This window comes from Papio anubis, chromosome 13, assembly GCF_008728515.1.
Source record: "Papio anubis isolate 15944 chromosome 13, Panubis1.0, whole genome shotgun sequence".
Taxonomy (NCBI): domain Eukaryota; kingdom Metazoa; phylum Chordata; class Mammalia; order Primates; family Cercopithecidae; genus Papio; species Papio anubis.
In genome coordinates this window covers 18190985-18335163 of record NC_044988.1, presented here as the reverse complement: position 1 = coordinate 18335163, position 144179 = coordinate 18190985, and positions in this window count along the sequence as shown.

Sequence of the window (144179 nt, the reverse complement as noted above, 5' to 3'; positions counted from 1 at the left end):
TGTTTTAGAAATTTGAAAAAAAATATGTGTGGTATTATTATATCGTGTGAGTGGGAAGAAAATGGCCTTACTTAAGTCCATGGTGCTGAGAAGCGATAGTGGAAGATGAGGTCACAGAATTAACTATTGAGGATGTTGCCTGCCATGCTGGGAAGTTTGCACCTTGTGCTATAGCCATTAGGGGAACAACAGAAAACTTATAGGGATCAGGCATGGTGGCTTATTCCTGTAATCCCAGTGCTTTGGAAGGCTGAGGCAAGATAATCATCTGAGGCCAGGAGTTTGAGACTAGTCTGGGCAACATAGTAAGATGCTCATCTCTACAAAAAATAAGCCAGGTATGATGGTGCACACCTGAAGTCCTGGCTCTCCAGGAGGCTGACACAGGAAGAACCCTTGAGCCCAGGAGTTTGAGGCTACATTGAGCTATGGTGGCACCACTACAATCCAGCCTGGGTGACAGTGATGACCCTGTCTCACACACACAAAAAAAGAAAAGAAAAGAAAAGGAAAGAAGGAAGGAAGGAAGGAAGGAAGGAAGGAAGGAAGGAAGGAAGGAAGGAAGGAAGGAAAAAGAGAAAGAGAGGAGAGAAGGAGGAGGAGGAGGAGAAAGGAGGGAAGGAAGGAAGGGAAAAAGGAGAAAGAAGAAAGAAAGAAAAGAAAGAAAGAGAAAGAAAGAAAAAGAAGAAAGAGAAAACAAAGAAAAAGAAAGAAAGAAAGAGAAAGCAAAAAAGGAGGAGGAGGGGAAGGAGGAAAAGGAAGGAAGGAGGGAGGAAGGGAAGGAAGGAAGGAAGGAAGGAAAGGAAGGAAGGAAGGTTGGTTAACAGCATGGTCATGATATAACCAGTTTTGCTAGATTCCTTGCTTTTTAAAAAATTTGTGCTTTTTGGTTTGTGAATTTGTTTTTTGTTGCTTTTGGTTTTTTCTGTTTTGGCCTCATGTTGTTTTGGGATGTTTGTTTGATTTTGACTGAAATGTGGAGCATGGACTTGATTGAGGAAGATTTTGTTGGAGAAAGATCAATTATCAGCTTTTGCAAATAAAAGTGAGAGATGGCAAAGGGCTAAACCAAGACATTAAAATTAGAAAGATGAAAAGGTGAAAACTTTGAAAACCTTTCAAAAGGTAGAACTGACATAACTTGTATCTCTTCGGAATTTGTGCATTGGAGAAAGGCAGTAGCTGTGGATAACTGAATTTTCCACTTCGTTATAAAAATTTGTAGAGTGCAGAGAAAAACTCTGAAGGCTGGCAAATACAGACAAGTTGCCAAAATTTAATAAAGAGAGAAAGAATTATTTTCGGTAATTCCCAACTTTATATCTTACTGCAAGAACTAGAAAGGTACTTGAAGAAATAATCAAACTATCAAATTGCAACCTTCTGTGAGAAAACAAGATTCTGTGTCACAACCACAAGAGCTTTGTGAAGATCAGATTCTCCAGACCAGTCTCACTTCCTTTTATACTGGAGTGATGGGCCAGGGTGATAAGGGAAAGCAGTATTTGTAAACCATCTGGACTTCAGCTGGAGTATTGATTCTGATCCCATTTTACATGACATTCTTATTTATTTATTTATTTATTTATTTATTTATTTATTTATTTATTGGAGACCAAGTCTTGCTCTGTCAGTCACCCAGGCTGGAGTGCAGTGACTTGATCTTGGCTCACTGCAACCTCTGCCTCCCAGGTTCAAGCAATTCTACTGCCTCAGCCTCCCGAGTAGCTGGGACTACAGGCACCCACCACCACACCTGTCTAATTTTTTTGTATTTTAGTAGATATGGAGTTTCACCATGTTGCCCAGGCTGGTCTCAAACTCCTGAGCTTAGGCAATCCATCTGCCTCGGCCTCCCAAACTGCTAGGATTACAGTTGTGAGCCAGCACACCTGGCTGACATTCTTATTAACAAGTCAAGGAACATAAACTAATTCTAACATTGTACTCAAAAGGGTGTTACAAAAAACAAAATGGAAAGAAAAATACAAAAGGGACCCCACTGTGGTCACTCTAGTCAAGATCTTTCCTAGTGGCCACCAAAGAGGGCAACTAACCTTCATTTCCTTATTTGGAAGGAGTTGCTAATACAAATTCAAGTTAATGTTATGAGTAAGGGAAATGTCCTTCCTCCTTAAACATATTTGAAATAGAAAAGGGCAGGGGTCTTCAATGTAGGATACAGATCCAAGATGGAGAGAAGTAGCTGAGGTCATGCAAATGAGCAAATAGTAGAGGTTACTATCCACATGAGTATGGAATCCACAGTAAAATTATAAAGCTGTCCTACCACTATTCCCATGGGGTTTCATGTTTACATTTAAAAGAGGCTTAAGATAGTTGAGATAACTCAGTGTGCGTTACTTAATAGTACTTGAGAATGGGGGAGAAATTGGTTGTTTAAGGAGCAGTTTTTTCTTGTTCACTTTGCATACAAGAAGAATAAAGGCAGGACCCTGGACAGGGAATACAAGTTGGATAGTAGATTTAGGCTTAGCTCAATATGTAAATATGTTAATAACTTGCTTAGGATGATTCTAAGAATCATTATGTTAAGTAACTTCCTTGAAGTGATTCTAAGGGGGCTAAGCAAGCCTGTTATCCCAGAAACTAACCCTATCTGCTGAATGATACCCGAATTTCCATTAGAAAAGAAAACTAAAATGGACTGAGTCATTTCTACGAGCCAAACACTGTGCATGGCCTGCACAAATACCTACTTAAAAGAACTATGAGCAGAGGCTCTATCATCTTCCTCCTACAGTGAAGGAACGTACTCAGAGTCACACAGTTAATCAGGAGCAGAGCCAGTATTTGAAGCTAGGTTGGTCAGCTTCAGAACCTTTGCTCTTTCCATTATACCACATTAAAAGGCCAGCTCTTTGGGTTAACGTTTTCTTATGCCCTTGGGAAAGTTGCACTTCTAATACGAGCTAATCATTTACACTTTAGTGTCAATAATTTTCAAACTGTCTGTCTTCAGAGAGCCTGGTAGGGAAAGAGGTTATAAAGAAAGTGAGAGCTGAAGAATTGAAAAGAATGGAAAAATGCATCTCCAAACGCTAGGCTAAGATGCAATTCAGGAAACTGAACAGCAAAGACAAACTCCTTAAAAATTGTTAGCTGAGAATCTACAACCCATCATAGAGAATAGAATAATAGAAATTGGTTTAAATTTCAGTAATAGGAAAAAATTCAAGAGGCCTCCCTCCTCAATACACACACACACGTACTCACACATAACACATACATCACACAGAGACACACACATTTACATGTATGGATTAAATTAAGATCAATCTTAGAACTGAATAAACCCTTAGAAATCCTGTATTGTCACTTGCTCACTCTCAAGATACAGAGACTCTGGTCAGAGTGATGAACTTTTATACACAGAGTCCTTCCACTATTTATGACCAATGGTTCACTCAATCCTAGATCTTCTGACTTCAATAAACAAGTCTCCACTCCTGGGGATGATACTTTATTTTGTAGTTTAGGTTCATAACTCTCTGAAGCAATGGGTTTGGTCAAAGTACTTTTTTTTTGGAAGCTTCTAGCTCTGTTACTGCATGAGTTGTTGGCTAGCTTAAAATATAAAATTAGAAACTAGAAGCTATTGTAGCGAATATATGCTAGTCTTGATTCTCCAAAATCCATTAATTTTCCCCTGACCCCCGCCTTTTTTTCCCCATGGTAACAACATGCTGATTAAATGCGAGCATTGCTTCCTCCCAGTTCATGGAAGAATAGAGGAGTTTGACTTCAAAATTTCCCTTGGCCCTAGTCAATATTTTCACTTTTAGGATGTGACCCAATTTGGACAAATGAGATGTAAAGAAGCATTTGCTAGGAGTTCTGAGAGAGAAGTTTCTGCATACCTTAGAGGGAGCTACAAGAAGAGACTGCCACTCTTATTCTGGATAGTCTAGAGTCGAGGAGTGAGTTCTAGAGCTGGCATGGCCATTTCTTTTACTACAATGAGAGTCTAGCCTGAGGAAAAATTGAATACACAAAGAAGGGCAAAATACATAACAGTGAAGCACAGGGAAAGAGAAGCTTGATGGCGCCAGGAATCTTGGCATTGAAATGTACTAGAAAACACACAAACTTGAACCATAAAGTCTCATTAAAAATTTTAATTTGCTCAAAGTAAGTTTTCTGACACTTGCAACGTAAACATCTCCATAAGATTTAACTATGCGTTGTATCAGTGAAAACTGACCCATACTACAATTGACTGGGTGAACTTAACTGTGAGTTCACAAGACCACATAATCAACAAGGACATCCTAAAGCCTTCCATGCACGAGGCATCCTGGAGAATTGTAGTCTTAGTACAGGAACGAATTATCCATCAGGAACACACTCTGGTCAGGGGAAGAGGAATACCCTACAGGAAATGAAGATGAGCAAGGCAATACTCTAGATTCCCAAGGGCTCGATAGAGAAATGAAGAGTTTTAGAGGATTTAAGAGATGGGAAAGGTCCCTGTGCATGAAATTGTAAGGAAAGCTGTGAGGAAGAGGTGAGACTTGAGCTGGCCTTTGAAATTGTGTGTGTAATGTGACAATAATGGTAATGATATCCAGCTGGATTCTGTCTACTAGGCCTAAATCCAGGTGAGAAATCCCTGAGATGCCAGGGATTTGTTCCGGAAAGAACACATGCACCATGCTAAGTGCTTCTACGTGGAGGGCTTTCGTCTAGAACGGTGTTCTCCAAGTGGAGTTCCTAGACCAGCGGCACCACCATCATCTGAGACTTGTAAGAAATATTCATGTTCTGGCTCCAACCCAGACCTACAGATTCAGGTGCTCTGGAAACGGGGCCCAGCAATATGTGGTCTTAAGCCCTCTACGTGATTCTGACGCAAGCTCAAATTTGAGAACCACTGATTTCAAGTGGTTCTTAAGCATACTTTACCTGGATGCTATAGACTGAATACTTGTGTCTCCCCAAAATTCGTATATTGAAATCCTAATTCCCAATGTGGTAGTCTAAGGAGGTGGGGCCTTTGGGAGATGATTATGTCATGAGGGTGAAGACCTTATGAATGGGCTCAGTATCATTATAAAAGAGGCCCCCTGTAATCCCAGCACTTTGGGAGGCCGAGGTGGGTGGATCACAACATCAGGAGTTTGAGACCAGCCTGGCCAATATGGTGAAACCCCGTCTCTACTAAAAATACAAAAATTAGCTGGGCATGGTGGCGGATGCCTGTAGTCCCAGCTACTTGGGAGGCTGAGGCAGGAGAATGGCTTGAACCCAGGAGGCGAAGGTTGCAGTGAGCCGAGATCGTGCCACTGCACTCCAGCCTGGGTGACAGAGTGAGACTCTGTCTCAAAAGAAAAAAAAAAAAAAGGAGACCCCAGAGAGATCCCTTGCTCCTTCCACCACATGAAGACAGAGCAAGAAGATGGCCATGGAAGAGCGAGGAAGCAGACCCACACCAGACACTAAATTTGCTTGCAATTTGATCTTAGATGTCACAAGCTCTGGAACTTGGAGAAATAAATTTCTGTTGTTTATAAGTCACCCAGTCTATCATATTTTGTTATAGCAGCCCAAGCTGACTAAGACACTAAATGTTCATAAGCTTGAATGAGAAAAAAAATCCATTTTTATTTTCACTAACCTCTAACCAAAACTTAACATTTTCTTCCATTATGAAGGTAGGCCGCAAACCAGAGTGGCATGTAGCAGTTTCTGTTGCCAACAGAAATCAGAGATATTTTTCTATCACATCTTAGGGGTTGCGTATATCTCAAAATATCACTAACGCTCATTGCTACTTTGAAATTATAATCATTATTAGGCCTGCTGCCAGACATTATTATTAAGGTGTTAAAGAAAGACAGGTATTACTGTATCTCAAATTTTTAAAAATATTTTGATAACTGTATTTTGTTATAATTGATTTCCTTTGCAAGTCTATATATTTTATTTTCTGTATTTAAACATGAATCCTTGGAAGAAGACCAGAGGCTTCACTGGACTTGGAAGGAGGGCATAGCACATAAAAATGTAAACCCCTGATCTAGGGGTAACACAGGTGTCTCTTGCTGCACCCCTCACTCACTGATACCAGCAGGAGGAAGAGTGATGATCTGAGTGATGAGGGTTCTAAAACCAGCAGGAAAAGCCTGACTCCAGCCCTTCCCTTTCCCTCTTCCTGCACCTGCCTGGGTGCAGAGCTTTAGTGCTGGTCTGCCCTCAGACATGGAGTCAGGGGTTGGAGGTGGATGGTTTAGCTCTGTCCCTGGTTGGTATGTCTATCTTTTTCTGAGCTGAAGTACCAGAGAGCCCACATGGGCATAGATCTAATGCCATATTGCCAATTCAGCTCTGACCTCTCACAAAGCTATTATTTTGATCTCCATCTGTCTGTTCCACATCTGTTTCTTAATTGGTTTAAAACTCCGGCCACACAGAAAAGTACCATTTGTTGGCCCTCTAAAACTTGGCCAGGCTGAAAGGCTCTCTCCATCTCTTATTTTTTCTTCTGGGAATACACTACAGTGAAGGAGGCAATGCAGGAAAATGGGCAGCTCCACTTCCTCCCAGGAGGTTTCTTAATTGTTCCTTAAGTCGCATTGGTACCAGATGCCAGACAAAAGCTTGAAGCAATGTACTTCCTTCTTGGTTGTCCCAGAATCAGAGCTATAAATTAGTTGGGTCATTGCCTTTTAAAAGAGGAGGAAAATATGAGGTGATAATAGTCAAGGTCATTGTTGTGCATCCAATGAATTCTGTAAACCAGCTGTAAAGATTCTTCCTTAGCCACTGGGCACAGAGTCTAACACAGCTCTACAGACACTGGCAGATTTTCTGGATCTTCTGATCAGACTTTTTCCCTAAGCAGCTCATTTCTCTTTGCCACTATTAACCTGTTAGATGAAATATAGTTAATCTTATTATGAATTAAAAAGAGAAATAATGATTAGAACATTTAGCTATGCTATGCAAGGACATAAAGGCAACCAAAATGTTGTCGCTGAAATTTCAACAAGGGTCCCCAAACCAGCTTCCTTCCATACTAATATCTCCTACTTGTTGACACACTGCGTGTGAATAAGGCCCTAGGGTGATGGCTTTTCTTGTGTTGTTCGCAATAATGCTATGAGCCGGAATCACCATTAACCCTCTTTTACAGATGAGAGCCCTGAGTTTCCTTTGGAACTGGCCTGAAGATACCTGCTAAGGTGCTGAGAAATGCCAAAACTGTTCTGTTCCAAGTCTGTTCTTAGAACATTCCCAAGGTCATCAAAAATGGTGGAGCTGGTATTTAAATCCAGGCCTGGGCACCAGAAAGCCCAGGATCTCAGCTACTGTCAGAGAGATGAGTCTGCTCTTTGTTTCCCTCTGTTCCAGCATCCCTCTCCTAGTCATCTTGTTGAATCTACCATTCAGAATCCATGAAAATTTAGGGTGCCCATCTCCACATGTGTTCACAAGGTATCTATTATAATTGAAACCTCATAACAACCATGTTAGATGAGTCATGTTATCACTTCGACGTTACAGACGAGCAAACTGAGACTTAGGCAGTGGAAGTAAGTTTCTCCAGATGAAATCACAGAGCTAATACAGCACCAGAGCCGACATATGAACCCCAGCTTTCACCTAAGTCAAAATTTTATAAATTCCAGTACTAGGCTCTGGTGGCATGGATTTTTTATCTACAGCATCTCAGCCTGGCCAATCTTGTTGGAGCTAGCTCGCAGGACACACAGAAGGACACGGGTCATGTAGCTTCAATGCACTGGGCTGCCATTGCTTTTTGGGCTTTCAGTCTACCTGCATTTCCAATGAGAATATTCATTCGTTTTCTCCATATCCTAGTAAATTCTTCAGATTCTTATTTTAAGCAACAACTTTCTATAACATAATGATAGCATTTCTGCACACCGCACATAGTCCTTTCGGAATTTTGAATAAAAAGACTGATATAATTGTCAAATCTCCCCATCCTGATGAAAAGAGAAGGCTAGGAGGACAGGCTTGGAACAGAACAGCTTTGACATTTGTCAGCTCATTAGCAGGAAACTTCAGGACACATTTCCACTCTTGGTGGTCAGTCACACTCAGTGTTAACACAAAGGGACTGGCCCTCTAGGCATAGAAGAAACTTTATTCTCCCATTAAAATATAATTGCATAAAGAGATTGGGAATTAAAGCCAAAATTGGGCTTGCCAGACATAAAACATATCATGCTTAGTTTGACTATTTCAGGGTAACAACTGCTGTTTTGAGCAACAGTTGTTTGGGGCCATTCTTTGCATAGAAATATTCAACATAATCTTTAATTGTGCTAAGTGGTGTGAAGGGGAAACCTGCTTCAAGGCTAATATGATAATGAGTATTATCTGAGAGACTAGAAGAAAGGCGGTTAGGAATATAATCTTTCATGCTTTTTGTTGTTGTTCAGCTAAAAATAAAAGCTTCGTTAAAGAGAGTTTTAAATGAATTATACTTCTCCATTTCTCTCACAATTAATTTTTGTGCAGCCCAATTGCAATTTGCAATACTGATGCTTTTACCCTAAGCAGAGCAGCGTGAATTGGTTGGAGAACGGCAGAGGGCAGTGCTGAGCTGAAGCTGGCTCTGGAAACTTGCTTCTGGCTATAAAATTGTGCCTGTTATTAGGTGAAATCTTAAGACTAACTTAGCCACAGAGGAAATTAAACTGCTAATTATGTGTGTCTAAACCACTAAAAATGGGTCCAGTTGTTGCTCAAGATTTCAGAAACACCCACCTCTTCTCTTTCTATTTAAAATATATAATTATGCCTGGATATAGTACCTATTAACAATTTTATACAAATTTTAAAAATCTTTTAGAGTTATCTGATTATGTAGCTTGTCTATTGCTTAGTAAATAAACAAAAGATTGGTGGTTATAGTTTCATGGGGTTTTTAATTGTTCATGTCCATGTCTTTATCGGGGTACTCCATGTTCGGGTCACATAGAGCAGAGTTCCAATGGATTGAGACAAAAGAACCACATTATTTTTATAGCACTTTATCAAAAATAGATTTCTATAGAGCCAAACATTTCAAAGATTTGGAGAGAAACTGATTCTAATTTGGGGGCAAAAAGCAACAATGGTGGCATAAATGCATGTATGCATTTAGGAAACTGAGGTCATCGTAAATTTATCCTCATGACCAGGAACAACAACACAAACAACAACAAAAGCAGACATCTCAGAGTAAATGTGGAGTCCATGACCAGCCAAGACCATTTTAGGTTCCTTGTGCTGTATCAGACAGCCTGGTGGCTGTCCATAGATGATCAGATAAGCAAAAGGGCAAGAAATTTGATACAAGGTCTTAACAAAATATGACTGGAAACTGACAGTGAATATATATGCTATGTTGAATAATTTGAATAATTTGCATGGTTCAGGGCCTTTAGTTTGCAAATAGTTTTTCATGTATTATGTATCTCTTTTAGGGCCTTACTACTCACAGTATGTTCCCTAGACCAGTTTCATCACTTGGAAGTTTGTTAGAGATGCAGAATCGTCATCTACTAAGTCAGAGTCTGTATTTTAATAGGTCTACAATGATTTGATTGCACCCTCATGTTTGAGAAACACTATTTTAGGGTTCTATTTCCAATAATTTGCTTTCCCTGAAAGGGGCATCCCTTCTACTTTTAGTATAGAAATGGTTCATAAAGCCTAGGACAGCAAACTCTCATTTACAGTCAATTATAAGAAGTCCAATTTGTGGTTGTAGTTGCTTTCCTCTTTGCAACAAATAAAGACTTTTATCATCTCTAAAGAGTGCTTTTTTCCAGCTGGTTTTAACTGGACCTAAAACATCAGCTGGTCATTACTTGAAGAGAACCCGGGAAGAATGAATGTACTCAGAGGACATGATATTTGCATATTTCTTTTCAGGGTTTCTTGTCATGCTGAGAATGCTGCGATGTCATAGTTCGCCACCCCTCCAATGGGTTTAGCCCTCCAAGCTCATTCTGTGCCATTTATGGGTTTCACAAAAGGCTGATAATGACCTATGTTACTTATCCATCAAGAGCTATGAACCAGAAGCTTCCTGCCCCCATTCACCCCTTTCTGGAGCAAGAAGGGGCAGCGTGGTTAGGTCAGCCAATCAGAGTAATGAGGCTCTCCTGCTTGGCAAAGTGAGACTAATCTAAATCAAATACTTTTCACCTTGGCAATTTTAACTAATTCCCTCAGGAAAGTACAAGAGCTACTGAAGCCCCGACAGTCTTTGCAAACCTCCTGGTAAGGCAAGGCAGGTAATACCTTTTAAGCTTGTTAATGTCTTATCCTGCTGGGTTCTACAACTGACTCAGAGAATAGCTGTGACTCCTCAAACCAGAATCACAAGGAAATGTAGCTTTCAGGGAGGAAGACCAAAAGTCCAGAGCTACACAGCGGATGGCTTTATTCTGTGGTGATAGCTCCTCGACTGCCTTGATTAAACTGCTTCCCACATTGTCTTTCTGCCTCTGTCCCACTAATCATCAGAGAATCTAAGCTGCCAGGATTCGAGGGCTGCTCTCAGATAGTCAGGCTGCAGATTAGAGAGGCTCAAAACACATGCTTTCCCACGTGCAATCTGCAGGGACAGCGCCAAGAGGTGGTCTTCGTAGAGAGCAGCTCAGGTGCGTCAGAGATCCTGGGAGCTTGGGGAGCCTCCCTCCTCTAGGGCAGTAACTGTGAACACCTGAGGCTCACTCAACATGAAGGGTTCCCTGGATAACACTGCAGGACTTCTCAGATGACCTCTCCCTGCCACCTTCAGCAAAAGAAAAGGTCTTGCTTAATGCAGGCACAGCTTACTTGGTTTATCAAACAGAAGCTGCGGTGGAGACAGACTATAAAGTTTTTATTTGACTTTGTGGGCACTGACCTAGGACTTTTCCCTGAAATTTTCCTCTAACTTTTTAGTGGGAATAAATTGTCAACGGTGGAAAAGAGAAAAGTGCCTTTGCACGCGGAACAAGGTATTTATCCACAAGTCTTTTAAGATTTTTGTTTGTTGGGTTTTCTTTTTTCCATTTTTGTTTTTAAAGTCAGGTTTATTGAGGGATAATTTATGTATGGTAAAATCCATCCTTTTAAATGTACAGTTCTATGAGTTTTGACAAATGAATGCCAGCACAATCAAGACATAGAACATTTTCATGAACACCAAAAATCTCTCACAATCGTTTGTAGTCAAACTTCACCATCCCCAACCCCAATCCTGGGCAACCATTGATCTTACTTCTGTCCCTACAGTGTTATCTTTAGTCCTGAAAGGTTTAATTTTTTTTGACAACAATAAAGCCCTCCTTTTTCACAGTAAGGAGGTCCAATTAGTGTAATAAGATGTAGTCAAGAGGTCCACTCTGGAGTCAGATAAATGCAGGTTTCAATCCTGGCTCTGCCCCTTGCTCACACTGATTTGAGATATATTACTTCATTTAGTCAAGCCTCAGTTTTCTCATCTATTAAATGGCATAACAATAATCAGCAACAGGTATTGAATACTACATTATTTGCTAGACTTGTTTAAATCTCTGCGAGATGCTACCTTACTGATACAATGACTAATTTTTATCTTTCATGTTACTTTCCACTTTCTAATGTGGACAATAGCCAGCCCAGAGTTATGGCAGTCATCTTCCTATCCATATCCACATTAGAGGGTGGACTAGGGATCCCCAGTCACACAAGTTTGATCCCTCCCAATACCTATCAGGGTACATAACAGCTATGTAGAGCACATACATCAAATAAGGGAATATTTAACATGGCACTGAAAAATAAACACATCCACATTTGTTGCTACATATGTAGGTATTCATAAATGGTTTACATTAATGTCATGTGTTTTAAAATTTTACATAAGTGATATACTTTTTGCATCCTTTCATTTTTCCATTTAGTGATCTTTTTTAGGTTTATCTATATTTGACTACTAAATTGTATTCCTTTTCATGGATAAATCAGTCTGTGTATCCATTCTGCTATCCAGAATGCCCATGTTTTTGCTGTAGACACGCATAAGAATTTCCTTGAATAGGAATAATATTCACCAAGGTAGGGACTGGTTTCTTCTGGAAAGCAAAGGAGAGACGAGAAAAAGAGACAGGTAGAGGACTTTAGTTGTAGCCATAAATATTGTTTCTTTTTTTTTTTTTTTTTTTAAGGGAATGCAGCTATGGAGCAATCCATCTAGCAAATTGTTAGTATCTGTCTGTTAATTTTGGGTGAAGAATTCATGAGTGTTGATTATTTGTCTATTTTATTTTAAATTATAATTAAATATTTAAAAATTAACACATAAAAAATCAATGGATATGGTTCTATTCTGGAATTCATAATCTTTACTAATGACACTAAACTTGTGTTATTGACTTTTTCATAAATAACAAAAGATTCCCACAATAAAGGTGAGGTACTTATGACATATACCTAGCTAGTTTGGTCATAAGAAGTCAAGAGTCAAGCTTTTCGCAGTAAGTGCCACTCCATCAATCATGGTAGCTAGGCTCTGCCAGTTTTTCCTGTAAGAATCCAGTTTCGTTTTTTCCTGTTGGTTTTGCTGTAGTTAGAAGTAGTGAGTTTTGTGTGCTAAGAAACATGCACAGGACTCCTCTAAAAATAACTAGATAAGTTTTGTATATTTAAGAGAAGGGGGTTATGAGACACCTAGTAATTCATCTGATCAAACTCTTCACTGTTAGCAGGATTTGGCCAATACAGGGCACCTAGGGAACAAGCATGCTTTTTCCTTCATTTCACTCATCTTTTACAAAATAAAGGGAACTTGCCTTTGGACAGGAAATAGCTAAGCTTTGGAAATAGTTGTGAGGCTTATCCTACTCTTTCATTTTAATGACTCTCCCTGGTATTTAATCCCATCTTCGCCTTCTTCTGTGACAACACTTATTAGTATGCTCTTCAGATAGCTGAGGAAACAAACAAGGCTATCAAAATACAGCTCACACCAAGTTCTCCGGGCTGAGGTGGCAAGTGGGCGTATTTTCCTGCCCTCTTGTGGCTTGATTACAGAATTCCTGCTGTGCTCACCCCCTACAGCTTATTATCTTGCCTCTGACATAACACGGGGAGAATGAGAGGTTTAAGATTCTGCTCTGCCACTTACTGAAGAATAGATGGTCACTCTATTAGTGACCGAACTTTATCATACTTGATAGCATTTGCTTCTTTAGGGACTGATGTCTCCAAAACACTTCTGATCAAGATGACCTGAGAATGTCTGAGGTTGTACTTTGCATGTGGAAAGACCAAGTGTGCAAAATAGGTCATGGGCTGGACCAGTAGTCACCTGAGAATAGCCATGACTTTGGAAGGCCACCCTTCCACTGGAGTTTGTGACATGATCTCCAAGATAAATCCTGCTTGTCAGAACCAACCAGTAATTATTTTGCAACAATTGAGGTTGAATATTGTGAGCATGCCTATTAAGTGGGATTTTGAGCTGAGTGGGATGTGTAATACCATATAGAGTGAAATACAACTTGCTATCATTAAGAAGTAAAGGGAAAATTTTAATGTTAAGCAAAGACCAAAGAAGATTTCATGGATCAGCTGTCATGCAAGATCTTTAATACAGGGCAGAGAAAAGCAAATCAGGGCAATAAATAGTTCTCAAACTATGACAGTACTGAAAGTCAATCAAGTGTGATTATCACTGAAGTTAGTTCCTTGAAGTGTACTTCCAAATTTCTCTTTGGCAAGAATGGGTTGCAAATGCAATCACTGCCCTAGGATTAAAAAAAAAAAAATCATGTGTGTTGGGTCATTTCCATTTTACAGAGAGAAATCTAAGTTACAAATGAATTGAAATTATTTGTTACAGATCTCATAGTAAATCAGTAGCAGAACAGCAAATACAATCGAGAGTATCTTGTGCCTTAGATAAGAATTCTTGTCTCCAGAGCAGACTTTCTCTCTGTAGCAGTAATGAACTGCTTCACTGCTTCCTAATGCACCATATGCCTTAGTCAACTTGTCCTTCTAGGCTCCTGGAGGCACCAGGTCACTGTGTCACAATGCAGTGTCAAAATGTCACAATGATATCAGCTGGGTGATGACAACAGGGATGCAAGCCAAGGGGTACAGAAACACATCAACACTTTTGTTGTGCAGCATATAGATGGCATCATTTTCTATATCAGTATACAAAAAAGCTACTTGGGGATAACATAGAAACTAAAATTAAAAATGAATCTCTGCCTCCCCTGGTAAAATGGTTTATCATCTATTTGCTAGCCTCAGCTTTCCATCAGGCACTCATACTTGACTTATAGTTTGAAAACTGTAAAACAAAAGTAAAACTGCACTATTGCTAATATTCTAATTGTGCAGATACGGTGCACAATAATCATGGCTCTTGACTTCTGCTTTCTAGAAGTGTAGTCAAATATATATGATATGCATAATCAGCACCACTTTCTTTATATTTAAAATAAAGCTAAGACGGCCTAAGAAGCCAAAGTCAAATGTATATATGCATATGTGTAAATGGATAATATATGTATATATTTCATGAGGATAGTCCTTAGGAAAATAAAATGCTAAGATTATGAAAATAATAACTATTTTTTGTATGGTTCCCTTTCCATTCACCAAACTGAAATATATGTTTCTGATGAAGTTGGTAATAGGATATATAGATAAATTGAAAGATATAGATATATAGATGATATCTATTTCTTCATTGTTTCGGTTTCTCCATTCCCTTCTGCCTTACCATCTTGCTTCTTCCCCACCTAGTGATGCCCTCACTCTGGCCCCTGGGCTTCCCCCATTCTGCTGCATTGCTCCATTGGGTCTAGATGACTATTGGCTTCTTACAGATTAGGGATAGTCAACAGTGGCTCTGATGTAATGTTTTTGCAAATGTTTCTGTGGCCTACCTGGATACATGGAATCATTTAGAATGCTTCCTTAAAAAATGCTTACTAGTAGTAAGTACCGCAGACCTGCTGAAAGAGAGCTGTATTTAACAAGCCTCTTCGCTCTTCTTTTTATGCATAATGAAGTTTGAAAACCACTTCCATAGAACAGTGATCCTCAGTAGTGCAGTGTGCTATCCAGGGAGGGAATAGGCAACTCATACATTAGGTTTGGTGGTGATGGTGATGGATGGTAGACTTCAAATTACCCCACGTATCCCAATTTGGAAATACCACTATAATATTCAAGTAGTATTCTTGCTGCAGTGACTGAGGCTTGCTGCCAGAGAAGTCACTATTAGTGATGGGAAGGCTTTCTTTCCTATAGATGTGTTGAAGTAAAAATATGATCAGAACAATTGTATTTGGGTTTTATGATGCTCCTAAAAGCAAATAGGAAAAAACGATATTGCATATTTAACTTATTTTTATGTTATAAAAATATTTAATTCTGTATGAGAATATAGAAACACAACAAATTTCTTATGTGACTGGTATGATTAATAAATACCACAAACCTGTTTCTAGTTAGATTCAACATAATTTTGAGAGGCAAATATGTATACAAAATGCTGATTTCTGAAAATTGCTACTTTTGGTAGCCATGAAAATATACCACTCAAATCACAGAGCATGACTGACTGAGAGCCCCTCTGGATCCACTATCATATTTGCACCATGCTTCTCACAGGCTACTCCTAGCTAATACCTGGACACAGAGTGAGTACCAGGGCAGGTCCATTCCAGGAAGATGCAGAGCTCATAGCAACTTGGACTCAGGGACTTCTCATTGACCTGGCTGAATTACTCTTGGAACTAACTCCATTGCAGCCCGTGACTCTTCCTACTCTATATTCCTTCCTTCCCTCTCTCCTTTCATAGGTGTCAGACCTGCACCATGGTCTCACTAATGGCTCTCTCTACCTCCTTTCCCTCCCTCTCACCATCTTCTGTTATTCTCTCCCTCAACAAATATCTTGCCCACTTAACCCTGTCTTCATATCTGCTTCTTGGCAGAGCCAAACTAACACACTACTAAGCTTCACAGAAAGCACTTATCAGTTTACATTCTGTCCACTCCATCAAACATACACACACACTGATAACCGCTCCCCCTGCACACACCTTGATAGATTGTTCACACTTTCCTCAGGCTACCTTAATTTATTTACTTACTCTCTTACTTACTAAATTTGAAATGAAACTTCACCACTCACTTTGAATAATTGGTAACTATAGCAATTGGAAAGATAATGAAGGGTAAATATGGAAGTGGCATATCTGCTAAACAAGTCATTTTAAGAACTAGAGTTGCAAATTAATTATGCTAGCTAGAGGTGGGCTGTATCAGCGGTGTGATTGCATACTCTTTCTTATGGTATTTAATTCACCCATCTTATCCTGTTTTTTGCACATGAATTTTTAACTCAGAAAGAATGCCTTTGGGATAGCAGTAAGGAAAAAATCATATAATAGCTTCCCAATGCTAAGAAAAACAACCCCAGAATTTTTAGTTTTTTGAATCCTATTAAAATCTGAATCCAATCTGCCTTTTGGATATTATATTCCTGCTACCTTCCCACATATATTTTACCTACCAGCCAAACCAGACAAATCACTCTTCCTGGAGCACTAGGTGGCATATTGGCCACTAAGCCTTTGTTCATACTATTCCACCTGTTGAGAAATCGTTGCGGTAGCCCATATCTTAACCAGCAATTCATACCTAACTTTTCCATCATGCCTTCCTTGATTAGTCAAGCAGGAAATGACCCCTATATTCTTAAAACAAATACAGCACAGCACAGTTTACAAGCACAGATTCTGGAACTGGACTCTAGATTAAAATTTCAGCTTCAACCCTGTGTGGTCTGGAGCAAGTCATCTCACCTTTCTGAGTCTCAATGTCCTTATCTGTTAAATGGAGAAGATAACAGTTTCAATAAATGTTCATTTTGAAAATTAAATGTTATTAATTATTATACTTATGATTTCGGTATAGGTTTAGCCCATGTAGCCTTCTAGTATAGTATAATTATTTGTTTATGGTATTTATCTCTCTGAATAGTGTGTAAACTCCTTGAGGTTAGGCATTGTGTTTTTTCATCTCTCTTTCCACCACAGTTACATGTGAATGGTGGATGCTCAATGATTGTTATGTTTTGGTTAGGGGTAAGTGGATGAAACACAGGGTGAATGAATTTTGAATTCCATCTTTCATATTTACTCTCGCAACAGCTAATCCTATTTGGGGGCAAAAGTAACAAGAACAGAAACTATGTTATGAGGATAAATGAGAAATTAACCTTCAGGGGCAAAAGGTGCAGCATACCTGGTCATAACTTACTGGAGTAGACTTTTGGGGCGCTTCCATTTTTCCTATTTTTAAGTGTCTGCTTATTACACTTTTCTATTATAGTAAAACATTTTAGGTAGGTCTTAAAACCAACAAATTCCAACGCATACTCTGGTAGAGAAAGGACAGCTAAGGAGGTTGCCAACCAAGAAGATTCACAGGGAACCCTAATGTTTGGGAAAGTATGTAAAACCCAGACAGCATCTCCAGTCAGAGGCTGAGTTGATTCATGCTAACACTGCTGGTTGCTTTTCAGACTTCAGTTTATTACACGTAACTAATATCTGCCTCGCTTCTTTGAATTTACATCGAAAAACTAATTTTGGATGTCATCCTCATTGTTAGCTAAGACATACTGATATATTTAAAATGTGAATCTCACATGAAAATAATAATTTATGACTGGTAATAAAATGTCTGCAAGATTTCGTATGATTGTTTTTAATAGGTACACCTGATTTTTGTCCCAGAAGAACATACCTCTAATTTGACCACGAAAATTTATGGTAAATGTGTTTTGAGACAGAATTTTGCTTAGCTTCTTTGTAGATACACTCTATTTCTATAGAGTGACTATCTGTAGGGTAGAAAAGTGCTACTATGTTCCTAGAGTCTTTGTTTTCTCTACCTCATTTATGCTTACTCTCGTGGAAGGCAGGGGTAAACAGGCCTACCTAGTTCCCATAATCCCTCAACTAGCTATTAGGACACTGCCAGAGAATAGTGCCCAAACTGGGGAAAGTCAGAAGAAAAACATGTTGTGTTTTAATTGTTATTTGAAATAATAACTCCTTTAAAATGCATATTGAACTCCATTCATATTGAGTTGCATCATTAATTTATCACATGAAATAAAACTTGCTTAGGACATCCATGGATTCTCTAAATTTTTCCTATGTAAGGCATGCCATATCTGTGGTACTCAGGTAGTAATAGGGAATATTTGTTTTCAGACCATTCTTTCATAAACATTCTTATGATGTATAGAATGTGATGGTTAAACTATTAGGAGGGTACATTTTCCTTGTTATAGTTCATTTCAGTAGTCATTAGGATGTCTTAAACTGGGGTCCCTATATTTATCTATTGGTATTTCAGTATAAAGCTCACATGATGCAAATCTTTAGTTATAAACATTCCTTGTACACACATACAAGAGAGAGCAGGTGTTAGATAACCTATATCCCAACTTTCTAGCTTCCTAAAACACTTAATATATTGTAACAGTCTCTTTGGCAACTGTGTGTTCCCTCAGGGTGGGGGTCATGTATCGCTCACCTTTGCATTCATAGAGTGATGTATGGTAGGTACATGATAAGTAATCAAGAAATATTTGTTGAAAGGAAGTTCTTGAATGAATATATTTTGTTGCTTTAAGGAAAAAAATTATGTGTAATGAATGAAATGCATGACCTCCTTTAGGAATACTGGCTGTGTGAGTATCTGGTGTAATTTCTTCATATGGCAATATGGCAATATGAAGAATGCAGTTCCTAAAACATGTAGCAAAATGAATCTAAGGCTTTCACATGTAAATGACTACTGGCTGTTCACTACATACCAGACACTACATTAAGTGCTTCCATGGATTATTTTGTTTACTCCACATACTCACCCACCCTACTGGTGCTATTGTTAACCTCAGTTTACAAATGGGGAAGTTCAAGTAAAATTGAGTAATATTTTAAGTATTGTTTACTACTTGTCCAACATCACACAGCTAATAAGTGATAGATTTTGATCTCAAAACAGGAAAGTCTGGTTTTATGGCCTGAGGTCTTAACCATTATGCCCTACTGAATTTTTAATGGACTCAGAAAATGCATATTCTACACAAGACAACCAGACAGGAATCATGTACTTCCAAACCCACTCAATTCATTCAGTCAATAAAAATTTATCATGCACCTTCTTTGTTCAGTTTTTCAACAGTCCCTTGCTGGGCTTTCAAAGATGATGAGGAAAACAGCTTCCATCCTTAGTGTGTTCACAGCCTTTTATGGAGGTGATTCAATATGGTGAGATTTGAACAAGGGACACTGAGGCCACCTTCAAGTGGTCACTAGCTTACCCAGGTTGGCCTGGGGCTGCTTGGCAGAGGAATTAAGGGCTCATCTTGGAGGATGAGCAGGAATTTTGCCAGGGGCACAAGACTGGGAGTGTTCTAGAAGGACAACCAGTGGAAAGATGAGGAGATGAGAAATATCAAAACTGACATGTTTCTGGGATTGAAAAGGATATAGCAAAAACATTGAAGGTGCGCTGAAAAGGCTCATAAGTTTTCCAAAAACATTATGTTCAGGCTCACACATTCTGTTTGTGGAGCTCAGGTGAAAAAGCTGCGGTCTTCTAGTCAAATATCATGTCAGCCAAACCTCCTGGCTTGAGCTGGGAGCAACCCAAGGTAAAAACATGCTCATTAATCTATCAGAATGATAGAGTTGCTGGGTATGGTGGCTCACGCCTGTAACCCCAACACTTTGGGAGGCCGAGGCAGGCAGATCACTTGAGGTCAGGAGTTTAAGACCAGCCTGGCCAACATGGTGAAACACCATCTCTACTAAAAAATACAAAAATTAGCTGGGCATGGTGATGCACGCCTGTAATCCCAGCCACTTGGGGAGGCTGAAGCATGAGAATCACTTGAAGCCAGGAGGTGGAGGTTGCAGTGAGCCAAGATTGTGCCACTGCACTCCAGACTGGGTGACAAAGTGAGACTCCATCTCAAAAAAAAAAAAAAAAAAAAAAAAAAAGGATAGAGTTTGCCTCTGCTTATGCAATCGTCCCTCAGTATGTGCAGGGGATTGGTTCCAGGAACCCCACACATAACAGAATCTGTGGATACTCAAGTTCCTTCTATACAATGGCAGAGTATTTGCATATAACCTATATGTGCAAATAAATATGCACATCCTCCTGTATACTCTATCAGCTCTAGATTACTTAGAACACTTAATACAGTATGAATGCTATATAAATAGTTATTATTGGGTTTTTAAATTTTATATTTTGTTATTGTATTGTTATTGTTTATTATTTTTTTCAAATATTTTCCATCTGAGGTTAGTTGAACCTGAGGATGTGGAATCCATTAATACAAGGTGGGAGGAATTGTACCTATTGTCCTCCCACAGAAATTTTACTTTCAGTTTTTACATTAGTTATGTAATGACATTTTAATTAATTGTGCCAGTAATTCCTGGTTGACCAACTAAAAGAAAAAAAAATCAGGCTTTATGTTGACAGTTAAGGTGATGGATGCTCCCCTTCTTTTTGAATAGTTTTGCCAGGCATGATTGATTTAATAATAGGTAGGTTTCATTTTAATACTAGTGACAATTGGGGGAAGAGTTGGCAAGGAGAATAAGAGAGTGGTACTCTCTAGCAGGTATTTAACAAAGACAGCCTGAAAATCAATATTAATCCTTTGCTGGCAGCTGAAAATTTTAGACAACTTAAGCCGACGAATGGGTCATAACGTCAGTCAGTAGTGTTAGTCTATTCATTGGCTGGCTCTTGCACTAAATGAGAACTCTTGTTGATTAAAAATCCATTCCAGGAATGCCACTGCGCATGTTAAAGAGGTCTTATTTTCCCCTGGGACCAAAAATGTTCCTTCCTTTGCCTTTTCAGGCCTTCCTTTAATTTCATCCATTTCTGAACAGCCCTGTGACTTCACTGTAGGTAAAATTCTTACAGTTATTTTCAAGCTCCAGGGGCTACCTATCTCCCACCAGCAGAACAGGTAGGTGGCTGCATGGAGCCCTCCTCACCCATGGAGTACATCTCCTGCACACACCAGACACAGTCAACCCAAAGCTGTGAAAGCTGCAGAGAGCAGTCTTACAGAACCAATCAACCCTTAAACACGGCCCTACGGCTGGATTTCTTGTCTTTATGTATACATGTTGGTGGAAGAGGTGTCACAAGAAAACTGTGAAGAAAATCAGGAAAGAAGAAACTGTGAACCTTCTGTATTTCATACGTAGTAAATGCAAGTCGAGGTCATTGTCGTAATTCAGTCTCTACTTTGGGGATCTGCAGGAGAAGATCTTAGGTTAGAACTGAGGTGGGCTAGTGTGGCAGAATGCTTGAAAAAGTGAACTTTGGCCTAGCCAATCTCTCAGAAAACAGGAATTTCTTATAGTTTTTACCTCTTACTTGCAACTGGTTAGTAAGAAGACTCATGCCTGAAGTATTCAAGACAATTAGGAAAGTGTAGAAGAGATTAAGACCACCTAGGTGAACGGTAAACAGGAGCTGCTTGAAGAACACGTCAATCTTTATAGCAATCCAGGGTAAGTAGGCATCTCTATGGGAACTTCGTGGTTGAGGAAGCATCCTCTTTTCTTAGAAGTGCTATGGTGTCTTCTGCTCAGTGTAGAATATTTGTTCAGGTATATTCTCATAGCCTTGACCTACATTAATGGAACATATATCTTTTTCCTTTTTTTTAAAAATCTCTTTCTACCAACTTTATAAATTATGACCGTGCCCAAGAACCTCAATTTACAAAATTGTCTTTTTCACACTACTGGTTGGAAAAGAGTTAGATAAATGGAAAGGTTTCCCGAAAGCCCCTTTGTTAAGAAAGTGAGGAAATTCTCCACGACATAATCCCCTGTGGGGCTCTCTAATATTAGGGAAATAATGAAATGAGATAATTCAAATTTCTACCAATATGTCACTCTAGGAGTCAGACTGTGACTTCTACCTCACATCCTGCGAGCAGTAAATTCTTGGTCTCTCCCTCTTTCTATTCTACTGAACACGGGAAATTGAAAATGTCAATTGGAAAAGCTTATGAAACTGGAAATCTGAAAACTGGATGGAAGACTGATTTAAATACAGAACACCTCTTAAATGGGCCCATTGTTATCAGGTTTAGAAAATAGTGAAAAGTCAAAGGAATTGAACTCCTGTTCACTTTTTACGGTAATGCATTCATGAAGCCAGATGCATTATATAGTTTTCTTGTTTGGCACGCATGACCCTTGAGATATTGGTGTTCTTATATCATGTCAGATAAGGTTATTGAAGTTATTGGGACTCAGGTAACGTAACTGGTGAGTGAGATAACATGAATGCATTCAGACATTCCTGATTCCACAGCTCATATGCTTTTCAAAGCACTATGTTTTAAAAAAAGTTTAGCATATGATAAAGACAAAATAGATTGGGAAGTCCTCCTTGATGTTTCCGTTTCTTTCACACCTCACATTCAAACCTTTTGGCTGTGTCTACACACTTATATATAAAATCCAATCACCTTTTTTTTTTTTTTTTTTTTGAGAAGGAGTCTCGCTCTGTTACCCAGGCTGGAGTGCAGTGGCACGATCTCGGCTCACTACAAGTTCCGCCTCCTGGGTTCACGCCATTCTCCTACCTCAGCCTCCCAAGTAGCTGGAACTATAGGCACCCTCCACCATGCCCGGCTAATTTTTTTGTATTTTTAGTAGAGACGGAGTTTCACCTTGTTAGCCAGGATGGTCTCGATCTCCTGACCTCGTGATCCGCCCGCCTTGGCCTCCCAAACTGCTGGGATTACAGGTGTGAGCCACTGTGCCCAGCCACCTCTCTTCTTCATTGTTGTTATCATACTACTGCAAGCCATCAGCATTTCTTTCTTGAATTACACAATGTCTTCCTAACCGTTCTCTCTGTGTCTACCCTTGGCAATAGAAACTTGCATGAAGCTTTTGCAAGTGTTTCCTCCAAGTCTAAGGCTTGTCTTCTCATTCTCTTGACATTTTTTTTTCATAGAGCAGAAGTTTTAAATTTTAATAAATTCTAACTTATCAATTATGTCTCTTGTATTGTGCCTTTAGTGTTGTATGTATCTAAAACGTCATCACTAATCCCAACATCATCTAGGTTTTTTCTGATGTTATCTTCTAGGAGTTTTATAGCTCTCATTTTACATTTAGGTCTATGGTCCATTTTTGAGCTAACTTTTGTGACAGATGGGGGTAAAATCTGTGTATAGATGCGCTTTTGCCATGTGGATGTCCAAATGTTCTAGGATTATGTCTTGTAAAAGCTATTTTTCTCTATTGTATTACTTTTTCTTCCTTGCCAAAGATCAGATGACTACATTTTTGTGTATTTCTGGGCTCTCAGTTTTGTTTTACTGATCTATTTTTCTATTATTTTACCAATCACATTGTCTTGATTACCATAGCTTTATAGTAAGTCTTAAGTCGTGTTTGTTCTTCAACTTTGTCAGGTACACCCCTTCCTCTGCCCTGCTTGTTCCCTCTCCCTGTATCACTCTTCCTACAGATGTCCACTTGCCTGATTCTTTTCCTTGTTTTCTTTTCCTTCTTTGAGCCCCACCACTCGCCCCAGCCTTAGCCCCTTACTCTCCTTTTTTTAAAACTACAGTAATCATTTTCAGCATGCCACGAGTCTACTGTTTATTGCCTGTCTCTTCTCACTAGAATAGGCACTCTACAAGAGCAGGGGCTTTTGTCTATTTTGTTCACCAATATACCCCAACCAAGCACCTAGAACAGAGCCTGCCCATAATATCTCTCACTGAATACTGAATGAAGGGTTAAAAATACTTGCAAGTATCCATATGGTTCTGCTGATGGTAAAATAGAAAGTAATACATTACATTTTCTTTGACCCCTCCAACCATATGTTGTAAAAGCGTAGTTTCCTTTGCATGTGGTCTCTCATTTTTGAGATCTGTCCAGGTTACTTGATTCATCCGTTGCTTCAGGAATCAGTTAAGAGGATGTTATCATTTAAATGTAATCAATGTAGCAAGGGGTAGCTATAGGAAGTTTGGACAGAAAAAGAGGGCTGACTTATTACCCAGGAGATGAGGGTCTCATCCCTGTACAATGACTTTAGAATTTGCTCTGACAGACAAAGACAAAGTTAATCCTACCTCCGTTTGACTATTGACTATGAACCTTTCACAGACAATTTAATCAGCACCTCGACTTAGAAAAAAGTCCCAGTCATTCATGTACCTGACCTAATACACTGCACACAAAAAAGAAAAGGAAAGAAAAAGTAAAATTTACAATAGTAGTTAAAAATAAAACCCCTAGAGTAGAGTTTGTGGTTCTTTATGGAATGGCCATTCACTTTTGTATTCTTCAAGTTATGATCTAGCCCATTTATAAACTCCTACATAGAGTTCCTACTGGGTGCCTGTTGCTCACTGACCCTCTACCCACCTTCACCTCGCCTATCCTGTTAATTTGTATGCCATAACACAAATACTATATGGATTACATGCTGAATCATCAGCTTTCCATCTGCTTCCCCAGATTCTCAACTACCCTCTGGATTATGTCCAGAAAGGGTACTCTAGGAATGAAGGCAGCTAGGCAGATCTGTATAAAAAACTATTTCATGAGAGTGCACCAAGATGGCAAGCTGAAGAGAAAAGAAATAAAACAACCATGTTTATCAGTATGATCTGAAAGCCAGTCCTGGCTCAGCCCTTTAGTAGTATGGCAAGAATGAATTTAGGCAATAATCCAAGCCTTGGTTCTTTAATACATAAAATAATAATAATAATACTCACCTTCTAAAATTGTAAGGAGTATTAAGTGATATGTTGATGACATACAAATGTGCACCTTTAACCCTGACCTACGAGTTTTAGACTCATATGCCTAATGATCTTCTCAAAATCCTGTCTTTGATTTTTAAAAGATACCTCACAATTTTCATATTTTAAAAAACCTCATAATCTTACCTCTTCTCAGTAAGGATACATTAGGTAATGTTGCAACTACAAACCACCATAAAATCTCAATGCTTAAAACCATGAAAGTTTATTTCTCTCTTGTGCTACCTGCCCATCTTAGATAGGCAGAGGGCTCTGCTCCAGGGCATCCTCACTTGAAGACCCCAACGGACAGAGCCTCCATCATCAGGAACATCACTGGTTGCTGTGGCAGGGTTCTTCAGAACTTCCATCCCACGAATAACACATGTTACTGCTATGCACATGCCATCGGTCAAACTCTGCCATGCTGAATTCAAATGATCAGAAAAATACAATTCTACCACGTACTCGCAGGGAGAAAAACCAGAATATTGGTAACAGGCTTAATGTCTACCATCCTTCCCAAATCGGATCCACCTCCACTGTTTTCAATCTCAGTGGAGCAGATTGGCTAGAAGCTCACCAATGCCAGGACACAGAGGAAGACTTTATTTCCCATCTCTCTTGAGACATATTAATGGTGAATGGACTGTGAACAGCAGTACGCCAACTCCAGTCTTGGCCTTAAAACTTCCTGTGCGATCTTCACTTGTTGGCTCGCTAAAAGCAAAAGATCCGTGTAGGCGTCTCTCAAGACCCCAGAAGATACAAGGATCTGGCATTCATGAATGGCCATCTAATGAATGCCCTAATGTATTGTGAATGAGAAATAAATATTTACTTAGTTAAGTCCCTGATATTTTCTTTCCAGCAACTAGTACTTAATAGCCTGACTACTGTACTCAATGAGAGACATTTCATCCACCCAAGCACATAGACCACAAACCTAAAAGTCATCCTTGGGATATCCTCTTCACTCTCCACATCCCATTCATCACCGAGTTCTGCTGATCTTGCCTCCTAAACATCTCTTGAATATCTGTATTTCTTAGTTTCCACTTAGCCTAAGCTAGCATCAGTGTTGCATGGCCATGCAGTAGTTTTCTCATCATCTTCCTTCATCTCCTCTCATCCCCTTCCAATTAGTTTTTCATGCTATAGAGGAGTGATATTTTTAAAAAATCTGTGTCAGGTTATCTTGGAGTGGCGTCCAATTACTCACAGCATAAAATCCTAAGCATGGTCTTGAAATCCTTGTAACACGTGACCCTATCTCTCTGATCTTGTAAGTCATCTTTCCCTTCTTTGAGCTCTAGCCCAAATGGCTGCTTTTTCACTCTCCAGGATGTGCCATGTCCACAGCCACTTTAGACCTTTGCTCGTACTGTCTTTGCTGTTCACCATCCTTTAAATTTCAGTTCAAATTTGACTTTTCCATCAAAGTACCCATCTCAGTCCTCCTAACTTGTTCAGATGCCTAACATATATTTTCACAGAACCCTATATTTTTTCTTCATATTACTTATCTCTGATGATTTCTTCATTTGTGTTATGATCTTGTATGCATATAATTATTTGAATAACATCTTTTTATCCCCTTATGTTTTGTGCTTCATGAGAGCGGGAGCCATTTCTAGTTTGGTTGTATTACTTAGCTCGGTACCTGGCACAAAGTGTATATTGAAAGCATGAAATTGGTATGCTCTATGTGATGTAAATTAGTTAGAACCATGTCTGACATATAGCAAATGCTCAATAAATATAAGCTCTATTGATAGTTATTTGTTCATAGTTAGACCCTAGCCAATGTCTAAAGGGAAGTTAGGCACATGAAAAGAATCTGGTAGGAGGTTGCAGTCCTAGAAACAGAGATTCCTGAACATGTAGGGTTCTGGATAAAACTCACACCATACATCAAATGGAAGTAAAGACCCTTGAAGGACTTCAGTCAACATAGTGAGGAGGCATAACAAGCTATGACTCAGGGAAATCTGTGTCATTGTGACTAGCTCCAAATCCCATGTTTGGAGGGCTGGGGATGCTAACACACTCCCTGTCCATGGATGCTCAGTTTAGAACCTGAACAGGTCCCAAACTGCAGGTAGCAGGCCTGTTGCTCAGCCCCATGCTGCTGGAAGAGGCACAAGAACACACCTAATTATAGGCCTGGAACTACCAAGTAAAATGGAGGATTGAAGCAATTATTCAAAGAGTTTGGGAAGAACAGGACATTAATCTCCTGCCCACTCCTACTTTCTTTCCTTGTCTATTTCCAGCAATTATTTTTCTTTAGCCTAAATCCAGAACAGTTGCCTATAGTGTGTTCTTCTTTGCAGCATTAATAGATGTTATATAAAAGAGATCTTTGGAAAATGGGGAAATGCTACATTAAATAAAGTTAAGCCAACTTCATAATTGCAGGACTTCTGAGAGTTTTTACGTGACTTTGAGAAAGTTATGTAGCATGTGCTCCAGTGAATTTAACCATGAAAGTCTTGTTTTGTTTTCTTGCTTGTTTGTTTTTAGCAAAGTGTTTCTTGTGCTTCAAGGAACTCATTTTGGGAAATGTGAAATAGATATTTTCTCCTCTTTGCTTTTTTATTTAGCCAAATCAGAAAACCTAGCAGTTCCTGATATATAACTGTCATTGAAAATAGTATGGCTCAAAAGAAAGTCCCCCAGGCTTGGGATCTCTGTGTCCCACAACATGAGTCTAGAGTTAGACTCTAGACCTATCAACACTGCTATATTATCTTGGACAAATCACTTTATCTCTTTGCTTTCTAGTCTATAAAAGAAACCTTTGACCTAGTTGCCCTCAAATGTTCTTCCTTTTAAATGATCTGAAATTCCAAGTAGCTGGAAGTGAGATATGATATTCTCCATTAATATAATATCTGAAAATACTCCATAGAGACTCATGATTTTTCTCAAATTTTCCAAAACTGTTTTTGAAAATGGAGGACCACTTGAGCCCAGGAGTTGAGGACCATCCTGGGCAACATGGTAAGACCCTGTCCCTACAAAATATATTCAATTATTAGCTGGGCATGCTTGGTGCATCTGTAGTCCTAGCTACATGGGAGGTTGAGGTGTGTGGATCACTTGAGCTCAGGAGGGGAGGTCCAGGCTGCAGGAAGCTGTGTTCATGTCACTGAATTCTTCCAGCCTGGGTGACAGAGTGAGACTCTGTCTCTAAACAGTTTCATTTCCTCCTTAATTTGTCTCCTTTATCATATACTAAATTCCTTTTAAACTACAATCTGTATCTGAACTTTCTGATGTGTTCCATTATTTTGATGCACCAGTATCACACTATTTAATCACACATTTTAATTGGTTTTGCATGTAATTTGACTACCTTAAAATGTTAGCAACATCCAGGGAACTAATGGAATTAGGAAATACAGTTCATTTATATTACTGATGGCGCAATTTGAATATAAAAATGCTCTTGCTATTATCTAGTTAATATTTTGGAAGAAGGAGTCAGTTGGGTGGCCCCCTAGAGAATGCTACAGCTGCCTAGAAAGTTATTACGTGAGAATATATGAATCAGATGTCATTATGCTGTCTTCATCTCGGGTACATTGGGGAAACTGAGTCAGCATATGTGTATATTCATCACCCTTATGGGCTACATAGCCAATTTTTCATTACTTGCCTGACAACCTGGAATCATGGCTGTGGCCTTCTCTGACATTGGACGTTTAGGCTTTTTTTCTTTCAAGCTGTTGTTTAACTGGTTGGATTTCCCCATCACCACTTTTAAGTTTCTTTCTTTCTTTTTTTTTTTTTTGAGACACAGTCTTACCCTGTTGCCCAGGCTGGAGAGCAATGGCATGATCTTGGTTCAATGCAACCTCCACCTCCCAGGTTCAAATGATTCTCCTGCCTCAGCCTCCCGAGTAGCTGGAATTACAGGTGCCCACCACCACACCCGGCAAATTTTTGTATTATTTGTGGAGACAGAGTTTCACCATGTTGGCCAGGCTGGTCTCGAACTTCTGACATCAAGATCTGCCCGCCTAGGCCTCCCAAAGTGGTAGGATTACAGGCATGAGCCACCATGCCAGGCCACCACTTTTAAGTTTCTATGCCCCAGTCAACTGATAAGTCCTGCCTAATGTTCTAGGATAATCACATGAATTGATCACAAAATTAAATATGCCCATTTGCAAATCTGTGTACCTATCTTCGAATGATCAGGTTGGTCTTTACCAAACACAAAACCCAAATTTATTGAAGACAAAATATGGCACTGGTTACTGTAATAAACTAGAAGCATATTTAATTTTGCTATCTTTGGGATAAAGGGGGAGATCATTTTGTTTCTTGGATGGCTGCAATTGTTTCTGTAGTGTGTATTTTGCATGGACCTTGATATTGCTTTCTTGCAAACTTTTAATGAAGATTATTTATTATCTTTAGCCAAATGACTGATACCAACAACAGGTATCATGGAACTATTGTTTCTTCTTTTTAAATTTTCAAATAACCTTCATCATTTGTACCTAAAAGGAAGTCTTTCCTGTTCACTGACCTACAAGATTCCTTATGTAGTTGCAGAAAGTTTTGGTAAGTGTTATAAAAGCCAATCACATTTATTCATATTGCATTTTATGTTTCAGAACATGGCAAGAAACAAGATGTCGAGTACACAAAAATATATATTTGACCTCCCGATATTTATTTTAACGTCTACCTGGGAGAGCTTCAACTAGCCTTTTGTGATGTCTGCATCAAAATATGCAAACTGAAATTTGGTTGTTAAGGACAGAGGATAGTGGAGCTGAACCAAAATACATAAATAAAAATAAGAAAGAAACCAAATGCTTGATAAACCTGACACAGCATCTTTCCAGAGTGAATGAAGCATTCACAAACTATATTAAAAAGAAAAGAAATATTTAAAATAACTGACACTCCACATCCTACGGATACAGACACAAATCTCAGAAGTAATTAAAATAAAGATATCAAAGGGGAGGGCAAATACCCCTGCAAACTCAGAATGGTAAAATACACACAGCCTGACCTCTGTTACCATTGAATCAAATAAGCTGTTAATTACAAAAGGATGAACACCCTCTGGAGATAACAGCAAACTCCAGGCAGTCAATAGGATGTGATAACATCCAATACAATCAAGAAACATTTGAGTTGAGCACAGGATTATACATGAGGATTGGAGGATTAGGAGACATGGCATTTCTGAGTCTAGTAAACAGAGAGCACAAGATGCCAGCTGAGGAAAGCAGAGGGTAGGAGAGACAGATGTGATGAATTAATCACTAGGAAGGCAATGAAATAATGGCTGGGTTCTGTTCCGTAGGCTGGCAGGGAATGAATGAACCGTGATGACCTCTTTTGCATTTCTAGCCTTCAATTATGAATGGAGCACATGCATGATGGCAGTGTTAAGAAATACTAAAAACTCTGTAATTGCTGTTGGTTTTTGGCTAAGCAGGAGACTTTTGTTACTTTGTATTTTAAAAAAAGATGAAGTAAACTGTGTCCCTAAAAAGTCCTGTTATTGAAATATAATCGCTCATGGCTGAGATTATAGCTGGAGGCACACGCTAAGATAGGAAAATTGATTTTGATGAACATAAACACCTGATGTTTATCCTATGCGTTAGTTACTTAGTGCTGTGTAACAAATTACACCAAAGCTTAGTGACTTAAAGCAACAAACATTTTCAGTCTCAGCATTTCTGGGCGTCAGGAATCCGGATGTAGCTTAGCTGAGTGCCTCTGGTTCAGAGTCTCGCACAAAGCTGCAGTCAAGGAGCTGGCCAAGGCTGCTGTCATCTCAAGGTTCAACTAGGGGAGGATCAATTTCCAAGCTCATTCACATGACTGTTGGCAGCCCTCTGATCCATATCCAGACTCAGTCATGAGGCTGCTGGCAGGCCTCAGGCTCTCCCTGGTTTTTGGCTGGAGATACCACTTCCTTGCCATGCAAGCCTGTTCACAGGGCTCTTTATAACATGAAAGCTTGTTTCCCCCAGAGCTGGAGCAGAGACAGAGAATACCCCCAAGATGAAAGCCATGTTCTTCCGAGATTTACTGAATCTCAGAAGTAACATCCCGTCGCCTCTGTAGCATTCTATGGACGAGGAGCACATCATTAATTCCAGCCACACTCAAGCAGAGGAAATTACCCAAAGGCATGAAGACCACGAGGTAGGGATAACTAGGAGCCATCTGAGAAGTGGTCTCCTACATCTTTTTTATCAAAATTCCTGGGTCAATTGAACAATAATAACTGTTCTCATTTGCATTAAAATTAAATGTTTGTGTACAGTCAAGTATGTGTGTATGGTAAGTATGTAGAGTCACAATTAGGAACTTTCTGCAGGCATCTACAGCTTACTTTCTTTATTCCTCCACCATATCTGTACTGCCACTTTCATGAAGCTGTTCTGGGAAGGGACCCCAAGGGCCTCTACAATGTCTAAAGAACATTTTTCCTTGAAGGTCTTATTTGACTCCTTGGCAACGTTGGGCATTGTTAACCACTTCCTCCATGAAACTACTCTCTTGGCTTCAAAGAGTGGTACTCTAATCTGGTTTTCCTTCTACCTGTTGGACTTTGCCTCTTAATGTTCATCATATACTCCTCTGTCTTTACTTACTTATTAAATGTGATGTTCTCGATAGTTTCCCTTTTAGCCCTTTTCTCTAGTCATTCTATATACTCCTCTTCAGTAGCCTTATGCACACACTTGATTTCAAGTGTACTTGATACTGCTGATCCCCCAGTAGACTTCTACGGCATGGAAATCTCAACTCCCTTGTATCCCATGCCACTAGCTCTTCATTTCTACTTTATTATTTTCAGACTCCAAATTTTATTCTTTATTATTTTTAGCATTTCAGGTAAAGGCAACATGTTAACTCTGTTATCCAAAGCAGCCATGTAATAGTCATTTTAGATCCCTCCTTTTTTTTAGCAGCTCTCTGACATTGTCTATATAAATAATTTTCTACATATTTCTCAACTCTTTCTTCTCCCTACCAGTTCCACTCTGACTGCTCCCATTTGGGCATCTTTCTCTTCTCCTCTGGATGAAGATTATTAAGACTGCAGCCTCCTAATTGGTTGCTGCCTCCAGGGACAATTTCCAACTTGTCTTTGTGTCAACAGAATAATATTTAAATGATTTAAAAACCCTTATAACTATCAGGATAAAACCCCAAACCCTTAGTTTTGCATGCAAAACACTTTATATGTTCTTTACTTTCTTCTTTACTTTTATCTCCCAATTTGCACCACATGCATTGAATGTTCTGTTCATTCAGAACCAGCTGTAAGGTCCTGAAACTGTTGGCTTACACCACTGGACCTATATACCTACAGTTTACCAACCTTGTCCATTCTTCAGGCCCCCTTTGATTGGATAAGTTCTATTCATTTTCTGCAGGACATATAAAGAATTGCCAGGTCTGAGAAGCCTTCTTTGAATTGCCCTCCTCCACAGTCTACAGCCTGCCCATACATACATACATAAATACAAATGTGCCTATACACTATACAGCCACAGGCTGGCCTGAGTGCCTTTCCTTTGTTATCCCAATGTGTCCTGGACATGCCTTATCATTGCCATGACCATTCTGCATTGTACTTACCTGTTTACTTACGTCCCTGTTGCTATACTGAACATCATCAACAGTAGGGTCATATACATTCCTGCATCTCCAATACCTAATTCAGAGTCTAGCATGAAATATGTCCACAATAATGTGTCGTTGACTTAATAAAAACTTATGTGAATAAATGATTGCTGAATTCTTACATTTTGACTATATACAACACATATTCAATTTAATATATTTAATTTTGATAAGAACCCCTATATTTTTGATGGGGAATGGAGGGAAAGATTTCTAAGAAGTTTGGAGCTAGCTATCTCCTAGTCCCACTAAGTGAGAAGCAGTACTTGGACTCTTAGCAAAATCTTAGTTAAAGTGGAGAGCTGCAGCTTTTTTTAGCTTGATTGCAAAACCATGTCTGCCAGGCATGTTTGCCAGTTGACCTTCCGTGTCCCATATGCTTTCCTGTAATTCTCTTGGTGCTTCCAGCCACTTGGCTGCTATGGTGTGATTAGTTACATTCAGAAGTTTCCCTCTTCTTTGAGAATAGAAGGTTTTCTCTGTCTATGCCCGATTCTTCTCTACTCCTGAGGCCAGTTGGGGAGGGAAGCAAGAAGAGATTGTGAAAGTTTGCCATTGGTGAAACAGTCACCTTTGATGCACAATAGAAAAATGGATGAGAGTTGTAATGAAAGAGTAACTTCAGCCTACCAAAGTCAAGTCCAGAGTTTCAATGTTGTGGTAGAGGTTCCAGAATCTCACCATGGCAGCATTAGTTATAACTCTGTTGAGTGATTCACAGGATGGTAATAACACAGCACTGAGGTTGTTTTTGGCCTTTCTTCAGAGTTAAAATTCCCTACAGATACCATCTTATTAATACTCCAAACATGCCTGCATTGTGGAGACAAGCATTGAAGCTATGCTTACAGGTAGGTACTTGAGTCTGTTTCACTGCCTGGGGGCAGGGCCACACCTAGTTCATACTAGCAAAGTGAGATCTTTGCTGGTGTAATTGTAGGCCTGTAATGCCTTTTATCATCCCTGGAGTGGAGTCCCTAACTTAGAATTTAAGTCTGTTTATTATTACTAACATTATTAGCCAATTGCCATGATTTAGAGTCCTAAATTCACCTCTCTCTCTCTGTTTCTCTCTCTCTCTCTCTCCTTCTCTCTCACTCTGTGTGTGTCTGTGTGTGTGTGTGTGTGTGGTGTATAATTAATCTGAATATGATGGTCTAAACTTGTCTGCATATACATATATATGTAACCAATCTGAAATTTCCTTGAGCTGAAATATTTTGTTTTTTAATTTAAAAAAAATGTTTCTGAGTTTATTCATAGAGCACTGAGCTTCCATCTTCTCTAAACCACCCCAGCACCCACACCCTGGTACCAAGAGTGACGATACTTTTTCTCTTCGGATATAACTGAATTCATAGTTACTATACTGAAGACTTCAGACTAACGTTTCAGCTCCAACTTTAGAACAAACTCTGAAAAAGTCCCTTAAGACTGGAAAACTTCCCTTCCTGGTAGGCCATCTCAGCTGATCCCTGCATTTTCCTCCCCGGCCCCACCTGTACAGCCATCCTTGGGGGATCATTTTTCTCTCCCTGTTGTCTGATACTTCATTCCCCATAGTGGACCATCCTTGACACACAATGATACACTCTGCTACCTTTTCAAATACATCAAAATTTTAACAAAATTCTTTGTAAATGAAGGATCAGATATTTTATGGTCATGTTTTAAGCATCAGCTGGTAGATAAAGGAAAAGGAAAACTGTTTTTTGTTTTTCTTTTCTTTCAAGATGGAGTCTTGCTCTGTCACCCAGGCTGCAGTGTCACCCAGTGCAGTGTCACAATCTCGGCTCGCTGCAATCTCTGCCTCTCAGGTTCAAGCAATTCTCCTGCCTTAGCCTCCGGAGTAGCTGGGACTACAGGCCCCTGCCACAACATCTAGCTATTTTTTGTATTTTTAGTAGATGTGAAGTTTCACCATGTTGGCCAGGCTGGTCTCAAACTCCTGACCTCAAGTGATCCGCCCACCTCGGCCTCCCAAAGTGCTGGGATTACAGGTGTGAGCCACTGCACCTGGCCAGGAAAACTTTTTATGTGGGACTTCTTGTCACTCCTCTTTAAGATACTTCCCATATTGACAGCAATCTGATTTTCCTCTGACCTTTAATTCAAATTGATGAAATATCTCAAGCTTCTTGTATAACTATTAATTGGGTCCAAACTTTCTTACCTCCATTATCAACACCATCATCTTGACCATATATCAATCTGTTTTTTTCACACTCATCTCTGGTACTACAAGGTACCAGAAAGTTCTGAATTCAAGAGTTCTCTGATCAACAATATGCAATAACAACATGCTTGTGTTTTAATGATAAATCTGGCATTGGTGAGGATGAAGAAAACCATGCATTTTCATACTTTATTGTTCTCAGGAGTGTGACTTTCGATGTGAAACCTAGTCTTTGTATATCAATTTGTTTCCACCATGAGAGAAGCCATCCAAGGATAGAGCTAATACCAGGGAATCCCAAGCAGAATGATAAAAATAAGTTCTTGATGATGGTGTTTATTGCTGAATCAAGCCAGTCCCAAGGTGGTTCTTCCCAATTAATGAACCTCTATATCCTCTTTACAGTTTCAACCAGGTTGTGTGTTACTTCCTTCTTAAGTCCCCCTAAATTGCATGCATAATATGGGATATCTAGAGGTTTTAAGAAGCATAATGAAGATCTATAGGGACTAATATAAATAGAAGACAAAGTAAGATGCAATTTGTTGTATTTTTTTAAAAAATCAAGATGCAGAACATTGTGTGTGTATATATATACACATATGTATGTATGTATATATACACACATATATGTGTGTATATATGGGAACATTATATACAATGTTCACTTTCCTATTTTTATATAAAGTGATTATGAGCCTTTATGTATTCATATGTTAGTTTATATCCTTATATCCTAGTATATGCAAATAATGCTTCTAGAAATATAAATAAGACACTACTAACCATGGAGTTGGTATAGGAAGTTGGGAATGAGAAAGAGGACATACTTTTACCTTATACATTTCCAAACTGTTGAAATCTTTAAAGTGGGAATCCATTACTTTAAAAATTAGAAATAATAACTAATGAAAATTTTTAAAAATTTGTGCCAGACAGTGCTAGGAGTGCATAACTCTGGCCTATACGGAATTCATTGTCTAGAGGAGACAAATACATGAAAACACAATGCAGTAATGTGCTTCTTGCAGGTGCAAAGACAATCCAGTTCTGTGGGGAAGAGTCACATGGGCCTTTACAGAGATGATGCCTAACCGAGGTTTTACAGTGGGAATAGGAGTTTACCAAATGGACTGGGATGGGGATATTTTGAGAATATAAAGAGGTGAAATGCAGTCCCTTGTCTCTTTTAGAAACTGTTAATGAGTCAATAATTCCAGAGAGGCCAAAGGGAGAGCGGTGAGGGCAGAGGAGCAAGCAGAGCCACATAATGACAAGCTTGCTTGCCATGCTAAGAAGCTGGGATTTTATTTTTCAGCACCTAGAAACCTTTTGCCAAGGTTGAAAATTCTATTAATTCCTCAGAATAAAATATTTTAAGCAAATAGAAAACTATAATGGTAGAGAATATAGAGTATAATATAGCAAAACTTAGGTGTTCTTCATCCAGTCCTGTCAAATCTTAATATTTAGCTTCATAATTTTTTAAAAGAAATGAAACATTACAAATATAGCAGAAGCTCTCCATATACTCTTCTTTTATCTTAACCCCCTTTGCCTTCAAAGAAAAGTATACCTATAGTTTACAGACAAGTGGTAACTTAATATCAGAAAGAGAACATAATTTAGGTACTCTACTCAGTCATTTTTAACTCTTCATGCAGCCTATTCACATATCACCCTGCAGTAGATAAATTGTCACATAACCCATGTAAAATAAGAAACCATGGTCAGCTTGAAGTTTTTCATATAGCAACTGTCTTTTCATATAATGATGCCCTTCAGAATCAAAAGATGTGTGTCTGCTATAGCTAGAAACCATTAGACCCTGACCTGATATTGGAAAGGGTCACGAGCATATGTAGACTTATTTTGAAACTGAAGATGAGAAAAAGTGGTCATGGAAGTCATTGACTTCAAAATCACCAAGTGATTCTTAACTTCGGTTTGTTTGTTGTTTACATTATTGGGGTACAGTGACGTGTGTTTGACTGTGTGTCTGAGTGTGTGCATTTGTGTGTGGTGTGTCTCTTTAGAATACAAAAGAGGCTGGTTTGATTTTCAGTATCTGGTTAATAAGAAGTTAACCAAAAAGGCAGTTATTGGATGAAAAGCAGGTCAATCATTTGCCACCACTTTATGAAAGGGAGGTTTGAATGATACAAAACTATGTACTTTTACATAAGTAGAAGGCATTCAACATGCTACATTATCTGCAACTAAGAGAAGATAGCAAAAATAGCATACTTTTCTAAACTTATTCTTATCTGCTTCATGTTTATTCTACATTGTTTAATATTAACAAGGCTTAAATTAAATGACATTTACTATGAAAAGTGAAATTTTAATGAGCACAGGAAAGTATAAATGTTTGCTGAACACTTACATACTTAAGAGGATGTTATACAACTTATGGCAAAATTTTTAAAAAATACAGCATTTTGAAACAATAGGTAAGGTTTTTTTGTAGTTTTTTTTTTTTCAACTTTCAAGTGGTATAAATTACTTGTGTTTAAAATGTACAAACCCACACTGAAACCACTTTAAATAATTCTGAGAATACATAAATACTCATAGTATATTTTCTAAATTAGTGCCAGGGATGTTATACATCTATGCAGTCTATTTCTCACCACAGTTTGAAATCTCACAGCCTCAAAAGACAATTATTTTCCTTCTTTTTTAATTATTCAAGTAATGTACTCTATTGCCCTTCAACATTTATAACTCAAAGTTCTCTGATTTTTTTCTAGTTTGTCATCAATTAAGAAAGAACTAGAGTTTTAGCATGTATCTTATTTGAAAAAAACAAGATTAAAAAAAAAAGAACAAAAGTAGTGTGATGCTCTTTCTCCATTTGGTAATTCACCTGACATTTACCTGCTAAGTCTTTATCCAGGCTTTCATTCCATCCAATATACTGATCTCAATATAATCAGCATCTTCTTAACAAGCACATTCATGATATGATATGATGCTCTGTTTTAAAAATTGTATAGCTCCTTCTCCCCAGTCCAGTATTTCAAATCCCACTTAACTAAAACAAAGCAAAATTTGACTGATAGAAAATTATTTGCAAATAAAAGAAAAATAATTTAGAATGAATCCCTTGAATAAATAATTTATAATAAACTATATTAACATCATGTACATTTCCATTAATATGTTTATAATTTATTTATAAAATAATGCTCTTGATATAGTCTGTTAATTATATATACTAAACAAATGTATAAAATAATAACATGGCACATACATTATTTTATAAAATCAAATTTTTATTAAGTATAAAATATTTAGGCATATATACTATATTAAAAGCATTAGTTTATTTAAAAGCATCATGTATACTTATTAATCCAACATCCAGTCTTTTTCTAAAGTTAAGAATTTCAAGAAACCAAAAACCAAATGATATAGGAGGACAGAAAACTTAAAATTTTGTCTTTTTCTTATTTAGATTAGTGAGTTGAAGAGTATTTTCAAAGAGAACGAGTCACCTGGAAAAGCTGTCAAAACTGGATCAAAGAGTTTAGGTTTTCTAAGAAGAGAGACCTGTTAGGAGGCTACAACCATACTCCAGATAAATACTGATTGGGCCTCATGTGACGTGGTGGTGATAACTATAAAAGGCATCTTGAAAGATGAAATAGCAAGTAGAAGACCATCTGAAAATAAGATGTGGGAGAAAGGGAAGCCTCAAAGATAACTCTAAGATTTTGAACGTGAAATCTGAGGAATTGTTGACACCGTTAATTGACAAAGGGAAGCTGTGAGAAAGTGCAGGTTTCAGGGGAAAGGAGGCGAAATTCAGTTTGGGGCTATTTCAAGATCTCTGCGAAGTAAGTAACATTAATACTACAATTTTGCAGATGAGAAACTTAAGTAGGAGGCATTCAGTAATTTGTCCAAGACCACACAGCTAATAAGTTATGCAGCCAGAATTTGAACGTAGGCAGCTTTCTTTCCTATTGCCCTACTGAAAATTTAAATGACTTGATTGACACAGATCTGGTTTTTTTTCTTTGGAAGCAATTATATAGGCGATGAAAAATTGTAATTGACATCTGGTCTTTGTCAGTTCACAGTGGTGGCTTGAAAAGAAGTTTCTACCATCTTAGAGGCCCCCTACACCATTGGCCACAGTTACCTGATTCTTAACTCAAGTGGTTCACTTATATCCCAGCACCCTGGATCATTGATTGGTCCAAGGATGGGCATCAGATCTAGGTTGAACCAATCACTGCATTTCCTTAAGAAAATTTTAACTTGACACCCAGGTGGTTTTTGGAGTTGCAGACTTGAGTTGTCAAATAGCCATGTTTCTAACTCCAAGGAGGGAGAGCTATATGAAAGCATGAAGCCAGAAATAATAGGAATTGGGACTGAGGGAGGGACTCTGGCAGCATTTAAACTTGATTCTAGTCATCCTTGAGGACCAGCTGCACTTCTACTCTTCTCCGAGTTTGGTTAAGTAAACCATGAGTCTTCCTGCTCCCTGATATGTTTTAAATCAAGTTTCTTTCATTCGCTTGAAATCAAAATAGTCATGGTTGATACAGCCACACACAACTGTGGGAACTTGAACAAGTTACTTAAAACCCTGAATCAGTTTGCTTATTTACAAATAAGTGAAGAAGATATGCTTTTTTAAGGATTTTTTCGGAGCATGAAAACATATGTATACTATCTACTCCCCTTACTTAAAACTCACTTTATTACTACTTTGAAAAGTATCAGGTACATTCTTCAAGTTCTTTCATTGGAGTCTATTGTTCTTTCATTTAGAATGGTTGACAACCTAGCATGGAACCTAACTCTCCAGAGTGCTGTAGATTACCCATGGCGGAACTTCCAGGTCCCTAATTTACCCGTCCCTTCCTTATGCTGCACACCCTACAGCTTTACATAATGGTGATAAATCAAACAAACGTCTGGTTGATTTCTATATGCAGAGCACATGGCAGAGTGCCTAGCACTGAGGAACTCCTCAGGAACTATTTTACAACAGTTAGAAGCAGCAGTTGAATTTCTGTAAGAAATAATCATGGAATGTGACAGTCTCATTCCGAGAACATTAAAAGGTCTCAAAAAGTATTCACTAATGCTCCAAAAGCCCCAACAGTGGCTTTTAGTTATTGTCTCTCTTTAGTGGTATGTTAATTTTGCAAACTTTCAAATTAATCTCTGCATTTTTATTTTATTTCTTCTTTTCTTTCTCCTCCTCCTTTTTTATTTTATTTTTGATAGATTAGGAATATAGTATAGGTTCAGAGTCCCATCCCAGATGCCAAATATCTCACCCTTTACTCTTTCTTGCGAGTTTTTATTATCTCTTGTGATTGTATCTGATATTGCTCAAGTCAGGAAGGAAGGGTCATTAAATAAGAAACCAGAGTTAAGACCTTAAATCAAGCCTGGTTTGATACTTTGCACATTTAAGCTACTGCTGGGTTTTGGTATTTAAAAAGTTACAGGGTTATTAATTTTTACCAGGTTGTTTGAATAAATAACTCTCCAATCATGGTAGAAAAATGATAACTCTAACCTTCTCCAAGTTTAGACTTAATGACTGTGAGTAGAGACATGGAATCTGAGGAAGATGCTATACCTTCTTTAGATACAAGAATCAGTATTTATGGAATACGTGTGTGTTCAATGCTCACCCATAATGAAGAATGCAAAGCAGTTAGCAAGCCACAGCTTCCGGTACTGGTTTTACCCATTTCTGCAAATGCTGCCAAGATCTTCATGGCTAATTTAGCATCTTGCTTGTGTGAGATAGGTGGGTGATATTTTCATTATAGGTAAGGAATGGGATTCTAAGAAATTCATTACCTTGAATGCCTGCTATGGACAATTGCCAGGCATTATTGCATTCCATACCAATCAAGAATGAGGAGAGAACAATTTAAGTAGAGCTTTAATTGGATTGGAATCTAGAAACAGCTGCAAAAATTGTATTATTTCTGAACGGGAGAGCATTGCTTTTCTGGAAGTCTTCACAGTGTACATTATTCTCTTTTCGAACGGAAATGTTTGCTGCCAAATACCTGCTTAGGGTGGGAAAAGCCAAATTTAACTTATTTTTTCAGACAGCCTGGCAATTAAGCTTTTACTTTAGAGTTTGGTTTATTCGTTCTAATAATGGTTATCATCATGGAAAGGTTTAATTAAGTATTTGGTATCTACCAGATGATATATATGTTACCAAAAAATAGTACCTATTTTCAGAGAGCTCATACTTCATGTCAGCAAGATGTAAGTTATTTAAAAATGTCCTGTTAGGCATACACACATGTACACCATATCAATAACCACCAAGACGTCTACCCTGCATTTGCTTCATATTGCCAAGTGCAAATATTTTTCTCTCATTTGTATATTCTTATATCAGTCCTCTAAACACAAAAAATGTTAGTTTGGCTCCTGTTTTACAGATGTGAATATGAGATTCTAATTACTTAAAGGACTGCCCAAGGCCATAGAGGTGGGAAAGGAAAGGTCAATCATCTTTCTACCACACCATGTATCACATTATTTTTATGCACTTGAATAAGCTTATCCACAGTCAAAGTTGCAAAATTGGTGAAGATTGTCTGATTTCACTCAACTTCCTGTTCTGGACTTTTCTTCATCATTAGACTCTTCACCTTTTTGAAGCTCTCTTGATCTTTGCCTTCCATTACCCTCCTACCTCCTAGTGATTCTTTACTTCTCTTTGCAGATACCTTTCCCTCTGCCCACATCTAACATACCTGTATTCCTCAGAGTCCTATCCTGAAACCTTCTCCTGCTTCAGTCTACTTAGCATTGATGGAGGATCTCTTCCATACTTGTAGCTTCTGCTACCTATATGTTAATGACATCCAAATTTTATATTGCTAGTTCAGCCTTCTTCCCCACTCCACATCTCTGCTTTAATAACCTGTGGCTAGCACAGACTCAACATGTTCCCAAATTGAGCTCATTAGATGTCGCTTATACATGCTGCTCCTCCTGCTTTCCCTCTCTTATACCACAGCACCACCCTCTACTTAGTTGTCTAAGCCAGGAGCCTCAGAAACATCTTTGATCATGCCTTCTTTCTCACCTTCTTTATATAATTGATCTCCATATCCAGTGATTCGGCTTCAGAATAAAAATTTATCTGCCCATTTTTCTTTCAATTCTCATTGTCATTTCCACATTTTAAATTTTGCCCATTTCTCTCTACAACAATTCCTGTAGCCAACTAAGTATTTCTCTGCATCTCTCTAATCATCCTATTACTAAGGGCTTTTGGCTTACTCCTCCCACCCGGGAAACCTCCTTCTAATCACATCCAGGAAAATTAGAAATATCATGTGCAGGCTGGGTGTGGTGGCTCACACCTGTAATCCCAGCACTTTGGGAGGCCGAGGTGAGCAGATCACCTGAGGTCAGGAGTTCGAAACCAGCCTGGCCAACCTGCTGAAACCTCGTCTCTATTAAAAATGCAAAAATTAGCCAGGCGCAGTGGCAGGCACCAGTAATCCCAGGTACTCGGGAGGCTGAAGTAGGAGAATTGCTTGAACCCAGGAGACGGAAGTTGCAGTGAGCCAAGATCACACCACTGCACTCCAGCCTGGGTGCTGGGTGACAGAGTGAGACTCCGTCTCAAACAAACAAACAAACAAACAAAACCAAGAAACACCATGTTCAAATTGTTTTCCCCTTTTGCAACCTATCAATTCTATATCCTGTCATGTTCCCTGTCAATGTGCAAAACTTACTGGATTTTATATCAACCACACCCCTAAAACCTCATCAAGGTAGGAGGACCTGGAACAGTAGCCATCGGAGCCAAGTGCTCCAGAGCAGTAGCTACTAAGCCACTGTGGGGCTTAGCAGCCTGCTGCACTGACTCAGGCATGTTCCTCAGTTGAAATGGTTACAACATTTTTACAAAAGCCTTTGTTCTTGATTTGTTTGAGTTGTATATTAGCTAAGCTTTAATGCAATCCAAGAAGAGGACAATAAGCAGAAATAAATGCAGCTAAATCAATGGTAGCATAAAAATATCTCCAGGTGAAATAATAAATGAAAAATCTTTGGCTCTTTGTATCATTGCAAATGCTTATGATACTATCTTTCACTTCACTCTCAAACTTACCCCTGCGGGTGGGGAGGAGTTTCTGTAGCAAATTAAGGTACACACAGGGTTCTACCCTTTTTTTCTGGCTGTTGTTTCTCTAAGTGGAGTCTTCTCATTATCTTAATGTAGATTAGGTTTATATTCTCATTATCTTAATGTAGATTAGGTTTATAAACTCATGAGGATGTGAATTCACGTATTTTCTTTTTCAGTTTTAGATTCCTATACAGTTAGGTATAGGAGTCTAAGCTAAAACTTTCCATCAAATAATACATTGTTGGATTGTTAGCGCTAGAAGGCATCTTATAGCTTTGTTTAACTCACTATTGAGAAAAATGAGGTTCCAAGTAGGGAAACAATGCGTCTTGTGGTCACATGACTGGCAGATATTAATCAGCACTTACATAATACTTGAGTCAGCCTCACCCTATTTAAGTCAATACCCTTTCTGAATGTTCATGTGAATTTGTCATACTAAAAATAAATTGGTTTGTACTGAAGGCTCCATGATGCAGTGGGCAAGTGTGGACATTAGAGTCAGACCCACCCAATCCAAATGCTGGCTGTCTAATTCTAGGTCAGTCAAGTTAAATTAGAGGCGGTTTCCCCATATGTAAAGGGGGTACAAATAAAGTTATGCTTGTAAAATGCTTAATATTGTGCATAGCATAGGTTTTCTTTCTCAAAGAAAAAACTAACCATGAAGAAGATGTATTAACCGATTCACCAGTTTTGTCTGAACTCCAAGAAAAAGGAAATTATATACACAGCTGTTGGTGTTCAAGGGCTGTCTAAAAAAGTGAAGATGTAAATACATCATTTAACCTTCCCTTCCTTTAGATTTTCACTGGTTTGAAAGGATCAGATAAAAGATATAATGTTTATTCATGTAAGCACAGCTTTTACAGATAAGTTTCAAGTTTTTTTAGTTAATAGAATACATACATTTTAAGCTACAATTATACTATAAGTAATATCATTACAAAATTGCATAAAATTAAGTACACAGTAATACAGAGAGAAAAACCTTCATGGGGAGAAGGCATGATGTAGGTACAGGGAGATGAAAAGGCAAAGCCTCCTCGATAAGGCAAGATAGTCTGTGGGCTGAAATTTGCAGGAAAACAGCCTCATTTAATAGTGAAATGACATCTATGTGTGGGAGAAATTGTTACATAGATTACGGTTAAGCAATTTGTTTCCTTGACGGTGGACAAAATAGTCTCAGTTTAAGTACACTAAAAAAATATTGTGTAACCAGACATTTGTTTTCTCTCTTCCCCTATCTTTCCAATCAGCACACTCAACAATTACACTCTGTGCTCCCAGGCACTCCCACTCTGAAGATTTCACCCATAAATCAGGGACTAGCTTTAAATGCCTGTTTTGCTACCTTCTGTTGTGCAATTGAACATACCACCAGGACATAATCTCTACATGGGGTTTTTGCAGGAGCTGTAATCAAATCAGATCTAAATATGTACTTTCCCTCAATCTGCCTTTCCAGCAGAAGATACAGCAAAGAAACTTTAATTTCTTGTGAAGTTACCAAGGGAAAAAACTAGTAATAGCAAAAATCAAATGATGACCCTAGGTGGTGGGTTAGGATGTTACTTGTAAGACTATAAAGGATTCTGTGTGTGTGTGTGTGTGTGTGTGTGTGTGCGTGTGTGTATGAGAGAGAGAGAGCAAGAGCAAGAGAGCACTTTAAGTAAATGAAAACTCAGATGTGAGAAAATTCTTTTCTCAGCTTGCCCACCAATGGACATTAAGAATTTGAGAACAGCTCACTTTTTATTGTGTTTCACACTTTACAGCTGGTGGGATGTGAAAGAATATCTGGTTCACTGGCTTCCCAACAAGTTCTAGGGAGCCCAAATGTTCCACAGAGGGAATTAGCGAGATGAACCCCCTTCCCCACATTTGATTTGTATGGTAGGCAGGCACTCTCTCACAAACAAGAGGGATGTATCTTGGAAAGCATGTGTGACTTAAAAATCCAGGCATCAAAAGGTATTTGTTTCTAGGCAATTGCAATGAAGGATTCCATTGTGCCGGTTGTAGGTAGTCAACTCTCAAAGAGCTCACGTAAGAGACAGCTTTTTTCCTGTCAGTGAAAATATGAACCAGCATGCTGCCCACCCTTGACACTTGGCTCCAATTCTCTCCTCAGTTTAGCTCCCCATGCTCTCACCACAGGTCCTTCTGAGTTTTGGGGTTCCAGAGATAGTCTTTGATAAATTCCCTCTGAACCACTAAAGGACACTTTTCTGATAATCACAAATTGCTTACCTAAAAGCACAAATGACAACTCTAACAGAAAACCTTCCAGTGCCGGTGTGTAAACTCCAGGTCCCAAATGGGAGTGCCGGGTATCTGATTAAGGATGGGAGGACGGGATGCTCTATGGGGTATTTTATTGATGACTCTCCATATAACTTACAACATTGTCTGGTAACAATCCCACTGAGTGCTGCTGTGACATTTATAAGAATTTTCCTAGTCATTGATGAACAAGTTCTTTTGAATAGCATTGCACTCATAAAGCATCCAAGTCAGAAGCATACATCAGTTAAATACACATGGACCAGGAACTACTTAATTGAGGGTTATTGATATTTAATTTCTAAAAAAGGTTCGACCCCAATAAAAGGGCCAAAAACCATTGATTAATACTAATTTCTTATTTTTATGGGTCAAGAAACTAAAGGCCAAGGAACAGAAGTGAATTTCTCAAAGTTACATGGCTTTTAAATGATGGGGCTGGGACTAAGGCTGCTGGTGTCTGGCTCATTCAGAGTCACTGCCCCCATACTCCACTCCGAATCAGAGTCGCCAGATGTCAGATTGAGGACAGTGGAGTCCGTTTAGTCCATCAGTTTTCCAAAGCACAGGTGAATGATAGAAGAATGCCTAAAGCTCAGCAGGATTCCAGAATTCTGGCACTACCAGGTATGCATGTATAGCCTCTTTAGATGTCAGTCTTCTCAGTTAGAAAATGGGTTTACACGCCGGGCGCGGTGGCTCACGCCTGTAATCCCAGCACTTTGGGAGGCCGAGGCGGGCGGATCACAAGGTCAGGAGATCGAGACCACGGTGAAACCCCGTCTCTACTAAAAATACAAAAAATTAGCGGGGCGCGGTTGTGGGCGCCTGTAGTCCCAGCTACTCGGGAGGCTGAGGCAGGAGAATGGCGTGAACCCGGGAGGCGGAGCTTGCAGTGAGCTGAGATCGCGCCACTGCACTCCAGCCTGGGCGACAGAGCGAGACTCCGTCTCAAAAAAAATAAAAAAAAAAATAAAAAATGAAAATGGGTTTACACTAGATAATTGCTTTGGGTATCAGTTAATTTTAATGGCTCAACAGTCCTTGTTTTTGCCTTTTCCCCTTTTTGGTAATGATGTCCCATTAACTTTTGGAGAATCTCCTGTCCCTCAACCTTAGTCACTTAGTTTGGGTAGGACTAATCCTTCTGCTCAGGGTGGACATGTGCCTCAGACTTGCTAGTCAGAATGACAGTGGTTGGTTAGGGCATTATACCTGATCTAGTCTCCACCAATGAGAACCAGGTTAGGGTCTTGCTGTCTCTCCATAAGGGTTGTTTAGCTGCTAAGATATGAACTTGGTGCTGGGAGGGTCATATGTAAAGTGAATCTGCCTGAGCATAAAGTCATATAGAGGAAAGGAGAGCTAAAAGATGGAGAGGTGGAGTCTGAATGCCATCTTCTGAGGCCCTGGATCCAGGATCAATAGCCAAGTAGATTTCTTCTTTGTATTAAAACTGGCTCCAGTTAAAGTTTGATCACTTGCAACCTAATAAGTCCTAACACAAAATCCTTTGAGTATTTCAGTATTAAAATTGTACAGCTTCGTGAAGAAGGAATCAACAGTAACAAATGCATTCATAAATATATAGGAAATTATAAAATTCAACCATCTTAGAATGATGTCTTTAATAGCTCTCTGAACATTTCTCATTATTTTAATTCCTTGAAGATACCTAGCAAGTTCTAGTGCTTTGGAAATAAATGTCTGCTTTTTAAGAGAGCATCCTACACATTACTTATATACTCTTTAGCCCTGAATCATTAGAAGAAGTACAGCAGTGAAGGAGGGAATATGGGCTTGCCACCATATTTTTAGCAGCTTTATAAATGTATGCATTAGATTTATTCAATTAATAGTTGTCTTAACAGGTTGGGCAATTTTATCATTAACTCAAGATTTCATTCATTTACAATATTATTTCCTCATTAAATATTCTTTAAGAGGATTTCAGTTGAGTAAGACTATTTAAAATGGGCACCATACACCTTTTCCCTTTAATGAATTTATTTGTTTTTAAGGAATTAATTAAAATCAGTTGTGGAGAAGAGATATGCAGTAAATGAATAAAGTAGTGTCTGGGCAAAGGTTAAGGAGTAACTGCCATTAACTGAAATGAAGCATATTTTAAAGGCAACTTGTTAATGGAGAATTTTCACACTTATGTGCACCAACAAGAAGTTCATTACTTAATGAAATTACACTCATCTGAAACTACTATTTTCCTCTTCCTCCTTCCTTCCCTCTTTCTCACTTTCCCTCTTTTCCTCCCTTCTCTCATCCCTTCCTTCCTTAATTTCACTCTTCCTCTTAAATAAAGTAAATTGGTTTCATTTCTATTCCAAGACAAGCCTTTTCTTTCTTTCTCTTTCTTTCTTTCTTTCTTTCTTTCTTTCGTTCATTCATTCGTTCTTTCTTCTTTCTTAGCTTGAATCTTCTAAGATACAAAATAGTCATAAATTATCTTGCTAAATCTGAGCCTTCATTCTTGGAAAGGCATGGTAAAGAGAAGATACCAGAATGGGGAAAGAGCTGAACTTTCAAACTAGAGGAAACATCCTTTCAAATTTAATTCACAAACTGGGAATGGAAATGTCATTGCCTCACTCAGAGGGTTAATCACTTTCTAATTTGAACTGGCAAATTTTATAATGACACTGTGAAATTAGCAGTATTTTATTGTGTTAATTATCTGCAGGACACTATATCATTACTTCTAATAAATGTAAATGAGATTGTGTCTCCTAGGACAATACACAGACAAGGTGAATTTTTATTGGCTATTTACAGGATTCCAGGACAATCTTTCTTCTTTTTTCTCTCCTTATAAAATACTTTCAAACAGTGTCAGCTTGCCATGCCAATTCCCCTGTATTTTATTTAATACAATATTTTAAAGGTCATTAAAGTTCTCCTTAGCTCACTGGAACTCATTTTCACTCAAAGCAATGTTGATTATTAAAAACCATGTCAAGTGTCAGCTCGATCAACCAAGACTGAGAACCGCAGCCCTACCATAAGAATATTTTAAGAATTCATTCTTTTAAAGACATTTTAAAACGTGTTGCTCATCTGCCCACTTGATTCAACTATGTACCGACAGATACAATCCACCAGTAGAATGAACCATCAGAATGCTGAGGCCAATGGCAGAAAGGACATGAAGTTGTGTTTTTCTAAATCATTCAGCAAACATGACAGTTAACAAATACACAGCGCTGTGTCAATCAAAGTTGTCAGATACTGTTGGAGACCTACTCTAAGTGAGTCACCACATAAGGCTGCAGACAGTGTGAAGAAAAGTAAGAGGTAGTTTTTAAATTGAAAAAGTAACAAGCTCAGAGACAGAGGAACATAGATATAGATATAACTGACTAAAGAGAAAATGTAAGAAGCACCCTATAACACAAATAAAGAGATATTAAGATTAAGATGCAAGGGACATTAGTCACCTCCTAATTATGAATATTAGCATAAAAATATGTCATTTAAGATGAGCCTTGAACAGAAAATTCAGATCTCGATAGCCTGAGATATGGAGAGGGCAGGATGATAATGAGTGATAATTGTTTTAACAATAATTGCTATCGATTGAACAACTACCATGTGCCAACACATTCTATACATTAACATTCATTATCCTAAAAGGATTATGATGTAAATGTAATTCCTATTTTATAGATGAGGAAATTGAGGACAAGGATATTAAATAACATACCCATGTTCACACAGCAGTAACTACAAGAGAGTCAAATTTCTAACCCATTTCTGTTTATTGTGAAATCGTGTTTTGTTTTCAATATATGATGCTGCATCTAAAAGCAAAGTTTGATATTAGGTATTTTCATGATACGTAACCAATAAATGTGGACTATAATTTTGAGAATAAGAAGAAAACTGAGGTGTAATTCAAATCCTGGCTGCAACATTCCAAATTATATAATCCTGAAATTCATAGAATCTTTCTCACTGTTTCTGTTTCTCCCTTTCTCTCTCTCTCTCTCTCTCTCTCTCTCTCTGTCATCTTTCTCTCTGTAAGTCTGTTTTCTCATGTTTATGAATGGGGAGAATAGCAGTTAACTACAGGATTGAGGTAAGAATTATTTCAGACAATGCAAGCACTTAGCATTGTGTCTGGCATTCATTAAAGGTTGTAGTTATTATTATGGTTGCTGCCGATTGTTGTTGCTGTGGTTGTTATTGTAGTAGTAGTAAAGAAAGCTGATGCTCTTGTGTCTCACAGAGTTTGTTTCCTTTCTTGTTTTAGTTAGGTGCCTACCTTTCAACTATGTCAATGTTTTATGTCATTTTGTACTGAGTGTGAGGATTAAAAATAAATAATTGATCTGAGCTAGGCCAGAGCTATGATTTGAATGTTTGACCCCTCCGAAACTCATGTTCAAATTTAATTTGCGTTGTAACACTGTGAAGGGTTGGAGCCCTTGGGAAGTAGTCACATCGTCATAAAAGGGTGGGCTCAGCCTCCTTTTGCCTCTCTTTGCCCCTCTTTGCTTGCCTGCCTTCTGTTATGTGATGATACAGTGAGAAGGCCCTTACAAAATGCCAGCAACTTGATCTTAAACTTCTCAGCCATAAGAATTTTGAGAAAATACATGTCTGTTCATTACAAATTACCCAGTCTTGGGTATTTTGTTATAGCAAAACAAATGAATTCAGATAGCTGCTATACTCTTTCCAACTTTTGCAAACTTCAATGAGAAAAGAAATTTGAAATTAGCAACTAAAATTACCCTTTAATATTATCAAACCAAGCAATAAATATGTAGGCAGTGCCCATAGTGCTTGTTGCCGTGCTAGATGACTGTGGTTATACAGAGAAAATTGAACATGGTCTTTGCCATCAAGGAAATTACCATTTAGTTGGTCAGATAAGACAAGTGTGCAAACAATGAAGTAATATTAGAAACTGGCTTATAATCAATGACTTAACTGCAAAACATAAACCACAAATATTATAGAAGACAGAGGGAAGTGGAGTGGAGGGAGAAGGATGGCCCCTTGGTGGAGGTGGAACTTAAAGTATACCTCATAAGATAAAAATAAGGTTGAATAATTGGCATGTGACTCCATGTGGATTACATTTGTCAAACATTTGTTACTATGGCAATATGACTATTTCTGTTGTGAAATTATCAGAATAAATTATCTGTTCTCACAGAATTAAGCTATGCTGAAGATTTGGTGGAATATTTTGAGTTAGGCAAAATATGACTAAGATCGCCACAGAAATACAAGTTTTGTGGCACTAAGATAAAACCCAACAATTCTATAGATACTGAAGTTCCTGTTCATATATGAAAAGGACATATAATGGGAAATTACTAATGTTAAATTGAGTCTAGTAGCTCAGGTTATACAAGTTATTAAAACTATGCAGTGGGTGGGAGTAGGTAGAAGTAAATAAAAACAAGAAAAGTTTCTACGCATATTTAAAAAGAAATAATTGGATTTGTTTCCTCGTTTATTTCATGTGTTCATACACTGATGGAACAACAATTTTGGAAAACTGAGTTATCTATTCAGCATCATTTTTACAAAGGTTAGCAGTTGTAGGATATAAAACAAAATAAATATTTCCCTATTTAATAGCAAAAAATTTTCTTTTAGTGAAGCAAATAATAAAATATAAAATAAAAGTATAAACTAGCATGTTGATTGACAACATAAATATAAAATGGGTAACAAAGTCTGTATGTAAGAACAATGACTTTCAGAATGATAAAATATAATAACGTGTTATTAGCTAATAGTTTAATTGACAAGCAAATGTAAAAAGAGTTAAAGGTCTTTATTTTAAGGGACAAAGATTCTGAGATTTGGTCTACAATCTACAAGGGATACAAACAAAACAGTGATTCAGGAATGCTGAGAACATGTCCAGACAAATGCAAACACAGGGGAGACATGAAAGATGGCATTTATTTAAAGCAAAATGGAACCTGAATTTCCCTCAGGTATTGGTAAGTAGAGTCATAGTATGTTGGTTAACAGCAAAATTCGCAATGAAGATGTAACTGTCAGGAATTTGTATGTGGCTAATTACATATAATCACAATATATTAAACAATTGTTTTTAAGCATTTTTAAAAGTTGACAGTTTGGCAAAACAAACATTACTACTTGCCTCACTAATTCTACAATAGTAGTTAATGTTATCCCATCATGATAACAAAATATTTCTTAAAGAAAAATATCAGGTTATAAAAGAATATAGTCAATGTATGGCAGAAACTGGCAAACCCATTTTCTTTTCTTCCTAGGCACACAGATTAACAATGTTTTCCATCCTGCTTTGCATTTGGATAGGCAATGTTGGTGGAGTCATAGCCAATGGAATGAGAATTGAATTAATCCATGCCACCTCTAGGCCTATACTTCAAACCTCCCACATGAAATTTCACATGCTTCTTGTTCTTTAGTGGGAACCCTGGAAGCTCTCTGATGAGAATTGCAGAGCCACAAGGTAGAAGTAGTCTGGGTCGCTCATCTTGCTGATCATGCGTACCTGTTTTAGAAATTATGCAAGTGAGACCTAAATCTCTGTGGTGTTTAAGCCATTGTACTTTTGGGGGCTGGGCTTTATATCAACTTGTGTGACCTTAACTAGTATGGACTATGACTACAATGTGTGTGGGTGTGTGTGTGTGTGTGTGTCTGTGTGTGTGTGTGAGAGAGAGAGAATATATTAGCATATGGTTGTCTGTGTTTTCATACATATTATACTTTATCACAATTATCTGCTCCCATGACCATATGGATGTATTTTTAATTACATGCAAATAAAAATTAATTGTGTTTATCTTTGGGTGACAGGACTAAGAATTCTGTTTTTATATTTATTTTTATTTTTCATATTTTCTGCGAGAAACTTGTTTTACATTTATAATGAAAAAGTACTAACTTATTAAATTTTTAAACACAAGAAAAAGCGGTCTCCTCCTCAAAGATCTTTTAAGTGCTGAGACAAGCTTAGCATACGTTAATGACTTGTGAATAAACCTACGTCTTAAGAGCTTTTAAGAGCTTACTAATCACAGTAAGAATGAATTATTCTTTCATTTATTCATCAAACATTGATTGAATACCAATTATTTGTCCAGCTGTAGGCCAGATACAAAAGATACACATTGACCCAGAAGATAGGCATTTACAGCGAAGGCAGTTTCTACTCCCTGCACTTACAGTCTATTACGACAGATAGTTATACAAACACAACAGAGCCATGTGAAGAATAATTTCCAATTTGAGTTCGGTGTAGGCTAGTGGTAGTCCAAACAAGATAATAAGTAACTCTGTTGTAAGAATCAGAGTGATTCTCACAAGAGAAGACCCTTGAGCTCTGTTTTGAAGCATAAATGAGTTAGCCAAGTGGATGTGCAGAAAAGGCACAGCACCTTTGCAGATGCAAAGCAAAGAGTTTAAAAATGGTTAAAGTGTTGCTCCATGCAAGGAGGGTCTGGGAAAATATGAGGTGAGAGATGGAATTAGGTGGGAGACAGGTCACCAAGGCATCATATGGCCAGAATAGACAGGAACCATGATCAAATTGGCATTATGGGAAGATATCTTTGTCAGAGTAAGGAATGGTTGTAGGGAGGCTGGAGGCTAGGCAAGGCGGTTCACAGGTTCAGACCCATCTCAAGCAAGAGATGGACAAGTAGAGTGCAGGGCCCATTTCTTTGGGCATTTCCCAGAGCATCTGGGGAAAATCCCTTATAAACAAATTTGAAAGAAAACAAATCGGTAGTGAGGATGAAAGACAAAAATGATGCACTTTGTTATTACAATTTAGTAACTTTGCAGATACACATCTTGGCTCTCATTGTGTATTATCATTAAGTCCAGTACATGGAAGCAAGGTTAAAGCTAATCTCAGTAAAAAGTCTGCAGTAGTTGTCTAGGGCTGCATTAACAAATCACCACCAGTTTGGTGGCTTAAATCAAGAAAAATTTATTTCCTCACATTTTTGGAAGGCAGAGTCCGAAATCAAGGTGTTGGCAAAGTCACAGTCCCTCTGGAGGCTTTACAGGGGAGTCCTTTCCATGCCCATCTCCTTGCTCCTAGTGTCTGCCAGAAATGCTTGTGTTGCTTGGTTTGTGACTGCATCACCCCAAGCTCCGCCTCTGTCTTTACATCCCCTTCTCTCTGTGTGTCTTTTAATGAGGACCCTTGCCATTGGATTCAGGGTTCCCCTAGAAAAGCAGGATGATCTCAAGTTCTTAACTACATCTTCAAAAACCTTTCTTTTTCTGAAAAATATAACTAACATTTACAGGTTCAGAGAAGGATGTAGATATCTTTTGAGGGGGTACCATGCAACCCTCAAAGGGGTAGAGCTTCATAGCCAGAAATAATATGTGAAACTGTGACTGGTTAGAGTACTTATAAGCTGTTTGAGGGCAGGAGCTGTGTTTTTTGCCTTGGATAGCAGCCAGGAGCTTGCAGATCACATAGTGGAGATTTGACAAAGCCAGGGCTGGAACCTTGGTTTTGGAATTCAACAGTAGTTTAGGTTAGATTCATTGAAAGAGAGGCTGCAGCTAAACATCACAGCTCCTCTCCCTTCTGAAAATTTAATGGCAGTGCATTCATCTTCCTTCAAAAAGCAGCTCTCCACATCTGAGCAGGCAGTTTCATGTGAACTCATGAAAATGTCTTCCGTAAGCCTCAAATTCATTGTGTTATACAGAAAGACACCCTGTCATATTGCTCTTTGCCAAGATTTGTCTCATGAAATATGGGATCTCATCCTGGGATCTCCAGCCTGCTGATGTCAAGCTTCCAAACCTTACAGGCCGCTAAGTGAAACCTTTTCTTGAAACTTGTTCCAGCAGAAATGCATAGCCCGATGCACAGGGTTCTTCTTTCACTGGCATGTGTGTTTGTGTTTGCGCACACACATACACAGACACACACACTACTCACTCCCCTCCCCCTCTGGGTTAATGACACTCCTGGTTGATTTATTGATTGTCTATAACACCACTGGCTTTCCTTGAAGCACTTGTGATCTTCCCAGTTGTAAGTGCCACCCCTAGTGGAAAGTTGCCCCCAAACTGGGATTTTTTTGATTGCTGTTTGACTTCCTCAACTTGACTGGTCAGGGCTGAACCTTCTCAGCTTCCCTGGAATAAGCTTCTTAAGCCTTTTCCCTCCAAAGCATCTGTAAACAGTTGAAGGTCATGATTGTTCACTCTGCAAGATCGATATGCCATTAAATTGTGACAAAAAGGACTGCCAGACCATTAAGGCCTCCCTCATACCCTCAGTAATCCTGATAAAGTGAAGAGCTGTTTTAACCTCTTTGGCTCCCATTGCTAACTACGTAGAAAACTCCTAACTGCTGAGATCACCCTTTCTGCAAAGTCAGGACGTCTCACAAATGACTGAAGCTGATTTTGAGCTCCTTCTCCTCTATATTTTTTCTGCTGTTGTGCAGTCTATTTTTTTCATTTTATCTTTTTCTGTGTGTCCACACAGTCTAAAGTCTAGTGTTATTCTTAAAACTATTTTGACTCAAAACTATTTTATTCTAAAATGAACCAGCTACTTGAGAGCCTCCCCACATAGATAAATGAGTCAACTTCCTAATGGTTAAGAGACAAAAATAGAAATATTCATGAGAACTTCAAATGGCACAGGTCTAGAGCATCCCAAACACATGAGATTTGCCTAAATTGAACCAATCTTGGGCATGTGGTAAGTTTACAATATTGAATTCTGTTGAATTTCTGTCTATTCTATTCCCTTAGTGTAAAAGGTAAGAAGGAAAGGAGATGGTTTTGATAAATGGGAGAAAATGCAATTTTTGTGATCTGAAAATAATTTTAATGGATTTAAGTATTCTGGGAACCATTTGAAATTTAAATCTGGACACTCCAAGTCTTGCTTGACATTACAGAATGAGCTCATGTATTATTTGAAGAAAGTTAATTTTATCCAGAGAATGACAAAATCAACTGCTACTATGAACTGATATCCAATGCGTTTGAAAACTCTGTGACTGTTTAGCCAGATAAAGTTGATCTCACCCTTTTTACTAATGCTTAAGTGATCTGATATCCAAAACATATTTTATAATTTTTGTTTCCAGCTTAGATGTTCCTTGCTAGCCAAGTTGGCTTTTGAAAACTAGCTAATGTAATCACAATGCAGTGTTTAGACTTTATACATAATGTGTATACACACACAGTTATGCACACACACACACAGCACACACACACACACACAACACTGGTATTGTCTCTTCTGAACTAATCTAAAAATATATATATAATCTGGGCTGCAAAATCATGGTTGGAATCCACTGCTTCATATTTATTATTATTTATTCTTAAACTCCTTAGAAGATTAGTAAATCTTGAAAAATCTGAAATACTTTATTCCAAATATGATTAGCAAAATATACCATTTCAGTGCCCAAGGCTTTGCTGCAGATTCATCAGCTAATTGCACACAGGACTTTCCAGACACAAATACATGTACCTTTACTCTATGTTCTATTTTGCTGATTTGCAAGCATGAGTTTTCAGGAAAACCTTCACGTTAAATCAGTTCTGGCCTTAAATAGCTTATTATGTCAACAAAATATACCTTTAAATGAAAAACCAAACACTTGAAACCAGCAGGGGTTGTGAGTAGTAAACAGAAAGAAAAGGGGCTTAATATCTGATGAGCCCATTAGCTCTCACCTGCACATCTTTCTTCAGTATATTAATGGAATAAGCTAGAAGGGTACAAGAACAAGAGCAAAGCTGCAGGTCAATGAAATCGTTCCCTGATCCGCCAGCAAAACATGATAAGTGGTGTATTAGCTTAAAGTCTCCTACATGCTGCTTAGACATCCTTGCATAGGTTCGCAAATTAGGCAAACAGACCCTATTAAGTGGTATCAAAAACTAGAGGATTTTTTTTCTGCTTTGTCTTATTGGAACCCCCAAATAAATCCTAAATTTAGAGTTTATGGCTTAAGTTTTCTTTACAGATCCTGCAACATGAGGTAATTGAAATAGATAACGACAACAATGAAACAGAGGGTATCTTATCTCTCCCTTTACACTTAACCATATCTAGATGCATTTACAGATTTCTGGCTCATGTTACTCATTACCACATCAACTATGTATTGTGTGCCCCCTGGATGCCATAGTTTGTTAAATTTCTGGGGATACAATAATGTGCAGTGTTAAGCAGATTCTATGCTTCTTGGATAAGTGTTTCTGTCTTCAAGGAGTTTTCACTATATTACAGCGGAGGAATCAGGGCAATCATACATGCAATAGTGTTGCCTTTTCCAACAACTTTAATTCTTTACACTTGATATTTACATTCTGAATCAAGTGGCTTACCAATGGTAACAGAGTAAGGGTAGATCACTGTTGCCAGATAGAACAGACAGTATTCCCTCAAGCCACTTCATAACTGATGATAAACTTTGGTTCCTCCTTTCACTTACCTTGAGTCTAAACTCTTTCCATCAGCAAATGAGCTACCTCCCCTCTGGTCTCAACCATAGCCGATGTATAACCATATCACTCTTGGTGCATTTTGTGGAAAAGCCAGTTGCCAAGCACATATTGAGAAGCAAATGTACCTATTTTATTCCCTTTCACATAAGGCATTGTGAAGTCCTGGCCCATTCAGGTGAGCTTCCAGTAACAAACATCATTCAGCAGGAATATATTTACTCTTTGAATCAATCATATTTCATTCAGATATACTATCTCAAGAAAAAATTTTCTACACATTAAAAGAAGAGATAGAAGACAGGAAGGAAGGAAAACGTAGAAGGAACAAAACAAAACATCTTGACGCAGAACAAGCTTAGCCATCAAGTCATTCCAAAGATTTTGGTACAGTCTGTTTATCTTACCATACTCTCCTCTCCATTGTTTGAAATGGAAAAAACTTGAAAATTAAAAAATCTGTATTTATATTCTCCTTGGGTAGTATGTGGGATTCTAATAAATCTCTTTGACTGACTCCAGGAAATCTGCCTCTTTAGGTTGCATCACACCCAGCTGTTTGCATTAAAGTCCATCCAATTTGATTTTCATTTGTCAAACTGATCCCTTTGATGTCAAAATTACTCTCTCCTTTGCATTTAGTTCTTAAGAGTTTCCAGCTGCTGTTGGCTCTGTAGTTGTGCTGAGGTCTTAAGCCAGTCTTCAGTCATATTGTTCTGCTTTGCAGTTGTCTAAACTGTATCTAGGTGACCTCATTCATCTTGATGACTTAACTTGAGACACTTACCCAAGATGTCTTGGGAGCTGCTGTTCTTGAAGATTCCCTTGCATTGTGCTCACCCTCTGGTAACCAGCTTCGGCTCACTGAGAGCACACGACTCAAACCAACATCTTCTGTTCATTTGGACAAAGAATATGTTCAATTCCCTTTGGAATCATTGATTGCCACCTGATTTACAATGTCTCTTTTCCTCCTTCAGAACAGATAACCTCTTAGTGTTGAATGAGTCACAAATTGGTTTGGGGATCCTAAGTAGACCACAGACTGTTGAATCAACATTTAAAGAGCTCTTCAATGTCACACCATTCAGCCCTGTTCCTTGGGATTCTTTATGAGAGAGACGTCTATTGTTATCTTTCTTTTATAGAAGAGGAAACCAAGAGGTTAGATGGAGTGTCCAAAAGATTTTTTTTTTCTAATAACTATCTAGGCCAAAACTTTGCTCTGTAAACTCGGCCACACTAAATTCTATTTGTAAAATTCTTTGTGTTTTTCTCCTCTCCTGTCAGCCTGCCTGCCTACCTATCTATATCTATATCTAAATCTATCTGTCTCATCTATCTGTCTTGTATATTTACTCTCTAAAGGGAATATAAATTTATCTACTTTCTAATTTCTATCCCATTATTGAATTTGTCTCATTCTATCACCAACTTGAAATGCATTGAGTTGTTTATTTTCTCTGAGAATCAGCTACTTCATCTGTAATAGGAGCTGATGCTTCCATTTTAGAGTTGTTATATTGATTAAATGAAATAATATTTTTTAAAAAAACATCACTCTGACTGGTACCTAGAAGAGGCAGAAGAAACGACAGTTCATTTCCTGTCCAAAAGCTATTAGAAAAACAAACAGTTGCCGGTTGATCTGACATCAATCTGAATTGAGAAATCATCTGTTTGAAGAGAAATTGCATCTGATTTTGTAAGACTTTTCCTTAACAAAACACTTTCCCCCCAAAGCTAATGCATTAGTTTCCTATTGCTGCTATAACAAATTACCACATACTTCATGACTTAATGCAACCCAGATGTATTGTCTTACAGTTCTGGAGATCAGAAGCCCAAAATGGACTGGTGGGGCCACATTCCTTCTGGAGGCTCTAAAGGACAATCTGTTTCCTGATTCTTTCCAGTTTTGAGAGACTGCCCACATTCCTTGGCTCATGGCCCCACATCACTCCTACCGCTGTTTCAATCTTCACATTTCCTCTGACTCTCCTTTCCCCCTGTTTTTCTTATAAGGACCCTGTCAATACACTCAGCCCACCCAAATAATCTAGTATAATTTTCCTATCTCAAGATTCTTAATTCAATTACAGAAATGTCCCATTTGCTATGTAAAGTAATCTATACACAGGTCCTTGAAGTTAGGATGTGGACAGCTTTAGGAGGTCATTCCTTAGCCTACCACATCTAATAAAAACCTTATGAAATAGTTTGATTTTGAAAGTCTATTCACCACCACTCCTGTGAGTGGAAATACATTTTTGAGTTATTATTTGTATATCCTTTACTTACGATAGATATTTTCAATTACTGAAATCTAAAAAGGTAGACAAATTTCTTATTTTTAAAGATAAAATGTAATAAACAATAACTTTTTTTTCTTTTTTCTTTTTTGAGATGGAGTCTTGCTCTGTCACCCAGGCTGGAGTGCAGTGGGGTGATCTCAGCTCACTGCAACCTCTGCCTCTCGGGTTCAAGCAATTCTCCTGCCTCAGCCTCCAGAGTAGTTGGGACTACAGGCACGTGCCACCTCATCGGGCTAATTTTTGTATTTTTAGTAGAGATGGGGTTTCACCAAGTTGGTCAGGCTGGTCTCAAACTCCTGACCTCATGTGATCCACCCGCCTCGGCCTCCCAAAGTGCTGGGATTACAGGTGTGAGTCACCTCGCTCAGCCAATAACTTTGTTTACTACATCCTCCTTCTTGTAATCCCTATTTCCTTTTCTGCTTATAGATACTACTTATTTACTTATGTTACTCCTGTACTTCTTTTCTGTTGATCTGTTTCTGTCTTAATTGCTCTAAAAATGTAGACTCCCAGAAAGCAGACCTTGATGTATTATATCCTTTTATAAAACAGTTTGCTTAGCCCCATACAGATGCACAAAATAAACCCTTTTTAATAAGTATATTATTTACCTTCTTTCCCTGAATTTTTATTGGCAGGCATAATTAGGTAAACAACAAATTTGAGATAGTTTTTTTCATTATTTATTATTTCTATATTTTTATATTACAGAAAAAATATTTCACTACACAAAGTGGAAGAGTAAAAGATTCTTTCTAGCATCTACTATTCTACTTGTTATATGCATAGGAGTTAGTATGTAATGATCCAATCACTGCTATAAGAATTTTACAAATTATGGTTTCATTCCAGAATCATGTAACAGTCAGATGGAAATAGAAAAGTAATTTTTGTTTCTGAGCTGTGTGTGTATTTGTGTGCATAATTTTTTTAAAAAGACTATACTTAAGTAATAATAGAAATTTATTGAAAGTAGTGACTGGATTTCCCAGATCTGGAAAAAAAATGTATCTCTAAAGTCAATATTTCTTTCGGGCTTTATATTAAAATATGATTAAAGATAGGCTGTCATTCTGGGTGACATTTTATTGTTGAAGGTGGTGGATTTTAATGGGCATATTCAGCACAATGCTATCCTTTTAGAGCACACGCAGGATAATGAGTTGATAAAGGCACCAAGATTCCATTTCTGGTCAAAGTGCTTCATCTTTAAGGATCTCAGATTCCAAAAACCTTGTTCAGCTGTCTTTATCTGGTTATCATGAGTGCCCCTTCTTTGGAAACCCTGGGGAGATAGGCTAACCACACTAATGGGCTTCATCAGCCTAAAACTGGTTTTCAAAAGTTGTTCTCTGGAAACTCTGTGATTATGAAGACAGTATCTAATGTGTATCTGTGTGGATCTGCTTCATCATCTTCAATTCATCCTCAAATTTCACTGTAATTGGAGTTACAGAGTATTAGAAATATTACAGAAGAGTACATTTATCTCTAAAATTTTGAAAACTATTGGTCTGCACTAAGTTTAAGAGTAGCTTCCTAAATTCATCTGTAAGTACTGGCTTTATTATTACTTTACAGGAACATTGGGTCGGCCGTCTTCCTTCCTTCCTTTCTTCCCTTTCCTCTTATTTTCCTTCCCTTTTTTCTCTCTTTCTCCTTCTCTCTTTCCTTTCCTTTTTGTGCTTTGTATGGCCCTTTTTTCTTTTCCTTCCTCCTATCTTCCTTCCTTCTTTTTTTTTTGTTCTTTCTTTATTTGTAATAGGACAGGATATAAGAAATGACAAAACCCAGCTTTCTCCTGCACACACATAAGATGGCAAATTCTGATTGCTTGCCCTCCACCTTTACGTGCTAATGTGTGCAGACGCCTAGAAATAACAATAGCTTCAAGAAGCTGATTTTATGATATTCACATGAGAACATAAGCGTTGAAGTGATGTTTTCTTTAAAGTAGCCATCATATGGTAATACATGTTTATTTGGTAAGTGCCTCCATTACTGAAATATTTTTGGAACCCTTCTTTTGAACCTGCCTTCTGTGACACCTTCAGAGTGTCTCACCATATATTTAGCCACCTTCTATTTGCTTCAAAATAGCATTCCTTAAATTAATCACTTATCTTAATCACCAGATTTTGGTCCAGTATCCTTTGCTTGTTTTCAAATGACAAATCTGAGGATGAATGTTTACTAACACAAAGCAATTCTGCTGATTTAATCAATTAATTCAAGGGAATGGTCCCACTTAAGGATCAAAAGCCTTTATATTTTACTCAGTAACTTGCCATAGCTGGAATGTTAAACAAAGATCTATGAATGCTGTCCAACTCAATATGATAGCTAAAATTAAGAGATTTATTTTATAAGCAAATATACATGATAAACCTTTCAAAGCAAAACCATTTCTATAGTATTACGTAACCACACACACATAAACATACCCCTAGACATATTTACATTTAAGGAATTACTTTACCATGTTTAGAATGGTTACTTTTGAGTGAACCAATTTGGGTTCTTTTAAAGTTTCTTCTTTTTTCTTCAGTTCTCAGGGTAGATACTACCACTTTTGTAATCAAAAGAAAAAAGCAATTGAAAGAATAATGTGTCATGAGCTCTTACATAATATTAAATACAGATTTTAACATTGCATGGGTAATGACACCATCACTAGAATAAATGCATACTCCTGAAAATCTCACAGGTATTTGAATGTGTCTTGGTTATGTTTGTTTAGAAACAGTCACATTAACTCAAGGTAGAAATATAGGAAATGCATTTGTAAATGCCCTACCAACTTTTCTCTGTTACAACTGAAACAAACTGAAGGCGTGGGTAACATCAGCTGAATCCTTCAAAATCGCTTTTACTAAGTCATAGTCAGAGTGTCATATAGCTTTGGATCCAGGAGGTGACTAACTGCTTTGGCCAGGAGCCCTAGCTTCTGGGCTCATGTTGGCCAGTAGCTATCTCTGTATTGAACTCTGGGAGGCAAGCACTTACATTATCTGCCCCACTGTAAAATAAACTAAAGATCCCCTCCATCTCTAAAGTTCAGCAAATCCTTTTATTCACTGGCTTGATAATAAATAATTACAAGTTAGATTGTTGTTCCATTAGTAATGCTACCCACAACAGATAAAATTTACTGGCGGCAACGAAGGAAAGATTTGATGGATTGTCTCTTAAATCATACTGGAATTTCCCCAGATTAGTTTGGCAGTAGGATATAGCATCTGAGAAACGAGGAGGTTTAACCATACCATCTCTAAAAGCTAAGCAACTGCATTTTCACCTTTTCCAAAGGCAAAGATAGCCCCTGCTTTTACTCTATAGTAAAATCATCTTCAAAGTCTCCCTCCTGAGTGTTTTCAGGTCTAATCCTACTCTGTATGGCTTGAAGAATCTGGAAAATATATACTTCTCAAAATAGTATTCTAACAGGGAATCTTAAGTAATCACAACTTTCTTTTCACTTTTATTCTCTTACTTTGCGGTTACCAGTCTTCCAAATTTTTGTTTCTATATTATTCAGAGTAACTCGAGATGATATTACAAGTAAATGGCAAATTTTGCATGGATAAATGCACTAAAAATTTATTTCTTATTCCCATCACAGTCTGATAGGTAGCTTTTTCTCTGTCACAGCTCAAGGACCTAGGATCCTTCTAGACTGTGGCTGTGCCAAGTCCTAACAGCTTCTAGCTGACAGAGAGAAAGAGACAATGGAGAAGTCCCACTCACTTCTTAAAAGCAGGACCAGGAAGTGAAACACACAACACTACCCACATTATATTGGCAAGAACTGATCTCTTGGACACACCTGGATGCTAGGGACACTGGAAACATAGTCCCTGTCAGGGCAGCTGCTTCCCACTGACAAAGTCACACAGTGAAAAGAGGAGTATAAAGTTTGGTATAGAATCCCACAACTCTTGACCAGGCACAGTGGCTCACGCCTGTAATCCCAGTTCTTAGGAGGGGCCGAGGTGGGCTGATCACCTGAGGTCAGGAGTTCAAGAGCAGGCTGGCCAAAATGGTGAAACCCCGTCTCTCTAAAAATACCAAAAAAAAAAAAAAAAAAAAAAAAGCCGGGAGTGGTGACACATGCCTGTAGTCCCAGCTACTGGGGAGGTTGAGACATGAGAATTGCTTGAACCCTGGAGGTGGAGGTTGCAGTGAGCTGAGATCATGCCACTGCGCTCCAGCCTGGGTGACATGAGAGAGTGAGGCTATATCAAAAACAAACAAAAACCCCTCACAACTCTGCCCCACTTCCTTGGCCTTCTTGCTGCAAAAATTATTTTAAAATATCTAAGAATGTAAAAAACCAATCTATCAATTTATAACATTTATTCTTACATGCATTGATTTTCTCATTCAATAAACGTTTATTTGATAGTCTACCACGTGTATAGTGCTCTCTCTCTATTTTAACACTGGGGCTACAAAAGTGAAAAAGAAAGTCCTGATATTTCTGCCCTTATAGTATAGTTATAGCTATAGATACTAAGTGCATAGCCAGACACATAATCACAACCTTGGAAAGTACTAGAAAGGAAACAAACAGGGTGCTAAGGTGCTGAGTAGCTGATGGCTGGTGAGAGGCTTCCTTTGATTGGATAATCATAGAAAGCTCCTCTGAAGACAGAAATTTAATCCTAGGCATGAAATATAAGAAGGAGCTAATTATGCAATAAACATAGTGGTGAGAGAAACATATACAAAGGCAGTTAGATGGAAAACAGTCGGAAGTGTTCTGTATATAGTTTTTTAAGTGGAAATTTTTATCTTTCAGGTAATTAGATTCATCGCTTTGCAGATTACAGATAAATTACAAAAGGAAAAGGAAACATTTACAATGAAAAAATCTGGTGAGTAATACCTTGACCAAATGATCAGACTTCACATTACCTTTAATGGAATAAATTAACAGTCTGTTCCCCTTGCCGTGATACACTGAGGCCACATCAGCTCTAGAGTGTTCTTGCAAAAATTAAAATTAAACACTTTTAACCTGAAGCAAATCTGCAAAAACCATCAGACAAATCCAGACTGAGAGATATTCTGCAATACCATGGACATGGACTCTTCAAAATGAAATTAAAAAGTCCTCATGGCTAAATTCAATATATGGTACTAAATTAACAATGAACAAAACATACACACAGGTGACAACAGCAGCAAAAAACAGCTGTGAGGAACATTATTGGGACAGTTGTGGAAGTTTGAATATTAGTGTATAATAGATAATAGTAAAATTTCCTGAGTGTGATAACATTACTGTGGCTATGTAGAAGGCTGAACTTCTTGTTAGCAAATAGATGCTACAGTGTTCATGGGTAAAACATGAGTAAACATAGGTAACAAGTATATGAATGTTCATTGTGTTATTCTTGCAAATTAGGGGGAAATAATTAGATTCATTTTTTTAAAAGTTAAGATGCTGCATGGGGAAGAAATTGGAGAGAGATGACTAGGAAAGCAACAGAGTAGTCATATGGCTGTGACAGGGGTCCGGAAGAAATGCTGGTGGCTTTCCCTCCATCACTAAAGTGGACATTAAGAGTAAAGTTGAAGGTAGACTCAGGCCAGGTGTGGCGGCTCACGCCTGTAATCCCAGCACTTTGGGAGGTCGAGGTGGGTGGATCACCTGAGGTCAGCAGTTTGAGACCAGCCTGGCCAACATGGTGAAATCCAGTCTCTACTAAAAATATTTTTTTAAAAAATTAGCCTGGCATGGTGGCACACGCCTGTAATCTCAGCTATGTAGGAGGCTGAGGCAGGAGAATCACTTGAACCTGAGAGACAGAGAAAAAAAAAAGAAAAAAACAAAGTTGAAGGTAGACTCAAATGTACTTTGGAAGCAGAAGTAACAGCTTTTCCATAGATTGAATATGAACAAATGAAAGTGAAAAAAATAATAATGACAGGGTGTTGTACTGCACAAAATATATCGGTCTTATTCCATCCGGGCTGCCATAACAAAATACCATAGACTGGGTAGCTTATGAGCAAAATACATTTCTTTCTTACAATTCTGGAGGCTGGAGAGTCCAATATCAAGGCATATTAAGTGGCTGGTTAGGGCCCAATTTCTGGTTCATACATGGTGCCTTCTCGTGGTGTCTTCACATGGCAGAAGGGGTGAAGCATCTATCTCAGGTCTCTTTCATAAGGGCACCAATGCCGTTCATGAGGGCTCTGCCCAAAAGGCCCCACTTCCTAATGCCATCACCTTGGGATGAGGATTGCAACATAGGAATTCCAGGGAGATACAAACCTTCAGACCATAGCAGCATGCTAGAGGTGAATCTCAAATTTCACTGAAATACTTAACTGCCAGAGCCAAGATAAATGCATGATTCACATACACAAGTTTTCCAGTGTCCAGAGGCTACAGAAATACCCACAGCTGTGTCAGATGGAGCACAGGAATTCTTAGCAGAGGTCTGCTAAGTTTTTCTCTGAATTCTCATAAAGAGAATCATGACAATGTAAATTTCATCCCGATACATTCATGCACTTCCAGTGACCACACTACCAACAATTTAAATTACTCAACTGGGCTTTGGCAAGTAGACATATTATCAACTGGCATCTTCAAAATTCCTGTGGAGAGAAAATCTGCTAGGCTCGAAACGATAAGCTTAATGCAATTTGAAGAGAATAAGCAGTTTTGTTCAGTTCGGGCCAACATGTTACTTGGTGTTTTATGCAAGAGCTGTGATTACAGTCACACTGAGGAAAAGATTCAACGTGAATGGTAAATTATAAGAAATGCCCACACTTCCTATTTCCTAAATCTATTTTAGTTGGTGGCAATTACGATTTACTACGCAACACTCAAAATACAAACGGTGCTATGTGAAAGGATGTATCAGTGACAGATTTGCAACCTCAAAGCGTGACTTCAAAATATTGGTGCCGGAAAGGTTTCCAATTCCGGAAGGCGGTTGCGACATCCCGTGCACAGCCCCCGCAGGTGAGGGCGGCGGCGGGAAGAGCGGCGGACACCCTGGATGTCGCCACGCGGAGCCGGCGGGAGGCGCCGGAGCGGGCATATGGAGGAGGCCTGCGGTGCCAATCGCACGATGGGATGGCACAGACAGCGAGCACAGAGTGAGGAAATACTGCTACGCAGGGAAACTGAGAGCATAAGGCCGGGAGGAGAAAACCAAGAAGGAAAGCCAAGAACTTCAGGAACATGAAGAAGCAGGGTTATATGAGGAGAATGTGCGGGCATCCTCTATCCCCACTCCAGCTCAGCCCAGCCTCCTCTGCCCTGGTCTCTGGCCAGAAGGCGGAATCATCAGGAGCTCCTGTGCCCTCTGCAGTCACTTGGTTTCAGCCACCAGGGAACAAGCCTAAAGAGAGGTTAGTTTCTTCCCTAGTGCTGGGTCGTGCTGTGGTAGTGGTTGCACTCTTAACTGTCACTGTGGTTACAGCCATCAGCGGCTCCCACTGGGATGTGCCTCCTGCTCTTGACCCTGACCCTGTAGCTGGTAATGGCTTCCCCTATGGTTAGCCCAAGGGTGTGGCATCAGCCCTTATTTGTTCCCCTTAATTCAGCTCACTTCTTTGCAAGCAATCACTTTACTAAATGCTCAGGGAAATGCCATCCGATTCTGGCTGGGATCCTGACTCATAGGGAGGTTGCAAGTACCCACATGCAATTTCAAGGAGAGTGATTAAGCACATAATGGAAACCATGCTGAGGTACACAGTGGATAGTCCGGTTCTGAAGTGAGAAACATAAATGATTCTCCATATTCCAAACAGAAAGATGATGGATTCCTTCATTTTCCCATGCTGGCACTAATCTTCAGTCCTTATGACACTCATAATCTCTGGGACTCCTGACTAGGAACTAGCGCCTGCTCACCTTTAGGTATTTGCATGCAGACAGGTAAGAATTCGGAGCTCTAGGCATTCAGGATCACGAACAAATTTATTTCAGAGAATTTCATTTCAGCACAGTTGCATTCATCTGGGTGAGCATCCCAGTCTCACCCAGGTACACATATTTCAGAATGAAACTTCAGAACTTCCTAATTTGTGCACCCATATTCACTGTTCTTTGGCTCATCTGCCCTGGTCTTTGCAATAATACCAGACAGAAAAGACTGCTAATCATTACGTGCAGATTTAAAATATCCAGGAGGATGCCCTATGTGTTATATGTATCTCATGCACAGTAAGAATGCAAACTGAGTTGTATTCACAGAAGAGACGTTATGCCTTATTCTAAATAATTAGAATAGCCCACATTGTATTCTAGTCTCTATGATTGTAATTATCAAAATAGATTCTAAAAGTTGCTTATCCGTAAGAACGGTCATGTGAAATTAAACACACAGACAAAAACACAAAAAAATTTATCTGTCTCCCTCTCTGGCCTCCCTCACCTCCACCCACATGAGCTTTCTGCTTCCTCTATGAAGTGCCTATGATTGTCGCCTTTAAAGGGAAGCTAATGCACATAGAACATCAGTGGAGTACAGAGGATGGGAAGAATTTCAGCTACAATACCTAAAATTAGAAGTTGCTCTTGAAATCTGTCCCAGAAATAAAAGTAATCAGAGGACTGTACTTGATTGAATTCAAGTGACACTGTTTTAAGCACAAACTGCACAAGTGAGGGACATTGGTACCTCTTAGACACAATAGCAATGGCCCAGAATGGTTTGTTATTAAAACTACTCAAAATTCCTTTTAAAGGAAAGAAGTGCTTTTCTTCTCTTCCACTCTACTGGGAGCAATTTTTTTCCATCTGATAAAAATTATGGTTCAAGTTTCATGAGACAAGGCTTTAGAAAAATATCTTTTACTCTGTCAGCACTGACATTACAAGTTTGCGTTGAACTACGATGAGGATGGTTATTATATAATATTGGAGTTATATCGCACAAGAGAAGGTTTGGAAGAAATAAATGGAAGAGAACTATAAAATAGGAAAGGGCTAATTCATGTCACTTACACATGTAGAAATATTATTTATGTAATAATAACCAGAACATTGAGAAATAAAGCCAGGATAAAGAAGGGAAGTTTAAAGTTTAAGGGAAAAAGGTATGTTGCATGAATGATGATATTACAGAAAAGATGTGTTTAATCATACTGTCTCTAAAAGCTAAGTAACTAAATTTTAACCTTAACCAAAAACAAGCGTAATCCCTTTTTACTGTGCAAAATTCTCTACAGTGTCTCCTACTTAAGTGTTTCTATGCCTAATTCTACTCTGAAGAGCCAGCTTTGACAGGTAAACTTAAAAAAAAAAAAAAAAACAAGATGATGTGCAGGAAATGAAAATAAATAATTTCTAAGACAAATTTACCAAGAACTTGAGGCCAAGGCAGCCTCCAGTGGACAGAAGAAATTCCCTCGTGACAAGGAAGATATTATGCAATCTTGTTTTAGTCATTCTTAGAAATCACAGCTGCATTTGATAGAGAAAAATCTGGAAACCATAACATTGGAAGACAGAAAGCTCAAAACTTTCAGATAAAATTTGACCCAATCTAAGGTGGACAAAGTGCAGTCTTTAAATGTAACTGGTCAACTGTGCCTGGGCCCAGAGGGGATGAGAATTATCAGAAAAAAAACCAGGCAATTTTAGAATTGCTTTTATAGGGGAAGATGCCAGAATAATTCAACCTGAAAAACCATAGAAAATACTAAGATATGTCACATCATACCAAGAATAAGAAAGATCTAATTCACAAAAATTATCCCATTCTGCCACCCTTGAAAGGACTATTTGGTTATCTAAACAAGTTGACTCTAGAAAGACCATAGGCATATTTTCTCTGAATTGTGTAAGAAGGTTTTTCGGTAGTGTACTATACAAGGGGTAACCTAACAAGTGATTATTAAACTTGGAAAGCGAACACAGACCTTGGCCCATTAAGTACAGCCCTGTGGGCTGCATCAGACAGAAGGAGCCAGCCTAGTGCCACCAAGCAATCCATTTGAGGAACAATTTGATTCTTTCATGGATTAATGAGGTAGGAAAAAAAAAGAAGGAAAAAGAACTGGCAGTAAAGTCATCCCATTTGCAGATGATGAAATATGGGGAGAGCATGTTCAGAAGAGACGGCCACATCATTTATCTTAGTAGGAAGAGCTCCATCGTGGCTACATTTTTCAGTCATGTGGTACTGTGCTTTGGGGCTTTCCAATTCCTTCTGATAATTTTGCTTTTTCTTTAATAATATATTGGGTTTGTGGAATGCTTTTCTTCCCAAAAGCACAAAGTACTTTTGATGGGCTTTATTTCGTTTATCCTCATCAAAACCTGTGAGTTTTCAGTAGTCCAGGTAAACTTATCTTTTTTTTTTTTTTTTTTTTGATGAAGTCTTGCTCTGTCACCCAGGCTGGAGTGCAGTGGCACAATCTCGGCTCACTGCAAGCTCCGCCTCCCAGGTTCACGCCATTCTCCTGCCTCAGCCTCCCAAGTAGCTGGGACTACAGGCTCCCGCCACCATGCCCGGCTAATTTTTTATATTTTTAGTAGAGACAGGGTTTCACCGTGTTAGCCAGGATGGTCTCGATCTCCTGACCTTGTGATCCGCCCACCTCGGCTTCCCAGAGTGCTAGGATTACAGGCGTGAGCTACCGCACCCGGCCTAAACTTACCTATTTTACAGGCAAAGAAGAGCGTGGTGTGAAGGTCAACTGTTGCACCCGACCCAGGGTTCACAGGGAAGATACTGCACCTAGTTAATGGCGGATCCTCATCAGTGAATATACCAAATAACCATGGAAGGTGTTAGAGACTATATTTTTGGGTATTCTGGCAGAGCAATGGTATACGATGCTTCTCTTCCTTTAGGCTTGTCACTCTAGCCTGGGATTTGACAAACTGTGGCCCATGGATATAGTTGTTTTTTTATATATGTCCTACTATTTAGAACTGATTTTTACACTTTTAAGTGATCAAAATAATCCAAGGAAGAGTGATATTTTGTGACATGCAAAAACTATATGAAATGCAAATTTCAGTGTTTCATAAATTAACTGATTGTCTCCAGCTGCTTTAGTGTTACCAAGCAGATCAGAGTAGTTGTGACAGAGATTGTGTGGCCCATAAAGCCTAAAAGACTTATTATTTGGTGCTTTATAAAAAATATTCACAGAACTTTGCTCTAGGTCAATGGGTTTCCAGCCTTCCTTCCTTCTTTCTAACTCCTTCCTCCTCCACCTCCTCATTCTGCTCTTCTCCTTCTCCTTCTCCTGCTTCTCCTTCTCCTTCTCCTTCTTCTTCCTCTTCTTCCTCTTCTTCCTCTTCTTCCTCCTCTTCTTCTTCCTCTTCTTCTTCCTCTTCTTCTTCCTCCTCTTCTTCCTCCTCCTCCTCCTCCTCCTCCTCTTCCTCCTCCTCTTCCTCTTCCTCTTCTTTCTTTCTTTCTTTCTTTCTTTCTTTCTTTCTTTCTTTCTTTCTTTCTTTCTTCTTTCTTCTTTCTTCTTTCTTCTTTCTTCTTTCTTCCTTCTTCTTCTTCTTCTTCTTCTTCTTCTTCTTCTTCTTCTTCTTCTTTCTTCTTCTTCTTCTTCTTCCTCCCCTCTTTTTTTTTCTCTCCCCTCCATTCCTACCTACCTCCTTTCTTTTTCCCTTTCTTTCCTTTCTTCCTTTCTCTCTCTTTCCTCCCTCTCTTCTTTCTTTTAGCAGTTGACCTTTCAATCAAAATAATCTTTAATACAGACCTGGTGCTCCGCTTTAAGACCCTCCTGTCAAACACTGCTCCCCGAAGTGAAGCTAGAAGCTTTTTCTAGAGTCCACAATGGCTTACAATGATGAAGCCAAGGGGTTGGGATTTGAGTCTCCCTTACTCTTAGCCCAAACTAAATAGGTGAGTAAGAATGGGTAGCGGCTGGCACCATCTTTCTACTTAGTGAAGGACAGTTACTCCCCCAGGTATCTCCTTCTCCATTGGATTGAGTCCATTGTGACATAAGCATGTCTTATGAATCTTTCAACCCCCAGCTTCTGATACTTGATAGGACTTTATAAATATTAACTTAATAAATATAAATGGCCTAAAAGAATGAACGACCTACCACCTAAGTCCAGTCAATATCTAGGATAAAACATGAACCCTCCATATTTTCTACTTCTTGTCCCATTTCCTATCTATTATTGAAAAGGCGCCTTTTTCCTTCTGCAGAGCTCCCTGAACTCGTAAGAGATTCATTGAAAAGAGTAAACATACAGCATCCATTTCTTTAAAAAAAAAAAATACAGGTAAATAGTTTTTCCACTGGTAGAAATGATAATATCCAACCTAAAATTAATATTTATAATCATTAGTGAATGAACCCTCATTAATCAGCACTGGTAACTCCACAATGATTGAGAAAAAAAATTAAAACAAGTCAACAGTAATTCTGCTCTGGAGGGAAACTGGGGCCAGTTTCAAACCTACCCACTAATAATTATTTATTTATTTATTTATTTATTTATTTATTTATTTATTTAATTTGCAGATATAGTGGCTTATCCAGCAATAATCAACCAAACGAGCCATGTTTCTGATTATTGGATGTTATCAGGTTCTATATAAACAACAAAGTTCTTACGTCGGTCTCCATAATTCACGAGAAAGTGTTAGAATGTAAAAACATAAACCACATATAACCTTTGCTCTTGTATCCTCGTATCTGCTAATAGTCTTTCTTCATATTTAGTATCAACCAAATCCAAAAGGCAAAAATGCAATTGGAGATAAGAGTCAGTCCTCCGCTCAGATTAGCCGCATTTCTCATGGATTAGCAGATCTATGAGATACAAAATGAACAAGAATTGATCCTATCCTTTATGATGATGGCTTTGCTGCTGCAGCAAAGAAGATAAATGGTGACTTCAGACTATGATTAACCCAAAATGAACTGTTTTAGTCGGTGCCCAGGCAAGCAAAGAAAACCCGTTCAGAGGAAAGTGTGAGGAGACAATTTACAGAAGGAACTATTTACGCAGCAGCATTAAGGGAAGCTCCAGGGGACATTGAGGCAGTCAGAGACTAGCAACAAGGAGAAGTTATTAACACCTCTAGACATGAAGAAGGAAGGGGAGGGAATAGTCTTAGAGGATTCTGATGAGATCTAGAGCCATGGAGAAGAACCACTTCACAGAAGCTGTAGTTGAGGGTTCGAGGTATTACACTAGAACCACAGCATAAAGCAGGATGACAGTGGTGGAAAAAACCAACAAAACAAGTAAACAAACAACCAGTCCTCTCTCTTCTCCCGCCAGGCAGAGCTTCCCATTAACTGATTCTAACCAGAAGCCAGAGGTCAAGGGAAGCTGGCTAATATAGCCAGTAGAGGTCATAGAGAGCACAGAAGTCTTCTCCCTCTCCCTGTCCCAGGCAAGTATAATGCAGAGAAGACAGAGAATGGATGGAGGACAACCTGATGGAAAATAACCAACACAGGAGCCAAAATAGGAAACAGTTGCTTAGATTCTGCTGTCCCTTATACCCAACCAACTCTATACCCTAGCCCTCTTCTGCATGCTTTTATACACTCCAAGTAAAAAAGAACAAAGTCGTAAGCAGTTGGATTTGCTGAGCCATTCTCCTGCACTAATGCATTAGTGCAGGAAAATGATTATCCAACCCTAAAAATCCTGCTTGCTTGAAATTTTCAAAATATCTTTTTCATTTTCTACCTTCACCTAGGGGGCCCAAGGAAGTATCTTGGGTAACAGAGTAATAATATTTTAAATTGTCTATAATTTGGCTGGCATTGAGAAATGTTAAATAATTGATTATCCTCTACTGTAAAGGGCTTCTGTCTATTCTAAATTCTTTCTTTAATATGTTACTTTTTAATAACCAAACCCATAGGATGATGAGTTTATTTCCTGAGTAAGCCTCACAATTCTAGGAGATGAAACACTGTGCAAAGTAAAGTCCAGAGCTGGACCTGCAAACAGAACCCACAGGTCTGGGTCCTAGAACCTTCACTTTTATTACCTGGATGATCTTATGCAAGGCTCTTACCTCTCTGGCTTCAGTGTCATCATTTGTAAAATGATGGAGTTGAATGGCATAAATTCTGGCTTTCCTTTCAGCTCTGACATTCTGTGACTCTGTGTTTCTGCTTATACTCAGTCAGCTGACGTGTTGCATTGCGGAAAGAATATATTACAGACTTAATAGTGCCTGGTAAGGGACATAGAAGGAGAGGTCCAATACTGAGAATCAATACCCACTAGCATAGAACAGGAGAGGGAAATTGCAGAGGGCAGTCAATCAAGGGCTAATGCAAGGCAGACAATGTGGCCAAGGCCAGAGATGGAAAGAAAAATGAGGAATGTGGGTGGGAGGGATGGCGGTGATATCAGGATAAGGCTCCTTTTAAGAATAGCTGCTCATGGTAGGAAGAAATAACTTGTAAATCATGGTTTTATAGGTCTTAGTTTTTCTTGCTTGAAATGTTATGGGTTTGTCTGTTACTGTTAGCTATTAACTAGAAGTTAGCATATTGTTCCCTAGTCCTTGGAAATGTAGTTGCAATAGACAATATGGAAGTAAAACAGGGTTGGACCATCACATGGCCCACCATGGCCAAGAATTCCAAAGCACATAGTATAAACTTAGTTGTGTGGTTTGTTTGGATCTAGTTTCCCCTGTGTCTCCCTGCAGCAGCTATGGGGATTATTCATAGAAGTTCTGTACTAGGGAACGCCTAGTGAATTTAGTATTAGGAAACCACCTATGTGTGATGATCAAAAATGTGTATGTCAAGATGGTATTGCGCAGTATATTAGGAAGGAATTACTACTCTGCTTGGTCAAATAATTTATTCTGTCTCCTTTTGTGACCAGGTACTTTGAAAAATGTTTAATGCAATGATAAAGAACCTGTCTAAGAGTTTAAAATACGATAAAAACAAGAACGTACATCAACTGTTGATCCCATCTGATGGCAGTCTGTCCTTGAGCATACAGCTAAAAGGATTTTCTCCGTATCAAGTGGCACAACTACGGTGGATATTCTGGAATCCAGGTAGGTGGCTGAGTTCCTCACTGTTGTGTAGGAAGCAGTGAGGGCCTGGGGGCTGTGGGTTAACAGCTGACTTGGAAAATAGCTATGACTACCTTCTTCTAGCCACTGTTCGTTTAATAAACCTCTGCACCAGACAGAAGATTGCTGCATATTCTGTTTCTTCACTGACATTGCAAATGAAGAACACTACTCATTAAGGAATTTAGTAATTCTTGAAAGAGGGGAGAAAAAGTAGCTGGTATTTTTTTATGACTGAAAGGAAAACCAGAGAGAGAACATTTCCCAGATCGCAGAAACCACAACTGGAAAATGCAGAATTTAACCCTGAGTACTTGGTGTTCTGCAGATCATCCCCTAAGATCAATGCAGATAACAATTATCAATGCAGATAACTTCAAGGCTCAACACTGCTGGAGCTTCCTCATGCTTCGTCAAGAGCCATTCAAATTCCTTTGGAGATGAATAAGCAAACATTGCTTAATTCCAGCCCTTTTTCCTTAGTGGTCATTTTTCCTGCCTTTAAATTGGCTCACTGAGGAACCAGGTTAAAAACAGTACACCAAACTCATAATTCTCTTTATGATATGATGTATGTGATGTTGATTTAGTTCTAAAATCTTTGCTCAGGGCAGAAAGTAGCTTTTTGATAATTTCATCTTCCCCATGCCTCAGGTTCATTACAGCACTGGCCTAAAACTTGAGCTGGTGTGGATTTGAACTTAGAACTCTGGCTTTTCAATTCATGACCTTAGAAACAGATATTACTAAGAAAAGCCCACTGTAAGATTTTGTTTTGTTTTGTTTCAGAGGCTAGCATCAGGCATTACCCGTCAGATTTTCAAATTAGAGATCCTAAATAATAAAACAATATCTGTAACTGAGTAAGTTTGGAGGAGTTTTTGTTTAAAAAGAAATTTGAATAAATATCTCTTCTGTTGGGAGCATAAGAGAAGTCTTCCAAGAGTGACTATCTTGAGGGATCAGCTGTGTAGCTATATTCGAAGTATTTGTAAGCTGATAATGAAAGCCAGACTTATTCATTTATATTCATATTTTACACATATTTCTCTGGTGTTTTGCTCTGACTTTATGGAAGATCTTTACATATTTTAGGTAATCCTGACACTATCCATATGAGATATATGGATAAAGATTAAGATGTTGGGGAAGAGGCTTCTCTGATTGTAACTGTAGTCTAAATCCAAAGGAAGGTTTGAGAAAGAGAGAGAAAAAAAAGATTGACATTTTTCATATATAAATTCTTTCTGGAATTAAGCTATCTAAGTTTGTATCGCTTTCTCTACCACCTCCTCCAGCTGCTCACTAAAATAATTTAGTCTGTTGAAATTGTTTTTTTCTTTCCTGGCCCTGTCCAAAGACCTCTTCCTTCCTAAACCTTTTCTTGGTGCTTCTCTCCATAAACTCACGGAACTTGACTTTTACCTCTGTAACAAGATCTGCGTTCCATTTTGTACAATGCTTATTTGTGTCTTGTTTAACCCTGACTACAGGTTGTAAGTTCCTTGGGGGAAGATCACATCTAATTGATCTGTTTCATCCATATAGCACTTAATGTAGGATCTGGTCCAGAGTCGAAGCTAAATATCTATCTGTTAAATGAATCAAAGGAAAGTTTGAATTCCAAATTTGTTTCCCTATAGGAAAATCTGCAAATAAAATCTTTTCTGAATCTTCCCTTCCCTTACCCAATCAATTCTAAATGTTCAGTCTTCCTTCCTAATGTTTCTTGAATCTATCATTTCTTCTTCTCTGCCATTGCCCCAGCTTAAGTTCTCAGTTTGGTTCTCCAGGGGTAGCTTTCTACCTCGAGTCTCTTCAGACTTCAGTCTGCCTTTACTCCTTCCTTTTGACTCACTGCTTCAACTCTTCTTCACCTACAGTTTTCTGTTTAAAATAAATAAAAAACAAGCAAATACACCCAAAGCCAATGTCCAGTGTTCTTCGTTGCCTACTAAATTATAAACTCTTCCAACACAGGAAAGCTTATTTCCCTGTCCTGGCTGACATAAAAACACACATGCTTGTCTAACTGAACTTTTTGTTGGTTCTGGAAGATACCTAAATCCTTCTGCTATGTCTCTTTTCTCATGCAATTCTCGAATGGCCACACCTGTAGACTGCCATCTGCAACTATTGTAATCTCACTTGTCTTTCTAGCCTAGTCCAAGGACACAATCTTTCACTAAGTCTTTATTTTTGTCCCATTCCCTAAATGGCATGATCTCTCCTTTGTTGAGAATTCCTCTGTCTCTCCGTCATCTGAATTCTTTCTAAATCAGGAATCATGTCAGATTCATCTCGGTATAAGCTGTAGCACCTATCAGAATGCCTTGCCCATGATAGGTTTCAATAAATATTTGATTGAATTAAGTCTCCTAAAATTTATTCATATTTATCCATAGAAGAGAAAAGACTCTTTGGTATTTCTCTAATTCTCAATATCATCTTGCAATTCCATCTTATTTCTCACTCTCACAATGTAAATGTCACTTTACAATTCCCAAAGGAAACTAGCTTCTTTCACTTTTTGTACCTTTGTTCTATATCTCCACCTCCTTTCTCTGTCATTTTAATTCTTTCTTTCACTTCTCTTCCACTATTCCTTTCCTTCAGCCTTGCCCACAACTCCAAGCAAACTAATACATCCATCTACAACATTTGATATCAGCTCGGATGATCGTAAACATTTCTTTTAGTTCCATTAAAAGTCAACAGTTTAACAAGTCAACAGTTTTAACAAGTTTCACAACTTGAGAATCTGTTATGAGAAACTTAACACTTGTCTTCTGGTTAAGCTTTCTTATTTTTAACTCTGGTGTTATTTTAAAGCTGTACAGAGGTCTTTGGGGCACTAGGAAAGAAGAGTGCAGTAGTTCATTAGCCAATGAAGCTTCCATCCTGGCGTGAGCAGTTTAGTGTGGTCAAGAGATTAAGGTGCATTTATAGCAACATAGCAAAATTGCAGACTGGGAAAATCCATTGTCTGGATGCTCCAAGGGAGGAATGCTGCCATGTCTCCTTCTTGTTTCCACCATGCCTTTGGGGAATATGTTATATTTTTATCATATTGTATAATAACAATGTTGCCAGTTCCCGAGTTACCATAAGGGATTATATATCAGTGCAATGTCCCAGGAATATGAATTAAGTGAGACCTAATTTTGAAAGAACTATGTATTGCAAAATTTAACTTTGGCTTACTCTTCAGTTCTAAAAGATGACAGAGGAATAAGGAAAGTTTATGCAGGGGACAGATGGAATGAAAAGTTAATGCTTGCTAGGGTCTGAATGTTTTTGTCCACTCAAAATTCATATGTTGAAATTCTAACCAAGGTGACGGTATTAGGAAGTGGGCATTTTAGGGGGTGATTAGATCATGAGGGCTGAGCCCTCATGAATTGGATTAAATGTCCTTATTTAAAAATACCTCAGAAACCTAGCTTATCCCTTCTATCACGTGAGGACACAGTGAGAAGGTGCCATCTATGAACCAGAAAGTTGGCCCTTAGCAGACACTGAATCTGCTGCCTTCTTGATCATGGACTTCCCGACCTCTAGAACGGAGAGAAATAAATTTCCATTATTTATAAGCTACTCAGTTATAATATTTTGTTACAGCAACCTGAACAGATTTGGACATTTCCAATCCCCAAGTAAATTTTTTGAGGCACTTTCCAGATATAATTAGAAATGAATATGGAAATCAGAGAAGCAATGGTGATTGGAGCCATATTTCTCCACAAAAGATATGTGGCAGCAGCTAGGGTAAAAAATAAAAATAAAAACAAAACAAAAACCCAAATCCCATTCATGTAAAATAGCTACCATGTGATGAAAATAAATAAGGTAAAAATAGAACATATCTTCATTGATGTCAATCATTATCATGTATCATAGAGTCATAAATATTACCTTATATAATACAATACATATTTATTTTATATAACTATTATTAGTTGAATGAATCTGCTCTCAGGAATCCATTCTGAGTCATGCATAGTTGTATTGGTAAGTAAATCTCTTAACAATAATGTAGGTAACAAGACATGTCTCCTTTCTTCACACCTCTGTCCTATTATTAAACCATGGGGATATACAATTAGTATACATGACAATGACACAGCCAGGGGACAGGAAACTGGATTTTCTTTGATATGTAATCATGTTCCCAGTGCTTCAGTTGTTCTGCTAAGGAAACTTTATTTCTTCCACAAAGCATATCATAATATATCTTTGTTTCATAAATCCTCTTACCATTGTTACAAAGCAAATAGGAAACACATATGTTTATTTCTTGTATTTGAATATATAGACTAACCTACTACAGGTGGAGAGCCATTCCCAAGGTCAAACAGACCTGGCTTTGAGGCTTCCATTGTCACTGACTAGCCATGTAACATTGGGCAAGCTCAAATTTCTTCATTCTGGACATTTAGTACCTATCTCAGAGGTTATTGTGAGGAATCAATGAGGATATAGATCTAACACACATACACAAACACATATAAACGCACACACACCATAAGCATCCATTGCACATGCACACTTTGTGGAATAGCTGGTACATTGTAAGTATTCATTAAATGTGGCTGGTAGTTTTGTTATAACAAATGCACCTACTTTTTCTTAGTGTTTACAATGGTGCAACTGCCGTGTTCAATACCTCCTCCTAGATGCCTGCAGTCAGGTACTGGGATCCAACACCTGCTGGCCTGCCATGGATACTGGACCGTGATCTATCTTCTGCCTTTCATGAACTCTGCATGTGCTTGTACTATAGTCAAGATGTTGTCAAGAAAGCTATGAACGTCCTTGTTCTTATTATTATATTTAAACAAAGCATTTGGCTGTCAGGCCATTTTCTTTGCATTTTATTTAGAAGTGAAAGAAAAACAAAATACTTAGCAATGTCTGGCATGTAATGAGCTCTCATGAAACATCAGCATCATCATTCTTAATGGCCTGAGTTTTAAACTGTAAGGCTCACCCTGAGAAAAAGGCAGATGGAGAAATGGGCAGGCTTTATTTTTTTAATTTTTTGTAACTATTCTTTACACAACTGTTACACCATTGTCATGTTTTTAGCCTTTTTTTCTTGAAAAATTTAAATTTTCAGAAGAGTTGCAAGAAGAGTACAAAAAATATTCCAGTACAGCCTTGACCAGTTGGCAACATTTCACCTCTGTCTATCCCTCACATTCTCTCTCTGCTTCTCTTCCTATGTCTTGCTCTCTCCCTCTCCTCCTCTCTTTCTTTGCATAGATAATTTTTTTTACGCTACACTCCTTTACCCAAAATGCTTTGCCATGATGTTTTTCTTAAGAACAAATACATTCTCAGCACAATCATCAAATCCTGGATCAATATAATACTATTTTCTCTATACTGTCCTTAAAGTTCACCAATTATTTATAAATATGTCTTTATGGTGTTTATTTTCCCTGATCCAGGATCCAAGCTAGGCTGTGTGTTGCATTTAGTTTTCTCCCCCATTTGCCCCCGTCTGGGGTTTATATCCTTCTTCTGAGAGCTTTGTGATTGCATAGTGCAAAATTCTCTAATGAAAACTTTTTTCCCAGTAAAAAGCAAAATATTTTTGAGATATAATAGATTCTTTACAAGTAATATTAATTTTATTTTAGTATGCCAAAAATAAATAAATTAAAAAAACAGAGGGCCTTTATTCCCACCTTTCTAATGACTTTCACAAAGGTTACTTAAGAAAGTCTCTCAGCCAGGTGCAGTGGTTCACACCTGTAATCCCAGCACTTTGAGAGGCTGAGGTGGGTGGATCGCTTGAGTCCAGGAATTCAAAACCAGTCTGAGCAACATGGCAAGACCCCGTCTCTACAAAAATTAGCCAGACATAGTGGTGTGTACGTGGGGGGCTGAGGTGGGAGGATTGCTTCAGCCTGGGAAGTAGAGGCTGCAGTGAGCCAAAGTAGAGGCTGCAGTGAGCCAAAATCATGTCACTGTACTCCAACCTGGGTGACAGAGTGAGACCCTCTCTCAAAAAAACAAAAAAAAAAAGCCTTTTATCATGAAAAAGCCATAAGGTTAATCCTATATTGACTTGAACTGTTTTCCAGGATAGTTTGAATATGAATTGAGTCTCTGCTAAGTGCCAGTGTGAGATCTGGATTTGGCCCTGAAATGGTTTAAAAAAGAAAAATCTAGGTAGAACAACATATTGTATGATTTCATTTGTATAAAGTATCTAGAAACTGCAAATCTATGGAGACAAAAAGCAGATTCGAGTTTGGTGCTGGGGAGTGGAAACTGGTATTGATTGCAATCAGGCACGGGGGATCTTCTTGGAGTCACAAAAATGTTTAAAAACTGGACTGTGGTAAGAGTTATGTAATTCTGTGAATTTACTAAAAATCATTGGATTGTATGCTTAAAACAGGTAATTTTTTTCTATATAAATTATACTTAAAAAAAAAAAAAAAGCCATGGAAAGAAGGAAGAAAGAGGGAGGGAGGGAGGCAGGCAGGAAGAGAGGAAGGAAAGCCCAGAAAATATATCTGGCCAGAGAAGTCTTATCCATAAAGCAATTTAGGCAAATTCAAGTAAAGGCCACAGAAGACATGAGTTTCCTGTGACTGCTTTCTTACCTGTGATCTATTCTGAGCTGCTTATATATGAGGGAAAGGGCAAAGCTTAGGAGTTATCTAAACTATATTGGTACCTAGGAAACCTTTCTTCACTGCCAAATAGAAGAGTGATGTTGTACTATTTGTTTTCCTATATAAAACTCCTACCCTAAATTCATACCAGGAGCACAGGCTCATGAAATCATGATAAAAATGACAGAAAAGTTGTCCCCACAACTATTTTGAAACCTCCAAAGAAGAAAAGAGCCAATGAAAGTTGCTAAACTTGTCTTCCTGACAGGTGTCTGTTTGTATGAAAATGGTTGAAGAAACAGATTAGCACCCACATCAGCATGATGTCTGAATGGTGGGATGCTGGAATAAAGTGATGCATGCTTCACTGCAGAAAAACTATAAATGCTGAGAAGTTCTTATAAACTGATGATCTCAAAATTATTTTGGTAAATTTTTTCTTCCAAATAAAATTAGATAAGCTCTCCATCCCTTCACTGGGCTCAATACCCACCTTCTGTAAAAAGCATGAAGAAAATGTCAATGGACCAATAAGGCTGTAACACTGGGGGAAATGATTGATTTCACTTAAACACCACCACCAACAAAACATGTTTAAAAACAGTTTCACGGCTCAACTTTCTCCTTGCTTTTTTTTCTTATAGTTGGAATGTATTTTATCGTCTGTCAGTTTTGCCCCTATGATATGTCCTCTTAAATTGGATCTGTAAGCCCTTCATAAAGTTTAATAAATCTTCAGCATTTCACCCTAAGGAAATTATATTAAAAACCTTCAAATGTGAAGTTGGGCCCGCAGACACACAGCGCTGGGAATTTTATCACCATAATCAGCGTGTAATGAAAGCCTCTGTCGCTGTTCCTTCCCAATCATAATCTGCCTGTCTTTATGAAAAAAGGGGGGTTTGTCTGGGTTCATCTGCAAGCTTTAATTGGAAGATGTCTTCATTTCATTCCAGCCTACTGGGATAATAACTCAGCCTCGTGTTTAAACACAGGCCCTTGCCGCTGATATTTTTTCATTTAGTAAAGCATGTCTCTTTAAATGATTTAGCAAATCATCATGAATGCCAAGCCAGGGTGATTGGCAGCTCATTGCTGGTGCACCATTTGCATGACATTTGTTCTTCAGCTAAGAAAGCTGCCGCAGGTAAACAAGCAGGCCCTGTACTGACTCCCTTTGAGTCTCTTCCTGTTTATTTTCTCATAATCAAATGACATTTATGGAGCCGCAAATGCAGCTGCACATATATGAGGGAAATGCAATCAGGCTAACATGATGACTTCATTCAGGTGATATTTTGATTAGTGAAAGGACATTTTTATGACATAGGGGGCTTTTTATTGAGAAATCTGGCACATTCCCTTTTGTATAACTAATACTTTATATTTTATCCATATTTAAATGTAAAGGCTGGACTCAAATAATTGGTAGATTAGCTGTTCACTTATGAGGGTTTCGTTAAAACCCAGGAAAGCATCAAGCAGGACGTGCAAGACAAACTTCTTTGTCCCATTCAGAAGAAAGTAGCTTTTTTCTCCCTTCAAAGGCAAAAAAAAAAAAAAAGAAAGAAAGAAAGAAAAGAAAAGACAAGATCGGGAGCGTTCAGGGTGGTATACCTGATGTAAATGACGGGTTGATGGGTGCTGACGAGTTGATGGGTGCAGCACGCCAACATGGCATCAAGTATACATATGTAACAAACCTGCACATTAAGCACATGTACCCTAGAACTTAAAGTATAATAATAAAAAAAAAGAAAAGAATATGATATAAAGTTATTTTATAAGATCAGTGAATGTAGCTTTTCCTAAAGGAGATTTCAGAGAGGAATTTATAGTTAAACATTGTATACACACTTTCTAGTTCATTATTCTACCAAGGAATATGCGTGATAACAAATTGAAGTTTTTTCTTTCTTTTTAAAACTTTTAATACTAACATAAAATACCTCTAACAGTTAATGTGGTTGAGGAGAGTGAGTAAGAGCAACCTCTATCTTAGCAGTCTGGCTAGAAATGTACGCACGCATCCGTGGGGTTTACAGAGAGAAGGATTCCTTCGGATCTGAAACATTTCTCCTACGGTATGGGCAGATATAATCTTTCCAAACTTCCTCAGCTTATCCTCACTGAGGCTAAGCAAGGGTGGGCTCTGATTTCAGCCCTGCGATAAGGAGGCGTTTTCACAATCAGCTGTCAAGTCCTTTATAAGGAGCACCTCAGACAACTTGTGACCACTCAGTTCTTTATGACCTAAAGCAATCACTCTAGGGAAAGTGTGGTCTTTTTTATCACTTCAATATGAGAAAAGAATGGAGAAATATGCTGATTTAAAGGAAAAAAAAAGTAGTTCTAAGCAACTAAGTATAATTATTATCCTATTATTTTATCCTATTATTTTATTTTTTTGCCATTATGATTTTGAGTTTCTATTCTGGATAAGTTCCCTGCCCCCATCCCCCAACCCCGTGATTTCTTTCTCTTTAGCTCTATGAATCTGTTTTATATTTTTATATGATGGTTTTTAGAAACTGAGTCTCTCTCTGTCACCCAGGCTAGAGTACAGTGGTGTGATCACAGCTCACTGTAATCTCAGACTCCTGGGCTCAAGCAATCCTCCTGCCTCAGCCTCCCAAGTAACTGGGACTGCAGGGGCACACCACCATACCTAGGTTTTTTTTTTTTTTTCTTTAATTTTTAGTAGAGACAGGGTCTCACCATGTTGCCCAAGCTGATCTCAAACTCCTGGCCTCAAGTGATTCACGCGCCTTGGCTTCCCAAAGCACTGTGATTACAGATGTGAGCCACCATGCCCAGTCCTGTGAATCTTAACAAGAAATGATTCAACCAACCCACAAGTCCTAGAATATCCCCCAGTTAATCAGGGATGAAACGAAAAAAATGCTTCCCCAGAGCAATGCTCCCAGCTGAACAGATACTAGCTATTCTGGGGCTAGTTAAGATGGCAAACTTTGAGAGCCATGAAGTAAAAGAGAAAAAGCCAGCAACAAGTCTGGGAAGGAGGCGTGGCTGGAAATGAAAGCCAAGGTCTAACATGACTGTAGTCTTTATTGGTCTTTATGTCATACTTAAACACATAAAAAATACTTGTTTCAGCTCTTCCAACCTACAGGTCAATGATCCTAAGTAATAACAATAACATTTATATGGTTCTTTATGACTTCCAGGATGTTATGTCATTTGATATAATAATGTCTAGGATAAGCTCTACATTAAGAGGATGCTGAGTGTTCACTGATGGCATAAGCTTTTGCGGACACCTGGTTCTTCTGACACAGACAAAAGAAAGAAATCACTTTTCCATTTGCAGAGTGCATGTGTCCAGTGTGGGGCACTGCCCCATGGAACTGTTCATCTTCTTCTTTTACTGTGTTTGTACAAGGTGGGAGGGGTGAGAGGCTCTCAGTCCTCTCCTCATTGAGAGGAGGAGAGAACTCATGATTTAAAATGTCTTTCTATTCTTTGTTTTTTGTTTTTTGTTTTTTGTTTTTTTCTCTAAGGAAATCAAGAGCTCTAAATGCCCCATAAGAAATCTGATTCAGATTGGGTGATGGGAATAATGATTGTAAGATGTAGACTGCATTCTGTGAAAAAAGATGTGAAATTATCTTGAGAGATTTCGGGACAATTTGTAGACCATACTATTGGAGGGTAACTCTAACTCCATTTTGCCTAAGTTGAGGAGACATGCATGGAGTGTATAGATTCATGAGTCTGCCACCAAATGGGGATAACACTCGAGGGAACATTTGTGGTGGAGCTTGAGCACCATCTTCCACCATGGCAAGATTGGATTAGGTGCCCTGTTGCATCTCCCTTTAGCACACGACACCTCAGACACAACATTTGTCATGCTATTAAATAACTGTCTGTTTAGTTGTCTGTGATGGTTAATATTAGGTGTCAACCTGATGGTGTTGAGGGATGCCAAATGGCTGGTGAAGCATTGTGTCAGGGTGTGTTTTTCAGGGTGTTGCCAGGGGAGACTGACATTTGAGTGAGTGGACTGGGAGAGGAAGAGCCACTCTTAAGGGTACCATCCAATCTGCTGGGGGCCTGGCTAGTACAAAGCAGGCACAAGAAGGGGACACAAAGCACTCTTTCTCTTTCTTCTGGAGTGGGAGGCCTTTTTCTCCTACTATCCTTGGACATCAGAATCTAGGTTCTTCAGGTTTAGACACTGAGATTTGCACCACTGGACCCCTATGGGCTCTTGGGCTTTCAGCCTCAGACTGGAGGCTGCACTGTTGGTTTCCCTGGTTCTGGGGCTTTTTGGACTGAGCCAGGCTACCGGCTTCTCTGGGAGCCACACTACCAGACTCTGGTTCTCCAACTTGCAGACAACCTATCAAGTCTTTGCCACTGTAATTGTCTGAGCCAGTTCCCCCTAATAAATCCACTTTCATATGGATTCTACTGGTTCCGTCCCTCTGAAGCAGCCTAATACGTGGTTTGTGCCACATGTTATGCAGTGAGCAACTTGAGGCAAGGGACTACATGTTATTCACCTGTGTGTCAGTTACCAGTTTATTGCCTCTCAGCTCCAAATACATCCTTCAATATATGCTATGATAAACCACAGAGTTCCTATAAGCATTTCTCCTTAAAAGGGAACATGATGTGAAGCCTTCTTAGTAGAGGGCACTGGCAGGGCATCGCAGGAGGAAGGGGCATTCTGTAATTTCTGGTGGGAGGAAGGCAGAAGGACATCCAGAGTTATCCATTGCCACCTGCCAGAGTCACAGACAGTCAGGAACTACCCAACGGCGTAGCCTGGGTCTGGTAATAACCCGTTCACAACACTCTCAATGCAGAACTCAAAGACCCCTTGCCCCACATCCCACCACGCACAGGGCCGCCTGAATGGCCGTGTCACAGTTGCTGATGGTCTGCTCCCCACCTGCAGTGCTAAGGGCTGACTCTTGTTTGCCCAGAATTCCAGACTAACACTGTACTGGCTAAACTGGTGAATATCTCTCCTATTTTGTGGCTGAATATAACTTCTCCAATGTGATCACCAAGTTTATTTTTTCTTGGCTACTCTCCCTCAGCCCTAGGGTACTATGTGAAGTTTCCTTATCTTTTATAGTTAATAATTCTTATATTAAACTTCCTCTGTAAAACCTACAGAGTTTTAGTTTTATAGCTTAACTCTTATATTAAACTTCCTCTGTAAAACCTGCAGAGTGTGGTTTCTATCTCCTGATCACTACAATCCAAGAATATTCTTTGCCCAGTGCAGTGCCTGACACCTTGGAAGCTCTCAGTAAATATTCACTGAATGTTCAACAAATGAATGGAGGGATGAGTGAATGAGAGGGGTAAAGGATCGCTAACTCTTGCACACTGGCTGTCTTGCAGACTAGCATTTCAATGTCTCCTGACAACGCATCATCTCCACTTTTGTCACATCTAATCAAAGAGTCATCAAATCATTACCAGGGAGTTTGGTGACCATAATCTTCTGGTTTTGAGCCAAACAGTGTTAGTTTCTAAGTCCTCAGAAATCACATATAAGTTTTACCCTTTATATTAGTCAGGATTCTCCAGAGAAACAAAACCAATAGGATATTTACATGTACAGAGAGAAAGAGATTTATTATAAGGAATTGCTTTGCACCATTAAAGAAACCAGAGTCCAAAATCTGCTTGGTGGACCAGCATGCTGGAGACCCAGGAGAGCTGATGCTGCACGTAACATCTAAAGGCCATCTTCTGGGAAATTCTCTCTTGTTTGAGGGAGGCTGGTCTTTTTGTTCAATTCCTACCTTCGACTGATTGGATGAGGCCCACCCACATTGTGAAGGACAAACTGCTTTACTCAAAGTTCACCAATTTAAATGTTAATATTATCCAAAACACCCTCACAGAAACACCTAGAATAATGTTTCACCAAATGTCTGGATACCCCATGGCCCAGCCTGTTGACATGTAAAATTAACCTTCACACACCCCTGTAAGCCCCTAAACTCATCTTTACCAGGAAAAGGGGGAGAGCGGATGGTGTAGTTATCATCATTTAGGATTTGGGCCTGGGCTGCCACCATAGATGTGACTCACCTATGAGGACTTAGCCAGCACCCAGTTCCCTAATGTTCCAACTTTAGGAGATTCACGTCAGTTCCCTTGTAAGAGATCTTTCTCTGTCTCCTGTAGGGATATGTCATTTTCATCAGAACATGGCATTTTCTCCTAATGCTGCTTCAAACAGAGAAATGGCATTTAGGAAAAGCCTATAAACCTATCCCAGTGGAAGTGGAAATATTTTCAGATTACCGAGACCCTGAAGTAGGGCAATAAATAAGTAATAGTTTAACATTCTCATCTTGAAGAGGAATTGGTACAAACACTGAGGTTCTAATAGAACTCACTTCATTCTCTTCCATATCAGAAGGCAACAAGCACTGACTACACAGATGAGGTTTGGCTTTTCTCAACTGATTGTTAGGCAATATTCCAAGAATTGTAGATAGGATAATTCTCTTTTCTCATCACTACTGACATACTGTTATTTTAACATTCTAGATTGGTTAAAATTCATTCAACCTATAGTGAACCACCTGGATTTCTTTTGCATGGACTATGCCCAGATCGTTAAAAACCTGCAGATTTATCAAAGAAAGGGTCATTCGATCTCTTTTTACATCCCTAAACATCAACATCCTGATGCCTGAAGTAATATTTTTGGCTTAGTTCAGTTTATCTTTTTAAACTTTTTACATAAAAGACTGGTCTAATATTAAAGCGAATTACATTTATTTTGTGTGTCTTGCCCACTGCTTTCTATATTTATATTGTGTCTGCCTTTTTAAAGGCAAAAACCAAAATGGGGAAAAACTTGTAGCATGATAGAAAAACCAATTTCAATTCTAAGCTCTTGTTAAATGTGTGAGTCTAGATGTAGCAACCAGAGAAGATGAAATTCCTCAAAGTGTATTACACTTACGAATGTAAAGACTAAATTTTTGGTGCCATTCTGAATGTGCAACCTTGATATTAGCTGATACATATGCTTGCCAGCATAACATCTGTCTGCAGATGGACTATAGGCTCCACACTGCACTGATCACATGCATGCAGGTGCATGGTCTTCGTGTATAAGCACAAGTATGAGGGTCAGAGAAGAGCTAACTGCACATCTTGCTGCCTATTTCCACCAATTTTAAAATATGCCAATACTAGATTTTAGTCTACATTTACAAATGTGTATTTTAATACAAATAAGAAATTTACCTCTTTTCTCTTTCACTGCACTTCTTGGAGCTAGAGAGAATTTTCTCCCGTAAACATCTCTAAATTCAGCCAGGTGAGCAAAGTTTTAAGAATGACACTAAAGAAATATAGAACATAGAGTAAAATATTCTACTATTATCATCTAAATATCTTTTTCCCAAAAGGATTCTGATAGTCTGAAGGAAAAGTACACTTTCTTCCTGCTACTCTATTAAAAGAATTAAGGATCAGTTTTAGCACTCCCTGACAATTGTTTTCAGGAAAGTAGATTTAAGGAGCTAATCCTCTAGTGACTTAATCCTAGTGTGGTGTGTGTGTCTCTTCGTTGTTCATCTGTCTCTGGAATATGTGGATAAATATGGTTTTTGCTTTAAAAATAAAACAATTGTATCATCTCTCCGTGTGTCATATCAGACAAGTTCCTTTTGAAGTAAAGTAGATGGAGCTCTATGAAATGTACATATCAGACAAGTTCCTTTTGAAATAAAGTAGCTGGAGCTCTATGAAATGTACATATCAGACAAGTTCCTTTTGAAGTAAAGTAGATGGAGCTCTATGAAATGTACATATCAGACAAGTTCCTTTTGAAATAAAGTAGATGGAGCTCTATGAAATGTACATATCAGACAAGTTCCTTTTGAAGTAAAGTAGATGGAGCTCTATGAAATGTACATCTGTTTCCTGTCTTCAGAGATTACATAGTCTGATTAATAATCAATATCAGAAGGCCGGGCGCGGTGGCTCAAGCCTGTAATCCCAGCACTTTGGGGCTTTGAGATGGGCCCGGATCACGAGGTCAGGAGGGTCGAGACCATCCTGGCTAATTTGGGGTGAAACCCCGTCTCTACTAAAAATACAAAAACTAGCCGGGTGGTGAGCGCCTGTAGTCCCAGCTACCGGGAGGCTGAGGCAGGAGAATGGCGTGAACCCAGAGGCCCGGAGCTTGCAGTGGCTGAGATCCGGCCACTGCACTCCAGCCTGGGCGACAGAGTGAGACTCCGTCTCAAAAAAAAAAAAAAAAAAAAAATCATCAATATCAGGTATTCCCTTGAACCTCTAAAAGCTGCATTCAGTTTGCTAAGAAATTTAAACTATAAAATAAAAATTAAAGGAAGAAACTTTCCTCAAGGTCCATATAAAAAGAAAAAATTAACTTCTGGTTAAAATGACTGCATTAAATAAGGCAATAATGAGGCAATCTGAATAATAAGTTTAAAAGTCATGTTACCATTTTCTGAGGATAAGAGAGCAAATTGCCCCACATGGAATAGCAGAAGGAACCTTTTCTCCTTTCCTTTCCCCTTGAAAAAGACACGTGTCTCCTAAAAGGGGAAGGAGGGACGAGGAAGCCAAACTGGCAGCTGCAGGATGAAAACTCATCTGCCTGGCATGCCCAGTGTTGCTGTTCTTCAGGCTTTTCTCTCTGTCCAGAGGGAAACCTACGCCAAGAATTTCATCTTGCCTTTTCTTTCAGTAGATCTGGCATGAATTTCCTGGCTTACAGGTACCTTTGAAATGTGAGGATCAAGTATAAATTGCTTTTTTTTTTTAAGAGACGGTCTCAGTCTGTCACCCGGCCTGGAGTGCAGTGGTGTGATCCTAGCTCACTGCAGCTGCAAACCCCTGGGCTCAAACAATCCTCCTGCCTCGCCTCCCAAGTATCTGGAACTCCAAGCATGGCCCACCACACCTGACTGTTTTTGTTTTTTTTTTTTAATTTCTTTTTAGAGATGGGGGTCTCACTAGGTTGCCCAGGCTGGTCTTGAGCTCCTACCCTAAAATAATCCTCCCACCTCGGCCTCCCAAAGTGTTGGGATTACAGTGGGAAGTCACTGGCACCTGACCATAAATTGGATTTTTTTTTTCTTTTTCTTTTTGTTTGGTGAGATGGAGTCTCACTCTGTCACCCAAGCTGGAGTACAGTGGCATGATCTTGCCTCACTGCAACCTCTGCCTCCCAGGCTCAAGCGATTCTTGTGCCTCAGCCTCCCAGGTGGCTGGGACTATAGGCATGTGCCTCCATGCTCGGCTGATTTTTGTATTTTTAGTACATACAGGGTTTTGCCATATTGGCCAGGCTGGTCTAGAATTGCTGACTTCAAGTGATCCGCCTGCCTCTGCCTCCCAACGTACTGGGATTACAGGCATGAGCCGCTACACCTGGCCATAAATTAGATGTAATGATTTGTTAAATCAGCATTGCTCATGTCCACCGAAAAGAATATGGGAGGATAGTAGGGAAAAGGTAATAAAATACATTGCTGATTTTCAAACTGTGCTGTAAGAAACCCTAGGAATTCATGGAGCCCTTAAAAGCCACTATAAGATGCAAAGGAGTAGGTCTGTGGGTAAGTAGGCCTGACTGGCCCATGTCACCCTCAACCACGTTTATTTCAATAGAGACACTTCTGTTCAACCAAGTTTTACATGCCTAGATTCCACATAAGATTTCATCTGGAAAAAAAAATTGTGGAAGCATACAGACACACACAAACTCTATATGAAAACCCTCAAATAATATGTATTTCCCTTCAAACTCAAAGGATTCAAATTGACTATTGGTTGTTCAGTTGCCTATGGCCTGTGTAATACCCACATGCTTGTGGTAGGGAGTGCTGTCAAACATTAGCACTATTTCTTTCTTTTCTTTTTTCTTTTTTTTTTTAGTTTCGCTTTTGTTGCCCAGGCTGGAGTGCAATGGCGTGATCTCGGCTCACTGCAACCTCCGTCTCCCTGTTTCAAATGATTCACCTGCCTCAGCCTTCCGAGTAGCTGGGATTACAGGCATGTGCCACCACATCCGGCTAATTTTTGTATTTTTAGTAGAGATGGGGTTTCACCATGTTGGTCAGGCTGGTCTCGAACTCCTGACCTCAGGTGATCTACCCGCCTAGGCCTCCCAAAGTGCTGGGATTAGAGGCATGAGCCACTGTGCCCGGCCACTATTTCTTTCTTTATGTATTTCCCTTGTATTCCTTGGTGAGTTTCCATTAGTTCAGAGCTTCACGAATGGGGAAAGAAATTGTATTACAATTCAATTGTTTTCCACCAGAGAAACTATCATTAAACTTTGTCCAGTTACCAGAATCACTTAGGAACTTGGTAAGAATAAGAAGGCCAGAAGCAATCCTTCTACAACCAGCCTGATCGTCTGTGTTCTTCATGATCTTTCCAGATGATGTGTAGACAAACTGAAGCTGAAAATCACCGATTTCTAAGAAAAGAGTCATTGATGCTTGTCCTTTGTTATTACTACAAAATGCATTCTATTCCCTTTGGTTTGGCCTGGGGAAAGAATATCTATAGCCACTACTAACCCTTAGAAATGGAAAGAAAGCTAAAGAACAATCATGAGACATATTTATGGTGCAGACTATTTGACACAGGCAAATATTAAATCAAAGTTCTGGTCTCAGTACATTTTCTGTTGCTTATAACAGAATACCTAAAATTAGGTAATTTATAAAGAAAAGGAATTTATTTTTATAGTTATGGAGGCTGAAAAATCCAAGGTAAAGAGACTAAATCTGGCAAGGGCCTTCTTGCTAGTGGTAACTGTCTGCAGAGTCCTAAGGCAGCTCAGGATGTCACATGGCGAGAGGCCCAAGAGCCCTAACACAGATCTCTCTTCCTTTTCTTATAAAGTCACTAGCACCACTTTCATGATAACCAGTTAATTCATTGACCCATTAATCCATTCATCCATGAATAGACTAATCCATTCACGAGGGCAGAGCCCTCACCACGACCCAATCACTTTGTAAGGCCCCACTTCGATACTGTCACATTGGGGCTTAAGTTTTAACATGAGTTTTGAAAAGGGCAGACCTTCAAACCATAGCAGTTCTCTAAGAAAACAACATGTTCCAGTGACATTGTTTCCTGGTGCTCATTCATTGATTCATTTAATACACATTTGATGATGGAAGGCAGGTAAATAAATTAATAATTCCAGGTCAATAAGATAAGTGACTAACGGAGATACAGAGTGAGTGTGAGTGATAAACATCTATGTTTCCTCAGTATTTTAAGAAATCCTTCACAGTGGACAACCATTTGAGTTGAAGCCCAATGCCCAGATTTACTTCCTAACTTTTCCAGAGTCAGAAAACTAAAGGCTATGGATAGTCTTTATCTATGTTATATTGAGAAATATCATCAGGATTATTTAAAATAAAACCTAGTTTTCTCATTTTAACTGTGCTTTTCTATAATTTATTAAGTTGACTCCAAAACCCTTGAGATCTTCAATTAGGAGCACATGGATAATCATATTTCAAAATCAGTGTTGCTTCTCTACCTTCTGTCTCTGAATTGATATATTCCTCATTATGGCTCATATTTTTTACTGCAATCAGGAGCCAAGCCCAAGCCAAGAAGATATCTGTTGTAATGTAGAAAGTGGGCTTCAATGTATCTTAATCATAAGAAAGTCTTTAACATCTACCTATTGTTGTTGGTGGGTTTTATTTTGATTTTATTTTATTTTTTGAGATGGAGTCTCACTCTGTTGCCCAGGCTGGAGTGCAGTGGTGCGATCTCAGCTCACTGCAATCTCTGCCCTCCCAGGCTCAAGTGATTCTCCTGCCTCAGCCTCCCAAGTAGCTGGGAATACAGGCATGTGCCACCATGCCTGGATAATTTTTGTATTTTTAGTAGAGACAGGGTTTCCCCATTTTGGCCAGGCTGGTCTTAAACTCCTGACCTCAGGTGATTCATCCGCCCTGGCCTCCCGAAGTGCTAGGATTGCAGGTGTGAGCCACCACTGTGCCTGGCCTACCTATTGTTATTAAAACAGGTTTTGCTTCAAATAGCCTTGGATCTGAGGGTTGCTTTCACAATCACGCACCCTTATTAGTCAATACAATGCCCGTATCAATACTCTCCAACCCACTTCCACTCTACCACCCACCCCAGGGTGTTATATATCTATAGCAACTACACATCTGGGCTGGAATCAATCCAGCCTAAGAGTTTATTCCAATTGAATGGAAGAAGGATTAGGTAGAAAAGTTTAGGGTCAAGACTAAAAGTATTCTAAGTTTCTCCTCTCCTTTGGTATAGAGTTTCTCATACTACAATGAGGAAACAAATCTGAAATACATAATGTAATGAAGCATGTCATAAAATAACATAACCTAATTCCTGCATGAAAATTAAAGTGCATGTTTCAGTAGAGTGAATAAACTGTTGGGCTTGCAGTCAAAAGACCAATATTTAAGTCCTTATTTTGCTATTTATTATGCATTACCTTAGACAACTCTCTGTAGTATTGTTTTCTTACCTGTAAAAACATGCATAATGATACTTTCCTTGTAGAATTATTGGGAAGATCAAGTTAAATAACTTAGGTGAAAACACCTGGGATTGTAACTGGAACATATTAGAATCCTCATAAATTATTATCAAAATAAAATTTATTTTTTCCAAAGTATCTTTTGGAAAAAGTCATTTGTTGAGAGATAAAGTAAAATAAAATTAGATTTTTTCATGACTCACATGGGAACTGGGTGGAATATCACTTTCAGTTCTTTCTTATGGAGAAAAATGAAACACAAACAATTCATTCACTTAACAAATATTTTTTGAGGTTCTATGATGTATTGTCAATAGTCTAAGTACTTAGGATTCATCAGTGAACACAACTCTTGCCATCACAAAGCTTGTATTCTAGTGAGCAGCAAGATATTTTCTTTTTTGTTCTTTTTCAAAGCCCATCTCCAGTCAATAGAATACACATACACACACACACACACACACACACACACACACACCCATATGCTTTGTGACTGTTGCATAATTTCTTTTCTGTTGCTCTTGCCAAAAAGGAATGAGAATGCATGTACATGTATAGGAGTCACCCAAAATATGTGCAAGTCTCCACATAAGGTCATGCACATTGACTGCAATGTAAGCAGTGACCTTGGAGTTGTTCAAGTTAGTGGCCATAAATATACTTAAAAAGAAAACTCTGCTTTCTAGCTAAATTTTAGCTTTAATTGTAGTCCTTGTCAGAATTCTCCAGACTAGAAGTATTCTTCAGTGAATAACCCACGCAAAATGAAGATTAAAAATTATTTTATTGCCCTACACTACATAAAATGTTGCTATAAAGGAAATTGACGTAGATCTTATAGATGGCTTTTTTGGGAAATAAACTAGCCCTAGACTGAGCAAATTCTTATGACACTAGATCACTGGGGAGTGCTTTTATTAGAAGGGATTTAGGGAGAGATCCTCCAAGAGATTGATGCTTGAAATGGAAGAATCACAAAGCATTTCTTCTCATTGTTGGAAGTAGATAACTATTTTCAAAAAGGCATTAAAGCCTGTCATGTTCACCCACACAAAGTCTCAAGTGACCATGTATCTTCTTCCTGAAAACTCTCATAATTTTCCTATTAATAAGGCAAGGGAAGAGGGACCATGTGAATTGCAGTCATTGGTAATCATTTGAAGACTACAGTGTTGTCTCTAGCTTCATAGCTCCAAAGTCCACTATTTGATGGATTAAGTAGGATAGAAGTGGATAAAGTACTGACATTGCAGGGGTTTTAACCCCTGCTCTCAGTACCAGACATTGAGCAATGGAGCAGGGCTGCTATGAATTATTCATACTCCTGGAGTTTCTCAGGGCCAAAAGTGAGTGATTATTTCCCTTGTGCATGACTTGGGCCATGCCCGGCAGAGAGCTGGCCTCAGAGCATCTTAGAGCCTATTCAAAAGTGCGACCAGACCTTAGTAGAGGATGCTGAAAGAGTCACCCTATTCTTAGCAACTGAGAAAGGAGTAAGCCAGAATTGAGATGTGTTTGATCTCATCAAATGAATTGTAGATAAGAGATCCTCAGCAATGATGGGAGTAATGGGAGTGGTCTCTGAAGAACTTACAGAAATTCATAGAAAGAGTCACATTTTAATGTCTGTTGAGCCCAGAAAATACTGACTGATATGGTTTGGCTGTGTCCCCACCCAAATCTCATCTTGAATTGTAGCTCCTATAATTCCCACATGTTGTGAGAGGAAACTGGTAGGAGATAACTGAATCATGGAGGCAGTTTCCCCCACTCTGTTCTCATGGTAGTGAATAAGTCTCACGAGATCTGATGGTTTTAATAGAGGAAACCCCTTTACTTGGCTCTCATTCTCTCTTGTCTGCCGCCATGTAAGACATGGCTTTCACCTTCTGCCATGATTGTGAGGCCTCCCCAGCCACACAGAACTGTGAGTTCATTAAAACTCTTTTTTATTTATAAATTACCCAGTCCTGAGTATGTCTTTATCAGTAGTGTGAGAACAGACTAATACACTGACCTTGGATTACAATGACAGTAACCATTAAGTTATATTATTGATTTCTTATATGTTGTCCCATCCTACGAGCTAACCCTGGTTAGCAACATAGAAAGGGGGGAAAAAATCACTGCCCTAGGTTGGAAGGGGAGAAACTGACTGCTGTCCCTCTCTTTGCTGACCAGAGGCTTCTATATGCAGCAGGTAGGAGATGAGTGAGAAGAAGCTTTTAGAGTTAAATCATGATGGCAGTGTTGATTTTCAGATCAAGATGGACTTTATAATTACTCAATTGAGACTGTGTTTTACTACAGGAAGTGACTAGAGAATACCCTGTGTTACCCAAAAGTAACTAGTTGAACTAGTTGGGGACTGAGTTTTTATCCAGGAGCAAGAACTAACCCAACAGAGCAATTAGGGAGACAGTGGGAGTGAAAATAGAAGTTGCTTGAGGATTACATTGCATGGGTTGCACTTACTCAAGATACAGGTGACAGATGGCGCTTTGATTCATTCACTACCACAGTGACCAGTTGTGTATCAGCTTTGGAAGGAATAAAATGTATACAATTTCTTGAAATCTAACAGGGAGACTATATTCCATCTCTTTGCCTGCACAGTTTTGAAAAGATTTTTAACACGTGAAATTTTCCATGATGCCTTTGAGGACTTTAGATAAGGGTGAGGAAGAGGAATTAATGAGGCACAGTGCCTAGCCAATATGACTCAAAGTTTCCATGAGCCACTGCCCTGTGTCTGAATGCCCTCTGGGGAGCTCCAACTCTGTCTTTGTTTCATATATACGTATCCTTGTTTTACATCCAACTTTTCAGGTTAAACTATAGTAACAAAAAATCCAGAATGTTTCCTAGGCTGAGCCAGGCTACAAGAGTTTGACGTAGACATAATCATCATAAATATAACCTTTCTTTAGCAATTCTTTCATGCCATCCATATGTTGTGATTACAAGGGCCAAAGAAAGGGTTTCTTACATGACAGGTTTTTCTACATTTAATAGCTGATGCTTGAAATTTATATAACAAGGAATAGTCATTCATTCTATAGTCAGATATAAGGCTTACTTTATACATCCACATATGACTCAAACGCACTCTAAATTGTAAATATCAGATAATTTCCTGAGAATAAATTTGGGAGTAAATGTGAGGAAACCAAAGGTGAAGTAGGCAGAGCAGTAAGTAAAATAAAAGGAAATACTGGCCTGGGAAATCTAAGCAAACCTTCCTCTACCTCATGCTTGTCTTAGAACTCCATCTGTTTCTAAAGAGATTTGTGAGAATGAAGTTTTCAGAAACCATTTTTGGTCATTGAATTACAAAGTACACACCTTGGCAACTGAAGATATCATGTTGTGAAGTTTAGATTCGTTGGCATCATAAAGACGGTAGACTTCTTTATTCAGTCTAACACCCTTTGAAATATTTCCCGAGCATATAACTTTTAAACTGCTAGACTCTGCTATCACTATCTTCTCACACTTTAGAGAGTTAGTCTTGTCAAAACTGGACTTCAGGGATTCCAAGTCAGCAAATTGATTTATGGAATAAGTGGCTGTATATGAATAACAGGTGAAAGATTCAGTGAACATTCACTTTCCTCTGACCAGGTCATTTAATTACAATATGGTGTTGTTTCATTTGAATCACTCTGAATTCTGTTTTTTATGATGGAAAAAACTTGTTATTCCTAATTAGTAAATAGCATAATCACTTAACACTTTATGAAAATAACTATAATTCTTAATTACTATATTCCCAGTAGATTTGACATATTTAGAATGTTTCTCAACTAAAAAAAGGAGAATATCATCCTAAGAATTACTTTTATATTGCTTCATGTTCCATAAATATAGTACTACTACCAAAATTTTTTGTTATAAAAGGTATTATTTTTGGAGAATTGACTCATAGACATTTATTTCATAGTATATAATAAGAGAGTGAGCAGAAGTCTTAGTACAAATGAATAAAATGTTTTAAAAATTGATTTTATAAAGATGTTTATTTCCAGTGGATTGCACACCTCATATCCTAGGTAGATAAACCAGCAAATGGTGCATATGGTTGATAAAAGAGCTGTGATAACACATCTTCCTCCCAAGAGTTTATTTTTCTCTTGGAGAGCTAAGACATGGTGGGAAGCTCCCTGACAATGCCATTGTCAAAATTTCCAACAACTTGCTACAGATGCAGTACCTGAGCAGCCAAAATAGGTAAAAGGAATACTAGGCAGGGTCCATAAAGGATAAATACACATGGCCATCTCAAAGCAACATTTTTTAATCTCATTGTTTCTCTGATTGACTCATTTTTAAGCTGCCTTGCATGCTTCCGATGCCCTATATCACTCTCTTTCCTACTGGGCATTACTTAAAAATGACCTATCCCAACCACACACATATATAAAAATTTGTGTTTCTATGTTGGACATGGTCCTGACTATGAGGGTCGGATAAATATTGGACCAAAACCCCTCAAATATCTGACCCTCTTGGTCATACTCCAGAAATAATGTAGGAAAGGCACATATATACACACCAATATTTTAAAACTGAGTGCTTTTATACATTAAAATATATAGATTTCTTCTTTTGAAAATTTTTTAATAAGGGACCAGTCTTCCCACCTTGCAACCATCAGTTCTGGGGGAATAGACCCTGCACCTTTTAAGCTGATTTCTTTAGCTTTTATAGTCGGCGGTTATCAACTCAGCATGATTTTGCCCCTCTGGGGACATCTTGCAATGTCTGAAGATATTTTTGGTTGTCACAACTAAGAGTGGGCATGCTACTGGTATCTAGTAAGTAGAAACGAAAGATAACACTAAGCATTCTACAAGGCACAGGATGGCCTCCAACCAGGAAGAATTATCCAGTTCCAAATGTCAAGAGTAAGGAGATTGAGAAACCCTGCTACAGTGCATACGTGACTCACTTCACATTTCGGTTACTTGCTGGGCCTTGTAGATATTTGACTTTGTAATCCCTATGTAATCTTATTCTAAATATCATAGATAGAATAATATATAATCAGAAAGATCAAAATAATTTGTCTAATTTGTAACTGAGAAGCTTACTACCAAATACAATACTAATTATTAAGCCATATGATGCATTATTTGGAGGCTTGGGGGAGGTCTTTCCTACTCTGATTATCATCCTGCCTGTAACTCACAAGAGTTGCCAAATCTATGATCTAGGGGATCTCCCTAGGAATTCATTACTGATCCACACTTAGAATATTTACTATAATACCCTTATGTTTCTGTCAGAAGACAATTTTCCATGAATCTGTCATGTCTCTGAATGTCCTCAGTGTGGTTTTGTTCCGCGCTCTCTTTTCATAGATGTCTGGATAGCTAACAACTTCGGAAGATAGTGCCTCCTTCTGGAGCAGAGGGCAGGTCTTCATACTGCCAAGTATAATAAACAGAACGTCTCTATCAGGAGCAAAGGGCAAGCAGGTTTGTTTATCGCATATGATAAAAAATTCAGGTTCCCTAAGCTCAGCTTTTCTCAACTGTGACATAAAAGCACAGTGTGTGCAGCATCTACCTAGAACCCTCCATGTCTCCCTGCCAAGACAAAGGAAACCCATGCTTGCTATGCAATGAGTAATAAAGTTTTTTGTCTCTGACCCAGGACTCTCATGTCTTCTGCTAGCAAGTCAAGAACTGTGAAGAGTCTGAAATTTTACTCTACTTGCAAGATAACATAAACCCACCAAAGACTTTGATACATTTAATATATCTTGTTTTTAAAAACTTGAACTCTACTTTACCTGAGTTCAAGAACATATTTGCCAAACCTTAAGCAATGAATAGCACTGGCACTTGGGCAACTGGTTTAAGAACCACAAAATATTTTTCCTTTCCCGGTACTATTTGTTCTGGCTTTCCTGAAGTTCACTTAGCTATAGCCTTAGTTATGCATATATTTTTTTGATGCCAGTGAACCATAATCCTTCTTTCCCTCCCTCCTTCCCTTCATTCCTACTTTTTTTTTTTTCTTTCTGTTTTTGAGACAGAGCCTCACTCTGTTGTCCAGGCTGGAGTGCAGTGGCACAATCTCGGCTCACTACAATCTCTGCCTCTCAGGTTCAAATGATTCTCATACCTCAGCCTCCCAAATAGTTGGGATTACAGTTGTGTGTCACCACGTCCGGCTTATTTTTGTATTTGTAGTAGAGACAGGGCTTTGCCATGTTAGCCAGGTTGGTCTTGAACACCGGACTTCAAGTGACCCACCTGCCTTGGCCTCCCAATGTGCTGGGATTACAGGCATGAGCCACTGCACCTGGCTTCTTCATTCCTTCTTTTCTTCCCTCCCTCCTTTCCTTCATTCCCTTCCTCCTTCTCCCGTTAAAACACTCTCTGTAGTCCATACTACTTTTTCTTTGATCTAAATTCATATAGTATTATGCTTTGTTGTTGATAGAGAAAAATAAATAATTGAGTTAGGAATGTACACACACACACACACACACACACACACACACACAGCTCTACCAAGCTACGTTCTCTCTCTCATAACGAACTTTTAATTTATTTTTAACCAGAGCATATTGTCTTGGAGAAAGGAAAAGAAAAACTAATTTGTACTCATTTTTTCCTTTTTTATCTGTTACCATCTATATTCTAGTAATTTCCTCAATAAATTTTGCATCTTCTGCAGATTTGGAGGGCACATGACTCTTCTCAGAGGTTTCTACTAGAAGCAAGATATTTTTAATCTTCAGAAAACTTTAATGCTTTGGCATAAACAGAGCAGTCTTAAAACACAATGTCAGTGTTTTTTCCCAATAGTTATGTTTTATCAGATATACAATGTTTTTTCTGGGGATAATGCAATATCCTGCAGAAAGAATTCAGATTTGAGTTGAGTTGAGTTTTGTTTCATTTTGTTCCATTCATACTTTGTGGGGAGGACAACTAATGAGTAAAGAAAGAATAATCTGTGATACGGTTCTCATTACATGATATGATAAATTTGAGTCACCATGTCATATTTGATGACCTGTTGTCAGAAGTCATATGTATGTCACTGGAATCAGGGGGCCCTATGAATGTCTTTCCATAAAGTTCTCAGTTGTTTTCATTCAGTCCTGTTTGATACAATTTTACTGATATTACTAATGTCTTCATCTCACTCTTTCTCATAATCAGGTAATCAGTTGGTCAACAGAGCCAGCCACGGCATCACGAAAAAATGTACACTAAAATAAATCTAATCCATATGTCATAAACATGGTTTCTGCGTATTTGGTTGGACACGGGCTTTGAAGTAGGAGAAAACTGAATTCAAAATTTGGCACCTTCCCTTACCCTTTCATTTTGGACAAGTGAATTTAGTTTATACGAACTTTAATTTCTCTATTAAACATCTACCTTGCAAAATTGTTAACCATAAGATTCAAATAGAACAATGTAGGAAAAGCACTTAGCCCAACTCCTGATGCAACTAGATATTTAATCAATTTTGACTATTTTAGTCATTGTTTAGTGGGGCAAAATGTACAAAAAGATAGCAAATGACCCTTCAAATTATTAATTGCTTTTTGCTTTCAAGAGACTTTGGGAGTCTAATTTTTACCTTTTAAAACTATTTAATCTATTATCAAGAAGACATTAACAAGAGACACAATGAAAGTTTATTTTCAGCTTCTTTCTGAGACCACCCTATTAACAGGGGCTACAGCTGAATGCTTCTTGCTCGCAAGGACTCTGACTACTGGGGTTACCACAAATCTGGGGATCCAGTGAAAGGCAGTGGTGGGGCTTTCATTCATTAACACTGAATTGCCTCCAGTTTCTTCCTGGTCTTTCTCTTGCTTGTGTCTCCTGGGCCACCCAACCAAGGTCGCATTCAGAGTATCACTGCTGCCCCAAAAGACTTTGACTGGAGATGTTTCCAGTGATGTGCTCTTCCCTAAGGCAAAGGTTCTTAGATTTTTGATCAATGGTCTTCATTTGGTTCATTTGTATAGAATAAATTATTAGTTGGTGGAAAAGTAATTGTGGCCTTCACCATTACTTTTAAGACCACAATTATGTTTGCAAGAACCTAATATAATTTTTCTGTTCGATTTTCATCTTTTAAAATTATTTGCTTTTTAATGTTCAAAATCCAAATATCTGAGAACTATGTACATATTCATACATTTCACCATATCAAAGTATTTATAACAAATAAGATGTTATGTGATCTATAATTTAATGTTTTGTTTGTTTGTCTTTTGAGAAGGAGTCTTACTCTGTCTCCCAGGCTGAAATGGAATGGTGCAATCTTGGCTCACTGCAACCTCCACCCCCCGGGTTTAAGTGATTCTTCTGCCTCAGCCTCCTGAGTAGCTGGGACTAGAGGTGCCTGCCACCACGCCTGGCTAATTTTTGTATTTTTAGTAGAGATGGGGTTTCACCATATTGGCCAGGATGGTCTCGAACTCCTGACTTCGTGATTCGCCAGACTCAGCTTCCCAATATGCTGAGATTATAGGCATGAGGCACTGTGCCTGGCCAATTTAGTGTTTTAAATTATGCTATATCTCTTAAAACATTTAAAAATAAAATCTTATGAATCACCAATTTTTAATACAAGGCAACTAACAACCAAAGAGCCTAGAGAGACTTTACGTCTCTTTCTTAAAGAAGTTCATAATTTAATAACCTCTCTGGGTTATTCTTTATCTTTGTCTTCTTCACTTTTTTATCTTTAAAGTAAGGACATTGAACTTGACTTTCTCCAAGATTCCCCAAGGGAGATTCCAAGGCTCTCTAATACAGTAATGTTTTATAAATATGTTATATAACCAAGCACTCAGAGCAGTTCCTGGCCATTTGTGAGGAAAGAGAATAGGATCTGGAGGCAGGGAACCTATGACTGATTCACACTAACTTCCTAGAACTAATAAAAGGAAAACCCCACCTCTCCACAGCAAAGTAACAAAAGGATCAGAGGCTACTCTTTTTGCACTGCATTGCAGAGGAAGAATGAAAAGTACCTCTGATTGGTTCCTTTCCACAACCAATCAGACTGGTGGCAGGCCTAGTCTTCATTTGCATGTAACTTTGTAACTTTACTTCAGCCTCTGATTGGTCCCCTCCCACAACCAATCAGACTGGTCACGGGCCACATCTTCATTTACACAGATTGTAATCAAGTAACCAATGGGAAACCTCTAGAGGGTGTTTAAACCCCAGAAAATTCTGTAACCAGCACTCTTCAGCTGCTTACTCTAGCCTACTCCCACTCGGTGGAGTGTACTTTTGTTTCAATCAATCTGTGCTTTTATTGCTTCATCCTTTCGTTGTTTTGTTTGTGTGTTTTGTCCAATTCTTTGTTCAAAACGCCAGGAATGTGGAAGTCTCAGAGTCAGGACCTTCCGCCAGTAACAATAGGAACATAGGAAGTTTTCAATAAATATTTGTTGAATGTCAAATGATTAAATAATAGAGATAACTTTAATATAGAAAGCACATCTAAGAATTAACTTGGCTTAATTACCAAAGTAAGTAATTGTTAAATGCCTTTATTACTTTATTACAGGTTATTAAGATTAATATTTTTCTGTTAGAATATTTTAAATATAATAATTTTTTGACCAAATAAGCATTCTATTCCTTACAGAAAATATAAATATATTAAAAATCAATGAAGAAGTTTTGGGAAAACTATAAAACTAAAATTTAGATTTCCTATTCAATATGGCAAAAATGTATTTCAATTTTCTTCCAAAACACAAGTAAAATGAGAGACAATAGACTTGTGAAAAGACAAATAATCTATAAGAATGAAGAGAACAAGAAAGGAGAAGACAACATGTGAAAGATTTCAACACAACTGTGCAGGCTCGAAGACAGGCTTTAGTCAAAGATGACTAAAGCAACATGACAATCAAGCACTTGGTAAAGAGAGTCTTGGAGAAGAAAAAGAAAGTCAAAAAATAAGTTTATTTGTGCCTTAGAAATTTAAGAAACTCAGGGATTAGAGGCACCAGGTATCCCTGAAGAACTAGGCATGCAGGTAGGACTGTAAATAATTACATTAAAATTTAATTAACAGGTACTTAGATATCTAAATCTAGGGCTGGCTTCATGGGCCTGCAACCTGTGTACTTGCACAGGGTCCCATATTTAGGAACACCCCATGTACTTTACTGATCTGCTATTGCCGTCTTGAAACTCTTAAAAAATGTTGAACAAGTAGCTTGACAATTTCATATTTCACTAGGACCTGCACTTTATATAGCTAGTTCATCCTAAATTTTCTCCCTTTACCCACATAGTCAAGAATCTATCCCTCCCCAACTCCAGAGGAGGATTGAAAGGTCAGAGGTATATTCTCTGGGAAGATTTAATCAAAAGGAGCATAGTGTTGAGGACATCAGGTACAGCTGGAAACAGGAGACCTAATGAATGTCACATAGAGAGTAGTGAGATTACCAGCTCCTTTCCTTCACCACAGCGAGAATATTTGCAGCCAAGCTTATACCACCAGCCTGAAGATTGACCAAATTCTTCTCAGAGGAAATAGACCAGCCAACCTTAAGGAATACTCAAGAATCTTTCAATTAAACCATCAGTTCTTGTTAGATCACCTGACAAGTCCAATTAAGGATCCAGAGTTTCTATGTCACCCTTTAGTGCCTCAAATATGAATGGGAGAGCTAAAATCATCAGATATTTGAGGAAAACCTCAACCAGAAACATAAGGACTAAAACAAAGAGTAAGAGGAAACTATGAGGAATCAGTACATTTGTGGTAGAAAATATAGTTATATTATAAAAATATCATTACTATCTTTAGATAGATTAAGAGAAGCTATTATAATAACAACAATAATCCTAGTTCTTTTAAAAATAAGAACATTGAGAAAATTTTAAAAGAACTATTGAAATTAAACATAAATAGGATAAATAAAGAATTCATTAAGACCTATGAAAGATTAGATGATTTCTGGGCTTCTATCATGAGAAGAAAATTAAACAAAATAAAATCAACAGAAGAGAAAGTAAATGAGAAATAAGATATAAGTAAATTGAAGGATCTGCACAAAACCGTCAAAATCTCCAGAAGGAAAAAAAAGAAAAAGAAAAAAAAACAGAAAGAAATAAATGATCAAATAAAAAAAATACCCACACTCAAAAATTCTAGAACACAAGGCCAGGAGTTCTGCAATTGAAAGTGAACATTCACTCAGTACATTATTATAAAGTTTCAGAATACCATGGCTCAACAGGAGTTGGTAAATACGTCCAAAGAGGAGAAACATATTAATAAAGCACATCACAAAAGATTAGGAATCAATATGGTGCTGGATTTCTCAAAAGCAAAGTTGAAAGATAGAAGATGATGATTAAATCCCTTTGAAGAACACAAAACCAAACACTGCATATTCTCCCTCATAAGTGGGGTTTGAACAATGAGAACACATGGACAAAGGGAGGCGAACAACACACACTGGGGCCAGTCGGTGGGCATGGGGTGAGGGGAGGGAGAACATTAGGACAAACAGCTAATACATGTGGCTCTGAAAACCTAGATGATGGGTTGATAGGTGCAGCAAACCCCCAGGACACACATATACCTGTGTAACAATCCTACATGTTCTGCACTTGTATCCCAGAACTTAAAGTAAGATAAAAAATAATAACAAAAAATGCTTTTGAAATTCTAGCCATGGATTTTGTGGAGTCAAACTATCAACCAAAAGAAAAGATAGAAAAAAAGGCATTTTTCAGATATGCATATTTTAAGAAATGTAGCTCCCATGCACCATTTATCAGACAGAAATCCACTAGAAAATGTATGACACCAAAATGAGGTAATGAAGTAAAACCCTAGAATTACAGTGGTGCAGCAGGACAAAAGAGCAAACAGGCAAAATTGGAGCAAGAATAAGATAGCCCTCAAAAAATTAAATAATAAAACTAACAGATTACCTGATGTTTTTGGATATGTGAAGAATTACATTGTTGTTGTTTGTTTGTTTGTTTGTTTGTTTGTTTTAGACAAAGTCTCACTCTATTGCCCAGGCTGGAGTGCAGTAGCATGATAGGCTCATGGCAGCCTCAAACTCACAAGCTAAAGTGACTCTCCCACCCAGCCTCTCAAGTAGCTGGGACTACAGGCACATGCCACCATATCTGGCTATTTTTAAAATAAAATTTTGGTAGAGACAGTCTCACTATATTGCCCAGGCTCATCTTGAACTCCTGGGCTCAAGTGATCTTCCTGCCTTGGCCTCTGAAAGTGCTGAGATTACAGGCATGAGCCAATGTGTCTGGCCAGGAATTACAATTCTAAAGACAGTTTGTGAACAGTAAGCACTTAAAAAACTTGTAAAATAAAAAAGTAAAGCAATTACTAATTCTGGGAAAAACAAAAAGTAGTGCATATAAAAATGTAACTATTGTGTTTTACATGGTTCAACTACAGATAACACTCACAGAGCCCATAACCATGTAAACACTATTTATGTAAATTGTGACATAACTTCATTAAGGTTTTAGAAGGAGTAGAAGTGTGCCTTTTGGGTTTGGGCAATGGTCAATAGGTAATATCTAAAATAACATTTAAAAAATAAAGATATAATTTAGAAATATAGAAACAGATACCAGAAGTAAATGTAAGTAATGGTCACCTGCCAGAGACAGGAATCAAGAATCAGGGAGAAGTGAAGAAAGAAGTGTTGTTTTATGTGACAAGCGTTTTGAAGCTGCAAGGCATTTAAAAGCATCCACATATATTCTCTGACTCCAAAAAATTAAAAAGTAAATCTGCAATTGAAATATACTTGCAAAATTTCATTATAATTTTTATTAAATTTTCAACTAGTGGCAGGGACTGAAATATGGCAACCTGAAGAGAAACAAGTAGATTGTTCTAGTTGACAGTATAAGCAAAAAGACTATGACTGAATGAATTTGCCATTAATTATTTCATTTGATAAATAAACCTTTAACACAACTCTATGTAAAGTGTTTGAAATGATAAAACACCTGCATTACAGTATACTGGAAATGGAAGGAAGCCTGAGCATTCCGAAATGTTGAAGGGTGAAGCTGATGTAAACGGGTAATGAAAGATTTTCTCCAAGATGAGGAAATATAACCCAAATCACAGAATTTCCAATGAAAATGGATTAGCCAAGTGGAGCTAATTTGCTAATAAGGCACAGGACAAGTTCTTTTTTTTTTGAGTCGGAGTCTCGCTCTGTTGCCCAGGCTGGAGTGCAGTGGCGCGATCTCGGCTCACTGCAATCTCCACCTCCTGGGTTCAGGCCATTCTCCTGCCTCAGCCTCCCGAGTACCTGGGACTACAGGCGCCCGCCACCAAAGGGGTAAATTTTTTTTTTTTTTTTTTTTTGTATTTTTAGTAGAGACAGAGTTTCACCGTGTTAGCTAGGATGGTTTTGATTTCCTGACCTTGTGATCTGCCCGCCTGGGCTTAGAGAGAACCAATGACAAAAGAAAAGGAAATTCACAATATGACTGAAGTAAGTAACTAAAAGAACAGAAAACCAGAATAATGACGTATGGTCCCCAAAGCAGATCAGCTTAAATCAGGCATTTCAGATTCAGTTGAGAGGAGAAATAAGTGCACCAAAATATAGCCTCTGGAGGATGGTTACTTTCTCCAGTGCTTGCAGTTCTGGAACAGGTTGCCCCCTGCTGTTGGAGGTTAGGATGTGGTGGGGACAGGAGAAGGATGGAGTTCAGTTGGCCTCCCAAGGCTCTTCTCACCGGAGCTTCAAGCAAAGCAGCTCTAGGTTTGTGGACTGGGTTTCCCTATAAAATGCATGCTGGAAGAAACTGTTGCGTGGCTGAAAATCAAATTTGAAAAATGCTGGTCTACCTCAAATTCTTTATTTGGCAAGTATAGAAAGTGGAGCCTTTTAAGTACTCACTTATTCAAGGTGAAAAGAAATTTGATGGCAGAATTAGAACCAAAAGCCAGGCCCCTTAAAAGCTAATTAATTTGCTTTCTCCCACACCAATGATCCTGGCAATGTTTCCTTTCTGTTAAAGCAAATATATTTTATTAAATGATATGTAAATTACTACTTTGTTAACTCTGTTTCTTAAGAAAATATGCAACTGGGCACATAATTAAAAGAAATATGAATACATCTATGAGCACCCAAAATGGAATTCTATAAAACCCTATCCAATATTTAATTGTCATTTTAACTCTTATTTTAGTAATAGATTTTATTATGTTTGATGCCATATGGCCAGTTCTGCCTGTTCCATCTATTGTGTGAGCAGTTTTGTTGAATAAAGTATTTAATTTCTTGGTTGCAAACACTTCACCTTGGTGATGCAGAGAAGTAAAGCATTGTCTTTTTATTACTTGTTGATTTACTGGTATATGATTCTTTCTCACTCTGATTCTACTCCTATTCTCTCCCAGCTCTCTTCTTTCCTTTCACCTCTCTCCTTTTCCTTTGACTTTGCTCCCAACAGCTCTATGATTGATGTATTCACAGTCTTTCTCTTCCTGCTTACTCTCTCGGCAAAATGTCTGTGATTCCCTCAACCAGAAATATTTTATTCTTGACAACTGTAATTATGTCACCTCCTGCAGCTAACTTTAAACTCACTATTTTGACTATGGAAGCAAATAAGTTAATTTGCTTAGGGGAGTTAAAATGGTCCAATAACTAATTGTTACTCTGTCAAAGATCTCTGGTAAAAAAAAAAAGCTTATTACTTTTTCCCTTATCTTAATATTTTTAAAAGACAACTGAAATAGAGCAGGCTATTAAAAAGAAAAACCACCTCTTACATAGGGGCTGCTTTACGGGAGAGTTGTCATGTGTTTAAATGGATGTACTACATAATTATATTGGTTGCAGCATGCAGAACAGGATAAAAAGGAAAATGGAATTTGACAAAATGATGAATATTCCATATCAAGCTTCTCCATACTAATATAAATAAGTTATATGGTATCAAGTACAGAAGCAACACCAGAACCAAGCTTAAAGTCATTAGATACCGTGAGCTTGTGCTGATTAGATTTGTTCTTGTGTTCTACCTTGGAAAAGATATTAAATTCACAAATCTATTTGAGAACGGGTTGGTATACTTCTAGGAGTTTATAGCTGAACTGATGACCTGCTTAAAGGCGATAAGGCAGTGTTTTAAGGATGACCGCTAAATCTTTGTTTTGCCAAGACTACTTATAAAATGTTTTACAAATGGTTGAGTCTCAGAGAGCTTTCTGAATATCTGATTAAAGTCTTTAAAAGAAAGGATTAAATATCAATAAGTGATAATTTATAAGATGATATCTTGCTGTATAAAAATATGCAAACAATTCAAAGGCAAATTTTGAGATATTAAAATGCTTTTGTTCATGGAGAAAATTAACTTGAACACATTTCTCTATGGTTAGGTTGTATAGTTTAGTAACTAATAAAGTTTCCTCAGCTTAGATCCAAAACAATTAGCAATCTTAAGAAAAAACTATTGTAATAAAGTTAATAAAAATCTCAGGAAATCTACAAGCTCAATGGAGATTTGCTATTCTCCATGAGGAAATAACACATTTGTGTGTGGATCTGAACAACCACCAGGGTGCTGTTCCTCACTGTCCTGCTGACCAGCTGCTGGACCGAGATTGTGTTGAAAGCAACATTAATTAATTGTACTATAACTTAAATCAGAAGGACACTGGCAGGGTTTTAACAAAGTAATACCTGCCAAGTATTGAAATTTTTTACGAAGAAAGTTACAGTATTGGTAAATGATAATTATGTTGTCTACAGCAATATGAAAGACAAAATTCCCTGAATTTCATATTTAACTTCTTTGAAAGAGCATAAATTGTTCAAGGCTTGTTTGGTGACTTGGTGGAAAAAATTATCACTTTTAAACAGTGAAAACACAGGAAACATCAATAAACTAACAAGTTTAATAGTGTAGCCTTGGTGTTTAGAAGAAAAAGAAGAACTTTTGCTATAAGCCGTCAGCTTTTTGCATTGATTAAGATTCAGGCTTATACCGTTTGTTAACATCATAGTAGTGTTCCTCTTCTTGTTACCCTTAATTTACCTACTGTGCAACTGTGCTTGGAGCTTTGTGGTACTTTTTCAACTAATTTCTTTTCCACCTATCAGTCAGGGATCAATCAGAGAAGCTGAACTGCCAGGGAATCATTACAGGGGTTTGATCTTACATGATTGTGGAAGCTGATTAAGTAATCCTTATAAGGCTGTTGTACTTGCATCTGACACTGGAACTTGAAGTCCTCAGGGCTGTTATAACAAAGTATCACAAACTAGGTGGTTGAACATAACAAATTTATTCTCTCACAGGTCTGGAGGCTGCAGGTCCAAAATCAAGGTGTCTGCTGGCAGTGTAGGCTCCTTCTGAGGGATATGAGCAACATGTTCCATGCATTCCACCAATGATCTTTCACATTCCTGGGCTTCTAGATGCATCAATTTAGTCCTCCACTTTCACAGGGCATTCTATCTGTGTCTCTTCATGTCATCTTCCCTCTGTGCATGGTTTTGTGTTCAAATTTCCCCTTTGAATAAGGGCACCAGTCATACTGGATTAGGTCCAACTGGATGAGGTCATATGACCTCGTTTAACTTGATTACCTCTGTAGAGATTCTGTTACCAAATAAGGTCACATTCTGAAGTACCAGGGGTAAGGACTTCAACATATCTTTCTAAGAGGATGCAATTCAACCCCTTGCTTGGCAGCAAGAACAAAGTGGGACATGCACGCATAAACTGGAACCCACAGGCGTGGACTGAAACCATGTCAGTTCGCATTGCCTCTGACCTTGATATTGTGGGAATCCTGTAGAAGAAAACAGTAAACTTTGTCATAGAGCTAAATACTAACCAGATATAGGAGTCAGAGAGGCTGAAGGAGGATCTGGGAAAGGTGGGCCAGTTCCAGCCTGTCCACTGCCCCGCAACAGTGAGTAGAGACCATGGGTATACAATAACGTGTGAGCTACAGCATGGCTGCTGCTTTGTTTCTGCTCACCAAATCCCACACAGGCATCTCTCTGGTGGCCCAAAAACATGCAGAAAAGGGGGATCTCTGAGAAGCGTAGTCCAGTCTAGCCAAGTTGACACATTATAAAGCCACCACGCTGAAGACTTTACACATCCGTTATTCAGTATTTGATGATATGAGTGAAGATAGTGAAACCAAGTCATTCTCACTCCTCTCCTGGTCTGTTCAGGCTGCTATAAGACAATGTCATCGACTGGTTAGCTTATAAACAACAGAAACTGATTTCTTACAATTACAGAGGCTGGAAACTCCAAGATCAAGGCACTGGTAGATTCAGTGTGTCTGGTGAGGGCCCTGCTTCCTCAGAGCCAACTGTTTGCTCATTCTAACCTCACACAGTGGAGGGAGCCAGGGACCTCTCTGGGTCTCTTTTACACGGCCACTAATTCCACTCATGGGGGCTCTGTCCCTGTGGCCTAATCAACTCCCAATGCCCCACCTCCTAATACTATCACCTTGGGAGTTAAGATTTCAACATAGGGATTTGAAGAGAGCATGAACATTCAGACCACAACAACTCCCCATCTGAGACACAGGGAAGACATTTCACCTCCTAATGATGGTTCATTTTTGCTTATTAATAATAAAATTATCAGCCACCCAAAACTTTTAATTGAATAATTGAAAATTAAATTCACCAGTAAAATTTGCTTTTGTTCCATCAACTATTTAGCAATAAGGAAAAGATTTGAAGGCCATGAAACCTTAAGATCTTGAGATCTTGGGATAGTGTTCAGTTAAATTAGGTTGATTTGGAAACAAAACAAAGCAAAATCAGACAGTTGCCCTTCTTGATAGTCTTCTTAGCAAGGGAGTAAGTGTGGTGGATAATCACGCAGGCTGTAAAGCAGATGGACCCGAGTTTGAAACATAGCAGCATGGGACCTCTCTCTGTATTGCATCCCCAGCCTGTAAGAACGGGGATAATCTTTATAGCTGCCTCAAAGGGTCATTGTGTGGTTGAAAGACATAAGGGGAACTTGGCACAAAGCTGGCATGTAGTAAGTGTTGAAGCAATGTTGGCTAATCTTTTTTCTTTCTCCTTCCCTTCTGCCTGTTTCTCTTCTTCCTTTTCTTTTTCTTTAAGATTTAAGGGCAATGAAACCGGTGTTTTCAGTCCCTTGCAGCACCGAACTTTGTTTTTCCACTGTATGTGTATCCAATCTAAGTGTTATGAACAATAAGCCATAGGGCTCTTTAAATACCAACCTGTTTCGGAGATCCAGAGTGGGCGGTTTTTGAAGTAGCATCTTTGAGAGCAGCTGTGAATGGAAATGCTTATTTCTAAGACATCAAAAGGAGGGAAATGTTCCATTTAAAAATACTCTGTGATAAGTAAAAGTTCTGAACTTTTTAAAGAGAGGTGCTTGAAATTTCTTTGGGCAGAATTTAAAGAGCAAAATTAAACAGTAATGAATTTTTTTCTCTCCCAGAAAGTGGAAAGAATATTTGCAGACCTTTCTTCCCTCTGTCTGTATTCTGTTCAGATACAAAACCTACCCCTCATGGTCCCCACTCGAACCCACCACTCAGTTCCACATTCTCTCTCCTTTAATAACATCACCATCTGTTATCAGTAAACATTCACTTGAGCATGTGCTAGGATCTTGTCTTCTCAATGACACCTTTGTGTGGTGTCACTGTCTTATTTCCCTATCTTGTAAGCCGCATATAAGTAGAGAGTTCATCACACATTTCAATTTACCTAATTCTTAAAACAATCAAAGGCACCAACTATGTACTACAGTAAAACTAAAGTGGCATGGAAAAGAATAGAATAGATTGGAAGGTGCACAAGAAAATGGGAAAGAATGAAAAAGAAACTTCTGGGAAATCTTTCTAGATGCCAGTGCTTGAGACGAATAACAAAAAGTGAATCGGCCAGAGAGATGGTACTCTTGCCTAGTAGAACCTATATTTCTAGGAGCATCAGGTATGTCTGACAGGCCCTTGTCTCCTGCCTCAGACACTGATCCCATATAGATTTATCAATTTTACTGCTGCCCCTTCTAGTTTCTACACTATTCTAACCATTGTCCCCTCCACTAAGAGAATGTGAGCTAAAAAACTAATATAGCAAGACCTCCTAGACATAGGTTGCTGATGAAAAATTTTTGAGAAAATACAGGAAACAAGAGATATTTCATTCTTATTTTTTATCAGACCCTACCTTGTGTTTTAGAGGTTCTCAATAGTGGGGCATATAGTCATAATAAACCTACAAAATTATTAAAGAACACTTAAATACTCACAAATACCAAGTCCCCCAAATCCCTACTGCAAAATTTAGTAATTCTTCAAATTCAAATTTCATTTCATAAGCCATATAAATATGCAAGCAATCTGAAGCATTGGGTAGGGGGAAAGAGTTGTAAAAGTTCCATGAAGCTATGATGAAAATGTTGTATTATTTCGAGGCCTTTCTACAGAAGACAGTGCGTTTTGGGACTGCTACAATTTAAAAAGATGCCTTTGAAAAGAAAAGGCATAGCTTTTCATGGCAGCTGCTTCTACACAAAGAGTGGGGCCAATGGGTATTTTAGTCCAACCTAATTTAGTCTCACAGTGGTGGGTCTGGTTTTATTTATTTATTTATTTATTTATTTATTTACTAATTTAAAGAGGCTGCTACTATATAGAGGGAGGTTGTGTGCTTAGAAATGGATAATGTTAGCAAAGCAAGGAAAAGTTCTTTTTTTTTTCTCCTGAAAACAATAACCTACATTTAATGGTAAGAAATCACCAGCAAATTCCATTATGTTTGTGGGCTTGACATGCGGTCCTTATTAAATGTAGGAACAAAGCCACTTTATACATCATAATGTTCACATTACAAATTCACTGCTCATAATAGTGCTGCAAGTATATGTGCAATTTTTCTGAACTTATGAAATATATTTCTGACACCTCAGGTATTGATGTATGCACGCATGATATTGTCCCAGTGCAGTAGGGAGACTTAACTGATGTCTGTAAGATTTGATTTATTACAAGTAAATATGATTGCCTTCATAATCTGATTTTATTATGTTCGGGGCTCTCGCAGGTAAACTTTTAGTAGAAGGAAGAAGGCCAATTTTATTAAACCAGTGTGTTCCTGCAAACCATAGAGTTTCTTGTCAAGGGGGAAGCGGGACTGCTGGTCCAGAAAGAGTATTGAAAATTTCAAAAAAGAATTTACTTTCAACATTCCCAATTTCATATCTTCTCAAATCCTGCAATTACTTCAAATGTGCTTTTGCTATTTTGAGTGCTATGTTCCTTTCTTAAAAGCCATATTAAAGTAAAATTCACATGTCTGAGGCCAAAGTTAAATATGCGTAGGGGGAAAAGTACCTGAAAAACCCAGCTACCATCTCAAAAAATATTGGCAACAAGACTTTCTCTCTTTTATAATGGAGAAGAGGTTTGATGAACTTGAAAGAATTGGGGTTACTGTTGATATTTTCAGGGTTTTTGGTTTGACTCCAAATATGAGGGTTATAGCTTTGCTATACCATCGACTTAAAGAATTAAAAATAGGTCATCCTAGGATCAGAGAAGGACCTAGGCCCTAGAATTTTGGATAAGGGGCAGAGGTTATGAATAAGGAGGACTGCAGGAAAGGGCCTGGCCAATTTATCCTTCAAAGAACGCTAGACACACCGACTTTCCCGGGCTGAGTACGTATACTCTTATTCTAGGCATGGAAGAACAATAATTATTAATATCTACGCGTTCCCAAACTTTCCCTTTCCCCTGCCCACTAAAAAGAACCTTGGCTTTACTTTCTTAGTTTCTCCTCTCCCTTGCCAGCTTGCTGAGCAGACTTCTGCTAGCATCACCGAGTGGTCATTCAGACTTTTGTAATGTAAAATCAAGCCCAGTAGAAAAAGAAGAAATGCATGGACTTAGGTTAGGGAAAAGCTTTGTTGTTGGAGTGGGGAGGTGGGAGGAGGCAAGATTTTTTTTAATGGAATTTGTGAATAAATCAGTAAAGAGTACTGCTTGGTATTAAGGTAGTTTCTGAAGAAAAAAAAGTAGAAATAGTATGCTGAGAGCTATGAATGACCTTCATTGTTTTCAAGAAATGCGAGCAAAGGAAAGAACCTGAATTAATGTTAAATTATTTTTTCTTTCATGACCTAACGTGATGATTTAGTTGTTATTGGATAAACATGTTTTGCAGCTGGACCAAGTAGATCAAAATCCAACATCCAATGCATGTGTGTGTTATGGCCAAGATAGTGTCACTTGTTTTCCATGAGGTAGACATAGCATTAGGGAAACCAAGTGGGTGGTCCAACCGTTAGCAATGAAAGGCCCATGACAATTTAATGAAGATGGCCAAAGGGGGAATCGTCATTAAATAATATCTTAAAATAAAATAATTAAATAATATCTTTTGGTTTGCACTAAAATAGGGACAAATGGTTCAGGAGATAATTTCGATAATGGCAACTTAAAATTTGCATACTCAGTGGAGATCGGGAATCAGGCAATCAAGAATCCAAAGCCAGCACAGTAGTTGTAGGTATATGGAGATAATATAGTAACTTTAAGGAAAAAAAACAAAAACAAAAAACCTCATTCTTCATAAGTTTTCTATTTTCATAGGGCTTTTAAAAGTATATTCTTCAATTATATTATTATTTTTATCCTCCTTAGACAAAAATATTCTATTATTTTGTCTTTTCTTGAAAATATTAATATCAAGTATGCTGAGGGAAAACAAAAACAGAAAATCAAAAAAAAGAAGGGTTTTTGTTCACACTAAATTAGAATGCTGGAAGAAGAGCCATAGACCCATTGCAGCTGAACATGGTGATGACAGCAGGAATTACAGTTTTAGAAAATCTCAGAGGGGCTACTGCAATTTAGGGGCAATAGAGAACTTTAGGGCCTAATCAAATTCCTATTCCCTACTTGAAGTGTCTACTTCCTGAGTTCAAATCTAGAGACATTTTTGAACTAATGTGAGCCCATGCACTTAAAATGCCCATAACATTCACTCATGACCACCACCACTTCACTTGAGATATCACCTAGGCAAAATGAGGGAGCTACTCTCTTCCCTCTACCCTGCCCCACCAGTCTGTACACTACCTCCTCAAGCTGAGCTCTTCTTTCTTTTGTCCTGACAAAGCAGCCAATTATTTTAACCTGATTTCACCTAGATTTGAAATAAAGTGTTGAGGGTAAGAAAGGGAAGGCAGCGTGATCTGTTCCAAGTAATTGTATACCTGGAAAGCTACTGTCTAATATTACCAATACCTTTATCTTCAAATCTTACATTCTAGACAAATCTTCTAGCTCTTACTGCACTCTGTGAACTAGCAACTCCTTTCTGCTTTAATTGAAATGTATTGTGCACTGGATCATATCTAGCATTTCCTCCAGCAGGAGATCCCAGCTGGGGATCTCTCTGTAAACACATTGAGCATGGATTACCCATACATCAAGGGTTTGTATGTGAGCCACTGTGCATGGGAAAGCCAGGAGGTACATCTAAGACGTGGAGTGCTTCTGAGCAGAAGTGTAGTGATTTCCCCATGCTATACAGACCCAGGGTGTGGCTCTCTGTCAGGCTAGCAGGGGCTATGATTAAACAAAAGGCAATATACCATAACTTCCTATGTTGGTGAAGTCTCTGTTTACTTGCTCCATTGACAAGAAATGAATTAGTGCCAAATTGTAGTTACAGTGAACTAATAGTTATCTGTCTCTCTCTGTTGCTACTTTCCACATGTCAGTGTCGTTGTTACAAAAACAAACAAAAAAGAAATGTATGGGTAAGTGAGTGTATGATGTGTGTGTCCATGGATGGCATGCCAGCATGTAGCTAAATGCCTATTCTTTACTGCTTCCAAAAACTGGGTATAAATGATTTAGGGTTATCTATAGTTCTGCATTCTCAATTTTTCCTCTATCAGTAAGAATAAAACTTATAAGTAGATTTTTATCAACTTCTACTAGAGAGGCCAAACTGGCCTTGTGTAGAGGTAGAGTAGATTTTCACCTCCAAGATATTACTTTCTTATTTAAAGAGATCTTAAAGAACTCGTAAGAGTAGAGAGTAGAATGGTGATTACAGAGGCTGAGAGAGAGGGGATTTGGGCAGATGTAGGTCAAAGGATAACAAATTTCAGTTGGATAGAAGGAATAAATTCAAAAGATCTATTGTATAAAATGGTGACTATAGTTAATAACAATGTATCATGTTCTTGAAAATTAAGAGGGTAGGTTTTAAGTGTTCTCGCCACAAAAAAGTAAGTGAAGTAATGCATATGCTAATTAGCATGATTTAGACATAACACAATGTACACATATTTCAAAACATGTTGTACACAATAAATATACACAATATTGGTCAATTTTTTTGATTAATTAAAAAGAAAAATAAAGAAGTTTTAATGAAAACTTTCCCTCAGCCATCAAAAAGAAAAAGAAAAAACCTTCCTACATAGATGACTATGATTCCACCATTATCTATATGCTCCTATGGGTTAAACATTTTCTGTGGAGTAATTATTGACTATCTAGTATATTGTGATTTAGTGTCTTATCCTCCTATGGAAAAACAAGACTCTAAAGGCTAATGGAAAAAACAAAACAAAAACAAAAAAAAAGTGAATTCTGTCAAGGTACCTTTTCTGTGTGAAGTTTTGTCCCTGGCACCCCTATACCACCCTGTACTCTGAGTTAACATTAGGTATAAATCAATAGGTATATAGTGCAGATGCCTTGAAATAGTGTAGATTCCTTGAAATATTCTGGTATTTTTCCAACACATATTTAAAAGAACTGCTACTTTAAAGATTACAGAGTAAACATTTAAAATCTAAACATTTAGCATTTTAAATCAACATCTTCATTCTGAAGAGGTTAATTCCAGTTTACTGGAATGGCATATATTGGCTTTCAAGACTTTAAGGGGTTGCAAGATAGCGTTAGTGGTTTAAACAAATGGGGGATTTATTTATGTCATATAATGATTCTGTAGATAAATGGCTACTCAGTTATATTCTGCACAACATGATTCTACCTCATAGTCACAAGATGCTACCACAATTCACATTCTTGTTTAAGGAGACAAGAGGGGGAACAGGGACACAGTTGGTCATTTGCTTTTACTGAGAAAATTTAGAAGTCTTCCTGGAGTTGTCAGCCGACCTCTTCTTGGTCTCTTTGGCCAGACAGATGTTGTGTGGCCAAATCTACTTGCAAAGAATGTTGGGGATGTGATTTTTCTCTCAATGTTGTATACAATCCTGCCCCTCTCCAAAAACTATACATTAGCTTTGTGTTAGTGAAAAAGAAAGGGAGTGGTATATCATGCCATAGTTGAGAATTCCACCCAAATCCTCAAAAATTTGGATTATACAACATTGTTTACATCAAATTGCCATTTGAGGTAATGGCAAATTCCATTTGGAAAATTTTGGAAATTCCATTTCGAAAAAAGGAATGAGCCTGAAAAAAAATCTAGTACACTTTCATGTTTTAGGCAAGAAAGCTGAGGCCTTGGGAGGTTCACTCTCAAAAGCCAGTTACCTACTCAAAACTAGAAGTCGGTTTTCCTGGCTACCCTGCTTAAATGCCTCCCCACCTGCCTTATTATTTTCTTACGATTCTTTTTAGATGCACATGACCGTACTTGCAATAAATATATAGAGAGAAATACATCGTGCCCCCGCCTAAATTTCTTTTACAGTACCCAATGATTGGAACTATCACCCTTGCTATGGAAGTATCAACGAATATGTAGCCTGCAGTATTCACTTATCTATGAGATGGTATACCCAACTCAGAGAGACACAGATGGCAGACAATGGCTTTTCCCTATGGCTACCTTCTTTCCTTAAAAAAGACTGGGGCGAGGGGGTGGTGCATAAGAAGAAAGTCAGGCTTTATAATTAAACATATTTGGCCATTTGTTTGTTAACCATGACCTGTTAGGTAGAAGCCATTTCCCCCTCCTTGCTCAGAATATGCACAGAAAGTAATAAATACTAACATAATTTTGGTTTAACATGCCTGTCTCCCCAAATTTCCTGTAACCGGAGTTATTAAATCTGCATAATGCCACCAGAAAAACAGGGTTGAAAGGCTACCCACGTCCCCAAACAGAAAACCTCCTCAGCAAAACTAATCACAGACTCAAGCACACTTGGAATGGTTAACAGCACAAAGGGAAAATTAAGCTCAATAGTACAACTAATCCAAGACAATCAACCTTGATTTTCACAACACAGACATGTACCAAGGCAACCTAAGAATGAAAGAAGAAAGACTCTGACCTTGAAAAAGGTTGACATGAGGGGAAATAGGCATGGTTGAATAATATGTTCCCACCATATCTTATACTATTTTAGCAAAACGTCCCAAAGCATTTTGCTTTGAGGGATTTGGCAGGTCATTACTGTCTCTATTGGTAAAAATTGATATTGGTCCCCGGTATTTTTATTCTTCTATCACTTTACTACTGGACCATTTGCTGAACTCCTTATATCTATGATCTAACCTAAATACCACCTCTTCTAGGAAGCCTCCAGGGCTTTACCTGCCTCTGGCATTCAGTAACACTATACACACCTCACAGACAAAACCTAACATATTGTATCGTATTTTGTAAAGTTTGTCTGTTTTCCTTGTTAAACTGTGAGAATGGGTACTTATATAACCATCTCAGACCAAGCCCAAACATAGCAGGCCCTCAACGACTTTTCTGAATGAAATAAAATTGAATTGTGAATGGATAACTTTGGAAGTTACCTATGAGGTGTCATTTGAACAGTGTCTGGCTAATTCCACTTACCCAAGATATTGTCAATATTTCTGGCTATGCTAAAACTCTTTTAAAGGTTAGTGGCTTGGGCTTTTCTAGGGATTTTATTTTAATTCGTCTCTTTCATTTTTTTCAAGATACTTCTATTAAAATTCAGAGTTTCCTGGAGAGAAGAAATGTAACCTTAAATCTTTACTACATTCACTTATTTATTCATTCAACATGCATTTTAGATCCCCTGCTAATGGACCCCACATCTTCTTCAAATTTTTGAAAGGGAACAAACTCCTTCAGGATGTAAACATTCTTTTCAGATGCATATCACTGTACTTGCAATAAATATATACAGAAATCCGTCGTGCCCCTGCCTAAATCCCTTTTTTTAGAACTCAATAATTGGAACTATCACTCTTGCTATGGAAATGTCAACAAGTATTTAGCATACAGTATTCATTTATCTATGAGAATGAGATGGTATAACCATCTCAGGTACACGCAGATAGCAGACCTTAAGAACAGCATGAGTTCCAAAGAAGACATTGACATACAGATCCCAATTACACTGAGTCAGCCTGTATTCTCTGGAATTAGAAAAAAACAACTCAAAGATTCTTTTACACAAAGACTCTTTTATGCCACAATATCACATCTGTGCCCCCAGGTAATCACTTAGAATTCTCATTGTCAGAAAAAAAAAAAAAAAGCAAACTGTCAATTAAACTTTGACAAGAGTGCCAAAATTACACAATAGGGAAAGGATAGTTTCTCCAATAAATGGTGTTGGGAAAATTGGATATGCACATCCAGTAGAATAAAACTGTACCCTTATCTTACACCATACAAAAAATTAACCCAAAATGGACTAATTAATTAAATGTAAGACCTAAAAGAATAAAACTTTTAGTATAAAACATAGGGGAACAACTTCTTGGCATTGGTCTTGGCAATGGTTTTTTGGATATGACCTCAAAAGGACAGGCAACAAAAGCAAAAATAGACAAGTAGGATCGTAGCAAATTAAAAAGCTTCTGCCCATCTGCCCATCAAAGGAAATCATCAACAAAATGAAAAGGAAAGCTATTAGTAGAAAATATTTGCAAACCGTACAAGTGATAAGGGGTTAATTTTGAAAATATGTGTGGAACACAAGCAACTAAATATGAAGGAAAAAAACAACCCAATTAAAAAATGGGTACATGACTTGAATAGACATTTCTGAAAAGACGTACAAATGTTTAACAGCTATATGAAAGATGCTCAGCATCACTAATCATCAGTGAAATGCAAACTAAAACCACAATAAGATATGACCTCTCACCTGATAGGATGGCTATTATCAAAAAGACAACAGATCACAAGTGTTGACAAGGGTGTGAAGAAAAGGAAGCCCTTGTACACTGTTGGTAGGAATGTAAATTAGAAAAGTCATTACAGAAAATGGTATGAAGATTCCCTAGAAAACTTAAAAACAGAACTACCATGTGACCCAGCAACATCATTTCTGGATACATATCCAGAGGAAATGGAATCAGTAGCTCAAACAGATATCTACACCCCTGTTTGTTGCAGCATTATTCACAATAGCTAAGATACAGAGAAAAATCTAGGTATCCATCAATGAATGAATGAATGAATAAAGAAAATGTGATTATATACATATATATTTTTTTCATATATATATATATATATATGAACCTGGAAGACATTATATTAAGTAAAGTAAGCCAGACAAAGACAGACTGCTACTATATGACCTCACTTACATGTAGAAGCTAAAATGGTTAAACTCATAGAAGCAGAGAGTGGAATGGTGGTTGTCAGGGGCTGAAGGGTGAAGGAAATAAGGACATGTTGGTCAAAGGGTACAAAGTTCCAGTCAGACAGAATGAACATGTTCTTGGGATCTCATGTACTTCATGGTGACTATTGTTAATAATAATGTACTGTATATTTGAAAATTGCCAAGAGCGTAGATCTTAAATGTTTTCACCACAAGAACATGGTATGCTAGGTGATGGATATGTTAATTAGCTTGGGTAACCTTTTCACTATATATGCACATACCAAAATATCACATTGTATACCTTAAATATATATAATCTTATTTTTCAGTTTAATAAAGCTGGGAAAGATATAAGCTCTCAAGCTACCAAAAGACATGGGTGAACCTTAAATGAATATTGTTAGGTGAAAGAAGCCAATATGAAAAGGCTACATGCTGCATGATTCCAACTATATTATATTCTGAAAAAGACAAAACTACGAAGACAGTAAAAAGTTTCAGGGAGGCCAGGAGTTTACAGGGAGGAGAGGAATGGATAAATGGAACAGAGAAGATTTTTAGAGCAGTGACACTATTTTTCATGATATTGTAATAGTGGATAGATGTCATGACACATTTTTTAAAAACCTCAGAATGTACAACCCAGAGGATGAACCCCAAGGTAACCTATGGATTTTAATTAATAATAATGGATCAATATTGACTTATCAGTATATTAATGAAAATGCACTACACTATTACAGGTTGTTAATAAAAGGGAGTCCTGTAAGCATGTGAAAGGGGAGTTGGAGAGGAGATATATGGGAATTATTTGTATTTTCCACTCAATTTTTCTATAAACCTGAAACTCCTCTAAAATATAGTCTATTAATTTTTTAAATGTGACACTGAGTTAAAAAAGGAAATAGATTGTGACATACCAGACAATATTATTTAGATAAATTTAAAATGTGTGCAGAAAACAATATATTTCTTTAAAAAACATTCACAAAATAAATGACATGTGTTAAACTGATGAGAATCATTGCCTAATGAGGAGGGGAACGGAAAAGGTGTGGACTATGGGTAAGAAGAGAGAAAAGAAAAAAATCCGGCCGGGTGCGGTGGTTTACGTCTGTAATCCCAGCACTTTGGGAGGCGGAGGTGAGTGGATCACAAGGTCAGGAGTTCAAGATCGGCCTCGCCAAGATGGTGAAACTCCATCTCTACTATTAAAAAAAAAAAAAATTAGCCTGCTGTGGTGGCAGTCGCCTGTAATCTCTGCTACTTGGGAGGCTGAGGCAGAGAATTGCTTGAACCCGGGAGGCGGAGGTTGCAGTGAGCCAAGATTGCGCCACTGCACTCCAGCCTGGGCGACAGAGTGAGACTCCATCTCACTAAAAGAAAGAAAAACAAAAAAAAAAAAAGAAAAAAGAAAAAAATCCAAGACTTCAGGCACAAGTCATGAGGGTGCACCATGAACTGAAGCGTGTGATGGAGCCGCCCTGTCCGTGAGGGGGAATCAAACACATGTATATGGAGGAATTGCAGGGAATGCAGGGAAGGGACAAGATGAAGCCCCTGGCTGTGTGCACTGGGGGCTTCTATCGGCTTAAAGGGCTGAAGTTTTGGAGTATAAGAATAGGCTACCGCAGAAGTTTGTGTATCAAAGAATGCTCTTTCCTGATCATTTTCCTCCTGTATCAGGAAGGCTAAGAGAAGAGTGATACAGAGTTTAAAACAGTAAAAAGCCTGTGAAGCAAGTTATAGTTCATCTTTATGGGGTGAGTCGTTTTAATAAATGAATTTTTGAAAACTGGATACTGTGTAACCAACAATTTTACAAGCTTCTGACAGCCAAGGAAGAAAGTACCTGGGTGATGGGACAAGGCATTTGTGTGTTCTCCAAGACAAAACTTGCAGAGATTTTCAAAAAATTAAAAATAGAACTACTGTGTGATCCAGCAATCCCACTTCTGGGTATTTATCCAAAAGATTTGCAATCAATCTTGAACAGATATTAGCACTCCTATGTTAATTGCAGTGCTATTTACAATACCCAAGATATGGAAACAGCCTAAATGTTCATCTGATGAATGGATAAAGAAGATGTGGTATATATGTGCAATGGACTGTCATTCAACCTCAAAAAGAAAAGAAACCCTGCAATATGCCACAACATGGTTGAAGCTGGAGGACGTTAGTCAAAGTGAAATAAGCCATCCACAGAAGGACAAATACCGCATAATTTCATTTACATAAGGCATCTAAAACAGTCAAACTCATACGTCTTAGTCTTTGTGGACTTCTACAACAGAATACCACACACATGGTAATTTATAAAGAATAGATATTTACTTCTCAAAGGTCTAGAGGCTGGAAGTCCATGATTAAGATGCAGGTATCTGGTGAGGGCTGCTCTCTGCTTCCCCAGGATGGCACCTTGAACACTGTGTCCTCTGGAGAGGGAAATGTATGTCTTCACATGGCAAAAGGAAGAAAGGCAAAAACGGACAAACTCTCGCTGTCAAGCTCTTTTATGAAGGCATTAATCCATTCCTGAGGGCTCTGCCCTTAAGAATTACCTAAACACCTCCCGGATGATCCCATCTCCCAATACTGTTGCAGTGGGAATTAAGTTTCCAGCACATGAATTTGGGGAAACATATTCAGACCACAGCATCACAGAAACAAGGAACAGAAAGATAATTGCAAGGAATTGGGTTGGAGGGAAATGTAGAGTGGCTAATCAAAGTGTACGCACAATGAAAAAGTTCTAGAGATCTGACGTACAACATTGTGTCCATGGATAACAATTCAGTACTGTGCATTTAAAAATATGTTAAGAGGGTAGATCTCATGTTATGGCAAGTGTTCTTACCGTAATTTAAAATGGCAAGTGTTCTCACCATTATTTAAAAAAAAAAAAAAAAAAAGAAAAAAAACTCCCATGCAGTAGCACAGGGAGCACAAGGTCTTAAGCTATCACTTATTGGTAGGCGTATGTGGTCTCATCACTGTTGGTAAGCATGATTTTCCAAGCAAATATTTACAAATATTGATTCTGACCCTGATGTTAGATGTTTAAGGGGGGATACAATAAACATTTAAATTAAGTCTCACTAGGGGGCATAAGGATATCTCCATACTTCTGTTAATTGGAAAGGAAAAGTTGATCTATAATCCAACTACATTTTTGCTATTTTTGTCATCCCACATGCTCATCCTTCCCAAGTTTTTTGGTTTAGCATTTTGGCTTAAATGGTGATTGAGGATGGGGAGAGGAAAAAATAGAGTAGGGCACAGGTTCCCAGAATAAGGAGGCTTCCTTCATGGAGATGGTGGTTCGTGGGCAGTGGGAACTGACCCAAAGCCATTGTGAAACTTTCTAAATTTCCACTGCCATTTAGATGACATTTCCATGACACTTCAATGGTACAGCCCAGATCTTGGCAGTGACCAAGTCTTGGCTGTGAACTAAAGCTTTCTATGGCTTTTGTACCCCCATACTGGCTCCATAGTAAACCAATCTACCCATGAGAAAAGCTCATAAAAAGAAGCAAAATATTCTGGCTTCATAATGAGCTGCATGTAACTAGCTTCAGAGACAGAAGAAAGAAGGGAGCAAAATGGCCCCTTTCCCCACTGAGCTATGACCATTCCAGGATATTGAATTAATTTCCGCCATCCTTTCTCCTTCTCAGGAAATCTTTAAGGGAGAGACAGGAATATATGCTCCATCTGTCTCTTGTCTTAGAAGATCTGCTTATATACCTGAGATTAGGTGCACAGATTCCAAGGATGAAGAGATGCCATGTGCTAGGATATACAACGTCTGTATTGACTATACTGAATAGTTGAAAGAATATAGGACTTTGATTAAGAAACTTGATTTGAAATCCTTCAACAGAGAAGCACAACCATGTCTCAAGGATTTTTTTTTTTTTTCATTTGCTGATTCTTCCTCCTAAAATGCTATTCCTAGGCTACCTCCTTCACTTCATTGAGGTTCATTCAAATGGCACCTTATTGGAAAGGACATCCCTGACCACCTAATATGAACTAGCATCTTTCACCATTCTCCATCTCCAGTCTTCCCCTAACAAAAATGTGAGTTCCATGAAAGCAGATATCCCAGAGCTGGGAAGACAGCATGGGAAATAGTAGGCACTCAGTATATTTGTTTAATAATAAACATGCTTCCCCTATGATGTGCTTCAGCTCTATATTGTGGGCAAGTCACTCATCTCCTGTTTCATTACTAGTGGAATATGCATTAAAATATGCATTCTGCCTACCTCCTAGAATCTTTATGGAGTGCACTATAAATTGAGAAGTCAACCATTTACATGTCTGGTGTTCCTTAACTGATATTTCTCAGAGAGGGATCAATCCTAGCATAATAATATTTGAGATGCATAACAGTAACCAGGTAAGACAGGAACTGTGTTTATTACAATCCAGAATTGGTCTAATGTGGATGTTATCAGAGGAGAAGCAGTGATCTATCAATTCTAAGATGCACTGGGTGCTAGAAATGAGGACTGGCAGAGTCCTTGTCTGACAGTTATGAGGCCTCTGTTCCCCCAGTTCCCCCACATCATTGGTTTACCCCCTACCAGCTGCACTCTCCATACATGAGAAATGAAGGACCTAGACCAGATCCCTTCTCATTCAAATGTTCTGAGACTCTGAGATTCACACGCACATACTGGAAACAGTGCATAGAGTCTGTGCCATACATTTAGGAACAGAGATAAGAAGGCAAAATAATAATAATAATAATAATAATAATAATAATAAGGGTTTTTTTTGGGGGGGTGTCTGTGTCTTGTGGTATTTTTGTTATTTATTTATTTTTGCTGTCATTCTCCTTTGTCTCATCTGGCCATACATTGATTCTGGGCAGTTCAACAAGCAATGTAGTTACATTCATAAGCTTCTGGAGATTGCATTCCTCTCTTTGCTCTCAGAGTATTAGCCCATTTTCACCATGCTGATAAAGACATACCCAAGACTGGGTAATTTATACAGGAAAAAGGGTTTAATGGACTTACAGTTCCACATGGCTGGGGAGGCCCCACAATCATGGTGGAAGGCAAGGAGGAGCAAGTGACATCTTACATGGATGGCAGCAGGCAAAGAAAGTGCTTGTTCAGGGAAACTCCCACTTGTAGAACCATCAGATCTCATGAGATTTATTTACTCTCATGAGAACAGCAAGGGAAATACCTGCCCCCATGATTCAGTTACCTCTCACTAGGTCCCTCCCACAACATGTGGAAATTCAAGATGAGATTTGGGTGGGAATACAGAGTAACCATATCACTCATGAATACTAGTGAAATACCAGTTCACCAATTGGAGACTCAAAGAAAGTGACCACTTAGTGGTACAATGTTTCTTGAGAACAGTCTCTTTTTCCTGGCCCCCATAGGTTTGTATGGGAGAAAGTCACAGTCAGAGAGAAGGAAATGAGTTTTCAAGGCTTCATCTCTGAAGACATGAAGAGATAGGTGGTGCTGGGCTACAAATGAAATTGAGCCTTAATTAATTGCATGGCTCCTGGTAGTCCATTGTCCTCTTGCAAGTCTAAAATCATTTCTTATATCCTAAAATGTACTTCAAACCTCAAAAAGATTCTGGAGGTCATTATGTTAAGTGAAATAAGCCGAGAACAGGAAGATAAATATCATATGTTCTCCTCATACATGGGAGCTAAGGAAATGGATCTCAGGAAGGTAAAGAGTAGATTAGTAGTTACCAGAGGCTGGGAAAAGGAGAGGAGAGGGAGAGATAAAGAGAGGCTGATTAATGGGTGCAAATATAAAGTTTGATAGAAGAAATAAGACCAAGTGTTACATCAGTTGGGGTGACAATGGTTTACAGAAATCTGTTGCATATTTCACAATAGCTGGAAGAGAATAATTTGCATGATTTTAGAGTAAGGAAAAGACAAATATTTAAGGTGATGGATATCTCAATTATACTGATTTGATCTTTACAAATTATGTGATTATATTAAATTATCACATGCACCCCCAAAATATGTACATCTGTTATGTATAAGAAAAAAGTTAAATTTTTAAAAAAGATTCTAAATTCTCTCATTCTTATTTTCCTTTTGTCAGGTCCAGTTTTGTTGTTGAGTTCATGAGATAGTTGTTATTAGCTATACTTGGTTATATACAGATTACAGTAGGACTCAGCAACTATCATATACATAGAAAACAATGTATTAACCTCCTACTTCATGTATTTAATTACCTGTGTATATTGTGTTGAGATCAACCCACTTGGTTATGATATGGCTCAAAACTCCATTAAAGAAGAGGCAGCAAATGAATTTCCCTAAATAGCACCTTGATGTGGAAATGGGTGAGCCCCCTGCTCTCGCTCCTGACCTCTCACCTGTTGAGTGCATCCCCCCATAACCAGCTGTGCAGCATCACCGGAGTGTGGTAGCTGCAAAAGGGACTGTCACTCAGAGAGTGGGTTATTATGCTTTGTAAAGACAGCCTCATCTTATCAAGATTAAAAGGACAACCAATATTATCTTCTCACCAGGAAGGAAGGAAGGTTTATGGTTATGCTGTTGTTTCACTATTTCAGGAGAAAATTATGGAAGCAGTCACAAAAAACCTTGAAATTTCCTTGTTTGTAAACAGTGTGTGTGTGTGTGTGTGTGTGTGTGTGTGTGTGTGTGTGTTTTAATCATGCAGAATAAGACACAATGTTTGTAAAGAGTAGTGGGATACTCGTTCAAATTCTTCCTCTCCAGATAGACTAATCTAGTATTTCTCATCCTGAGTGTAATATAGAACTACCAAATTTAGAAACTCTGGGGTAGGTCCTAAACGTCAGTATTAAAAACAAACAAAAAAAAATGTATTTGTGATTTTAATGTGCATTCACTACTTAGATCATCCAATCTAAAGTGCAAATAATTGGGTAAAGAAATATGGTAGCAATTCTGAGGAAGGAAATCATTATGTATCCTCAAAGAATATTAAAACTGAATACAAAAGAAAGCTTATATTTCCTTACCTATAAAATAGAGGATAATAATAATATTTACCTCTCAGGGTTCTATAAAAGTAAATAAAAGAGCATTTCATGTGCAAGAACCTATCACAATATCCCAAACACGGTAAGCACCTGATAAAGAGTGGATAAATCTATATAATTTTCTGTTATAATTTTGTGTCTATATATATATACACATATAAAATAAAGTTATATGATAACTTATATAATAGTTATTAGCTATTGCCTTGTTAGTAAGCCTGATAATAATGGTACAGTGACTACTACTACTGTCTTAAATATATTTAATGCTTTATAGATTGCCAAGGACTTTCTCATGCACCTTTTCAGTTAATTCCAACAACAATACGTGAGGAATGCGGAACAAGTATTCTTCCTTTTTTTTTTTTTTTTCTTTTTAATGAGGAAGCTAACTCAAATGAAGGTGCTTCTCCATGACGGCACAGCTGACAAATGACAGAAATGGGCTGGAACCCAGAAACCCGGCTCCCTAACCCTAATCTCACTCTTAGACCCGTGCCGCCTCCTACTGGCTTTGTAAGAGCCGGATTCATAGCGTGGCCTTAAAGTAATTAAGCTCCTTCCATCAGCCACCTGTGAACATGTGTGGCATTATTTTACTGTCACCCTTCAAATCCACATAAATGCTGAAGTCCCTACAATGCCACAGTTCCTTAGTTCAAGCTCTTTCTGGTCTGTTTAGGAAGCATCTCTTCCCTTGGAACAGATGGCAGACAATTTGCTCAGGTTTAAACACTGACTCAGACTTAGTGATAAAACCGGCAGCTGCATTCCTGATTCTCAAATCCAAATCCCACTTGCTTGGTCACCTTAATGTAAACTAGCAAAGGGCATCCACTCTGAACCAAGCATAGACACAGCAGAGACACTGTCTCGAGAGCCAGCGCTGAAATATAGGCACACATATACCTTCAGCTGCAAAGATCAAATTCCCGCTTTGAAGAAATTATTTTTGTCCTTTTGGGCCATGAGGTCTAGGCAGAACAGTTAAAGAGGAAAAATGTCTCGTTACTGAGGCGGGGGAAGGAAAGGAAGATGCTGAGGGCTTTTCCTGCAGCACTGCTGCTTGTTGTTATTAATACAATTAACCTTTCACTGTTACTAATAACCAAGGTCATTTCCCTTGAAATCTTCAGGTCGGTTTCCCACTTGCTTTGAGTGTGTGTGCTCATACAATTGTCTTCGTATCCTTCTCTCTCTCTCTTTTTCTCTCTCTCTCATCAGGAGCCTTTCAGGGTCTTGCCTGTAATCTGTAATTCCTGTTCACACGATTGTGGGCATTTTAGGACATCCCCGGACAGTTACGAAACTACTGACCGGTGGAGCCTTTCCTGCAGATGGATTTCATTCAGGACTTGTGCTATTATATTAATGGGTTTAATTTAAACAGGACTAGCCTCGCTGGCCAAATTACTGCCATTTAAATCAATTGGTTTAGGGGGAAAGGCAGCCTGACCAGAGCTATTAGACCTCAATTTATTACTGTATCGGCTTTTAAACTGGGCAAAGCAAGTTTGCTAATGTCTGTCCTCTATCCTTTGAGCTTGAGTACAAAACACAATAATGAGAGTCTTTCGAGTTTTAAAAAAAAAGGGGGAAGGCGGGAGAAAAAGAAGAAAAAGAAAAAAAAACATATTACAATTGAGTCAATGTTTTATGAGCCAAGACAAGGTAGCCCTCCAAAGAATCCAAACCATAGAATCCTGTGGGTGCCGTTCATGTCCCTTCATTAAATTGAGATTCAAATAATCTAACAGATGTATTAGTTTAAAAAGACTTTATACTTGGATTTTTCCCCCTCATAAAAAATAAGCGCTGTTTTTTTTTTTTTTTCACACATTTCAACCTGATTCAAATAGAAAAGCAAAAGGGAAGAAAATGCTTTAGATGTGCTCTTTTGATTTTTTCCCATCTCGCCTGAATAAAATGGAATGAGAGATCAAGAACACTCAATTAATTGCAACACTGGGTGTCACTAGGAGAGGGAGGGAGAGATGAAGGGAGCATTAGGGATGCACAACCCTTAACAAATGCATAGATTCAAAGAAGGAAGAAGAAGGGGAATAAAAAAGCGTGTCTGTATTTTATTGCACTCGGTAAGCTTTTCGCTTGTATTTATAGCTGCAATTATATCTCAATGAGGTTTGTCTACAGTGTTGGCTTCACGCTAATTTTCCCCCTCACTGCATTCTTGGAATAGGCTCGGACTGTTTATGAACCAGACATATTGACCTCATTTACAGCTAGCAGTTTAAATCCATAATTTTTCCACCCACAATCCCTCTTTGACATTCCGGCGGTGCGGCCGGCTCAGCGAGACTGAACTAAAAGTCTCACACTTCATTGAACACCATTATGCGGCTTTATGCTTATAAGCCTGTTTCCCTCGGCTGCCTTTCAGCTTTGCTGGAGATCCGTTTGGCCACAGGCCGGCAGTGATTAACTGGAAGAATCCAATAAATCACCCTGTCAGCCAGCAGGCTCTCCTCACTATGTCTACACATCGACATTTGGATTTGCACCTCTCTCTCTCTTTCTTTCTCTCTCTCTTTTGATTTTCTATCCCTCTTTCTGTCTCCTCCCCACTTTCTACAGAGTCATTAAAACACCTCTTTACCTTCACACAAGGTGAACTTGAATTGCTATTGTGAGCATGGCTCAGTCCCACCAGCCCTTTGGGAGATAAACCCCTTTGATTTGTGTTTTCCCCTGCCCTCGCCTTTCCTCCCTCCTCCTCCGATTCATTCACCCCTTCACTCTTAGGGCCTCACGGATCAGGCTGCCACGCAGGGGAAAAGACAGGCAGAGCGGGTGGGAGTGGGGCCAGGAGCCAGGTGCTGAAGAGGAAATCCCACAGATTTCTGTCAACTCCAGTCCCCTTCCGAGAGCCCTGCAGCCACGGGAGAGAAAGGAACCGAGAACTGGGTTCTGCTTCCCTGGACACCGAGCAGCCTGGCTTTTCTATGAGAATGCTAGACTGCGATCAGTTCCTTCCTCGGGGGTGCACATACGTGTGTTCACAACTGAACGTCTGTGCCCACGTTTAGGAACGTTTGTGAGACTGTTCCAGACTCTACTTGCAAGGAGAAGGAGGTGCAGCCTCCGATTCATGAGTAGAGGGAGAACTCCCTGGCGTGGGCACTGTTGGGGGTGGCTGGGGTCAGAGTGGTCCCAGCAGATTCCCCACATCTCAGGCTTCCTACTTTCCTACTTCTCACAGGTGTATTGCGTTTGTGAAACAGCCTGTTCTTCGACTTGCCTGGTAATTTCCCGACCCTGTCTCTTTCGCATTCTCCCCATGGCCGTAGTCTTCTTTTGTCTGGGATTATTTCTGCTCTGTGAGCACAAGCATTTGTTTGATGTCTGAGACATCAAATATACTGTATACTCTCCGAGTGGCTGAAGGAAGCAGGATTTTTGCTTTTGAAAACTCCACCGGCAAGAATGACAAAAAGCAGTCTGAACTGCAGACACAAAGGATGGGAGAGAGAGGAAGGGACAGCACCAGGCAGGCGTGATCACGGGCCTCCCCCTCCCTGCAACGCACTGCGGGAACAGCGGTTCCTCTTGGCCTGGGGCTGTGCTGCGTGGACATGTAACAGCGGTAAACTGCCTGCGAGCCAGAAGAGAAATCGATACAGCCGTGAAGGGGTGGCCTGCCTTTGTCCATAAGCTTCCAGTTTGTGCTGGCTGGGAGGGAGCCCTCCTTATGACAGTAACGCCTTTGTATCCACGCCTCCACCTCCTGACTGATCCTCGGTATGGGTTTCTTACTAAATTTTGGCGTCTTTGTAAACTGCCTTCTGTCTTTTGTAAGTTGGCTACATAGTTAGAGAATTAGATAATGGATCTACAGAGAGAAACTAGGAAGGAAACCCTAAGTATCTTGTCCATGGTACCTGGTCAGTATAGCCAAGTACCTGGCACAAAGGAGGAATTTAAAACATATTATTTCTTTTTAGAGTCCTTGTTATGAACTGAATGTTTGTGTATTCCCAAAAATTCATAAGTTGAAATTCTTACCCCTAAGGTGATGGTATTAGGAGGGGAGACCTTTGAGGGGGGTGATTAGGTCATGAGGGTGGAGCCCTCATGAATGGGATTAGTGCCTTGGTTTTTCCACCATGTAAGGACACAATAAAAAGTTGACAGTCTGTAATCCAGAAGAGAGCCCTCTCCAGAACCCAGCTATGCTAACACCCTCCTCTCAGCCTTCCAGCCTCCAGAACTGTGAGAAATAAATTTCTGTTGTTTATGTGCCATTGAGCCTATGGTGCTTTGTTATAGCAGCCTGAACTGACTAAGACCCTCCTATACAGATAGATTGATATAAAAGCCACTTGGGAGACGTAGATGTGGCCCTTGGGCACATGATAACCCTCAGTCAATTTTCCTTGCCAGACTGGTACCAGGAAGCCCTCTGCTCCCGCTTTGTGTCTCCAACTCTTATACTTTGTTCATTTCACCCTGATGCATGACCATGGATGGAGTCGCCAATCTTAAGCAAATATTCAGATCCCTATCGAGGAACTGAAGCTCAATTGGATCAGTTCCTGCTCTGCCAACATTCCAGTGCATTTGCATGGGGGTCTGTTGAAGCTAGTCACGAAAAGCATGTAGGGTTCACTACTGTTCACCATTTCTGAAGATGACAAAAGGAATACCCCTGATAATACTTCGGTTGAGAACATTTCTTGTGTACCTACTAGGTTCCCAGTGTGAATCCTTATATCAAAATATAAAGATTGCCCATAAATTGTAAGCATAAGGCAAGGAAACAGGGTTCACAAGCCACCCAGTTCTTGCTGTAATTGTAAAGAGGTGAAGTGGGGAGGTTGTTCTTTCAAAAATAACTGTCAAACATAGAAACTTACATGATATTCACATAAGCTCATTGCCAACAGCATTTAAGGCACATCTGTCTTCAAAAGGCATTGTAGTTATTGCACAAAAGCAAGGAACCTCAGCATGACTCAGTTTCTCTGTTTGTAATAGAAGAATAATAAAAATCTTTGCCACCTTCTCGTGGCGAATGACTCTTTTGAGAAAGAATCATCTATGTAAAATGCTTTGTGCACCTCAGAGACAAGGTAATATTGAAATTTATGTCAGCATCATCATTAAATCTTTCCTTCCGGGGACTTAATATTTTTCAATATTGTCTCATTGATTCTAGCAGCATCATAAACAAGAATAGTGTAGCAGCAAGCTAGTTCCCACACAAGGCAGAACTGGATTTTATTTCTGCCTCAAACTTGCTCTGAACCAAACTCAAGAAAACACTCATGAGTCTCTGTTCTTTCACCTGCAAAATGAGACAGCTGAACTAATTGATACCCAAGGTTTACTCTGTAATACTAAGTTCAAGAATAGAAAAAAAAAAAAAGTGCCTGTTTCTCATGCTATAATTTTGCACAGTCACTTCCTCCGGAGTCTCTTTTCATCTGAGCTTTATAAATATGCTCTCCTTGGCCCTCGTTTGCCTCTCTGTTAACTTCATCCAGAGTTAACTTCTGTGTCTCTTTTTTGTCCTTATGCCTGGTAGCATTGGCACTGTCCAGAGTCCCGTCCTTGGCCTCATCCTCTTCTCCATCTATACTCTGCCTCTGTGGCTTCATCCATTATTTCAGTTTTGATTATCATCTCTGTGTAGAAGGCTATCTGGTTTCTCTCTCTAGTCTTGACCACCTTCTTAAAAGCCATACCCATCATTCCAACTGCCTGTGATACACATTTCCACCCGAATGTGCTACCAACATCTCAAGTTCCAGTGATGTAGAAGAGAATGAATTCATATGTCCTGACCCCAAGGAATCAGCCAGAGTTCAATCAGAGAAGCAGGACCATCATGAGTGCATGTGGAATAAAGGGTGTAACAGGGATGAGACCTTCCACAGTCACAGGAGCTAGTGGGAGTCTCTGCAACATTGTTGTTTCTGCACCTGTGTTGGTCTGAAGTCACTAGGGGTCAGCCAGATGGGCAGTTAGAAGGGAAAGCTGGGTGCAGTTAAGGAAAAGGGTTGCTGTGAGGATGACTTAGAACACACATCTGCCACATCTGTCTCTCACAGCCTCCAATGGCTGCTAGGGGTTATTTCCAACAGAAGTTGCTACCCTTCTTCACAGAGCTGCTTTGTACTTGACCCAGCACTTGAAGAAGCTGCAGGAGGAGACTTGACAGGAGAAGAGGGAGGCATGTGCTCAGGTAAGACCCCATGCCAACAAGGTGAATTGGCAGATCACTGATGACGCACATGAGCTGCCACAGTCTTGGCCCCCTGCACCAAGCTTCAGAACATCAAATATATGGTCCTGCCTCACTTCCACTTCCAGAGCTCACACAACATGTGTGCTGCAGCCAACACTAACCTGTATCATACAGGGAAGGGAATTCTGCAAGAATTAAAGAGACAAAGCTACCTTACCCGTAGACTGCTCCTCTTCCTGTATTTCCTAATTCCGTTCATGGCATGATATCTTCCCATCATCTAGATTAAAAACCAGGAACTTCCCTTTTCCCCAGATCCAATCAGCTGCTAAAATTGGTGCTCTCTACTCTCACGATGTCTTTTCCATTCATCCCAGTACCTTCTTTAATCTCTATCAATCATTCTTGCTAAGCAGTTGGAACTCTTGTTATCTCCTGCCTAGACCATTACAATAGTCTCCAAAGAGAGCTTAGTCCCTATTATCTCTCTTCCCTTTCTAACCATTCACAGCTATAACCATCTTTTTTTTCCTGACAATAAGATTACATAGATCCACACTGTCTTTCAGGGATGAAATCTAACTCCTAGGCCTGAAAACAAAGGCCCTTCACAATCACAACTATGTTAATTTTTCCAACTACATTTCCCCCTGTCAGCTTTCAGAAAACTTATGTTCTATCCACTGCCCTACTATTCCCTGTCCGACAGTCTCCTATCCCTCCCTTACCCACACTGCACCTCCTAGCTGAGAGGTTCTTAGTTGATCTGGGGCTCTACTATTCTATCAAGGTGTAATACGTCTATGTTCAGATTTGATTGCTTTCCATATCTTTCCCTGGAAATATTTGTAATCATTCTTACTTCTGAAAATCCTAAATTATCAAGATCCCTCCTAAAACACATTATTATGCCTGGAATGCATGTCACAAACTCCAAATTAGACCATAGCATTTTGAAAATGGGGACCACATATTCTCTCCCAGCCACTTGCACATAGTGGGGGAGCAGTAAGGACTTGCTCCCTAAATGGATGATTCCTGGGATCAGGATTTCACAGGGAAGAGAGGCAGTGGGGAGAGTCAGCTCAATGGATCAAACAGCTTCAGCCACTTTTAATTTGGAAGTAAACTTCCAAGTAAAAGTTTGTTCAAAAAATTATAATTGTTAAGACTCATTCAGTTGCCAACAACCAAAATCTAAACTGAATACTAGTTTAAATTTTGTTTCTAAGAAGAGAAAGTATTGACTCATGCAATTGAAAATCCAGAAATGACTGAATACAGGGCTCAAATGAGTTTATATCAGGACTCAGTGCTTTTGTTACATCCTTCATTACCAGTTGGCCTCACTCTTATGTAATTCTTCCTCTTCTGATGGCACAATTCTCACCTATGTCTTCCACCTTACATGATTTTCTGTTACTAATAGTTTCAACCTGGAGTTTCTTCTGAGTGGAGCCACTTAAATTACCTGGAAGTCCCTTTGGCCAAGGAGACAGAAGATATTGACTGATTTAGGCATTACAAACAAGACTAAGGGTGGGAGAGGCGGTTTCCCAAAAGGAGGTACTAATACCATAAGAATAAGGAGAGAATACTGGGTAAAAAAAATACTTTATTTATTTTTATTTTTATTTTTTGAATCAGAGTCTCATTCTGTCATCCAGGCTGGAGTGCAGTGGCACAATCTTGGCTCACTGCAGCCTCTGCCTCCTGGCTTCAAGTGATTCTCCTACCTCAGCCTCCCGAGTAGCTGGGACTATAGGCACATGCCGCCATGCCCAGCTAATTTTTTGTATTTTTAGTAGACATGGGGTTTCACTATGTTGGCCAGGCAGATCTCAAACTCCTGACCTCATAATCTGCCTGCCTTGGCCTCCCAGAAAAAATTTTAAATGTCCTCTCCAGGAGGTTAGGGAAACTGTTACCCTGAAGACCCTGATTGTTCCTGATATGATTTGGCTCTGTGTCTCCACCTAAATCTCACGCCAAATTGTTATTACCAGTGTTGGAGGAGGGGCCTGGTAGGAGGTGATTGGATCATGGGGGTGATTTCTAATGGTTTAGCACCATCCCCCAAATGCTGTCTCATGATGGAGCTCTCACAAGATCTGGTTGTTTGAAAGTGTATAGCACCTCCCACTTCACTCTCTCTCTCCTGCAGCCATGTGAAGATGTGCTTGCTTCCCCTTCACCCTTCAGCCATGATTGTAAGTTTCTTGAGGCCTCCCAGTCATGCCTCCTGTACAGCTCACAGACACATGAGCCAATTAAGACTCCTTTCTTTATAAATTACCCAGTGCCCGGTGTGTCTTTATAGCAATGTAAGAACGGACTAATGCAGTTCCTTCTCACTTTAATATTTTCCCCATCAACTCTCTTCTCCATAGAATAATTTACTTCCACCATTTTCCCCCCAACATTTCATGGGGAGGATGACAAGGCAATATTGCCCATCATTTAGGCAAAGATGCACAGAAGCTATGCAGCATGCCCATGACTGCAAAGCTACTGGCTAAATACCAAAGCACAGGGGTGTGACACAAGCAAAGACCTGACTTGATGTAGGTCATTTCTTTCAATCATCAATCAACCAAATGGTCTTTTTTTAAAAATCAGAAATTCTTGTTATTAACCATATATTCTATGTGTTTATGGAAATAATTCCAGGTGAGTTCCTCAAACATAGACACATAAAAATGAATTTTATGTGAATACAGATCATATTAATGCTTGCCACTTGTGTTGTGATTTGCATCTTTAAGACACTTTACAAGCATCATTAACTAATTAGTCTTCAAGATGCCTCTTTGGAGGTAGATATGTATTGCCTCGTCTTGCAGATAAGGAAACAGTATGCAGAGAGATCACACAACATTCAAGAAACCCAGCAATGAGCCCCAAATAATTTTCTCATCATTATTTATTCCTCATATAAAAGTCCTCTCCAAGAAAAACTCCAGATTCACACCACACCACGAGCTCTGTGTGTAAATCACAAGAGCTGCCTGCTCCGCAGAGGAACGAATTCATCACTGAAGAATGTTTACATCAATTGCATCATGGGTTACTTGAATAGAAGCCCATAACACATATGTGCAGGTAGGCGTGGTGGATTCCTTTGTAGCAATGTCAGTTAGGACACATAGCTGCCAGAGAAAAGGGAATGAAACCTAATAATCAAATAGCAATGGGCAAAAAACAAAACAAAACAAAAAATGTAAAAAACATGAGTTCCTTTCATTCCCCTTAGAGTGGGGAGTTCCTCTGATTCCCCTTATTTCACTTAAAGTTAAAGAGGTTCAAAGTTAGTAGGAAGACCCAAACATCCCCTTCTGGGGTTTTGAGGGATTGTCAGGCAGGCACCACCTACTTCACCACCAGACAAATGACAGCTAGTGGAAGTGATCATGTTGGCAGGTGGCCAGGAGTCCCAGCTGGACACCAACTTGCCCTGTTGCCTCCTGGGTGCACTCTCTCTCTGTCTCTCTCCCTGCCTTTTTCTCTCTCCTTTTCCAGTCCTAAAATGGAAATCACAGATTCAACTGGCACCACAGAGTTGTATATAAACACTATGATAAACTGCTTTGTGGGAACCAAGCCCTTTGTGCATTGTAAAGAGGGTATTTGCGATGGTAATAATTCCTCCTCTAACCAATACCACATCCTGTACCTGGAGACCAGGTGGCCACTCCTGGAGGTCTGTGCTTTTCCCTGTAATTCAAGTGAGCCACACATCTTCCTACTGGAGTGTTCACAAGGTTTGAAAATGAAGTCCTGTAGGGAACTCCTTCTAATTGCCAGTGAGTCACTTTCCTTTCCAAGCAAAAGAGGTTTCTGTTGGTGACATTAGAGAGCAGGCGCTTGTCTGTATTGTAACAGCTTAATTATAAGTATGGGTATAATCACACAATCTGTCATTATACCTTTTTTTCCACCCGGAGAATTTGTACTGCAATCACCATAACACTATAACAACATGAACAACAGACTGTCTGGCCTCCCCGTGATCGTTTCCTTTGCCATGCCTGGTAGGGATGAGCAGGCGGCTTTGGATGGAAGAACTGACTGCTCGCTAGCAGAAAAAAACAAGCCTGAATCTTTCACAGGGTTTTCAGGGCATCCTGTTCATTTGGCTCTCTCTAAAGGACAGTCAAGTCCCTCGCTTTCCTCCCAACCTAACAAACCCTCCCTCTGGTTTCATCTGTTTGAAAATTGCACAAGAACAAACCACCCTTCTGCTATTTTATACCCAAACCAAGTGAAGTGGAAATTGCACGAGGAAACCTATCCATCTGTTATCCCTCAGCTCAGCAGTGGATAGAATTTATTACACAGTGCATCCCGTCCCCTGCCTCTGCCAGGCAGCCTGTGGGGTGAAGTATGGGTGGGGAGGTAGGTTTAGGTCTCAGAGAGGGGGTGATTGCCTTTGCAGCTTCATCAGCAGAAGTAGCAAACCTACTTATTACAGAGCAAGAGTTGGGCAGTCACAGAACAGCAGCATATGAGGAGGAGGAAAGGTACAGAAACTGAATGCCAGGTAACCTTGCATCCCACAAGCCACTGGCCATGTCATTCCAGCTACACCACAACCAGGAGGCAAGATCAGGGACAAACTCTGGGAGGCCCAGAACCCATCTCCTGAGGCTGGAAATTATATTTTAGAGGGAAGCTTTATTTCTAAAGATACTGTTGAAGTTCAGCAATAACCTGTTCCCACGTGTCAGGAATTTCTAAGAAAATGGCTCCAGGACAACTCCTGGGAAACAGCCCCTTCTCTTTGGATCAAGAAGAATTTGTGGCAACATCCTGTAGTTCATCTTTCCTGAGTGGTTGTGCACTAACCTAAAATAATCGTCATTAGCATATTGGTGATTGCTATGGTCTTTATCAGCATTGATGTTTCTTTTATTATAGGAGAATAGCTGATTAAGTCTCAGACTTGTCACAATGTATTGCAGGCACTAAACCTAGTGCTTCGGATTTTTCTTTTCCTCATGTTTATAGACTTCTTTATCTTCCCAGAAAATACAGTCATTTGTTTGTGTTTTGTGAAGTCTCTTTGATCCATAATGGACTACTACAGGTATAAAGAAAATACTGGAGATTTGATTCTTACTCATTAATAATATCCCTCACAGACCATCAAATACAGCCTAATCCTTTCATGTTGCCTCATGTCTACCTTCAGGCCTTAAAAGAGATAAGGCAATTAGTGTAGGATCCATTTTTTTTTAGCAGGTTGGAATTTAAACCGGCATCATCAGCCTGCCAATATCTCCTCAAAACAAAACCTAGTTAGAAAAGCCTACAAGATTATGGAGTCCAAGGCCATATTAATGCCACATGTTGTGTGAACTTGTCATTTTTTTCTAACAATACAAAGTTATGCCCCTTTTAACCAATTCATTTATTCAATTTGTTTATTCATACAAGAGCTCACTCTGGGAGCCAGGCACTTACTGTATTGTGTTGAGGATTAAAGTCTAAAAAAACCAGACATGGTCCCTATCCTTATATAGTGTAGAGTCCAGTGGAGGAGACACTCAAGAAAATGGTCAAATACAATATAATGTTTCAGGAGAAGGTAATGTATAGTGATTGGGAGAATCCTGTAGCCTAGATTTGGAGTTAAGTATCAATAAGATGGAGAATAATGGAGAAATGTGTTCCATTCTAAAAAACAACATGGCAAATGTGCTGAGTGAGAGAGACATGGTACTTTCAAAGAATTTAAGACAGTTAGAAGTGGTTAAAGGATGGGAGTAGTGAGACAGAGGCAGGAGAGGTAGTGTGTTAGCAGGGTTTTAGAGAGAAAGAGAATCAATATTACATGTATTCCTAGAGAGAAGTGAATGAGGGCTTTAAGAAACTGGCTTATGTGATTGTAGGGGCTGGCAAGTCCGAATGCAGTGGGTCTGGCCAGCAGGCTAGACACCCAGGGAAGAGTTGATATTACAACTTGAGTCCAAAGGCTCAATTCTACCTTCCTCAGAGGACTTGTTTTTTCTTTTAAGAACTCTACTTTATGACTTGCCCACTTTAGAGAGGGCAGTTGGTTCTAGTCCAGTCTACTGGTTTATATTAATCTCATCTTTTCAAAAGCCTTCACAGCAATATCTAGATACATGTTTGTCCAAATATCTGAGTACCATGACCTGGTCAAGTTGACACATAAAATTGGCCATGAACAGGTAGTAAAAAACACTTATAAATGACCTTGTTAAACTTGTTAGGGAGTTTGACATTTATCCTAAGATCAGCAGAGGCTATTTGGGATGGGGATTGGGGCCATTTTACAGTGATGATAGACTAAGAGCTGCTATTTAGGAAGATGACTGTGGCCACATCATACAAAAGAGAATGCTGGAGGAGGGTCCACGACTGAAGACCAGAAGAGCAGTGGAGGCTGTTGGAATCATCTTGGTGAAAGGAAATCATTTCTGAGCTAGAAAAATGTTAACAAAAATGGAGGGAAATTGCCATATTTAGGAGAGCTTTTGTTTTTTGTTTTAGTTATGGGGAGTTGGGGAGGCAAAATCATTAAGATTTGATAATTGGTTGGCAAGGCAAGCTTCCTAATTTGCAGGGCCCAGTGCAAACAAAAATGCAGGGCCTCTTGTTCGAAAGCATTTCCTTTTTTGTAGAATCTCTCTCAACCCATCACAGCATATTTTATCTGCTGTTTTATGTTGTGCTCCCTTGAGCACAGTAATACTCTCAAAGCACTCCGGGCCCAGTTCCATCACTCAGCAGATGGGTGTATACACTCACCACCACATCCCCACCCAAAGTCGAGGGAGCCACAGTCACTGGGCAAATGCAGGAGACTTGGCAGCTGAGAATCCATCTTTGGGAGGAAGGACAGCAGGGAAAGCCATGACCCTCCATGTGCTGAGGATCCAAGCCTCAGTAAGTGCTTTATTTTCCTATTGGACTTCACTTACAAAACACACATTCAAAGAAAGAAGTATTAAGAATTTCAGGACAGCAAGTAAAGTGCATTAAACACCAAGAACAAGGACCTTCTGAGCACAGGGCCCTTTGGGACTACACTGGTCACACAACTTTGAAGCTGGTGTATCTGTTAAGATACAAAAGGTAAACTGAGGGAAAGGAAATAATAAGGAGAATACCAGGTTTTCATCTTAAGAAAACTGATGAATGGCAGTGCTATTCATATAAAGAGAAGGAGACGGACAAGTTTGGCACCCTGGGGGAAAAGATGCTTGCAGCTTTGCATTGTTTCATTATGTAGGAGACAAGTCCAGTAGGTAGCTAAGTATATGTATTTGAATCTCAAAAAAGGAACCTGGGTTAGAGATATAAAATTGGACATCTTCAATGTATAGATTGTTTTTTAACCATTTGTTCTAGAAGCAGCCACAGGTGTCTACCCATCCATAGCTATTTCATAAAGACGGAGCTCTAGAGTGACTAATGTGATCTATGGACCTAGAAGCGGGAAGCCAAACAGGCCATCATAGGAATGAACTTCCTCATTGTAATCTTGTTTGCACCGCATGCTGAGCAGATGAGCTGAGGAGACTCTCTCACAGCTTGAGTGAAGCAAGATGGCAGATTGGGAAGAGTCCTAGTCTTGAGATCTGAAGGACTTGAATGAGGTCCTAACATTCCCTCACCCCGTGACCTTGCACGAATCGCTTATCCTCACTAAGCTTTTGTAATTTTCCTTTGTCAAAATCAAGACAACTAAATATCTCCATCTTGGTTGGGAGGTTGAGACAAAAAGGTGAACATAAATGCCCTTTACATGCTGCAAAATGACCAAAGATATGAAACTGTATTATTACTGCAGAAGAGCTAGGCAGCTTGGCAAGCTGCATTAACTCTTTCCTGCCACTAGTTACTAAAACGTATGTGAAAACAGAAGTACTCTGAATGATACACAAGCATCTGCCTGAAGGAGCCCTGTGGGCATGAGCAGTCATTTCTGGCTCACCTCTATAAATGATAGTTGTTTTCCTTTGAGCCATAGATAGACCCTATCATCGCTTCTCCAAGCCTAACTGATAGAACTCATCCTCCGCTCTGCCCACCGATTGCATTGTCTTGGCAGTTTCTGCTTCTCTAGCCAGCCCCTGGCATCAGCTGTCCAAGGCCTCATTTATTAGAGCCATCCCTCATGTTTCCTGCCATGCTCTGTGTTCCCTGCAAGAGGCACTAGGTTGAGAAAAAAATAATTAGTAATCTAGGCACTGCAGTTCTGATGAGACACCTGCAGCATAATCATCCAAATCAAATATTTGGCTCTGCTTCTTCAGATGATATATCTCTTCCTGCAACTGCTGAATGGCAGCTTAGCTGAGCTTGTACTGAAAATGAAGAACATATCGAAGGAAGGAGGGATTCTTCCTCCTCTGTATCACCAAGGTCTGTGCCAATGTTGCTGCTGCCAAGGCTCATCCTCCAGCTTATACATTCAGACCCTTCCAATCCCATCAGCTGAAAGGGACAGTTGTGGGTGAATGGGAAAAGACAATTTAATTTACTCAAGTGATTCAGGAATGAATAGTTGTACCACCAAGGAAATATCCAGTTGTTTTCTCTGAAAATCATCACTGTCTGACACAAGGGCTGGCAGCTTTTTAAGTCCCTAGGAAGATATTTTAGTTTACAAGGCATCAGTACAACTTCATTATTTTACAATTGAGAAAACCAAGGCCCTGGCCTCGTAGTTTTCCCTGGTAGACTCAGGATAGAACTCTGCATTCCTACTGCCTGATTCACTGTCCGCTCCACTAAGCCACACTACTTAGAGGCAGGCCATATCTCCATCACCTGGGATTGTGTAGGAAAACTTTGTAATTACCACATGTATTTAGTATACTTTCTAGATTGCTTGCTGCATTCAAAGTTCTTTCACTTAGAAAGACATGTTAGGGATAAGAATCACAGAGAAGATTCTAAACTGCTAACTTGTGTTTAAAACCTATAAATTTAGCTGACGTTTTTAGCTTATAGTTTTCCTGGAACTACCATGATATATTATAGGAGCCATATACACAAAGTTAATGAGCTGTCTTCTTTGTTTTGGATTAATAAAGCATTAGTGCAAATAATGCAAAAAGAGCTTGAATTTTTCAACTGGTAACTTCCTCTCTTATATGAGCCATAACACCTTTTATATCCTTTGATAAACACTTAACCAACTGAAAAATAAGTTGGTTTTGTTTTAAGAGGTGTCTATAATCTGTGTTTCCCGCCAGGTTGTAAAGGCCACATGGTAGAGTTCATGACCATCATCCTGTCTATAGCCACATGTCCAGAACCCAGTATGTACTCAATAAATATTTGTAGGAATTTTTAAATAATCTGGAATTGTATAAAGAGCAATACATTTAATGGAGAGGGGCAGCTCAAGATTCTGTGATTCGCTGCCCTCATTTTATAGATGAGTAAACAGAAACTTAAAAAAAAGTTAAGTGACTTAAACAAAGTGTCACAATCATTGACCCATTCATTCAAAAACATTTGTTGAGCACATACCCTATGCCCAATGAGCAGTACTATGGAAGAAGAAACCTGAGCTATATCTTGAAGGATGAATTAACTTTATCAATCAAAGTAGGGGGAAAGTCAGTACAGGCAGAAAGAAAGGCATTTATAAAACCTTAGAGCCACAAGAGCATAGAAAGATCAGGGAACAACAGGATTGCATGTTAGAGATGAAAGGAAACTGACAGAAGATGGTTTGAGAGAGGAGGGTTAGTGTCAGGTATTAAAGAGCTCTGTTCATTGTATTAAGGATTTGGACTTGGTCCAGTATCCCTCAAACTTTAATGAGTGTAGAAATCATGCGAGGTTCTTGTTAAAATGCAGATTGTGACTTGGCAGGTCTGGGGTGGACCCTAGATTCTGACTCTCTAAGCTCCCAGGTGGCATCAGTGCTGCTGGGCCATAGAACCCACCTTAAGGAAAAAGGCACAAGAAAACAAGAGGCCTACAGAGGTGCAAATGTAGGGCAGTGGTTCTCAAAGTGTGGTCCCGATCTTCTTCAGCCTCCTGCACTAACCTATGGAATGAGAAACTCTAGGCAGGGCCCAGTCTGCCTAAGCCCTCCAAGTAAAGTGGAAACACACTAAAATTTGAGCACCAT